Genomic DNA, 144179 nt, shown 5'->3' with positions numbered 1-144179 from the left:
AGGCCCATATAGATAATTCCACATTCCTTCCAGTTTATCTCTGTGTGTTGTATAAATATTATCCTTTTTGTTTGCAACAAATTATGTAAAAGGCTGTGAAACATTATTTTAGGCAGAGGGAGTCACATATGCAAAGGCCTGGAGCTCAGAGAACATGACTTTTATGAGAATTACAATTAGTTCTGCACATCTGGAAAGTGTGAAATTGGTCGTGGGGCAGCTGTCAAAGGAAAAGACCTCTAACAACCTCAGCTGGACGGTGGTACCATTCACTGACATAGGGGATATATTCACTTCTATGACCCTAAAACTGACAACCAAGAGCATAATGTCAAAGAAGATGCTCCCCAACTGGTACAGATAATCATTTGTCTAAAAACTGCATGTAAGGCCAACTGGCCCGAGGCAGGGGAACACAATCAGATTCACAGGTTGCATCAGACCGAAATTCTCCCAGACCACCCAGTTCCAGAAACTGCCCTGGAGACATTCCGGACCACCCAGTTCCAGAAACTGCCCTGGAGACATTCCGGACCACCCAGTTCCAGGAACTGACCTGGGGACTTTGAACCCAGCCCAGCCTTCCCGCCTTTCGAGGGGCGGGACTAACGGTCCCCCAGGATACCCGAAAAGACCACCAAATAAGGAATACCCTGCGCCCTCCCAGATTCACCACACCCCTTTCCCTTCTTCCCCTATAAAATCTTGCCCAACCCTCGCCCGGGTGCGACTTCTCTGGCCCGTTTTTCTCGGACCAGTGAACCTCGCCAGGGAGCGCTCCCTAATAAAGCTCGCTTGAAGCTTTCCTCTGTTTCACGGCCGTTTGTTAAGATCCGACCTTACACTGCACACGATGCTTCTTGAGCTGAGAATTCAATCACAAATTGCCCTAAACTTGTGCCTGCAGGAGGCACTCCTCAGAAACATGAATAGGGATGGAGAATGTAGCCTCTGTCATATCATACCCGCTTTCAAATAATTTAACAAAAAGGACACCTTACGATAGACACATGCGGTAAGATAATTTATTGAAATATTAATTTGCTTTTTATTCTGTTTTCTTGCCCTACTTCAAGAATACTTTTCTACTTTCTTTGAGCTTTTGTTCAACTGGACCGATGCAGAATTACAATTGCCTTTAGTTTTTTAAAGCTTGCAGGGACCTACTGTGTAGCACAAGGAGCTCTGCTCAATATTACATGGCAACCTAGACGGGAGCGGAATTTGAAAAAGAATGGATGCATGTATGTGTATGGCTGAATCACTTTGCTGTACACCTGAGACTAGCAGAATATTGTTAATCAACTGTACGCCAATATAAAATGAAAAGTTAAAAAAAATCTCATCCTCTAGTTCTGCCTTAAAGGAAAGAAAACAGTCAAGTTTTGATGTTTATTCTCAGACTTAGTGATATTATGATTTCATCTATTTTTATTTTTCATTTGCTGGAATAAAGAGAGGAAAATTAAAAAAAAGAAAACCTAAACTCATCGAAGGGCTTATGCCAGGTGTTCCCAGGGGAGAGGAGAGAGAGGCAAGAGCCTAAGAGGGAGAGTCTACTATGGAGACCTCAAAGAGCGATTTTTTCGGGGAGGGAGGGCTCCATGAGTATCAGCAACCAGCATCCAGTTCCTCTGAGCTGCTCTTTTATAATCCCCTGGGGATGCAGCCTGTCCTCAGTGTGGAATGGCTTTGTGGTACAGTGGGAAGCTGAACCTTTGGTGTTGGGGTTCCTAGCCTTGGTAAAAAGGAGTCCCAGCTTGAGCTGGGCGGCAAGTTTCAGGAAACAGCAGAGTCACTTTCCTGCAAGGGACCCTGTAGTCTTATCAGGAGGGACCAATCTGAACCAAAGATCAGGGGGCTGTCCCTAAGTATTCTGGACTGTGTACAACCTGAAGTCTTTATCCTAGGGGTGGGACTTGACCCTAGTAGTGATTGAGGTTAAATTTCTATCAACTTGAGGAGTGGTGGCTTAAGATGAGATTTGACAGTAGAAAAAGAGTATGATGTTTCCTTCGCCTAGACTGTGAAGTAACTTTCATACTCAACATACACATTTATAGCTCGCAAGATCTGGGGGAAATTACTTACACATGAAAAGACTTTTTTCCCCAGAAAAATTCGGCATAAGACTAATTGTACCTTTTCTGTGAAACAGCTGATATATTTCAGTTTGATATGTGCCTCCAGAAATTAATGCCAGATGGACTCAGTATACCTCAACAAGCTTGGTTTTGTATTATTTTTTCTAACCCAAAAGCTGAAGTGGTGGGAAGGAAGGAACAAGCCAGCTCAACATTTGGTAGACTCAGATGTTCTCTTCGCTTTCCCAGTGCTCCTGCATCTGACTTGGGGCTGGGAGCAGGTATGGGGTGAATACTGGTTTAATTCCAGTTTTCTTACAGCTTTATCTTCCAGGTACAAGTTGTCATTCAAATACCCAAACCTCGTATTTCTTTTAATCTTAATTTGAGCCAGGAGAAATTGAGCTCTGAATTGAGTCTACTTCAGTAGACTTCAGATAAATGATGGCTAGAAGGATAGAATGACAACCCAACTCCTTCTTTAATGATGTTTTTATTTTCCAAATAAGGAAGCCGATACAGAAACTATACGAAGAAGACTGTCATAGGCTTAGCCATGTGTGAAAAAGCCAGTTGACTGCAGATTAGAAGTTGTGACTCTGCCGCTACCTGTCTGTGTGGCCCTGGGCGTGTCATTTTAACTCTCTGGGCCACATGTGCACATGAAAGTTTTGGACTGGATGACCAATAAAAGGTCTCTTCATGCTCTATTCTTCTTGTGATTCTAGAATGTAGAGTAAGAAGATTCTTTTAAAATAGAAATACAGGGTAATAAAGGACCCTTACTGACATTACATGCTTAGATATAATGGGACTTACTATTTTTGGTAGAACTTTTGAATGTGCCAGTAAGATCAGATCAGTGTTTTTACAAAACCATGATCAAAACCTTGTGATGAAACTTAGAAATTGTATTACTATATATTTTGGCTGTATGCAGTAGATAATCATATCAAAGCTTGGTGAAACATAAACTCCTCAAAACCAATGATGGGAATTAACAAATTATTAGAATTTGAACTGAATTATATGCACTTTTAATCCTTGAAAGAAATCGCTTCATTTGATTCCTATGAATGAAAAGTGCTTTATATATTATTTCAGAAGCTGGAAAATTGACCATATTTAGAATCCTGGGCAGCAAAGTAAAACAGATTTTAGGTAAATTATGCTGTACAGATAGTCAATCCCAAACAAACAAATCACTGCTAAATACATTGAGAGGTCTCAGTCAGTGATTATCATATGGAATAGGTTCCTCAGGAAGCATTTGATTCTTGATTTCATAGCTGCTAATCATTAGTATACTGTTGTTGCTTGTATAAATCTTGGCTAATTATTTTTATTTTTTTCCACTGTTTTCCTAGTTTTATTTGAAAAAAAAGAAGCGTGTAATTTCCTTTCTCATATTAATGTGCTGAAATTATGATAATAAATATCATTTGACTAAAAATGTTTAGATCCCGAATGATCCAGAAAGGCTCTGTACATAATCTGAACTCACTGAACAACTACAACTAAATACCACTCTTACAGCTTATTACTGAGTAGACTAACCTGTTCTTTGCACTGTTCAGTGTATATTTAGAAATTAGGAAGGACCAGATTCCTGATGACTCAAAATGTATATGGTAGTATGAATATTACTTTATTCACAAATTTGACTATAGAATACTTCACAAATTAAATTTTACCCTGATTTGCCACTCTTTAGGTTGATGGAAATTTGATCTCAATCAGTGCACATTATTTCCCTTTTCTGTGTGAGGAAAAGAAGCTTTATTAAGCTGTTATACACATTTTGAACTATATTATAGGCTAAAACTAGAAGTTGAAATGGACTTAACAGGTAAGATTAAAAAACTTCATTTTCACATGGATCCGATACATGTCTCCTGGAGAGGAAAATATTCTGTATAAAATTTGCTGAAGAAAATAAATATTAAAAAAATTGAAGTTCTTACTGGACTAAGTAAAACAGTGCACTAAAAAAATAAACGTTGGGCTTTCCTGGTGGCGCAGTGGTTGAGAGTCTGCCTGCCGATGCAGGGGATACGGGTTCGTGCCCGGGTCTGGGAAGATCCCACATGCCGCGGAGCGGCTAGGCCCGTGAGTCATGGCCGCTGAGCCTGCGCGTCTGGAGCCTGTGCTCCGCAACGGGAGAGGCCACAACAGTGAGAGGCCCGCGTACTGAAAAAAAAAAAAAAAAAAAAATTGCATTCAGCAAAGGTGAATTCTGTCAAGTATGTGGTTTAAAGTTAGACTTAATTTGATTTGGTAAAATAAGTAATGTGACCTTTCACACATCATCATAATGGTGTAAGATTCATACCCAAGTACCAGTCACTTTTTTTCCTATATAGTATCAATTTAACTGCTTCATAATATTCTTACCTGAACTGTTTACTTAATTATTTCCTTATTTGTTTAATTAGTTAGCTATTTGGAGGCATTTAGATAGTTTCCTTTTTTTTTTTCTAGTTTAAACAGTATTGAGATGTTGTAGCTGAACTCTTACACAGATCCTCAGTTATTTCCTTAGGATAAATTTCCAGAAGCATCATTACTGGTTCAGAAGAATGGGTCAGATTTTAAGGCTGTTGATGTGAGTTGCTAAAGAGTCCATTAGAAAGACTGTACCTCATCACAAATGGCAGACTGCCCTTTTGGAAAGTACCTTGAGTACATAAAAATGGAACATGTATTGGTTTGCTAGGGCTGCCATAACAAAATATCAAAGAATATGTGGTTTAAACAACAGAAATTTTTTCTCCAACTTTTGGAGGCTGGAGGTCCAAGATCAAGGTGCCAGCAGGGTTGAGTTCTTCTGAGATCTTTCTCCCTGGCTTGCAGATGACCACCCTCTTGCTGCCTCTTCACATGGTCATTGCTCTGTGCACATATGCCCCTGGTGTCTCTTCCTTTTCTAATAAGGACACTAACCATATGGATTAGGGCTCCATCCTAAGAGCCTCTTTTTAAATTAATCACCTCTTTAAGTAACTTATCTTCAATTATAGTTACACTCAGAAGTACTGGGGGCTAGGGCTTCAAAATATGAATATAGAGGGGAGGATGGGGACACAGTTCAGGCCACAACAGAACTCTTAACTGCGAAAAGAAACTCTTGGATATAATAAAAAGTTGACTTAAAAAAAAAAAAAAAGCAGAGTTGCTGCTTTCTGAAAATATAGCTGGCCATAGTTTCCCCCCTCTTCTTCAGCTCATTCTTTTTCCTTTTCTCTAGTTCTCTTTTTCTGGGTATATTTAGGTACAGTAAAATACGCCTTTTTTTTTTTTTTTTTTGCGGTACGCGGGCCTCTCACTGTTGTGGCCTCTCCCGTTGTGGAGCAACAGGCTCCGGACACGCAGGCTCAGCGGCCATGGCTCACGGGCCCAGCTGCTCCGCGGCATGTGGGATCTTCCCGGACCAGGGCACGAACCCGTGTCCCCTGCATCGGCAGGTGGACTCTCAACCACTGTGCTACCAGGGAAGCCCAAATATGCCCTTTTTATTGTGCATTTCTATGAGTCGTTTAAACACCATATTCAGTTAGGTTTTTGTAATCACATTTGTAGGAGGGATGGAAAACAAAGGTTGTCTAAATTTCAGTTATATTTTAAAACTTTTTTGTTTTGGAAGGCTGACATACCTGTAAGCAAGGTAAAGCCAAGAACCATACTCAGGCAATGATCTAAAAGGTAAAGTAGAAAAAAAAATGTTTTTCTCCTGAATGATCTGAGGGGTAGGAAAGCGACAGCATCATTTAAGTGTTTATATAACACTTCTTATTCACTGTCCCTACCTTTACCAATCTAATCTCTGAAAAGAATCTAACATCCCAATTATCTTGCATTTATCCTGGTTTTCTAAATGTCTCTCAAACATGCTTGTGTTGTCTCCCACCATCCCTATCCTCCTTCTATATGTAAGGCTTATACTAGACATAAATTTCTTTGAAGCTTTCCTAGTCAATAGACATTAAACCAATAATGGGTCCTCAATAAGGTGGTATGGAGGATTATTTCAAAACAATGTAGGAAAAAACTGTTACTTTAGAATTTACAGTTTAGATGGAAAAATAAGTTATGGTCTTATTCTCTTTCAGAAATTCACCTTTTATTATTTTACATTTATTTGGATGACTCTGAATTCCTTCAGGTCTAATCTCTCATCTGAGCTATAGTCTTGGGCATCCCAGAAAACAGTGCCACATGAATATCCCAGTATCACCTTAAACATTAACAACTATGTTCATCATCTCCCCCACTTCCTCCAAAATAGTTTCTTTTGTTAGATTTTTCTAGTTCTATTTGTAAGGTCGGATCTTAACAAACGGCACCGCGAAACAGAGGAAAGCTTCAAGTGAGCTTTATTAGGGAGCGCTCCCTGGCGAGGTTCACTGGTCCGAGAGAAACAGGCCAGAGAAGTCGCACCCGGGCGAGGGTTGGGCAAGATTTTATAGGGGAAGAAGGGAAAGGGGTGTGGTGAATCTGGGAGGGCGCAGGGTATTCCTTATTTGGTGGTCTTTTCGGGTATCCTGGGGGACCGTTAGTCCCGCCCCTCGAAAGGCGGGAAGGCTGGGCCCGGTGCAAAGTCCCCAGGTCAGTTCCTGGAACTGGGTGGTCCGGAGAGTTTCGGTCTGATGCAACCTGTGAATCTGATTGTGTTCCCCTGCCTCGGGCCAGTTGGCCTTACACTATTATGCTGCAGTTTTTGGCTTCCAGATTTCAAACACTGGAATGCTTTTATTTTCCTCATTCTTTATCAATTGGTTAGCAAATCCTGACTTACCTGAATTGTGTTTTGTAATGACAAGGTAGTAGTTTCCTATTGTCCTTCTCTTTTAATTTTTTCAATGGCACTTATCACTATCAAACATGCTGTATACCATTCTTATTTATTGTCTGCTTCTCCCCACAAGAATATAAGTTCCATGAGGGCAGAGATTTTTGTCTATTGTTTACTGCCCTGTTCCCAGCACTCGGTATAGTATTTATTGGATAAATTGAGCACTTACTATGTGCCAGGCACTGTGCTCTGCGTTTACATGCAGAATCTCATTTAATTTTTACCACAGTGGGTAGGTGTTTTATGTTCTGATTTTCAGATAATAAAACTTATAATTTAATTTTAAAAAGGTTAGGTAACCTGTCTGAAGTCACACAACTTGATGGTCACATGGTTAGTAGGTGTTAGAGCCAGACTATAGATTGTCCCCAAACTTGGAAGCCTATCTGTATGCCTCTGAAATAATATTCATACTCCTTAATCTAAATTTCAAAACATTCCATAATACCAAGACCCTTATTTTACTTTTTAATGTCAAAAACCTCCTGATCCAGTCAAACTGGTCTACTCATTGTCCCTGGAAGCTTATAAATTTCCTCCAGATTTTGTTCAGATAAACTCCCTATAGAAATCTTATCCAGCCTTTGACTCTGCGATTCAGTGCAACTTCTACCTCTTTAACCATTTCTGAATACATTCCATTCCAGGATACAGTGAGGAATTCCTCTTCTAATTTACCACATGGTCTTTGGGCTTTCGGTCACATGTCTTACACCGTGTCACACTCCTTGTATCTTGCTTGGCACACAAAAGGTTCAATAAATGGAAGCCACTGTAACTTTCTTGCATTCCCATCTGGGTCCGTAAGGCAGTTCTCAGGGGTGCGTAAAACTTAACATACAGTGTTCATGTGTTTAACTCCCTCGGCTCCCAGTCCGATTGGAAACTCCTTTAAAAACCTAATGTTTGGGCTTTCCTGGTGGCGCAGTGGTTGAGAGTCCGCCTGCCGATGCGGGGGACACGGGTTCGTGCCCCGGTCCGGGAAGATCCCACATGCCGTGGAGCGGCTGGGCCCGTGAGCCATAGCCGCTAAGCCTGCGCGTCCGGAGCCTGTGCTCCGCAGCGGGAGGGGCCGCAACAGTGAGAGGCCCGCGTACCGCGAAAAAAAAAAAAAGAAAAAAATATGTGTACACTGGGGTAATATGAAAATGTCCTCTGTCTGAATGCGCGAAGGGAGGCCGAGAGGAGTGTCGCGGGAGGGCTTCACGGACGGCCTAGGGGTGGCGGGGGTTTCGCGCCACGCCTTGGTCGGAAAGTCTGGAGGCGCGCCGCTGTCCTTCACATGGCCTCGGGCTCTCTTTTGCGCAGGGCCACGTGCCGGCGTTTTAGTCTAATCGCCGCTCTGGCCCACTATAAACGGTTAATAACTGCCTTCCCCGACTAGGCCTCTTCCCTCCATCTTTGTGCGGACGGGAGGGGCGAGGACGCCAGGTGTAGCGGCCCGGCCGAAACACGGCAAATAAATCCGGACCCCCAACCCCAACAGTCAAGTTTTCAAAAAGCCCGCGCGTGGCGCCCCAGGCCGCATCCGTTGGGAACGTCCCCCAGCGCGTCCCCTGTTCGACCCCACCCCCATTTCCCACCCCGCGGCCAGCCCAGCGCGGGAGGAGGCGTGGGGGTGGCAAGCGAGCTCTGCACGCTAGGGGCGCCGGGGCCAGCGCGCACCGGGGAGCGCGCCCGTCCAGCAGCTGCCGCAAACGGAAGTGGGTGCGAGCGGATCGCCGTGATTGGCTGAGCTGACACGTCTCTCAAGGGGCTGGCGCGAACGCCACTGCGGAGTTTGGCGAGGGGACACGGCTAGGGGAGGGGGAAAATCACCGGGAACAGCCGCGGGGCTGGGGGCAAATGAATCGCAAAGGTTCGCTAAGGGCAGGAAGAGTCCCTAGTCAGGGCGAACTGAGGATCCTGGGGTTGAAAACGGGGCGGTAGAGGCGGTGGTGGGAGCAGCGCAGGCCGAGGGCTTGAATAGACCGCGGAGGGCGGGGAGTCCGTGACCTAGAGCGGCGCGGCAGCGCGGTAGGCGGGACTAATGAGAGCGAGGCGGGGATTGGCGGGCAGCCCTGGGCTGTCGTACGTCCGCGGTGACGCACGCCTCGGCGAGGGTGCGCGCGCGTTCAGCGGCCTCTTTGTGTGGTGCCCAGATAAGAGAGCGGAGGTGGCGGTAGCGGCGTCCTCGCTTGCCTTCAACTCTCCTCGGCTCGCCCTCTAGCCGGCACCTTTCCCCTTCCCTTCCCCTTCCTCTCTTCCTCTTTCCCTTCCCTTCCCTTCTTCCCTTCCCCGTCGGTGACCGGCGGGGGCGGCTCCAGCGACGGCTGGGCCCAAGCTGTGAAGAAGCCTTAGCTAACGATAACGGCGACGGCGAAACCTCGGAGCTCGCAGGGCGGGGGGAAGGCCCGGGCCGTGGAGATGGAGAATTCCCAGCTGTGTAAGCTGTTCATCGGCGGCCTCAACGTGCAGACGAGTGAGTCGGGCCTGCGCGGCCACTTTGAGGCCTTTGGGACCCTGACGGACTGCGTGGTGGTGGTGAACCCCCAGACCAAGCGCTCCCGTTGCTTTGGCTTCGTGACCTACTCCAATGTGGAGGAGGCCGATGCCGCCATGGCCGCCTCGCCCCATGCCGTGGACGGCAACACGGTGGAGCTGAAGCGGGCGGTGTCCCGGGAGGATTCGGCGCGGCCCGGTGCCCACGCCAAGGTGAAGAAGCTCTTTGTCGGGGGCCTTAAGGGAGACGTGGCCGAGGGCGACCTGATAGAGCACTTCTCGCAGTTTGGCACCGTGGAAAAGGCCGAGATTATTGCCGACAAGCAGTCTGGCAAGAAGCGTGGTTTCGGCTTCGTGTATTTTCAGAATCACGACGCGGCAGACAAGGCCGCGGTGGTCAAGTTCCATCCGATCCAGGGCCATCGCGTGGAGGTGAAGAAGGCTGTCCCTAAGGAGGATATCCACTCCGGTGGGGGCGGAGGCGGCTCCCGCTCCTCCCGGGGTGGCCGGGGCGGTCGGGGTCGGGGCGGTGGTCGTGACCAGAACGGCCTGTCTAAGGGCGGCGGCGGCTACAACAGCTACGGTGGTTACGGCGGCGGCGGTGGCTACAACGCCTACGGAGGCGGCGGAGGCGGTTCGTCCTACGGTGGAAGCGACTACGGTAACGGCTTCGGCGGCTTCGGTAGCTACAGCCAGCACCAGTCGTCCTACGGGCCCATGAAGAGCGGTGGCGGCGGCGGTGGAGGAGGCAGCAGCTGGGGAGGTCGCAGTAACAGTGGACCTTACAGAGGTGGCTATGGCGGTGGGGGTGGGTATGGAGGCAGCTCCTTCTAAAATTTTTTTAATGCCTGGGAGTGGCTATAGGGGTAGCTGTTTTCAACCGCCCAACTAGGGTCGACTCCTAAGTCCTTTCCCCTCCCACCGCCTTCCCCGTTTTGCCCTTGGGGAAGCCACTTCTTAGGCTGTTCACCCTTGGGGGTGTTGCCCTGTTTGCCTGCCACCTCCCTTGTCTCCCTCTGAAGATGGACTTGGCCCCACATACACATTTTTGTGTTACAGTCATTGATGGACTCTATTTTTTTATTATTACTTGGACCTTGGTCGTTTTTATACTAGCAAGATGTCTTGTTTTAATTTGTGTTTTTTTTTGGGGGGAGGGAGTGAACTTGCTGATTCTGTAGCAAAACCTGGGCGGGGGTTGGGCGGGTTAGTTTACTTTGTTGTAAGGACTTGATATCTGGCTACAGCGTTTTCTATGAAATCTCCTTGGATCCCATGCCCGAAATTTGGAAGCATATGTACAAAAATCATTTTTACGTTTTATTTTTAATAAATCATTGTGTTTGACCGTACATGTCTAACATTTTTTTCTAGGATCCATTCCGTACCGTTTTAAGGGATGTTGAAAAATTTTCTTGTTAATTCTTAATTCTTGATGTGTACTTCGAGAAACTTTTAAAAGGTCCTGTGGGTTTTTTTTTCTTCTTCTTGCTGTTGCCCTGGTAGTGACGTGTTGAATTTTATCCCTTACAGGTAAAACTTTTGAAGTGGTGGATGTGGCTTTTTAAAATCTTTAGTTTCTTTGCATCCATCTCTTGTACTAAGTAATTTGCTTATCATCTTGACATGGTCACTTCTTTCTATGAGAATTTACCTCAAAGTATGTACCGTGTAGTTCTAAAGAAATAGTTTGTATTAAGCATGTGTTTTCATTCATATGAACTGTTTAAAAAAATTTCAGATGGACTAGTTTCATCCCTCTTACTGGTTTGTCTGTAATGAATGGTTACAAATAAGGGTTATATTTTATCCTCAAACTAAAAGCGTTTTTGTATTTTCAGAGCAGGTTTAGACGTTTTTCTTTTTCCCCCTCTAGCTGAACTGTTGTCCTTATGGAAATCCTTCCCCCAACCTTTGTGGCACCATCTACTGGCAGAATGGCAGTATATCTGCAAAACAATTCGTTTAAAAACTTGTTTAGGACAGTTGCGTCAGATTTAGAAGTTTTGCCATCAGAAATCTGTGCAGACTTTGGTTATACATTTACTTGTAACTAAGATGGGATTTACAGGAATGTAGTTAACAGTCAATATCACAATTGCCCTTTCTACATGAGATTTGAAAATGTAAACTGCTATGCATAGCTTGGGCAGTGGCCCCATATTGCTATGGCGACTAATGAACCAGCTTCGTGTACTGGTATCTTAGGTGCAAGTTGTAAAGCAAAATATCTGTGTTTTCTGCTTGGTTAACAAATGTATATTTGTAGCCCTTTCATGCAATAGAATTCAAGTTGTGTTTATAAAAAGCAAAACAGAACAGTGATACCAGAGAAAATTGCCTTCCTGGATAGACATATAGAATAGCAACGTTTATGGATATCACAAATAAAGAATTCAATCCTTTACATGATTGAGTGAGAGTATGTATAACCTGGTGGGTGGGTTCAGAGTACCTATTAATCCAGTACCTACATTTTGATTTAATGTTGTGGTAAAATATTTGGAGTTTTGTGGTTGAAAGCCCAAAGCTAGCTGTATTAAGCTTTCCGAAGGGAGATTACTGGGCATTAAAGTAAAAAAATATATTGATCCTTTTCCTCTTAATTCTTGTTGCTGTATATTAAGATTTAATTCTTGCCAAAAGTTTTTTTTTTTTTCTAATTGCTAGGGTTCTGCTTTCAGGAGACAGGAAGTACGGTCAAGATTGCTAGGCTGCTTAGTAGTCACTTTGACAAAGGGTAGCTGATACTTGGTACAAATACTTAAGTACCTCTACAACAAATGGGGTAGATATTTTTGCCTATTGAATAAATAAGCAACGTAGTCAAATTTTGCACTCACATGGTTTTACAATTTGCTTAAATTTCTGTTTTTTACTCAGTAAAATGCATCATACTGCCTTTCTTCATGTGGTGATTTGGTTCAGCTTTTTTGGGGGGTCCTCTAAGATATAGAAAATGATATGTGTAAATTTTTTATCATAATTATTACTCTGCTTGTATTTTACTCAGTTTTAAGGGGAAGATCTGTTTCTTCTGGTTCAATTGGAATAGTCCACCTCTTGGAGGGTTTTCATAGTGTAATAAGGTTACTGTCATTTTGTATTTCCAACGTAGTGACTTGTAAAAAAAATTATGTTAAAGGATTTTCTCTTAATTAGAAAAATGACAGCGTTCTGTTCATGGTATATTACCATTTCATTGTCATGTATATACCTTTACAAATTTATACTCTGGATTGGTATTTAGTGAAGGTAAAAGTAGTGGTTTTTAGTCTTCCCAGAATTCCTCTTATCAATTTTATGCAAGCATTTTTGGCATGTGGGACTTACTTTGTCTTATGTTTTGATTTCTTTCACCTGTAAGGACTATCTGACCATTACTACTTCAAATTTAATTAAGACTTCATGGGAGGAGGTGGCACAGAACCTAATCAGTATTGAATATAATTTTTGTGCTATGCTTGAATTTAATTTGAAAGATTAGAAAAATAAACCTTTTTTTTTGTCTCCCTATCGTGAAGAACTTTGCATTTACAGTGTTTTTAGTATAAAGTCAATGGTAGTCATTAGTTGGAAGTGGTTTAAAAGATTGATAGTAATTTCAGATATTAAAAAGCTTGCAAATGGTTAACGTTCATAGTGATAACAAAACAGGATGATATACTGATTGTTTCCTCCTATAATAGTGATTTAGGACACATTTCATATTTAAACCTTCACAATGAATTTTTGTTTTTAAGCAAGGTTAAAGGATTGAGGATACTTAAGAATTTGCTATTTATGATTATTTCCCTCAAGACCAGAAATGGCAGTGTCAGTTATTTGATTTGTAGGCTTATATATCCTTTAAGTGTGCTTAATTTTCTCAAATTTGCGAATTTGCATTTTAAACTTATCTCTTTGCTGATTGAAAGTGGGCATTTGGATGTTGAATTGATTTAAGCAAAATTGCATCTGGGTAATGTAAGGATTATTCCCCAAAAGACAGTATTTGCACTTAGAAGAGGTAAGTCTCTTTCTTCCATTTTAACCAACTTACCGAGTCAGTGTTAAGATTTTGGTCACTGGGAAAAATTATTTCTTTTCCCTGTTTTAGAAAGCTTTATTTTTTTTCTGAAGCAGGGCAACAAAGATTGCCTCTAAACCAGTGTAAGACAATGCCTTTTCCTTAGTGTCTTATTGCAGATTACACTGCTGTGCCTTTGTCTAATGCTTTCTATTAAAAGTGAACATAAATTGTAAATTTTTTTCCAATAAAAAGCCCCTTCTGTGTTATTTTAAAAAGTATAATACTGCATATTTGGATTGTACTTCAAGTCACAGAAAATACCAGTATTACTAGGAAATAGAAGAAACATATTAATCTTCTTGAGGCTGGTGTATTTTCAAAAATTAGAATTAAATACTTAAATAACTGCTTGTAAACCAGACTAAACAAAGAATGAGTAAAAACCCTGCCAATATGAGCAAACTCTCTTCTGAAGGATAATCCTTGTTAATAGGCATATGTTCAGCTAGATCTTATTTGTATGTACCTACATTAGTTTTTTTTAATACATCTTTATTGGAGTATAATTGCTTTATAATGGTGTGTTAGTTTCTGCTTTATAACAAAGTGAATCAGTTATACATATGTCCCCATATTTCTTCCCTCTTGCATCTCCCTCCCACCCTCCCTTTCTCACCCCTCCAGGCGGTCACAAAGCACTGAGCTGATCTCCCTGTGCTACGCCGCTGCTTCCCACTATCTACCTTACGTTTGGTAGTGTATATATGTCCATGCCTCTCTCGCTTTGTCACAGCTTACCCTTCCCCCTCCCCATATCCTCAAGTCCATTCTCTAGTAGGTCTGTGTCTTTATTCCTATCTTACCCCTAGGTTCTTCATGACTTTTTTTTCTAAAATTCCGTATATATGTGTTAGCATACGGTATTTGTCTTTCTCTTTCTGACTTAACTTCACTCTGTATGACAGACTCTAGGTCTATCCACCTCATTACAAATAGCTCAATTTCGTTTCTTTATGGCTGAGTAATCCATTGTATATGTGTGCCATATCTTTATCCATTCATACGATAATGGACACTTAGGTTGTTTCCATTTCCGGGGTATTGTAAATAGAGCGGCAATGAACGTTTTGGTACATGACTCTTTGAATTATGGTTTTTTCAGGGTATATGCTCAGTAGTGGGATTGCTGGGTGATATGGTAGTTCTATTTGTAGTTTTTTAAGGAACCTCCATACTGTTCTCCATAGTGGCTATACCAATTCACATTCCCACCAGCAGTGCAAGAGTGTTCCGTTTTCTCCACACCCTCTCCAGCATTTATTGTTTCTAGATTTTTTGATGATGGCCATTCCCTGGTGGTGCAGTGGTTGAGAGTCCGCCTGCCGATGCAGGGGACACGGGTTCGTGCCTGGGTCCGGGAAGATTCCACATTCCTTGGAGCGGCTGGGCCTGTGAGCCATGGCTGCTGAGCCTGCACGTCTGGAGCCTGTGCTCTGCAACGGGAGAGGCCACAACAGTGAGAGGCCCGCGTATCGCAAAAAAACAAAAGCAAATACATTAGTTTTTAAAAGTAGGATTATATAGTTTTGCAGTTTGTATGTATATCATTGACATTATATCAGGGCAGATAGACCTTCCTCATCCTTTTTAATGCCTGTATAATGTTCCATAGCATGGCTGTACCATAGCTGTTGATGGACATGAGGCTTCTTCCTTCTCTTGCTGTTACAAATAATGCAGTGATTGTTCTTGTTGCACATCATGTTCTTGCTCATCACATATACACTTAGTTGATGAGCTGGCTACCTTAGAGTTAAATGTGCTAGATCATGAGAATGCAGCAGTTCTCTGGTATCATGTATTTTTTAGTTCTCGTGTATATTCAGGGAGGATACGTGCTCATTGGCAGCATTGTTAAAGACTTAGGGTATATTCAACTAAAAGATTTACTGAAAAACTTCAAAGCTATATTATACATGATAAAACAGTTAATGGCCTATGAAGACCATTGTATTGTTCTTTCCTGTTTTCTCCCAGTACCTGTAGATAACCTATGTTAACAGTTTGTCTACTTCTAGTTCTTTTTATTTGCAGGGAGGTACATTTATCTTTTTTTAGGAACAAGAATTGAGTCATTTTATATATACATACATATATATATATTAACTTCAAAGACACCCATATCTGTACATATAGCTCTGTCTCATATAACTGGTATTCTATAGTAGAGAGGCACTATAATTTATTGATTAACATGTTTCCATATTTCCTTTGATCATAATTTAAAACTACTTTTGCAGGGCTTGTGTTGCAATTTGCAATGTACCAAGGAGGATCAGCCCATGCTCACAAGGTACCCATAGGTTTTGTTTGAGTAGGGGGAATTTAAATAATCATGATAGAGTGTGAACATTTTAGTCAGAGATAGGTATGAGCAGTAGTGATGACTTTGTGGGTCAAGAAAATTGTTAACCTTTGGACTAGTCTTGACATTAGGACTAGGTAGATGAGTTGGCAAAGGGTGTTCCACAACTTATGCCAAAACACAGAGCACGATGTATTGGGCTCCTTAACAGTTTTTTCTTAGATTGCTGGACCACGAAGACTTTAGAAGCACGTCGTCCATTTTTATTTTGCATTATTTTATGACTCACGATTTTTGCTAAGCATTAATAGAATCAGCTTAAGGGAGATGGGACATATTCAGTGATAGAAACACAAATCAGTTGAGATCTTAAATGGGAAGTGATGATCACTATATATTAATGAATATTTCCATAAGGAGTGTAATTCATAGTTTGGAGACCCCCTTTATTAAGCCATAGTTAACAGTATTCTCACTATTCTTCCTCCATTTTCTTCCTTTAATATGTCTTCCCTATATTTTGACTTATTGATTTTAAAATATAGTTTTGCTAGTAACTTTTGCAGTAAACAGTTTCTGATAAAACTTAATTTGCTATAATTGAAAGCTTAATATGTACTGTGAATTTTGTTTTAAAAATTAACAGTTTTATAATTTGTGGGGAGGCAAGGTTAGTTTGAAGAATAATAAGTGGGCATGAATTATTAGCTTCAAATTGCATTTGAGCTTAGCACATCCTGGATGTTCTTGGTGCTTAAATATAGTCTCTTACTAAATATAATTTGTGGAAGTATCTTGTTGGGAAATAATGACTTATTGCTCATTTTCAAGAGAGGCACGCAACTGGTTTGGGAAAATTAGTCTTTGACATTTGGGGCCTACTTGTGGGTGAGCTTCAGATTCTTCCTAAATGAGAAGTTAAATGCTACCAGATAAAACATTTATCATAAAAAAGATATTAGAAAGCTGGTTTTGAGAAAGGAATCCCATAATAGCAAGGCTAAAAAGGGCAGTTGAGTCTCTTATGTACTGACCTATTCCATATACTTTTTTTTTTTTTTTTTGCGTTACGTGGGCCTCTCACTGTTGTGGCCTCTCCCGTCGCGGAGCACAGGCTCCAGACGCACAGGCTCAGCAGCCATGGCTCATGGGCCCAGCCGCTCCGCGGCACGTGGGATCTTCCCAGACTGGGGCACGAACCCGTGTCCCCTGCATCGGCAGGCAGACTCTCAACCGCTGCGCCACCAGGGAAGCCCTCCATATACTTTTTAAACTTGCACCTGGAGCTGAATGGTTTGAATCTTCAGAGAGGAAAAAAGGATTCAAGAAGATTCCTTTTTTTTTTTTTTTTTTCAGTTCTGTGCTCCGTTCTCTACTCAGGCAGATTTTCTTTGGCCCCTTTGATTCTTTTACCACTTTGTAAGGTTTGCTTAAAGAATAAAAATAAAAATTCTACCTGTAATGGGTTTGTGTCATGGTCTCCTGCTCTAAAATTATCTGATGTGAACTTGTACCATTTGGACAGTATGCTTATTTCCCAGTGTTTACTGTCAATTTCATTAGGTATTGATTACCTTCTTTGTGCAAAACACATCTAGGATCTGGAGATAGACAGCTGTAAGACTAACACGGTTCCTGTCTTCATGTAACTTGCATTCTGTTGGGAATTCTATTTCTTTTGAAATCTTGCATCTTTTTCAGCATCGTGGCATCATCTCAGATTGTTCACACCATACAAACAAATTGGAGTTAGTCCCATTGTCATTTAGTATATATCCTCTGATGAAAATTGTCTCACTCCTTTATTGATTACTTGTTATTTGGATACCATGTGAAAGGTGTATTTTTTCTTTGATGCTTATGTTGCAAATGTAATTTGCCTCAGTAGGCATCTGATTTAGTATTTCATAGTCCTTAAGGACATACATTTTGGTATCAGGTAGAACAGGTTCTTTTCTTGACCCGGTCACCTTGTTCCATGATCTTGAGCTAATTGGCCTGAACCTCAGTTTCCTTGTCTTTAAAAAGGAGAGACTACTATTAATACCTGTCTCACAGAGTTGTTGAAGGAATTCAGTGAAAGAATACATGTAAAGGGCATACTGTCATCTCTGGTATATAGTAATTTTAATATTATACTTCTGATAAGGGATGTGACAGGCAGAAGGTGTACCTTTTTTCACCCCCACCTCAACCACAAGGTATTTGCACAGTTAATGAGGTGAATGAATAACTATCTTAAAAAAAGTAGTGACGTGTGTATGTAGTCCATAGAGCACTCAGTATCTGAGGTTTGGTTTTTAACCTAGGCCTTTCTCTTGATTTGCTGGGTGAGCTTGGATGTGGGAACCCTCTATACCTTTGCTGCTTCAACTCTAGTAGGAGAGAGATGAACCGTGTTAGCTATGTGTGTTTATTTGTTATTATAAGAAAGATATAAATAATGTGTTGAGAGTGACTTCCAGGTAGGAAGAAAGATCAAGAAAAGCATTGAGGAAGATGTGGTATTTCACTTAAAAAATTGGCCACATAGAGAAGGTGAGGGGAGAAAGAGGTAATTTCAGGTAGAGGGACAAATAGGCAGAGATATGGGCATGCCTACTCTGTGCTAAACATTGTACTGAGTACATTTGCAAATGTTCTCACTGGATCCATTCAGTAACCTGCTTCACAGGTAAGGAAGCTGAAGCTCATCTCAGAAAGATTAAGAAACTTTCCCAAGGCCACCCAGCTGGTTAAATGATTGAGCTGGGAGTTGAATCCAAGTCTGATTCCAATGGCCATAGTCTGCACAAAACTTCCTTTACAATTGAAGCTTCCAAATACAAGTGGCTAATTTGTATTAAGGGTAAAGGAGAGTTGTGGGAAATAAATTGGGAAAAGTTGGGACCATATTACTGAGGTCTTTGAGTAGTCTATCTGGCGGTCAGTGGAAGTCACTAAAGGTTTTTGAGAAACAATAGTGGTAGTAGAACTGTAATTTAGAAAGATTAATCAATAACACTGGGTATAATAGATGGCATTTGAGTGATGTTTCAGGTGGTAAGGCCTTTAAGACAGCTGATGTTAACCAGGTAAGAAAATGAGAGCATGAACAAAGTAGTAGTACTGGCAATAGAGTGAAAGGGAATTTGAGGGAAGTTGTGAAAGTATAATTGGCAAATGATCAGATATGGTGGGGGATACGGAAGAGGGAGTAGTTGAATCAGAATTACTGTGTGAGTAGGAGGATGGTGATGTCACCGAAAATGGGAAGAGGAGATTTAGAAGGAAGGTTTGAACATAGCAAGTTGAAGATGCTGGTAAACACACTGAAGCATTGTGTGTTTTGCAGATAGCTTTACAAAATGGTTATCTCTGCTGGATATTCTCTTTTTGCCCTTCCTGATTCACTCCATACCTTTCTATTTCTCGCTTTGTGTTCTTGGAAGGTTGATTCTTAAGGAACTGTATACTCTCTTCTTTGGCTTCATGTTGAGTTTGGACAGTGGGAGAAACCAACAGGAGGTCTGGAGAGTGACAGAAAGGTGAGGTCAAGATATTTGTTCCCCCTGTCTCCCAAGTACACATACTCAGCAAACAGGTTATCAGGGGCTACAGGTCTGCTCCAGTGGCCCTCCCTTACAGCTCTGGGTCTTTTCTGGCTTCTGGTAACCACTCCTATTGCTACTTCAGGCTCCCTTTGTCTAGCCCCAAGATGGTTCACCAAACCTTGTTGGTTTTCCTTAACTGTGCCCACATCCTTGTAAATAGTTCCTTTTATTAAAACTCTTTAATAACCCTGTTTGAATGTGCCATCTGTTGTCATCCTTTCAGTGAAAAAATATTTAATCCCTTCCACGTTTTCTAGTGACTTGATCTCCCAGGCACCACCAAACTTGAAGATCTAGCTATTTGCACTAAGTTACTCTCCCCACCGGTCATGAGTTTTCCCACATTGTTTGAAATTCAGTGTTTCCCTGTCTCCTACTATGTCAGGTTAAATGTATGACTTCTCTCCTTCGTGATTCAGCTGGAAATGCAGCAGTGAACAAGAGACAAAAATCCTTGCCCTCAGTAGAGCTTATATTTTAGTGGTGGTGGTGGGGGAGACAGATAATGAAGCATAATAAATTATATGGCATTTAGAAAATGATGTGTGGTATAGAAAAATTAGGCTAAGGAGCTGGGAGTGCTGCAGGGCAGGATGTTTGTGAAGGTAGTGCAATTTAAAATGGGGTGGTATGGGTAGTTCTCTCTGAGAAAGTGGCATTTGAACAGAGACTTGAAGGAAATGTGGGAGAGAGCAGTGTAGATATTTAGGGGAACAGCATTCCAGGGAGAGGCTTAGGAAGAGCAAAAGCCCTGAGGCAGGATTGTGCCTGGATTTTTTGAGGAAGAGCAAGTTGGTCAGGGTGGCTGGAGTTGAGGGAAGAGAAGCAAAGGAGTAGCTGATCACAAAAGAAAGGGCTTTGTAAACTGTTGTAAGGATTTTGGCTTTTACCACACAATTGGTGAACCATTTCACGGTTTTGAGCAGAGGAGGATCATGATCTGCCTTGAATTTTAAAAGATTCTGATTTTCTTAGAACAAAATTTCTATTCCTTTAGTTGTTATGGTTGGTTTCGATGAGGGTTTATGAGAAAAGCAATCAGAACAATTTGGATTAAGGTGTAAAAAGACCCACAGTCTCTTTAATTCTATTATAGGCATCTGCTTTTTTGAGAGAGAGATTATTCTTTTTGGCTGAAATGAAGCTTTAATTGTGATGTGCTGTCTTTAGAAGGAACTACTTGCAAGATTGGCCCTTGCCTGGGCACTTGTATTTAGGGAGTGTTCCCACTGTTCCCTAACTGATGAAGGTGGTTCACAGTGTCTAGACTGTGCAAGCAGTATGATTTATGCTAAACACCGCCTTCCTTCTGGGACTCTAGAGTTTTGATAGGTGCTAGGCAGCGGGTACCTATAAAACTTGGGAGGACTTAGTCCTTGGGCAGAAACATGACACACAAGTGTATTCTGTGTGACCCCTCATGGTCAGAGAGACCATAAAGAGGCCTGCACTTGGGTTCCTCCAGACTGTCTGTGTCTTTTCTCCAAATGATCCTACTGTGTATCTTCACTGTGTGTCTGTAGTAAACTTTATCTGTGAGTGTAAGACTTAGCAGTACTGAGTTCTGTGAGTTCTTTTTAGTTCATCTCTGAACCTGGTGTTGTACTTGGGAACCCCTGAAACAGCTGTTTTTTTTTTTTTTTTTGGTGTGTGTGTGTGTAACCAAGTTAAGTGGAAAACATCAGGTTGCGGGTAGAAGTTGCAGTTTTGGAAAACCTATCACATAGGTCAGTCAGCTCTGTGTCTAGTGGAGAGCTCTTTTGAGCACTTTCTGCTTTGTTAATTCCTTTCGTTTTTCCAAAAGCTCTAGGTCTTTTCATTATTGCAGCTTCTAGCAGTTTTGAGCATGTGGAGACTCACTGCCACCATGTAAATCCTTTGTAAGCAAGTTTATAAAAAGGACTGCCTTGTAAAGATCTTTAAAGTAATCTTAGTGAAGGCAGTTGTTGACAGAGGCACCATAAATAATTCCTTAGGGAGGTAGGAAGTACAGCTACTAGAAGCAACAGCATATGACAACAGGTGTAGGTATGTCAGTATGTTAGAAGGATCACACTTTGCCTGTATACACTGCAATGAAATGTGTAACAAGATGGTCTGATTTAACTGCTTTGTATTACTCCCCTTGGAAGGAAGTTATTCTGTTCTCATCATGAAGTAAGATTTTGGTATGGAGAATATGAAACGTGGGTCACAGAAGGGAGATTGTGGCAAAAATGCCCATTTGACATAGCTCTTCTGAATTTCTACTTATTGCTGACTTCAGAGTCACAACCAGTTCCCTTCAAATCTCTGGATCCATATATTCATGAGCTTGAAAGCTTTTATTTTCATTTGGTGGAACTGTTTGTTTGCTTGTCTTCAGTTGAGTTTAATCACAGTTTTGTACTTTTATAACTGAAATTGCAGACAGTAACTTCTCCATCAGGCTGGAAAAGATGATGAGTGAGGAGGGTAAATATGGATTTATTTGGTAGGAACCACTAAAGTATCCATATCTTTTCTCTAGCCCTCCAATACTAGGAATTTAACCTAAGAAAACAATTCAGTGAAAGAAAAACAGTCATTGCACAAAAATGGTCATTATAACATCTATAGCAAGAGATTGGAAACTGATGTAAATGTCAAACATTAGGGAAATGTTTACTAAATTGTGTTCTGTGAAAATGTGGGATATTAAAAATCCATTGGCCATCAACAGGTGAATGGATAAACAAAATGTGGTATCTACATACAGTGAAATATTATTCGGCCATAAAAAGGAATGAAATTCTGATACATGCTACAACATGAATGAACCTTGAAAACATTATGCTAAGTGAAATAAGCCAGACACAAAAGGACAAGTATGACTGCACTTATCTGAGGGATCTAGAATAGGCAAATTCATAGAGACAATAAAATAGAGGTTACCTGGGGCTTGGGGAAGGAGGGAATGGAAAGTTACTGTTCACTGGGTACAGAGTTTCTTTGGGGATGATGAAGTTCTGGAGATGGATAGTGGTAATGGTTGCATAACATTGCGATTGTACTTAATGCCACTGAATTGTGCCCTTAAAAATGTTGATGTAAGCAACTATACTCCAATAAAAATTAATTAAAAAAATACCTGCAAAAAATACATAATCTTGTTGGCAAAAAAAAAAGGTTGACATGGTAAATTTTATGTATATTCTTTCACAATAAAAATTATAATAAAATATGCAATAATATGTATTTAGTGTAATATAGTATGTCAGTGTATTAAAGTAGTGAGATTAAACAATTAACCCTTTAAAATTATTTTTTAAAATTTTAAGTGAAATCATGAGAAATTGAACTTATCCAGTTGAAACTATTTACACTTACGAATACTCTTTTTAAAGCCCCATGGAATTATTTACTAAATTCACAACTTTATATCTACTCCTTGTGTCCTACTCCCTCCTTCCTCAAACTGGAAGCTGTCTTACTCCACTGAGTTCCCATAGTACCTTTTCTTCATTTCTCTTGAGTCTCTTGTTTTCTACCATTATTTATATGTGTCCATGTGCAGTTTCCCCAATCAGTTTGTAAGCTCTCTGGCATTCTATTCTTGTAGAATTTATGTGGCAGCTTCCTGGTACAACCCATCACATAGACATAGTAAGATATTCAGGGAGACTGAATTATAAGCGTGCAGTCATATGAAGGCAGAGAGTGACCAGAATGTCTGAGCATACTTTCTCATGGGTTTTACATTACTTTAACCATGTGCCTGCCTCAGTTCTCTGTACCTGCTAGATGGGCAGACCTGACCTCACCCACATACGCATCCCTGTATTCTTGACTTTGGGGCTATGTCTCATCTGTATTTTACCTCTTCTGTAAAAAACAGCTCAGCTTTCTTTGTAACCAGAATGGAAAGGACTAGAGAGCTGAGACAGGGGCAGCAGATAGAGGACCGATGCGTCAATTTACAGTTGCAAGTACCTATGAAAAAGTTGTAAGTAGGAATTAATACTTATTCTTGAAGGAAGCAGATTTTTGAACCTTGCCTAAGCCATTGATGTAGTCATTAGGTTTTGCTTTTCTCATAAAGATATGCACATATTTACCAGCAGAGGGCACCAGTTGCAGGTTGAAGATTAGCGAGAGGATGGAATTCTTAGGGAGACCCGGAAAGACAAGTGTTTGCAATGTGCTGGCCTGTGTGAAGCACCCTGCTTGCTGCTATAGTTGGTCTGGCTTTTCTTTGACTCACCCGGGGTCCAGTGATGTGCCTCCAGCTTTCCTCAAGAGCAATCTTTGGCTAGGCCTGCTTGGTAAGCTAAGGGACCAGAGGAATCCAGGGTTAAGGACTTTGTAATAGTAGGTGTTGGGAGCCTTGGATGCCAGCTTGTGTTAATATCTTTAGGGGTTCAAATGCTGTTCCCCATCTTCAGATGAGGTGGAGAGGGCATTAGGCCAGGCATCTGAGGATTTCATCCCACGCCCCACTTGGCCACCAACTCACTGAGTGATCTTGAGCCAGTTGCTTTCTCTCTCTCAGCCTCAGCTGGCTTTTCTCTAAAATGAAGGTAATAAGATAGGGGTAGTGACTGCCAAGCACAGTAGTTAGTAATGGTCTCTGAGGTCAGGGAGACCTGGGCTCAAACCTATAGGGCTTTGGTCAAGTCCTTATAAGTCTCAGAACCTCAGTTTCCTCACATTTATTTGTTTATTTATGTTCCAGTCGAGCTTATATTTACTGCATTACTTTTGAAAAGAAAAACATTTTTCTTTTTACCTTTTGACCCCCTTCACCCATTTCTCCCTCCCCCAACCCCCTGCCTCTAGCAACCACCAATCTCTTTTTTTTTTTTTTTTTTGCGGTACGCGGGCCTCTCACTGTTGTGACCTCTCCCGTTGCGGAGCACAGGCTCCGGACGCTCAGGCTCAGTGGCCATGGCTCACGGGCCTAGCCGCTCCGCGGCATGTGGGATCTTCCCGGACCGGGGCACGAACCCGTGTCCCCTGCATCGGCAGGCGGAGTCTCAATCACTGCACCACCAGGGAAGCCCCCAATCTCTTTTCTGTATCTGTGAGATTTTTTTTTAATTAAAAAAATTTTCTAGATTCCACATAGAGAGATCATACAGTATTTGTCTTTCTCTAACTTATTACACTTAGCATAATGCCCTTGATGTCCATCCATGTTGTCACAAATGGCAGCATTTTAATGTTCTTTATGGCTATATAATATCGCTCTGGGTGTGTATATGTGTGTGTGTGTGTGTATCATCTTTATCCATTCATCCATAGATGGGCTCTTAAGTTGTTTCCATATCTGGACTATTGTAAATAATGCTGCAATGATCATGGGGGTACATACATCTTTTTGAGTTAGTGTTTTCGTTTTTTTTTTTTTAAAGAATCAATTTTATTTATTTTTGGTTACGCTGGGTCTTCGTTGCTTTCTCTGGTTGCGGCAAGCAGAGGCTACTTTTCATTGAGGTGTGTGCGTTTCTCATGCGGTGGCTTCTCTTGTTGTGGAGCACGGTCTCTAGGCGCGAGGGCTTCAGTGGTTGTGACACGTGGGCTCAGTAGTTGTGGCTCGTGGGGTCTAGAGCGCAGTCTCAGTAGTTATGGCGCACGGACTTAGTTGCTCTGCGGCATGTGGGATCTTCCCAGACCAGGGTTCAAACCTGTGTCCCCTGCATTGGCAGGCGGATTCTTAACCACTGCGCCACCAGGGAAATCCCTCGTTTTCTTCAGATATATACCCAGAAGTGGAATTACTGGATCATGTGGTAGTTCCATTTTTAATTTTTTGATAAACCTCCATACTGTTTTCCATATTGGCCGCACCAGTTTAAATTCCCACCATCAGTGTACAAGTGTTCCCTTTTTTCCATCTCCTCACCAACACTTGCTTCTTATCTTTTTAAAAAAATTTTTTAATAGATCTTTATTATATAATTGCTTCACAATACTGTATTAGTTGATGTTGCACAACAAAGCAAATCAGCCATATGCATACACATGTCCCCATATCCCCTCCCTGTTGAGCCTCCCTCCCACCCTCCCTATCCCACTCCTCTAGGTCATCGCAAAGCACTGAGCCGATCTTCCTGTGCTATGCTGCTGCTTCCCACCAGCCAACTGTTTTACACTCGGTAGTGTATATATGTCAATGCTACTCTCACTTCACCCTTCGCCCTCCCACCCCATGTCCTCAAGTCCATTTTCTATGTCTACCTCTTTATTCCTGCCCTGCAACTAGGTTCATCAGTACCATTCTTATCTTTTTGATATAGCCTTTCTGATCGGTGTGAGGTGGTATCTCATTGTGGCTTTGATTTGCATTTTCACGATGATGCATGATTTCCATGATGTTGAGCATCTTTTCATGTGCCTGTTGGTCATCTGTATGTTTTCTTTGGAAAAACATCTATTCATATGTTCTGCCCATCTTTTTTTTTTTCGGTACGTGGGCCTCTCACTGTTGTGGCCTCTCCCGTTGCGGAGCACAGGCTCTGGATGCTCAGGCTTAGCGGCCATGGCTCACAGGCCCAGCCGCTCCGTGGCATGTGGGATCTTCCCAGACCAGGGCACGAACCCGTGTCCCCTGTGTCGGCAGGTGGACTCTCAACCACTGCGCCACCAGGGAAGCCCCATACTGTTTTAATTAGTATAGCTTTGTAATATAGTTTGAAATCAAGGAGTGTGATGGCTTGGCTTTGTTCTTCCTTCTCAAGATAGCTTTGGTTATTTGGGGATTTTTTGCAGTTCCATACAAATTTTAGGATAATTTGTTCTATTTCAAATATTAGGATAATTTGTTCTATTTCTGTAAAAAATGCCATTGAAATTTTGATAGAGAGTGCATAAAATCTGTGGATTACTTTGGGTAGTATGAACATTTTAACAATATTGATTCTTCCAATCTACGAGCATGGAATATCTTTCCATTCATTTGTGTCTTCTCCAATTTTTTTCATTAATGTCTTGTAGTTTTCAATATACAGGTCTTTCACCTCCTTGGTTAAATTCATTCCTAGATATTTTGGGTTTTTTTGGATGCAACTGTAAATGTGGTATTTTTCCATATTTCTCTTTCTGATACTTCGTTATTAGTGTATAGAAATGCAATAGAGTTTTGTGTACCGATTTTGTATCCTGCAACTTTACTGAATTTATTAATTCTAACAGAGGGAACTCTACTAATCTCATTTTAGGAGGCCAGCATTAACCTCTTACCAAAACCAGACAAGGACACCACAAGAAAAATATTATAGGCCAATATTCCTGATGAACATAGATGTACAAATTCTCAACAAAATAATAACACATTGAATGCAGCAACATATTTAAAGGATCATGCACCATAATCAAGTGGGATTTATTCCAGGATTGCAAGGATGGTTCAACGTCTTCAAATCAATCATTGTGGAACACCACATTAACAACACGAAGGATAAAAATCATATGATCATTTCAATAGAAGCAGAAAAAGCATTTGACAAAATTCAGTATCCATTTATGATAATAAGTTTTAACAGAGTGGGTATAGAGAGAACGTACCTCAATATAATAAAGGCCATATATTTTCATATTCAAAGGTGAAAAGCTGGAAGTTTTTCCTCTAAGATCAGGAACGAGACAAGGATGCCCACTCTCACCACTTTTATTCAACATAGTATTGGAAGTCCTAGCCAAAGCAATTAGGCAAGAAAAAAGTAAAAAGCATCCAAATTGGAAAGGAAGAATTAAAACTATCATTATTTGCAGATGACATGATATTATATATAGAAAACCCTAAAGACTCTATCAAAAAATTGTCACAACTAATAAAATTCGGTGAAGTTGCAAGATAAAAAGTCAATATACAAAAATCTGTTTCATTTCTGTACACCTCACATTTAAAACAGGGATAATAGTCCCTTCTCACAGGGTTGTTGTGAGGAAATGAGAGGGGTATATGTAAAGTCTTGAGTACAGAGTCCGGCCCAGAGTAAAATGTTAAGGGATGGGAGCTGTTATTACTATTCGGGGGATGTTATCTTAAGTCCAAGGAGATGAGGGATGTGAAGAACTTTGTGAGCTTTAAAGTGCAACACAGATGCCACGGGTAATTATTGTCTTGAATATGTTCAGGGCATGGGTTCTTCTACTTCACAGGAGGAGTCCTGAGGGAAGCCAAGCATCTCTCTGGATAATATGCTGTTCTCTTTACCTTTTGACTTTTTTGGGCCTCAAATTCCTTTTCATTTTCTGCCTGGCTTCCTGTGCTGGGGGCATGCTAAGCAGCTACAGGGGGAGTCTACTCTCATCAAGTGGTCCAGAATCTGAGGGAAAGTTTTGGTTATACAGGTGTGGGTGGGTCTTGATTTAACTTTGGTCTTGCCTGGCTCTTGGTGACCTGTTGGTAATAGTGACCACTGAATGGCTCTAGGAGAGGCCCAGGGCTGGGCTTCCTGGCACAAGTTATCCTGGTTGACTTTCTTCTCGACCTCAAAACTAAGGACTCACAGAGCTATAGTTTGGTAGCATTGGCATAGGCAATGTAAATAATAGCTGCTAATGGTTACTCAGTGCCTATTACAGGCCAGGCTCTCTGCTAAGTGCTTTATAGTCTTGAAACCTAACAACACTGTGAGGTAGGTACTATTATTATCTTCTTTTTACAGATGAGGAAATTGAGACTTGTAAAGTACATTGCTAAGGGTCATGTTTCTGGTAAGTATATTCAGACCCTGGTCTGTCTGATTCTATTGGTCTGAGCTCTTTTCTTTGTGGTCTTTCCATTTAGCTGTGTATTAGAGTCACCTATGAAGTTCACTAAAATTCCTGCTCCTTGGGCCCCAATTCTGTAGGTGTGTGGTAGAGCCTGGTACTGTAGTATTTTCTTTCTCCCAGATTTATTGAGGTATGATTTGCGTAAAATAAAATTCACCCACTTAAGTGTCTAGTTTGATAAAATGTAGTAGTTGTATACAATTGTGTAAATATCATCACAGTCAAGATATGGAACACTTCCATAACCCTGAAAAGTTTCCTTGCATCTTTTGATCCTTTGATGCCTACAATTTTAACCCGCTGGGCAGATGGTTCTGATGCAGGTGTGGGGCTACTGTATGTGTTATGGTGCCTGCACATGTGAGGAACTGAGGCTCTGGAGAAGCAGGATAAAAGCAAGAAAAGAAGAAAAAGACACTTGGAAGAATGATGGGCCTTGCTACCTCCAGATAAGCTGTGCTGTACAGGCTCCTTGTAGAGAGATGGGGTGTGGAGAAGAGAACTCTCTAGACCAAACACACTTAAAAGTTTTTTCTCCTCACATGGCTTCTTCCTCAGCCACATAGAGCTGGAGGATGCTGAACAAAGTTGGTGTACATGGCTGGGTAAATTGCTGTGGGATGGAGAGGTGGGTACTATTGGTAAGCTGTGGGAGAAGCTTTGGGTATGGGGAGGAGGGCTAGCAAGGAGGTGAGACATTACATCTGGGAATTCAAGGATGGGACCTCTTCCTCCAGGTAGAGATTACTTTGGTTCCTCTGACTTTCCTCTACTGCAAGAATCCAATAGTGACTCTCCTTAATCTGAAGTCCAGTTAGGAAAGTTAGCCTAGAGCAAGCAGGTTCAGGCTGTGGCCCAGAGAACACTTGGGTAATAATGTGTAAAGTGTAGCTCTGATAGTAGAGAAGATTTAGGTGGCAACTTTGTGCCAGGAGTCTGGAGGCTTTGATTCTTGGTTCAGCTCTGACCCTGGTTTTGCCTTTCTTTTCTCAATGTCCTTCTCTAGGTAGTCTCTGTTCAGCTTACTTCTCATGGATAGAATGGGGAATAAAGTGAGCAGGTGGTAGCACTATGGTTTCAACACATACGTTGTAGTGATGTTGGTTAGCTTGGCAAAAGTAGGTTGCAAAGGAAATTGTGTAAAAATTTTATACTGGCTCTCAATAGTTGTATGTTAAAACCTGAATATGCTCAGCCTTTCAGTATTTTCTGATCTTTAAAAATTTTCTCTCTGGTTTGTTAGATGTGACAGTTCTCCCCCCCGCCTTTTTTTTTAAATAAACAGGATTATTTATTTATTTAAAAAATATTTATTTGTTTTATTTATTTATTTATTTATTGGCTGCGTCGGGTCTTAGTTGCCGCACATGGGGTCTTTATTGAGGCATGTGGGATCTTTTTTCCTTATAGCCCGTGGTCTACTTGGTTGTCTCTCTAGTTGTGGTGCACAGGCTTCTCTCTAGTTGTGGTGTGAGGGTTTTCTCTCTCCAGCTGTGGCGCACAGGCTCCAGGGCACGTGGGCTCTCTCGTTGAGGTGCGCAAGCTCAGTAGTTGTGGCATGTGGGCTTAGTTGCCCTGCAGCATGTGGGATCTTAGTTCCCTGACTAGGGATTGAACCTGCATCCCCTGCATTGGAAGGCGGATTCTTTACCACTGGACACCAGGGGAGTCTCCCCCCGTCCTTTCCTATATGGTGAAGTTGTGAAAGAGGGTATGAAGTTGTGAGAGACTCATTCTCATGTCCCTTTTATGAATCACCCACTCGTCTTCCTGGTGGATGTCTGCATTCTGGCACAGATTCTGGGATTCAGTTTCCTTATTTGTGATGTTCAGCTTCTGGTCCCTGTGATTCACCTCAAGAGGAAATATCTGGAGCAGCGCCACAAAGCTGATTAGAAGAGGAAGGGGCAGAGGGAGAAAGATAGGAGGGGTATTGTTGCAAAAGGAAGAAGTTGTGATACAGGGCTGTAGGTTGTAAATAAAATCACCCGAGCCTCTTCGCACTTGAGAAAGAATGAGTTTGGGTAGTGGCCTAATGGCCTCATCTAAGAGGACATTGCGGTGTCAAAGGCGGGGGGTTATTTTTAAGAGTAACACATTAGCCACTTTGAGTTCCGGAGGCTGTATAAAGTTTAAGTTACTCTTAGTTTCTGTTACCTCAGTGTCCAGCCTCCCTCCCTGGTTTCAGGGCTTTCTGGCAGTGAAGACATTTATCAGGTCAAAATTATAACTATAATAGGTTTACTAAGCATCCCACATACTTTCACATACATCATGTTATCCTCCCTGAAGCCCTCTCAAAACATTGGAGTCCAGTAAAACTTTCTTCTTAAACAATCTTACAGATTACTCTAATGAGGAGAAAAATGGAACATTTAAGACATTTTTAGCATCATGTGATTTTAGAGCCAAAAGGGACTCTAGAGTCTGACCCTATGTTATGGATGAGGGGCTGAGGTCCAGAGTGGAGAAAAGACTTACTGAAAGTCGCTCAACCAGCTAGTGGCAGTACGGGTCCTGAAAAGCACAGATGTGACCCAGAGAACTCCCAGAATATAGATGCTCATGTATGATTTTTCTGAGGCATCAAGGAAGCTTCTTAACCCATTTTTGTGGCTAACCAAACACCAGTGGGTGATTGCCCCCATTTCCTCTGTGTCCCTTGACTGTGGCTATGAGGTACAGACTGGCCTCCAGTGTGCCCCAGGATTATGTGTTTGCATTAGGTGGGCCAAAATTGAGGCTCAGCAACTAGAGATTACAGGGTGCGAGAGATCTTTGGCTGCAGATAGGGATTCAGTGGGAGACTTACTGGTTGGAGCCACAGCTTAAGTTAAATTTCAACACGACAGACTTTAAGAAGGTATTTTAGGGCTGTGCTATAGAACTTGTGGTCTTTTGGTATGGCCTGGGGAAATAAATATACGTGGTACCATTGTGGTGGTTTTACTGCAGTTTAGCCTCTTGTAGTAAAATAGCATTTGTTTCAGTTCCCTGTTTCTAATTTCTCTCTGCGTTCTTCTCAGTTCTATCAGGCTCTTTTGCCCTAACTTCTCTCCATCCATCAGACTCTCAGAGCTGCTGTAGATTTTGGGAGGAGGAATTGGAAAATGAGATGTGACCTACAAGTCAATTTCCCCAGGTGGATAAAGTCCACTGTAAGCCACAGAGGGGCCTCCTCATTCCAGCAATCTGACCAGGCTGACGAAGTCGTAGTCTATGGGGGCAGGGGAGGAGGTGGGGGCCCGTATTTCTTGGGCTAGTGAGGAACTGCCTGAGTCTTTTCAGTCTAGGCAGAGGAGGCAGGAGGCACTGGGGTGGGCTAGTCGCCTGGGCTGGGGATGCCTGGGCAGATGTGGAAGCGGCTGGAAAGGTGGCACTGTACTTGGGTTGCTGGCGCTGCGCTGTTCCTAGGAGACGGAGGAGCAGCAAGCCTGTGGGGGAGGGGGAGCAAGTGGGTTGCTGCTTTTAGCAGCTGAAAGGGCTGCAGGGAGCTCTGGGTAAGACATTTTCTGCTGCTGCTGCTTCTGCGGTAGAAGCTGCCGCGAGTAAGTCAGAGGAAGGAGGATCAAGAGGGGAGGAGGCTTCATTTGCAGCCATGCTGAATCACTGTTGCTGATCAGATCTCCTGCTGGTTGGCTGGGAGAAACGAGAACAGGGCTAGGATCCTCCAGTGCATGCACAGCTCAGCGGCTGCCACCCTGGCTGGGCCTCACACAATGGACGGTGAAAGGTATGTTATGTATAAGTGTGTGCGTGCACGCACGCGCGGGCGTGCGCGCGCCTGAGTGTGTACGTGTGTGTGTGTGTGTGTGTGTGTGTGTGTGTGTGTTTGTGTGCGCTCGCGGTACAGCCACCAGCTTTGCGTTGGCATTGGTTAGACAGGGTTGGAAGACCTGGTCACTGATGGATCCCAGCGGGCAGCAGAGTCAGAGCAGGAAAGCCCCTTTCCCCAGAGATCTGGCTTCCACAGAGGTGGCTCTGGGTTTGCTGGGCAGCGGAGTACCCTGAAAGAAGGGACTTCTTGGCTGGTGTTCAGGAATAGTTTCAGCATGGGCTGAATCAGGCTGTTTCAAGGAGGCGTTTCCCTTTCCTGGCTGCTTTCCCGGGGTGGTTTTTCTTGGGTGGGGGGTTTTTGGTATCATAGCAGGTCTGGCCTGACATAGAGTGCTTGCATTTTCACTCTGAAGTGCTCAAGTTGTCAACACGCATGCCAAGCTGATGTCTTTCCTTACAGTGTGTGTGTGTGTGTGTGTGTGTGTGTGTGTGTGTGTGTGTACCTGTATACACACACAAGTTCAAGTGAGAAGGACAGAAATCCATTCAGGTGACACTTGCTCTGAACTGACTTCCATTTGCATTGAAAAGTTTACAAATTATACTGGAAGTTATATTCTTTAGAGAAACTCTTGCTCCTTCTGTCAGGGGTTTCTTTATGAAATAGAAGTTAACAGATGGGAATTTAAGTATTTGTGTTGAGCTGGATCTAACTAGCGAGGGATTGTTTCCTGGCAGGCACATGCATTTTAATAAATTTTAAGCTGTTATCTGAGGATCTGATTCTTTCATCGTGAAGGTGCTCAGTGTGGTGCAGGGGCGGGTCATTCCTCTGTGTGCTAAAACGTCCCCTCTTCATTCTGTGGGTCTGTGGCTGGTAGAGAACAAGGCTTGCCATTTTCCTTGAGGTGAGAAGACTGCAAGAGCGGTCAGGCCATGGCAGTGGACAGCCGAGGAGGGAGGGCTGCTGCTCTGAGTTGCCAGTTTGATTCAGATGGTAACCAGCTGGTTAAATGATAACAGGTTCCACTAAGTCAACACTGGAGAGCACCTCAGTACACTTTCTTTTGCATGGATTGTCCCAAATCTTGCCCCATCTCATGGGGCAGAATGATGTCATTAAACATCTCTAGACCCCATTAGAACTGGCATGATTGTTTGGTGTCCTCTTGTCTGAAGAGGCCCCCAGGGATTGTGTTTCTTGATGTGACTCCCAGGAAGAGATTGGGACATTTTAGACTGAGTGTGGTGCTGGTACAGCCTCTCCTTGAGTGCCCTTTGCAACAGGAGCTTAGTGTTGGACTCTGTGTGGCCACTGGCCGACAGAGCATCTGAAAGCCTGCTTCCTTGGGACAGAGGTGCACAGTGTCCCCACCTTCTCTTATTGGTCTGGTAGCCAACAGAGGGCAGCAGTGATGTGAATGGAGGTTTAGAGATTCTTGATTTGCTTACATATTGGGGCTGAAAGGTCCATTTCAAACTAGCAGCAGCAGATCAAAGTACTGCTTCCCAAGCATTTTGGGGTACTTATTGTGTTCTCAGTTTTGTGTTCAGAAATGTAATGAGTCCTTGCCCCCAGGAGCTCTCTTGTTCTTCAACACTCTGGTGCCTCTCAACTGGGATGGCTGATGTCTTTGGCATTACAACACCTAGTTTTCACACATGTTCTTTTAGTTTTTCCTATCAAAGGCAGAGAAATCTAAACCTTGCCGCTTCCAGTGTTCACCAGGTCACCAAGCTCACTACCTTTTGTTCCCACTCCAAGACCAGCTTACCCTGCCAGGCATTCAAGTTTTGTGAAATCTGGCTCCAGTCTCCATTCCCAGTGCTCACCCATATACCGCTACCAAGAGATCTGTGGGTCCCTTTTGTGATCACCCATCCTGTACAGTACTCCATCCAGTCTCAGATCCTTAGCTTCCAGAGTTTGTTTTTGCCTGGAATGCCTTTTGCTTCTACTTTTCCAAAAGTTATTCATCTATCAAGGCTGTTTTAAAATTCCACTTTGTCTTGGAAACCTAAGCTTTTCTGGTTCTGGCAGATGTTCTTCCTAATTCCAATTCCATAGTTGGGTACTGAATAATAGGCCCACCCACAAGATGTTTCTATGCTTTTGTTTCCTGTAAGTCCCCAAACTGGGAGATAGGTCCTCAAGGGCAAGGATGCTGCCTATATCTCTGAATATTCCACATTAAGTAGTGTGGCTGTACACATAGTAGGCATTAGATAATTATTTGCTGATTAGCTGATAACTTTTGTGGGAAGCTCTGATAACTAAAAAGGAAGCTCATGAGAGAGGTGATTGAAACCTTTGGCCAATAGGTTCATCCTTGGATATCAGCCTTATTATCTCAGCACGGGTAATTGACCCCATGGAATGCTTTGAGGTGGGGGCAGAAGAGGGGGAAGTAGCCTTGTTTCACAAGTTCCCTGGGAAACTCAGGGCCAGAGAAGCTGAGTGACTGGCCTAGGATCACATGTCAGACCTCTGGGGACTGGAGGGATCCTGAGTCTGGTTCTTCCACACTGAACCCGCTGAAGCTTAATTGGGGCTGTTTTTAAGCATTAAAAATGTTCAGCCTAGAGATTTCTAATGAACAATTTTCTTTCTTTGTCATAAGGGTACGAAAATCATGGGCTTTGGAGTAACACAGAGCTTGCAGTAAATCTGTTTCATAAACTGTATGACCTTGAGTGTGTCACATTTTTTCAGCATTAATTTTTCTTTTCAGTGTAGAGGGACAGTTTCCATATCTCACAGAGTTGTTGTGAAGATCGAAGGAGGCAATTTAGTAAGTTTTTCAGGCACAGCGTGAGTACTCAGTAAATGGTAGTTGCTGTTATTGTTGGTGTTCATCTATTGCCCTGTTGTACTCCATGGTTTGTGCTTGGATAGTACCCAGGGCTTATTTTAGGGCCTTCCTATATTCATAATCCAAAGAAGATTTTGTGGGACTGTTCCCATGAGAAAATTAGAGAGATCTTATCAGGTCATCATCTCCCATCCACCTAAACTTGTCTCCTCACAGTAAGATACCACACAAGGGCGTGGCACTTCCTCTTGTAGGATTCACCAGCACCTACCTTTGTCCTCCTTTTTATAGACACCCTGAGGCATCTGGATGCTTTAGTGGTTTGGAACCATGAACTGGATACTCCTTTGTTCAGGCCAAAATCTTAAGAAGAAACTGAATTTACACTCACCTTTGCAGTATCCCCTAAGCACTCTAGCTCTCTACAGGACCTTCTGATGCCAAGTTTCCCATCTCCCTCTGTGAAGAATCATTGTGCCTTGATCAGTCAGAGGAAGATGACTTCGTCTTCTGTTTTGCATAGGAAAAGGGTCTCCAGCTCTCAGCCACTACAGTGATAAATTGTGTGTGTGTGTGTATAGAGCAGATAGACATCGAAAATGACAGTAGCTCTGGCTACTGGGACTTAAGTTCTGGAAATCAGCCTTTTGGATGGATTACAATAAATTCCCAACTTATATGAGGAACCTAGAATGGTCAAATTCATAGAGGCAGAAAGTGGAATGGTGGTTGCCAGGGGCTGGGGAGAGAGAAAAATGGGGAGTTATTGCTTAATAGGCATGGAGTTTCAACTTGGGGAAATGAAAAAGTTCTGGAAGTGCATGGTTGCGCAAGAACATAAATGTACATAAAGCCTCTGAATTACAGTCTTAAAGATGGTTAAAATGGTAAATTTCAAGTTACATATATTTTACCACAGTTACAAAAATTTACAGGCAAAGTCTCTGGCATATCCACAAGAATTGCAGAGAACCACAACTTTTGGAAGAAACATCACAAAAAGGGGAAGTTGGTTGTCCATTTTTCTTAAAATTGTGGTGGTTTTCTTCATCAGAAGCATCGGGATGCCCGTGATTGTGAGGGGCATTGTGTGCCCAGCAGTGTGCTGTGAACTTGTGTGAGCAGTCCTCAGAGGGAGAATGGCTCGTCCTTATGGAGGAGAGCCTGGAACTCCAAGAATTTATCTTTCCATTCTTGATCAGGAACAGATAGAGCATATTTTTTGAAAGAACATGACATATACAGCCAATGCTCTCCAAATGCTGAGTTTTGCAGTGCCAGGTGTAACACTGGCAAGACCTAGGGAAGAGCAAATGTTCAGTGTCCTAGCCTTTCTCTTTTCCTCTCAGCCCTCTCCCACCCCTAGAAGGCATGGGTGGAAACTTCTGTAGAAATTTTTCGGCATCACTGCTTCCTGAAGCATATGTGCATTTCAACCATGATAAATGAAACCAAATTTTCCATTTTGGAAATACCTTTTGGTGAAGCAAGGTTTTCAGCTGCAAGAAAACAAAGTCAGTTGAAAGAAACTTCTTGATTTCCCCACACCCAGATTTGGGTTTTTAGGCTTCTGCTTCTTGTTACGTTTTAGATTGTTAAGACACATCCAGACAAGAACATTTTGGGGTAAGTTTTCTAAAGCAAGTGTTTTATTTGATGAAATTTGCCATTGACCTAATTTTTTTCAAATTCTGGATAAACCCTAAAACTAGGTTAGACTTAAAAAAGCATTAATGCACTATGTAAAAAATAACTTGAACATGTTTTGTTCTTAGATATTTTTTTCCCTATCAAATAAGTTCAATGGTTGTCAAGTTAGAAATCTGTAACTTTTTATAATTTAAAAGGATTTTCAGACTCTCGGCCCAACTTTCCTGGACTTTTCTTTTTAACTTGTGAAAGTCTATTGTAACCTCTATCAAAACCACACACATGGAAGAGCTCAGCTCTCCTAGTCAAACCAAATAGAAGCTTAGCTTCCAAAAATGCCACATAATGAGGCTGTGTTTTCTTTTAGCCTTTCTCTCTCCTTGTCTCATTCTATCTGTCTGAACTCAAGCGTTTCTCTTACGTTTTACATTTTTTATGCAGCCCGCTTAAGAGATTTCCCCCTTGGTTTTGAAGGAAGCTATCTGTGAATTGGACTCTTAGGAATGTGATTAGTAACATACCTGTTCTTGAGCTTGTTTATGAAGGAGCACATTATAAGAATGGCAGCAGCTGCTGGCCAGCTTTGATGCATCATGACGGGCTTGTGTGGAAATTCTAAGTTCCGTATAATTAATAATATCAACTCCCGTACGTAATGCAGTTCCCCACAATCAGTGGAGTGAAACAGTGCTATGTCACAGGTCCTAGGAGATTCAGTCTTTTTCATTTAGCCTGGTTTGGCCATACCATGAAGAACCTCAGAGAGTGGATCATAAGGAGCTCCCATTGGCCGATGGGCTGTGGACATTATCCCAAGTCAGTGGACATTGCTATTAATAGCATAGGCCCTGGAGTCAGACCTGGGTTTGAGTGTCAGTTCTCTACTTAGTAGTTCTGTGGGACTTTTGGACAAGTTTTATCTCAGTGCCTCGGGAGATAATACCTCATAGGGTTGTTCTGAAGATAAAATGAGATGGTAGAGGTAAAGTAAGCTTTCAGTAAATGTTAACTGTTACTGTTACCCAGGAACTGTAGCTTACTGATACATATCTTCTCTGTGTCCATGTGTCCCGTTGCAGGGAATCAGCTGATGTTGTGAACTGAGGTGGCACTGTGAAAGTGCAGGAGAATATGGAGCTCTATAGCAGCCTGTGTGTAGGGGGTGTTTCTTGATGACAGGACTGCACCATCACACCCTGAATCCTGCAGCCTGGGTATCTTCAAGTGCCAGGTCCTTCATTCATCCAGATGCAGAAATCTAAATTTGGTCATTTTGGCCTTGAACTTTAGGATTGAGAAATAAGCTAGATCTGCAGTTTGCCCAGAGCCTGGTAGGTTCTGAAATCCTCTCTTGTCAGTTTCCTTTGCTGCCCAGACTTGGAGAAGTGGAGTCATTATGATGAACTCATCATGACTGAGGTACAGCAGTCAGAGTGTCACTTTATTAATTTGTGATGAACAGTATTACTGGCACAATGTTCCTGAGAGCCTGCTACCACTTTCTTGCTTCCTGAAGGAGAACCATGGGGGAGGCCAACTTCATCAAGAGGCTCCATTGCGAGCTGGGGACTGAGTTAGGGCATTTGAGTGTTTATAGGTTTCAAGTTCCACAACAGGGATCTGACCTGAGACTGAACCAAATGATTGTCTGATGATTAAATCATGTCTTTCATAGATAGTGTTGGATGAGCTGGACCAAGGGCTTTCTCAGTCTGATTCTTTTTTTTCAATTTCCCTTTCTAAAGGACATTTTTGTTGAAGGATTTTAATGCATTCGGCATAGTCTTAACTCTGACTCAGAGTTGTGCTGCCCTCTTTAGGTGACTTTGACTCTCTTTATTCTGTCTCATCTATAGCCTGACCATAACGTGCTTGGGCTCTGTGTGTGTGGTCCACGCTGCCTGAACTTTATTTGCATCTCTTGAAGACTTGTAGTGGGGATGCAGTCTTTAACCCTCAGCAGCGTTTCTTAGACTCCCGTTTCCTCTCCTCCCCATTCTCTCATACCCTGGATGCTCTGGAGCTCCTCGTTTGGCACATCCCCCAAACACTTCTGCACAATTGGATGCTCAGAGGTTTTTATGTCTCCTGCTTTGCTGACATGCCTTCTACTGTCCTTTCCTTTCCATTTATTGCCTGGATTTTCCTTAGTGATGGAAAGAGCCTGAGAACTGACACAGTAAGCGGCAACCCTTCTTGCTTTCTTCCTTCTACTCTAGTTGTGTCTGGCTTTCTCTTCTCCACCCGCCTCCACATCCTCCTGATACTGTATCACCAATGCAGGGGACTAGACTGGCTAAGAATGCCCCTCCCCTCCCCCCAGTACCTCCTATGGGGAGGAGGGTGGGGGAAGTTGAGAGCGATAAAGCTATAATTATTTTAATGAGGGGATGTGAGGAAAGATGGAATAATTGACCGTTATACCTCATTTACTTATCCATCCATTCAGTTACTCAGTAATCATTTATTGAGCACTTGTCATGTGCCAGAGGCTAAGACTATAGAGGGAAATAAGGCACCATCCTGGTTCTGATGGAGCTCAAAATCTAGGGTGGGCAGTGGTGTGCAAGAGCCAGCACTCACCCACTTGCTGGAGCTGCTTGTTAAATTTTTAAGAATTTTGTGAGTTATTAAATACAGCCCTTATTAAAAATTAAATTATGTAACTTACTAATAAATTATATTAAAAACAAGTGTAGTACATACTCATCACTTTCTAATTACTTTGCTAATATCTATGCCCTTTAGATTATGTCTATTATACTTGTGTAGTGGAAGTACTATATGGTGGTATAATGTACATCTCTTCCCAACTCCATGTGTTCAGTGAGATCCCATTGGTGGCTTGAAATCTGCCATGGTGGAGGTATTTACACCAAGGAAATTGGCAAATGTTACAAATCAGGGCTCCCTTCTTTGTAACCAGCTGTTACACATTTACCAGCACACACTCTGCGGGGGAGAGAAGAAGTAAGAGGAGACAGAGAAGTAAGAGGTCACTACAGTATAATACAGAGGGAAGTACAGAGTACTGCAGGAACACAGAAGAGGGGAAGTTAGTCCAGGGTAGTGGAGGATGATAGAGAAGGCTTTCAGCAAGAAGTCTGAAGCGCTGGTGGGAATGAGCTAGACATAGGGGACAGTGGGTGGGGATAGGGCAAAAAAGCCTGGTTTATTAAGGCAATTGTGAGTATTTTAGTACCTCAGTAACAAGAAGTCTTCAGGACAACGATGAGATTATGCAGGGCCAGGATGGGTCTCTGAGGCTTATTCTGGATGCAGTGAGGAACCAGTGAGAGGTTTCACATAGAACGTGGCATGCGCACAATGACATTCTGTAAAGATCATTCTGGAGTCTGTGAGGAAGTTACTGTAGTAGCCCAGGTGAGAGATCTTGATGGCCTGGACTGAAGTCGTGGTAGCAGTGACCGTGAGAAGGGAATGGGGTGGAGAGATAGTAAAGGACCTAGGATTGATGGGACTTGTGGTTATATGTGAAGTGAGAGAGAGAGAGGGAGGGAAGAAGATATCAAGGATGATATCCCAGTTTCTTGGATAGGTGAGTGGGTAGTTGGTTATACCTCTGGGATCGAGAATATAGATAGAAGAGTAGGCTTGAGGGAGGGTGGGGAGCATAAGTTGAGTATAAGTTACTGTGAATATCTAAGTAGGGGAGTCGATTCAGACACTGGATATGCGGCTCTGGACTTTAGAGGAGAGGGGAGGGTGGGAGAAAAGGCTGTGGGAGGTGGCGTGCCATGAAGAGGGCCTGATGTTTAGAGTTTATGTATTTTTATGTATAACTTCTATAATTAATAGTTTGTGTGTATTGAGTTGTAGTTTAACTCTGAAGACCAGCTCTACTTTCATTTTTTTAAATTGTTGGGTTGGGGGCAGTGGTTGGGGCAGACCATCCCTTTCTGCTGTGCTCTCTACCACTGTGGGGACAGTGAGAGGTCTTCAGATCAGAGTTCATTGATGAGAACGATGTAATGAAGACCTGCTGTGGGCATGGCCCTATGCTGGGAAGGCTAGGCCATATGAGAGTCCTTGGACACACAGTCCTTGCTCACCAGGAATGTCGAATCTAGCATGAGGGGGCTGGGTGGCTAAATATGTGCTATGAAAAGGTACTCAAACACAGGTCAGTGTCCTATGTGCCAACTGAGTTACAGGCCAGAAATACTACAGTGGTTTAGGGAAGGCAGAGATCACTTAGGACTGAAGTATTCAAAGGGCTTCATAGAGGAGGCAAAACTTAACTCACTGGACCATTCTGGAAGTCTGGAAAGTGCAAAGTCCAACACAACAAGGGAGAGCAAGCTTTCCAGTTACTAGTCACAGTGGAGGTTGTTGTCAGTGCTTCCAAAATGGCTCTGTTTGGTCTACATCTCTTCCATATATGTAAAATAGAACTAATAATTTCTGTCCCCTGGGCTTTTATGAGCTCTAATCTTATTAGTTCTCTGTCAGAAACCTTCAGTTGTTCCTGATCAGTACTAGATTATATTTTCTCTAACTGTCTTTTAAGTCTCTCTACAGTTTGAAGACAACATTTGTAATGTATATTTGTGCAGTGTTTTACAGTTTCTAAATTTACTCCAGGAATGCAAGTATAGTGTAGTATTAGAAAATATATGTCATATACGACATTGAAAGATTAAAGGGAAAAATACGTATGATCATCTCATTAGATTCACGAAAACATTTGATAAAATTCAGTTTAACTTTATGATTAAAAAATAAAACACAAGGGAGTTTTCTTAATTTGATAAAGGCCATCTGCAGAAATCCTAAAATTAACACACAGTGAGGAAACACTACAAACATCTTTTTTAAAAGCAGGAAGATGACAGGAATATTCATTAGCACACTTTATGTTCAACATTCTGTGATATATGACTAAAGGTGGCATAACAGGTGAGTGGGAAAAAGAAGTATTCAATAAATGGAACTTAAAGGAAAAAATTAGATCCATTTAATATAGTGACATAAAAATCAACATCAGATAAAATAAGGGCTTAAATATCAAAAGCAAAAATGTTAAACCTTTGGTATAAAATAGAAATTTATATCTGTCTGGCATGGAGTAGGGAAGGACACTAACTACAAAAGAAATTATACTTGTGGGATTTTTTTTTTTTTTTTTGCGGTACGCGGGCCTCTCACTGTTGTGGCCTTTCCCGTTGCGGAGCACAGGCTCCGGACGCGCAGGCCCAGCGGCCATGGCTCACGGGCCCAGCCGCTCCACGGCATGCGGGATCTTCCCGGACTGGGGCACGAACCCGTGTCCCCCGCATCGGCAGGTGGACTCTCAACCACTGCGCCACCAGGGAAGCCCAACTTGTGGGATTTTTAATATGAAGTTTTTTATCTTTACTGGGTTCTCCCCTTCCTTGATAACATTCTCTGTTTTGAGATTTTCTTCACCTTTTTAAACACATGATTCTAATCATCTGTCTTGATATTTATCATACTGTGCTCAGCTAACTTCTTTGCACCCTGAATGCAGGCAGTCCCCAAGTTCAGAGGTCTGTAGCTTACATTTTCATGCTGAAGTGAAAGTGGGAAGGAAGCCAGAAGAGGCATCTGTCCTGGTCAGACAAGCTGTGGGTCTGGCATGCTGGTTATATTGGAATGTTCTAGTGGTTACCAATCCCAGTGTGAAATTGAGAGAGACTCTCAGGTCTCTGGAACTTTTTCTTAACCATAGCAACGCCTATCTTGAGCCAGTTTGCAAGACTAGGTGGTAGCATCAGCGGAGGTCCACTAGGGGAAGGCAAAGGAAGCTACTCTCAGTGTCTTAGAGTTGGAGTGAACTGTGGGTCCCCAAATCTACACAAGTGGAGAAGGTTCTGTTTTTCTACTAGCAAAGCAGAGCTTAACCTGGTCCAAAGAGACCTAACTCCAATGTCCTGGACTTGACTTGGAGCTGAATAGTTTTACCAGTTTGGGGAGAAGGTCCTTTCCTTGCTCATTTTTTGGATTCTTCTTTCGCACCCACCATCAAGTTGAGACTTGTTGCTCAGGAGTGATTGGGCATCTAGCTGGCATCCCATAGGAATTTGAGTGTTTTGTCTTTGGTATAGAGGGCTTTGAGATTATGGGTGGCTCTTGCTAGTCACCACCTGCTCATTTAGGCCACATAGCTAGTCTTTATATAACAATTACAATCCCTTGGCTTTCTATGGGATTATGGTTTCGCCAAAGCTTTCACTCTTGTGCCACTGTTCTCCACGCTGTAGCCAATGTGATCTTTCTAAAGCACAAATGTGTTCACCCACTTCCTGCTCCACTTCTTTGCTTAAAACTCTGATGGCTTCTCATTGTTTTAGAATGAAATCCAAACTCCTTAGCTTTGTTTATGACACTTAAAAGACTGCTCAGTCTTCTAGGCTTTTCTCTTGATACTCTTCTTTAGTTTTACTGAACTTCCAGTGCTTTGAACATACTTGACTCCTTTTCTCTGGGTCTTTGTTCATATTGTTTCCTCTGCTGTTTCCCATCGTCCTTTTTACCTGGCTAATTCCTGCTCTGCCTTAAGACTTCTGTTTTTCCTCAGCTTCTAGTAAGTTTTTCCTTAACCTGCCAGCACTGGGATAGTTGCCTATCCTTTGTGCTTCTGAGAAATGTTTTCCTGGCTTTCTCTGTCACTGAACTCTAAGCTTTGTGAAAGCAAGGTCTGTGATTTCCTTATTGTTGTGTTTCTCTTGAATTTAAACACAGTGCTTGGCACATAGTAAACTCCTTTAAATGTTCGTTGAATGAACCAACATCCCTGTGAAGTGAGTGGTATAGTGCTTAATCTCTCCTCACCCCCTACCCTTTTAGGGATGGAGAGATGGAGGATAAGGACCTCCCACAAAGTTACACCTGTGTTTAATGGAAGAAGCTGAGCTCGGATCTGAGGGGTACATTTTCTGAGGGGTGCATTTTGCACTGGAAGATCCTGAAGAAATTCCTGACCCAGTGATTTCTTTCCCTGCTGGGTCTGTGGTGAAGAGAACAGGCTGACAGAGATGCCCCTGGTGGGTGGGCAAATGCATGGGTTTGTGGCAGTTGGATGAACGAGTTTACCAACATGTGATCCTCTCTTTCCCTTCCCACTCCCTTCCTGTTCACAGCATCAAGCTGAGCTCCCAGCCCCCAATACAGGCTGGGGATGACGAAAAGAACCAGAGGACGATTACTGTCAACCCTGCCCACATGGGGAAGGCGTTCAAGGTTATGAATGAACTGCGGAGGTACTTTTCCTATTTTGCTCGTGCCCTTTTGGAAGGAACTTGCCGGGTGAGCGTCATCAGGGACTGAGAACAGAGGCCAGAACACCACCAACTAGTGAAGTCTGACTCTTCCTCACCCACACTTCTCACTTGGCTTTCCCTTTCAAACTCTGACAGAGACAGAATGGCTTCCTCAAATTTCTCTCTTTCCTTTGTATTTATTTAACACGTATTGTTTCAGTGCTTAATCACTGGGGGAAAAAATCCATTATGGTTACAGCAGTTCTGTTCACAAACTTGATTTCCAACTGAACCAGCTGCATGAAGGCCAGTAATAGAATGATTGCAACACCTACACACAATTGCAGATTAAAGATTGTGGATGCCAGGCTTTCTTTGGGCCTCCCTCTCTCATGCTTTGGCCTGAACTTTTGTCTTTGTCAAGACAACCACGTGAATGGAAGAATACCTAGCTTCTAAAATGCAGTTTAACTCTATAAAGAAAGAAATGAAATGCAGAAGCACTCATCCTCACTGAGCTAAACAGTGAGGGGTGTGCAGGCTATTTGTAAGACCAATGTGCATGTTTGCTGAGCTTTTTTGCAAGACAGGTTCAGGGCACTGAACATGTTTTTCTGTACGAAGGCTGTGCATACAATCTCTTCTTTATCAGAGAGCTCAGAAGCTTCCTTTGCCCATGGCATTATTTGTTATCTTTTTTATTGAAATACAATAAATTATTGATTTACAATGTTGTGATAGTTTCAGGTGTACAGCAAAGTGATTCAGTTATATATATATATTCTTTTTCAGATTCTTTTCCATTATAGATTATTACAAGATATTGAATATAGTTCCATGTGCTGTACAGTAAATCTTGTTTATCTATTTTATATATAGTAGTATGTATCTGTTAATCCCAAACTCCTAATTTGTTTCTCCCCCACCCTTTGCCCTTTGGTAAACATAAGTTTGTTTTCTATGTGTGTGAGTCTATTTCTCTTTTGTAAATAAGTTCATGTGGATCATTAGTTTAGAGTCCACATATAAGTGATATCATGTGATATTTATCTTTCTCTGTCTGACTTACTTCACTTAGTATGATAATCTCTAGGTCCATCCATGTTGCTGCAAATGGCATTATTTCATTCTTTTTTATGGTTGAATAGTATTCCGTTTATATACATATATATATGTAAAAAACGATGGTGTATATATATATCTATATCTATATCATATATATATATGGTATATATATACCATATCTTCTTTATCCCTGCATCTGTCAATGGACATTTAGGTTGCTTCCATATCTTGGCTATTGTAAATAGTGCTGCAATGAACATTGGGGTGCATGTATCTTTTTGAATTAGAGTTTTCCTCTTTTCCAGATATATGCCCAGGAGTGGGATTGCTGGATCATATGGTAGCTCTATTTTTATTTTTTTAAGGAAATTTCTTACTGTTCTCCATAGTGGCTGCACCAGTTTACGTTCCCACCAACAGTGTAGGAGGGTTCCCTTTTCTTCACACCCTCTCCAGCATTTATTATTTGTAGATTATTTGATGATGGCCATTTTGACTGGTGTGAGGTGATGCCTCATTGTAGTTTTGATTTGCATTTCTCTAATAATTAGTGATGTTGAGCATCTTTTCATGTTTCTGTTGTGCCCATGCCATTATTTACCGCATATTTCATCCTATTGTGAGTTGTAACTGTTTATACCCTCTTTGTAGTTCATGCGCTCCCTGAGGGCAGGGGCAACTTCTGAATCATTTTAATCTCTAGCACCTTGTACTTCATAGGAGCTTTGAGTTATCCACCAAAGATGCCCAGATATACTGGCTAGGCTCTGGGATGCGTGGGTGGGGGTACAAGGTAAAAAATGATAATAAGTCAATGAAAATGGTCTTTCTACAGTGCAACTAGGTGTTATGAAGGAAAACTGCATCAGGTGCCTGCCAGGTGGTAGGTATGCAATAATTGTTAGTTTCTTAAAGGGTGTCGTGAAAGCAAGCATGTCAAACCGCAACTTTGGAGGACACTTCCTAAAAGGGAAGGTGCTTGAGCTAAATTCTGAAGAACAGGTAAGAGTTAGAGAAATGAAAAGTGGTAAGGTTAGGGGGAAGTCTTCCAGCCAGAGAAAATGGCATGAGCAAAAGCACATATAGCTGATGATGTGTGTTTTGGGTAGAGGCTTAAACTACTTGTAAACAAAAATTCTATATTCATTTACTCATTTCTCCTTTCTGCAAGGCCTAGTCTTTGGCATTAAAAACCAAGTTAAATTAAATTTGTCTTATGCCCTACTGATCAAGAATTTTTAAATTATTTTATTTTTGGCTGCATTGGGTCTTCGTTGCTGTGCACAGGCTTTCTCTAGTTGTGGCAAGCGGGGGCTGCTCTTCGTTGTGGTGCACGGGCTTCTCCTTGCGGTGGCTTCTCTTGTTGCGGAGGACAGGCTCTAGAGCACAGGCTCAGTAGTTGTGGCGCACGAGCTTAGTTCCTGTGCGGCATGTGGGATCTTCCCGGACCAGGGCTCGAACCTGTGTCCTCTGCATTGGCAGGCAGATTCTTAACCATTGTGCAACCAGGGAAGCCTTACTGATCAATTTTTATTAGGCTTCCTGCCAGATTTCCTAGAAGTTCCATCCATAGTTGTTTTAGGCAGTGGGCAGTGCTAACATTCAATCCTAATTCTCTTTTGTCACTAAAGAATTTGTGTTGTGTTCCCTAGACACTGTTGAAGTTCCTCATTTAGTTCCCTTGAGTATGGCTTGTGTGCTTTGTCTGATTTAAGACTTCAGGTCTCCAAATAAACAACCTAACTTTACACCTCGAGGAAATAGAAAAAGAAGTTCAATCTAAGCTCAACTTTAGCAGAAGGAAAGAAATAATAAAGATTAGATAAAATGAAATAGAGACTAGACAGACAATAGGAAAAAAATCAATGAAACTAAGAGCTGTTTCTTTGAAAAGATAAACAAAATTGACAAATCTTTAGCTAAACTAACCAAGATAAAAAGAGAGAGGACTCACAATTATAAATGAAAAAGGAGACGTTACAACTGTTATCACAGAAAGACTAATCATTACAAGAGGCCACTATGAAGAATTATATACCAACAAATTGGATAACCTAGAAGAAATGGATAAATTCCTTGAAACATATAAACTATGAAGACTGGATCAAGAAGTAGAAAATCTGAACAAACCAGTAATGATTAAGGAGATTGGATTGGTAATCAAAAATCTCTCAACAAAGAAAAGCATGACCAGATGGTTTCACTGGTGAATTCTACCAAACTTTCAAAGAATAATTAACACTAGTCCTTCTCATACTCTTACCAAAACTTGAGGAGGAGGGAATAATCCCAAACTCATTACCAGCATTACCCTGATACCAAAGCCAGCTAAGGACACTACAAGAAAAGAGAACTGTAGGCCAATATCCCTGATAAATATTGATGCAAAAATTCTCAACAAAATACTAGCAACAGTGTATGTATGATCTGGTAAAATGCGATCTGATAAAAGGATCATATACCATGATCAAGTGAGATTTATCTCTGGGATGCAAGGGTGGTTCAAGATAATGAAATCAATAAATGTGATACACCACATTCATAGAATGAAGGATAAAAAACATAAGATGCTTTCAATAGATGCAGAAAAGCTGTTTGACAAAATTCAACATCCTTTCATAATAAAAGACTCCCAACAAATTGGGTATAGAAGGATCATACCTCAACATGTTAAAAGCCCTGTATGACAAACCCACAGCTAACATCATAATGGTGAAAGTTTGAAAGCTTTTTCTCTGAGGTCAGGAAAAAGACAAGGGTGCCCACTTTCACCATTCTTTTTGAGCATAGTACTGGAAGTTCTCGCCAGAGCAGTTAGGCAAGAAAAAGAAATAAAAGGCATCCAAATTAGAAAAGAAGAAGTAAAATCATCTCTGTTTGCAGATAACATGATCCTATATATAAAAAACCCTAAAAGACTCCACCAAAAAGCTGTTAGAACTTAAAAACAAATTTGGTAAAGTTGCAGGATACAAAATCAACATACAGAAGTCAGTTTCATTTCTATACAATAACAAACTATCTGAAAAAGAAATAAAGCAACCTCATTTACCATAGTGTCAAAGCAATAAAATATTAGGAATAAATTTAACCAAGAAGGTGAAAGATCTGTACACTGAAAACCATAAGACATTGATGAAAGACATTGAAAAAGAGACACAGATAAATGGAAAGATATCCCATACTCATGGATTGAGAGAATTAATATTGTTAAAATGTCCATACTCCCCAAAGCCATCTGTAGATTCAGTGCAATCCCTATAAAAATTCCAATGGCATTTTTCACAGAAATAGAAGAAACAATCCTAAAATTTGTATGGAACCACAAAAGAACCTAAACAGCCAAAGCAATCTTGTAAAAGAAGAGCAAAGTTTGGAGACATCACACTCTCTGATTTCAAACTACAGTTGGCCCTTGAACAACATGGGTTTGAACTGCAAGGGTCCACTTACTTGGATTTTTTTCATTAACTGCTATTGTACTACACTATCTGTGGTTGGTTGAATCCTGGATGTGGAATTGTGGATATGGAAAAGTTATATGTGGATTTTCGACTGCATGGGGAAGGAGGAGTTTGCTCCCATAACCCCCATGTTGTTCAAGGCTCAACTGTATATGACAAAACTATGGTAATCAGAACAGTATGGTATAGACATGTAGACCAGTGGAACAGAATTGAGAGCCCAGAAATAAATCCACATGTATATGGTCAACTACTATTTGACAGAGGAGCCAAGAATACTTAATGGGGAAAGGATAGTCTTTCATCAAATGGTGTTAGGATAATTGGACATCCACATGTGAAAGAATGACTTTGGACTCCTGTCTTACACCACTCACAAAAATTAACTCAAAATGGATTAAAGACCTAAATGTTAAGACCTGAAACCATAAAACTCCTGGAAGAAAACAGGGGAAAAAAAATAAGTGGGACTTCATCAAACTGAAAAGCTCCTTCACAGTAAAGGAAATCATCAACAAAATGAAAAGGCAACCTATGAAAGGGAGAAAATACTGGCAAACCATAAATCTTATGAAGGGTTAATATCCAAAACATATAAGGAATGCTTGGAACTCAGTAGAAAAAAATGATTAAAAATGGGCAAAGGACCTCAATAAACATTTTTGCAAAGAAGATACCCAAATGGCCAACAGGTGCATGGAAAGGGGATCAACATCACTAATCATCAGGGAAATTCAAATCAAAATCACAATGAGGTATCACCTCACACCTGTTAGAATGGCTATTATCAAACAAACAAACAAAAACAGACAAATAAAAAACACACAAGAGGGCTTCCCTGGTGGCGCAGTGGTTGAGAGTCTGCCTGCCGATGCAGGGGACGTGGGTTTGTGCCCCGGTCCAGGAAGATCCCACATGCCGCAGAGCGGCTAGGCCCGTGAGCCATGGCCACTGAGCCTGCGCGTCCAGGCCTGTGCTCTGCAACAGGAGAGGCCACAACAGTGAGAGGCCCACGTACTGCAAAACAAAACAAAATAAAACAAAACAAAACAAAAAAACACACAAGAGATAACAAGTGCTTGTGAGGCTGTGGAGAAAAGGGAACACTTGTGTGCTATTGGTAGGAATGTAAATTGGTACAGTGACTATGGAAAACAATATGGAGATTCCTCAAAAAATTAAAAATTGATCTGTGGGCTTCCCTGGTGGCGCAGTGGTTAAGAATCTGCCTGCTACTGCAGGGGACATGGGTTCGAGCCCTGGTCTGGGAAGATCCCACATGCTGTGGAGCAACTGAGCCCATGTACCACAACTACTGAGCCTGTGCTCTAGAGCCCGTGAGCCACAACAACTGAAGCCCGTGTGCCAAAACTACTGAAGCCTGTGCGCCTAGAGCCCATGCTCTGCAACAAGAGAAGCCACCATAGTGAGAAGCCTGCACACCACAACAAAGAGTAGCCCCCGCTCTCAGCAACTAGAGAAAACCCGCATGCAGCAGTGAAGATACAATGCAGCCAAAAATTAAATAAATGAATTTAAAAAATTGATCTGCTATACAATGTAGCAGTCACACGTCTGGGCGTATATCTGAAGGAAATGAAATCACCATCTCGAAGAGATATTTGCACTCCCATGTTCATTGCAGCATTATTCACAGTAGCCAAGACATGAACACAACCTAACTGTTGGTCAGTGGATGAATGGATAAAGAAGATGTGGTATATATACACACTGGAGTATTATTCAGCCACAAAAAAGAGGAAATCCTGTCATTTGCAACAACATGGATGAACCTCGAGGGCATTGTATTCAGTGAAGTAAGTCAGACAGAGAAAGACAAAGACTGTATGATCTCATTTATATGTGAAATCTAAAAAAGCCGAACTCACAGAAAGAGAATAGGTTAGTGGTTGTCAGGGACTGGGGGTTGTGGGAAATGGGAGATGTTGGTCAGAGGGTACAAACCTCCAGTTTTAAGAGGATTAAGTTCTGGGGATCTGATGTACGATGTGGTGACTATAGTTAGCAGTACTGTATTGCATACTTGAAAGTTGCTAAGAGAGTACATCTTAAATGTTCTCACCACAAAAAGTAAATGGTAACTATGTGAGATGATAGATGTATTACCTTATCGTGGTAATTATTTCACAATATATATCAAATCATCACATTATACGCTTTAAACTTACACAGTGTTATATGTCAATTATAGCTCAATAAAACCGGGTGAAAAAGACTGCCTGCTTTAGCCAAGTGTAGTAACTGCTTAAAGGTAGAGCTCAGGAAATAGACATGCACACAGAATTCCCCGAACCCTCACTTTATATTATTAGCATTTTTTCTTTTTCTTAAATACCTAAAAAAATCCTGTTATGTCTGTTCCTTCTTTTGCAAGTTACCACATTTTTGCATCTTTCCTCAAAAGCATCAACTTGGATTTAACCTCCTCCAACAGTCCTGCTGCTTCTCTTTTGTATAAGTCAGCGTTTGCCAAGGCTGTTCTGAGGAACATTTCCTCAAGATGCTCTGTGGGGAAAAAAGAGATCTGTAACAAAATGAGTTTGAAAAATGTTATATAAAACTGCTATACCCACCCCCTGAGATTCATAATATATATAGGCATATTAAAATCTCTGAGAAGTCATACAATAAAGTTGTTTAACTGAGGGTTTCCCACATGGTTTTGAATCCTCTTTAGTTGTTGTTGTTATGGATAGACCGAGTGTTCTGTGAAACTTATTTTGGAAAACACTGGTCCTTTGCTGAAATTTAAGTGAATCATCTTTGTATGAGTCAGGGTTTTTTAGAGAAACAGAACCAATAATATATCTATTTATATATCTATTATTATTATATTATTTATATATATGTATTGCTTCTGTTTCTCTGGAAAACCAGATATATAGACACAGATATGTAAGAGGAGATTTATTATAGGAGTTTAACTCACATGATTGTGGAGGACGAGAATTGCCACAATCCACTGTCTACAAGCTGGAGAACCAGGAGAGCCAGTGGTATAATTCGGTCCAAATCTGAAGGCCTGAGAAACAAGAGCCAGTGGAGTATGTCTTGCGGTCCAAAGGCCCAAGAACCAAGAGCTTCGATGTCTGAGGGCAGGAGAAGATGGCCAGTATAGCTCAAGAAGAGAAAGAGAGAATTCACCCTTCCTCTACCTTTTTGTTCTATTCAAGCCCTCTGTGGATTGGATGATGCCCACCTACATTGGTGAAAGAGATCTTCTTTTCTCAGTCTACCAGTTCAAAGGCTAATCTCTTCTAGAGAAACCTTTGCAGACACACCCACAAATAATATTTTATCAGCTATCTGGGCATCACTTAGCCTGGTTAAGTTGACATATAATATTAACCATCACAGTCTTGTTCTTCCTTTTGATTTTTTCAAATTGATTTTGATTTTTTCAAATGGACCACAATCTGTTTATGTTTTGGTTGGGAAAATTTTAGTTCAGATTTAGGCATGGATTTCCCTTTCGTTTTTAAATTAAAACCTTTAAATTTTTCTTTAAAAATTTGTAAATTTTGTAAATTTTTTGTAAAAAGAATATATTATAGAACATTTAGAAAATACAGGTGAGCAAAAAGTCACAGTGCTAACCATTGTTAACCCTTAGGAGATCTTTTTTTTCTTTTATATATATGTCTCAACCAGATTTTTTTTCCTATGGGTGATTTTTATTTTATTTATTTAAAAAATATTTTAATTTTATTGGAGTACAGTTGATTTACAATGTTGTGTTAGTTTCATGTGTACAGCAAAGTGGTTCAGTTATACATATACATATATTCATTCTTTTTAGATTCTTTTCTCATATAGGTTATCACAGAATATTAGGTAGATTGCCCTGTGCTATACAGTAGGTCCTTGTTTATCTGTCTTATATATAGTAGTGTATGTGTTCAACCAGATTTTTATTCTTAACATTATGTTGAACAAATTTTTTGTGTTACTGTTCTACAACTTCATTTTAAGTGGATGAATGATATTCTATTTTTGTTTTTTTTAAAAACACTTCCCTGTTGTTGGGTGTCTAGGTTTTCCAATCCCTCAAATAAATAATACCTGCAGTGGTTATATGTGGAGCAGGATAGCACAGTGGTCACAAGCATAGACTCTGGAGCCAGGCAGCCTGGTTTCAAATCTTGGCTCCAGTGCTGACTAGCTGTGAACCTGGGCAAGTTCCTTAATATCCCCAACCTCACTTTTGTCAACCATAAAATGGGGCTAATAATAGTTCCAGTCTTGCTGGCTTGTTAAGAGGATTAATAAGTTAAGTGCTTAGAACAGTGACAGCACATATATTACTGTTGTTAAGTACTTGTGCATATTTACAATTATTTCTATAGAATTAATTCCTAGAAGTAGAATTGCTAATTTAAACAGCATGTTGCATAATAATAATAGCAATAGCTTATTCCTTAGATATTTTATGAGTCCTTGCAACATAGTGAACATTCTATGTTAGCTGTTATTATGATGGCGATTTTTTTAAAAAGATGTCTTTATTTATTTATTTAATTTATTTTTGGCTGCGTCGGATCTTAGTTGCGGCACGCGGGATCTTTTGTTGCGGTTGTGGTGCGTGGGCTTCTCTCTAGTTGTGGTGTGCAGGTTTTCTCTTCTCTAGTTGTGGCACGCAGGCTCCAGGATGCCTGGGCTCTGTAGTTTGTGGAACGTTGGCTCTAGTTGAGGCACGCGAGCTCAGTAGTTCTGATACGCAGGCCTAGTTGCCCTACGGCATGTGGGATCCTAGTTCCCCGACCAGGGATCGACCCTGTGTCCCCTGCATAGCAAGGCAGATTCTTTGCCACTGGACCACCAGGGAAGTCCCCTGATGGCAATTTTTTGCTTCAGGCATATGGCAGTAGGTGAGACAAAGTCTTGCCCTCAATCTTGCTTGTATTCTAGTGGTGTTCAAAGACTATATCAAATTCTAAGGTATTTAAATGGCTAACTTAAAAAACTAGCATGGAATGGGGGAGGCAGGGAGAGAAAGGGGGCCTGAATAGACACTTTATTGATTTGGGTGAGTTTAATGGGAACCGGAGAGAGGCATACTTTGTTTTGATGAAGACCAGGGTGAAGCACCTTGCCATTCAGGGGTCAGGCTAATGAAATGTTACCTGATATTCCAGGGACCTAGGGTTATTTCTTGCATTATTTTCACATTCCCCTCCCTCAATTTTAAGCTATTTTAGTTCAAGCACATATGTTCTTTGCAATTTATGAATCACACAATTCACGTGTTTCCTGTTCTTTATACTTGCATTGTAGAAAATGGGCTGCTGACATGGTAACCAGCCAGCTTTCCTCCTCCTTTTGCACTTCCTCGCTCTGCTCTGGTCAGACCAACAGCTGCTTCTGGGCAGCAGAGCCCTAATGGCTCTTTGTCTCCTGACTTACCAGCCAACCAGCAAGTGGGCACGTGGTCCTTGTTGGAATAGCAACTCCTCATCAGGCCTGAAAAGGAGCGACAATCTTCTATCTTATCTTTACAATTTGAATCTCTCATTTCTCCATTGCAAAAAGTTCTCTGCTTCATCTTTTTTTTTAGATTGTTTTCCAGTATGGCTTTATTACTAGTAACGAGCCATTTTAGCACACTGCTTTTTGTTTTTCTTTTCTTTTGAAGTGTATCATTTTTTTAGCCTTTAAAATTTTTATTCCTTCTTGCTTTTAGTATAACTTCTTAAAATTGAAACATAGTTGATTTACAATATTGTGTTAGCTTCAAGTGTACAGCATACTGATTCATTTTTTTTCAGATTATATTCCATTATAGGTTATTACAGGATATTGAGTATCATTTCCTGTGCTGTACAGTAAATCTTTGTTGCTTATCTCTTTTATGTATAGTAGTTTATATCTTTTAATACCATACTCCTAATTTGCCCCTCCCCCCTCCCCTTTGGTAACCATAAATTTGTTTTCTATGTCTGTGAGTCTGTTTCTGTTTTGTATATACATTCATTTGTATTACTTTTTAGATTTCATATGTAAGTATTTGTCTTTCTCTGTCTGACTTATTTCACTAAGCATAGTATTCTCTAGGTCCATCCATGTTGCTGCAAATGGAAATTTTTCATTCTTTTTTATTGCTGGGCAGTATTCCATTTTGTGTGTGTGTGTGTGTGTGTGTATCACATCTTCTTAAGCCAATCATCTGGACACTTGGGTTGCTTCCATGTCTTGGCTATTGTGAATACTGCTGCTATGAACATTGGGGTGCATATATCTTTTCGATTTAGAATTTTCATTTTTTGCAGATGTATATGCTGTTTTTCTTTTTTTGGTAACAGCTTCATCAAGATATAATTCATATACCATACAATTCACCCATTTAAAGTGTACAATTTAATGGCTTTTATTATATTCACAGAATTGGGCAACCATCAATCAATTTTAGAATATTTTCATCACCCTGTATACTTTAGCAGTAATCCCCCTGTTATCCCTATTCACTCACCTCCCAGTACTAGACAGCCACTAATCTACTTTCTGTCTTTATGATTTACCTATTTTGGAATCATATAATGTGTCTTTTGTGACTAACAGTTTTTACTTAGCATAACGTTTTCAAGGTTCATTCATGCTGTAGCATGTCTCAGTATTTAATTCCTTTTTATTGCTGAATAATATTTCATTGTATGGATATACAGATTTGAGGCCATTTGGCTATTATGAATAATGCTGCTGTGAACATTCAGGTACAAGTTTTTGTGTGGATGTATGTTTTATTTCTCTTGGGAGTGGGATTCCTGGGTCAAATAACAACTCTGTGTTTAACCTTTTGAGGAACCGTCAGACTGTTTTCCACAGCAGCTGTACCACTTTACATTTCTATCAGCAGTGTATGAAGCTCCCAATTTGTCCATATCCTCATCAACACTTGTTATTTTCTGTGTTTTTGATTATAACCATCCTAGTATGTGTGAGGAGTTATCTCATTGTGGTTTTGATTTACGTTTCTCTGATGACTAATGATGTTGAGCACCTTTTCATGTGATCATTGGCCATTTCTGTATCTTATTTGGAGAATGTCTATTAAGATACTTTGCCTATTTTAAATTGGGTTATATGTCTACTTATTATTGAGTTGTAAAGTTTTTATGTATTCTAGATACAAGCTTCTTATCAGACATATGATTTACAAAGGTTTTCTTTCATTATGTAGGTTTTCTTCTCATTTTCCTGATGTCCTAAAGCACAAAAGTTATAAACTTTGATGTCTAATGTATCTTTTTTTTTGTTTGTGCTTTTGGTGTCCTATCTAACAAACCACTGCCTAATCCAAAGTCATGAAGATTTACCCCAATGTCTCTTCTAAGAGTTTTATAGTTTTAACTCTTACATTTAGGTCTTTGATCCATTTTGAGTTAATTTTTGTGTATGGTGTGAGGTAAGGGTCCAACTTCACTCTTCTGCATGTGGATATCCAGTTATCCTAGCAGCATTTGTTGAAAAGATTATTCTCTCCCGGTTGAATGGTCTTAGTATCCTTTTCAGAAATCAATTAACTGTGAATGTGAGGGTTTATTTTAAACTCTCAATTCTATTCTGTTGACCTATGTATCTATTCTTGTGCTATTACTACACTGTCTTTAGCTTTGTAGAGTTTTGAAATTGGGAAACCTGAGTTCTTCAACTCTGTTCTTTTTCAAGATTGTTTTGACCATTCTAGGTCCCTTGCATTTACATTTGAATTTTAGGCTCAGCTTGTCACTTTCTGCAAAGAAGCCAGCTGGGAGTTTGATAGAAATTGTATTGAATCTGTAGAACATTTTGGGGGAGAATTGCCATCTTAACAGTATTAATCTTCCAATTCATGAACACTGGAGATCTTTCCACTTATTTAAGTCTTTAATTTACTTCAACTGTGTTTTATAGTTTTAGGGTATAGGTTTTGAATTTTTTTGTTAAATTTATTCCTAAAGTATTTTATTCTTTTTGATGCTATTGTAAATGGGATTTTAAAAATATCATTTTTGTATTGTTCACCGCAAGTGTACAGAAACACAGTTGATTTTTGTATATTGATCTTGTATTCTGCAACCTCCTTATACTCATTTATTTATTTTAGTAGTTTTTTAGTGGATTCCTTGGGATTTTATATGTACAAGATCATGTCATTTGTGAAGAGAGATAGTTTTATTTCTTTCTTTCCAATTTGGATGCCCTTTATTTCATTTCCTTGCCTAATTGCCCTGGCTAGCCACCCTAATGTTATCTTACTTATCAGCAGTATTTGGTACAATTGATCATTCCTTCCTTTTTGTATCCCTGTCTTTACTTGGCTTCTTGGACATCACACTCTTTTGGTTTTCCTCCTATCCCACTGGCTGTTTTCTCATCTCTTTTGTTGGTTCTTCCCCTTTCCCCCAACTTCTTAACCATTTCCCACCTCTGAACTCCAGACCCTAGTATCCACTTGCCTACTTGACAGCCCCACTTAGATGTCCAAAAGGCAGCTCAAATTTACCATATCCAAAACTTACTCTAATCTTGACTGAAGTATTTTGTGGAAAAAAGGAAGAAAAGAAATACATATTCACTGAATGTTTACTATTAGCGCTATTCATTATCTTGTTTACAACACATATCAGTTCTATGATACTCAGGGGACATGAACCCTGGTCAGTTTGATTCCAGGGCCTGAGCTCCTTCCTAACAGCTCTACTCTATTTCCTACAAATCACAGTGTGTATAGCCCTACTTTTCTCTCCTCAAGACTGTCCTTTGGAGTAGTGTCTGATACTTCAGAAAAAAGGATCTCACAGGATCTCTGGTAATTGGAATTAGAAGTGCTTGTGAGCCATGCAGTGCTTGTAGAGCTGCCTCTTCCCTTTTCCCTGCATAGTGGAGACTGAGATGTCTCCAGTGTGTAGACAGGCTTTCCCACCACCTGGGAAAGCCTACCCTGACTTTGTGGCAAGTTTTTCTTGGTCACTCTCCCAGGTTAGAGTTTCTCTGGCCTTGAGATACACTTCCCACCTATCAGAGCTGCTCTCATTTATTTGCTTGACTGGATTCTCCATCTTTACTCCTCATTCCTTCTGGTCTCTTTCCCATTTGTTCAAGAATTATCAGCTCTTCTGGGTTTGTGTAAGATATCCTACTTTGACATTTGCTTGCCCATCACCTGGCACTGAAAATTTGCTCAGCATTTCTGACCCATCTGTGTCAACACTTTCCTTATTAAAATACTGGTTACCAAAAAAAATTACTTGTACTTTTAAATAGCAGTGATAACTCTGTTTTCTCCCCAGAATCTTTAATAGAAATGAAAATGTCCAAGCGGAGTCTATACTGTTGGGAATACATTTTTACAATATATTTTAATCATATTTAAACAAGCCTATTCTCAAGTAGCATCTGCAATCTCATTTGGTCCCCACGGTATATGTCCCAAGGCAGCTAAGAAAGATGAGAAAACTGATGGGGTCAATTTGTCCATGTTCTTGTAGCCTGTTGGGGCAGAGCCAGTTCTGTTCCCAGTTGAGCTGGTTTATTCTGATAAAGTTCGTGTGTAAGGTGTGCTGTTCACTGCAGGATGAGGTCCCACCCCCAGGTTTTGCCTCTTGGTGCTCAGGGGTCTCACCCTTCCCAGAAGCCCCCTCACTGGTACCTTATTCTATATGCTGAACCTTTCCTGGTCACCTTTCCCCATTGGAGATAACCTAGCTACTGTTTTTTCCCATTCTAAGTGTCAACCAATCATGAGGCATTATGGTACTGTACCTGGAGTCAGAACTAGGTTCAAGACTAAGGCTTCTGTGGCTTTGGGCCACCTCTCTGAGCTTCATACATAGGGTGATCTCTAAGGGCATTTGTGGTTCTAGCCTTCCCAGGCTGTATGACTCTATTTCTCTGAAAAGTGAACCTGGACTAATGTCTGAATAGTTGGCAAGGGTTTAATATGCTATACCAGGGAGAGCAAATATGTAGCTTCTCTTCCATCTATTAACCATGACATACTCATTATATTTATCTCATCCCTGTCACGTGGAACCCAGTCATGACCTCAGACTTCTCAATCCAGTATAGTGCGCTAAGTAACCACTACCAGTGGATCACAGTTGAAATGTGTTTATCTTCCCTGTCTTCCCTCCCACTTCTAGTGCTTTAATCTAAAGCAAGGACTAGTGGTGACCAGGATACTATAGAAGTTAAGAGCATGGGTTGTTGGGTTCAGCTGCTTATATTCAAATCCTGCATCCACTGCTCCCTTTCTGTATGACCTTGGGAAAGTTACTTAACTTCTCTGGGCCTCAGTTTCCCTTTTTAGTAATATGGGGCATAACAGTAGTCATACTTCATAGGGTTGTAGAGAGGGTTAAATGAAATAATATGTATTAAAAAAAGTGCTTAGAACAGTGCCTGGCACATGTAACTCAAGAAATGTTGACTATTGTATTGATAATAGCCAGGATAAGAACTTGAAAGGCTGGTAGAGGAAAAATTCTTGGATTGATAGGGCTTGTGGTACCCTTTCAGTCTTCAAAGTAGTCAAATATTCATTCTGTTTCTTAGTGTGGATTGATCCTATTTAAAATTTCATTATTTATTTAGTAAAAGTTTAGGGCCTACTGTGTGCTATGCATCCAGCTGGGTGTCTAGGATATAACAGTGAACAAGTCCTTTTTAAAATTCATAGTGTATGGGGGTGACAAACAAGTAAAAATGTAGTTACAGTTTTCTTAATAATTGCAGTAATTGGAGTTTGCCCAGGGTCTTTAGGGAGCACTGTGTGTACCGGCGGAGTCTTTTTGATGTTAGTGTTAAACCTGGGTGGGAAGAAACATACCTGAGTCCTCCAGATCTGGCTGGCTTCTTACCAGTGTTTCACAGGCAGTGGGCTCCTTGGGGAAGAGTTAATACCTGTTCTAGCTGGTGGCACACCTCAGTGGCCTGCTCATGCTCCTTGGCATTCATTCAGTTACTCAGCTAACAGCCCAAAGCTTTTCCCACTGCTCCTTGAACTGCTGTCCCCCTTTCTCAGTCATAGCCTGTAGAGTTGCGGAGCAGAGATGTGAAGACAAATGAAGGAGCCCTGAATTTGCAGCTACACAGTAGTTAGATCTCTACAGAGTTGAGTGCCTTAGGAAAGCCTGAATGTGGGGCTTATTAGGGACTTGGAAAAGTTGATGAGTCCATCTCCCTGCCTAACTTAAGATATGGTAGGTCTGTATGACAACCGTGGTGATAGTATGGAATGTGGAGGGTGGGGGAGAAAAAATACCCTTGTGTGGCTGGGGGTGGGAGTTGGTGCTGTGACCCATCCTTTCTCCCACTGGTGTCTTGCAGCAAACAGCTATTGTGTGACGTGGTAATTGTGGCAGAAGATGTTGAGATAGAAGCCCACCGTGTGGTCCTGGCAGCCTGCAGCCCCTACTTCTGTGCGATGTTCACAGGTATGGTGAGGGGCAAACAATAACCCATGGTTGTGGGGCTGCAGCCCCACTGGGAGAATATTGAGGGTGGTGGCATGAGAGGGGGGAGGAAAGAAGGCTGTGACGCCCACCCTGCGGAGCTCCTGTGTGCCAGATTCTTTGCTTTGCACCGTGGAGATGCAAAGCACCATGACAGGCCCTCAGCTAGGCGAGTCAAGCATGCAGCCTCTATTGCAGTTAACTCTGTAGCATCATATAGTCTATGAATTCTCAGACTTTGTCATGCATCATAATCATGTCAGGGAGCTGGTTAGACATGTAGACTCTTGGCTTCATCCCCAGGCTTCTGAGCTATCATTTTGCAGATGGGGGACCCTGAGGCTGAGAGAAAGGAAGGGACTTGCCTGAGGTCACACGGTGAATGAGTGGAACTTGGCTTCTGGATGCCTGGCCCAGGGCTGGCTGGCCTAGCTGGCCCACATCTTATTATTCCTTAGCTGTTCTTTCCAGGCAGGGACCTTGAGTCTCCTCTAACCTTTATAGGAATGCGGTAGAGTTGGCAGAATTGATGGTGGGGCTTGGGGTGGGGAGAGTAAGACAGAGGTATATTCACCATCTGCATTCAGTTTCAGTACCTTTGCCAACTTTCCAGGGAGTCCCTGTTTCCTGAACATGCCAAATAGCCTTGTCCAACTATTGCACGTGTATTATTTCTAAGACTGAATTCCCTGAAACGCATGGGCTGAGCTTCTTGTCTGCAGTACCTCACAGCACCTCCCCTGAGCCAGGTGCAGGCAGTGCTGTATCCATCACTGCTGACTGAAAGCCAGCTGGATGAGGTCAGGTGTCTCTTCCACACACTTATCTGTACCCTGTGCTTCCTCTGAGTGTGGTCACTACCACTCTAAATGCTCATCTGTTTCCTGGGGTTTGAGGTGGTCATGCTCTGGGGTCTCATGTACCTGCTGCTTCTCACCCTGTATCAAATGTTGCCTCCTCTCTGACCACCTGAGCCGTAGTTCACCACTAGGTCTCTTTCTATTCCATAACCTGACTCTATTTTTTTCATAACATTTATCACTGTCTGAAAATCGTATTGGTTGGTTGTTTATATATTTTTTACCTGTGTCTCCTTACTGGAGTATCAGTTCCATGAAGACAGGGATCTTGTTAGATTTGTTTGTTTCTGTACCCTGAGTACCTGGTACATAATAGGACTAAAATATTGTTTTAATGAACAAAATGTCTCCTACCCTTGATTGTGAGCTTTGGGTGCTTGCGGATTATGTCTTATGTCTTGTCACTGTTGAATCCTTAGCGCCCACCCCAGGGCCTGATGTTTAGGAGACTGAATAAGTGAAGGTTAAATGAATGAATGTGGTGTTGCTAAGGATGGGTGAGTGCAGGCACATCTTTGCTGAATAGGCTCTTGCCCTTTTCCTAATATAGTACAAAGCCTGTGCTGGGCAGGAGTGGTTCTTGGTGGGGCGGGGAGTACTTAGCACTTGGCGTTTGGAGAATTCCTCACATGTATGTCCCCCTTGGCTCATCATGTGAAGGACCTGGCCTCAACTTGGAGCAGTGCTTTTGCTAAGTGGACCAAGCCACACTTACCTCACTTTGAGCCTTGGGCCAGGAATGCCACAGTGAAGCCTGGAAAACCAGCTAATTTCACTACCTGGAAATTTTGAGCCACATTCTCTTTGGAGTAGCCTCAAACTCTAGTAGTAAGGTTTTTATTTCTTTTTTTGTCCTTGTCCTTCATCCGTCCCTTTCTTTTAAAATAATTTATCTTGTCTACAATAGTTATTTAGCTGCAACTTCAGTAGATAGTTCTGCCAGTCATTCTTCTCTGTTTGTGTGGTTTGGAAAGTCCAGTGTTGAGAGAGGAGTCTATTTGAATTACAATAAATTGTACTGTTGGCTCCACTTTTTGCTCATGAACTTGCCTCTGGGGGTAGTGGAAGTGCCTAGCAAAACAAGGTGATTTTAAAAAGGGAGAGAAAAGGTGCTTCTGGATCAGGTCTTGGATTCTGGTAATTGAAGGGAAGAGGGAATCAAGAGAAGAAAGCAGTCTAATATGTTGCCTAGCCCAAGCTTTCCACTGAATCTGGTTACCATCCATTCTTCCCTCCTTCCTTCCATCCATCCATTCATCCATCATCTGTCTGTCTGTGCATCCATCCACCCACCCACCTACCTATCCATCTACTCATCCAAACACTATTCACATATGTTCATTGCAGAATAAAAATTAGAAAATGTGAGCAAGCAAAAAAAATACATGTAATACATTTACTCTTGTGATAGCTTATGGTTCTCTTTACTATTACTACTTATCTCATTACTTCCTCACTGTCTGATTTGCCTGGTCAGTCATAAACTTTATGAGGGTAAAAACTGTACCTTTTAAATTCACTGCTATGTCCCTGCTGCCTAGCGTGATCTTACGTACAGTAGGTGCTCAATGAAAATTTGCTTAATTGAACTTAGCGCTATATTGTCAATATATTTTCATGGCAATGAAATCACATCTACATCATTATTTTAATGGCCTCATAAGATTCCATCATATGTATCCGAATTGAAAATCCATTTCCTTATTGGTTGGAAATTATAGTTCTTTCTAATATTTTGCTATTGTAAATAATGCTAAAATGGGCATCCTTGCAACTTAGTCTTTACTTACATTCCTGATTATTTCCTTAGATCCCTAGAATAAAAAATACTTGGTTAAAGTGTGTGCACATTTTGAATTCTTGTGAGACACGTGCCTCAGTTCCACAACACTTAGAACAGTTGTACCAGCTTATGCTTCCATCGGCAGTACATCAGATTCATGTATTTCTGAGGCCCGTTGGTTTTGCTTAAACCTTGGTAAACAGGTACAAAAAAAAAAGTAACATGGCAAAATTTTGTTCTAATTATCAGGTTCAGCTTCAAAATGCATAAAATTAGTAATGAAAAGGCCCAGCTGACTCTTGTTGAGTCCATTTCTATCAGCATGTTTAAAGCCCCAAAGAAAAGGAAATACATGTGACTTTCTTCTGACTTGAGTAGTATGATTAAGATCTTTTACTGAGGCTTAAAGTGTTTTTATTTTTTTGTCCTCTGAGTTCATATTGCCCAAATGTCCTGTGATGGTTCCAAATACCAGCTCCACTCCTTGACCATATCCTTCCCAGAATAACTTGTAATAAGCGTGAAACTGAGGTCTGAGTGCCCACAGAAGAGTGTCCAAAGGCAGCCAACCTGTGAGAAGGTCTGGGATGGGCAGTCACCTGAGTTGCTCTCCACTCCTTCAGCATAGTGAGATTGGAGAGGCCAGAAGGGCTGGTCTTGTCCTCCTTTTCTCTGTGAGTATGGAATACTTAAAATTCCCCTTGATCCCATCCCCCCCATCTAGCACCTCCATCCCAGGGGAAGATAAGTTCCCCAAAATAGCCCAGTCAGTTTTTTTCCCCTCCTTCTGTCATGCCCTTTTCTATGTGTTCTGTGTACTATAGTGTTTATACTCCATATGGATCCCTTCATGTCATCCAAAACTTTGAAAACAATCCCATTTTATGGTGTTAAAAGAACCAAGTTCTAAAGAATATGTGGACTAAGTGTCTTAGGCTCATCACCATGGCTAAAAGACATTTGAACTCCATCCCAAAAGAAGCCCTGGAAGTGAGCTGTCCCATCTTCTGGCTCTGTTGTGCTACATGCAGCAGCTGATTAAATTGGCTTTGTTTTTTTATTTGTTTTTATTTTTCTATTTATTTAGGCTCCACTGGGTCTTCGTTGTGGCACGTGGGATCTTCGTTGTGGCATATGGATCTTTTAGTTGTGGCATGCAGACTTTTAGTTGTGACATGGGAACTTCTTAGTTGCAGCATGTGGACTCTTAGCTGCGGCATGTGAACTCTTAGTTGTGGCATGCATGCGGCATCTAGTTCCCCGAGTAGGGATTGAACCCGGGGCCCTTGCATTGGGAGTGCAGAGTCTTACCCATTGGACTACCAGGGAAGCCCCGGCTTTGTTTTTTTAAAGAAAAGTTACTGTCCAGTTTTTATTAGATGTAGGCTGATATTCAACTGGTGTCTTTGAACATATGGTGAACAGAAATAGGGAGGAGAGTCAGGAATGTGCTGGAGGTAAGAGGCAAGGGGCTTGGAATGTAAGCACCAACTAGCCTCAAGCAGAAAAATTAGGGCCTGGCCCTCTTACCTCCAGGCATGCACTCATCCCATAGAACCATTGTTTCACCCTTTCTTTATGCCTGACTCTGCCAGGCCCTGGCCTATGTCTGTGTTCTGAGTGTTTGTATGATGTATTGATGTTTTTGAAGATCTTTGCATAACATGCAGTTTAGCAAGACTTAATCCAAGGCAGTGGGGCAGGGAGGGAGGGAGCACTAGGGAGTAGAATCCTTTCTTTGTATAAAGAGGGCCTTGAGAGATTAGTCGGAGTAGATAGGGTCTGGTTTCCGAGGGTTTTGCCTCTAAGGAAATGGTGAGTTTTTCAGGAATTGATTTGGATGTAGTTCAACATAGGCCTCTGTAGTGTCTAGGAAAAGAGACCACTATTCAGACACCCACCAGCACCCATTAAGGTGCAACTGATTTGACCAAGATGATCTGCGGTAGACTTGTCTGGACTTGGAGTAGCTCAGCCTTGAAATTTAGATCATCATTGGAGAGGATCACTGGTAAGAAATGTTTTATGAATGTTCATAGAGGAGGTTTGGAGTTATTGATGCAGAGGCCTCTTTGCTAAGGATTAAACACAGGGGTGGTAATGCCACCTTGCATTGGGAGATGGTGTGGTGTCTTGGAAAGGGCTTTGGAGCCATCGTGACCTGACTCCAGCACCTGATCGGTTTGTAGGGAATTCACTTAACCTCTATGATCCTGTTTGCTTATTTATGAGACTGCAATAACAACAATAAAACAATAATAACAATAACCAGGGAACAGATACAGGTAAGGGAAATAAGGCACCCAATACAGAATACGTACTTAATAAACTTTACTCTTATTATGTGTAGAGCACATCATAGTTTACAGAGCTCATGTGGATGTGTGGGGTGGCTCTGATACCAGCCGCCCTGATGGTGGTTAGGGTTGATATGAAACATCTCTGTTTCATATCAGGAAGGCATTTCCTTCCTGACTTGGTGCTCCATGTGCCTCTAGCTGAGCAGAAAGACCTTTCCAAGTGGAGGAAGGATGAGATTCCAGGGAGGTTGAGTGCTGGGGTGATATCCATCATTGCAGCTCTGTTGAATCCTGCTGCCACAGTTCTCAGACTCTCATTATCTCCTTTGACTCTCACATAGCCTTGGCTTAAAGGCAGGGCCGGGAATGTCCTTACTTTACAGGAGACAGAGGTCAGCCTTTTGCAGTTAAATGGCATAGGCTGCTCACCTGCAGGAGGTTTAGCTGGGATTCAGGGACATGACAGGGTATTTCTTTTTCTCATGTGATGTTAACATGTGACATAGGTCTCAGCTTTAGCTAAATGAGTTGGCAACCCAGATGTTAGGACTTAGACAGATGAAGGTTAGTGGTAAGAGAGTTTAACAACCATCTTAACAGCCATGCAGGATCACTGTGCAAAGGATAAGGACCTTCTGTTTTCTTTTTACCCAGATCATGAAATTAAATTAAAACAGTAAGGATTCAGCTGAGGAGTGAGGAAGAGTTCCATAACACAAGGCTTCCTGAATGCACTTTTTCTTGCCTTTGCCATACAGCTTTGTAGGGGTGGTTGGTGGTCTATGTCTGGTCCTTCAGAAAGACTTCACAGCCACTCTACCATTCCTTTCTCACTCTTGAGACTTCTTTGGCTGAATAATAGGGTTGGGTTTATATCAGTGACCTAGAGGATGAGCCAGTGATTTCATAGCCTTCCTAAGTCTTCTGTGATGGTGAAAGGTTTTCCCTCCTGGCTCCTCAAGATGCACCTCCTCCCTCCTGTTCCCCCTTGGGCAGTCTTCCACCTAAAAAGAGCTCTGTTGCGCATGTGGTGTGCTTGCTATGTCGAGAACCATGACTTGCTTTCCTGGGCTCTTTATGGTTCTTGGAGACTTCTAGGTGCAAGGTCTTAAAGTAGAGCCTGAGGATTTAAAGTAGTTCAAGACACAGACCCTTAGTCCAGGCTGCCATCATCTTTCACCTAATTTACTGCAGCAGCCTTCTAATTGGTCAACCTGCCTCCTATTTTGTTCCCTCACCCCCAACCCATTTTCTATGCTGTAGCTTTAGTGATCTTTCCAAAATAAAAAATATGATGTATCCCTTACTTGCTTAAAGTCTGTCAAGGGCTCCCCATTGCCCTTAGAATGAAGTCTAAACTTCTCAGCATGGCCCACAAGACCCTCAAGTGGTCCAGACCCTGCTTATATCTCCAGCTCCTCTCCCCCTTCCTCCTCTTTCATGCTGTGCTTCTGCCAGACTCAACTTCTTATGGTCCCAGAATAGGTCATGTTCTTTCTTACCTCCGAACCTTTACATACACTACTCTATCTGCCTGGAATATTCTTCCCTCATACTCACTGCTCTTCTGAACAACCATGACTCCTCCAGATCTCATGTTAGATCAGTGGTTCTTAACCATTATGAATCAGTCTGATGAAAACAATGGATTCTTTCCACAAAAAATAGTAAATGTGTGCTCCTGTGTGCTCATCATTTTGCATACAATTCAGGGTATAGGCTTCCCTGCTTAAGAACCTTTTAAGCTGAACCTCCTTTTCTAGCATTTAACATACTTTGTAATTGTTGGTTTACTTATCCCTCTTTCTACTAGACTGAGCTCCATGAGGGCAGGGAACATGACTTGTTCACCACTGTGTCCTCTGGGCCTTGCCCATGGGGACTGTTTGATACATGTTTGTTGAGTGAATGAATGAACAAATATCTGCCCTTGAGTAGATCATGATCTGTCTGGAAGAACAGGATAGGTTGTTAACAGAGGACAAAAGATGTGCAACAAACAGACATTTTCTTTTTTTTCTTTCTTTAATTCAAGTATAGTTGCTGTACAATATTATATAAGTTACAGGCGTACAATATAGTGATTCACAATTTTTAAAGTTTATACTCCATTTATAGTTATTATAAAATATTGACTGGGCTTCCCTGGTGGCGCAGTGGTTAAGCATACACCTGCCAGTGCAGGGGACATGGGTTCGAGCCCTGGTCCGGGAAGATCCCACATGCTACGGAGCAGCTAAGCCCGTGCGCCACAACCACTGAGCCTGTGCTCTAGGGCCCGCATGCTACAACTACTGAAGCCCACGTGCCCAGAGCCCGTGCTCTGCAACAAGAGAAGCCACTGCAATGAGAAGCCCGCACACCACACCAAAAGTAGCCCCTGCTTGTTGCAACTAGAGAAAGCCCACGCGCAGCAACAAAGACCCAATGCAGCCAAAATAAATAAATAAATACATAAATAAATAAAATATTGACTGTATTCCCTGTGTTGTACAATATATCCTTGTAGCTTATTTTATACCTAATAGTTTGTACCTCTTCATCTCCTACCCTATATTGCCCCTCCCCACTTCCTTCTCCGCAGTAGTAACCACTAGTTTGTTCTCTATATCTGTGAGTCTGCTTCTTTTTTGTTGTATTCACTAATTTGTTATATGTTTTAGATTTCACATATAAGTGATGTCAAACAGAATTTGTCTTTGTCTGACTTATTTTGCTTATTATAATACCCTCCAAGTCCATCCATGTTGCTGCAAATGGCAAAATTTCATTCTTTTTAATGGCTGAGTAGTATTCCATTGTGTATATAAACCACATCTTCTTTATCTACTCATCTGTTGATTGACGCTTTGGTTGCTTCCATATCTTGGCAATTGTAAATAATGTTGCTGTGAACATTGAGATGCATGTATCTTTTCAAATTAGTGTTTTGGGTTTTGTTTTTTTTTTTTTTTGATGTATACCAAGGAATGGAATTCCTGGGTCATATGGTAGTTCTATTTTTAGTTTTTTGAGAAACCTCCATACTGTTTTCCACAGTGGCTGCACCAATTTACATTCCCACCAACAGTGGTAGGAGGCTTCCCTTTTCTCCACATTCTCACCAGCATTTGTTATTTGTGTTCTTTTTGATGATAGCCATCCTGACAGGTGTGAGATGATACCTCATTGTGGTTTTGATTTGCATTTCACTGATGAATAGTGATGTTGAACATCTTTTCATGTGCCTGTTGGCCATCTGCATTTCCTCTTTTCTGAAAGTTCAGAGTCTGAAGTGGCTGGGCTGGGCCTCTTGAGAAAAACCAGCAGAACAGGTCTCTTGGGTTGACCTTGAATAGAGAAGGACTTATTGGGCTTATGTTCTGTTCTCTAGAAATATTTGTCAAAGTAGTGGAGGTGAGTGAAGTAGTAAGAATGACCAAGCCTTTGATGATTTCTCCCTCTTTAGAATTATCAGAGTCTGTGGATTTATGAGATGTCAAAAGAAAGCCTCTCTTCTTTCTTTCTTTCCCTGTACCAACAAATATTTTTTCAGTGCTTGTTATATGTCACGCACTTTGTTAGGTGTTGAGGACAAGATCCCATCTCTCTTCTTTCTTGCTTACTGGGTAATAAGTATAAGTTGGCTCAGAATTTGGACATAGGCTTTGTTTGGGAATACTTTTATCAAAGCCATTAGTTGGGGCCAGTTAAATTAGTTAAATTATAGAGGGATTTATTAGAAATGACATGAGGTCTAGAGTTAGGCCACGGTTCAGATCCCAGCCCTGCATCTTACTAGCTGTGTGCAAGTGCCTCTTGATATGCCAGTTCTATAATTTGTAAAATGGAAGTAATATCTAGTACCTCCTGGGGTCATTGCAAGGACTAGATGAAATAATGTGTGTAAACCCTGAGGGCCTGCATGTAGTAGCAACTATTATTACTGCCACTTTCAGGATTTGTTTAAACTGGTGTCTTAGTTTGGTGCAGTGATTTCTACTGCTTCATAGAGATATTAAATTGCATTTTATGAGTGCTTATGATTTATATAGGTCTCCTATTTCCTATAAGGTAAATTTCTCAGAAAATACATGTCTTTGAGGCCCTAGGTTTTCTTTCTTTTTTTTTTTTTCATTTTTTCCATCCTTGTTGGAGTTTTAAGTACTTAATGTAGAAATTAGAAACTTTTGATTCACATAAAGAAGCAAGAAAAAAAATCTCCCAAAGTCCCACCATCTAGAAAACTGTGTCTTAATGTTTTTTGGACATTTGAGACTGATGAAAATGATTTGTTCATCCCCTCAGAAAATCAAACTTTTGCCCACATATACAAATGTTTTCATGCAATTTCAGGAGTTTCCATTTGTTTACCCCCAAGTTATAAAACCCTAAGCAGACTCCCAAGCTCTAATTCCATAGAGAGAAAGCAATCAGGCCAGGCTCTGATTTCACACTCACTAAGGGCTTCTGAGTCTCTTGGTTCTTGCAGTCAGGTTGCTGGTTGCTCATTTTTCTAAGGTCCAAGTTTTTTTTTTTATTATTTAATTTATTTATATATTTATTTATTTCTTGGGTGTTGGGTCTTCGTTGCTGCGCGTGGGCTTTCTCTAGTTGCGGTGAGCGGGGGCTACTCTTGGTTGCCATGTGCGGACTTTTCATTGCAGTGACTTCTCTTGTAGAGGAGCACGGGCTCTAGAGCGCAGGCTCAGTAGTTGAGGTGCACGGGCTTAGTTGCCCCGCCGCATGGGGCATCTTCCCGGATCAGGGCTCGAGACCGCATCCTCTGTGTTGGCAGGCGGATTCTTAACCACTGCGTCACCAGGGAAGTCCCTTTAAGGTCCAAGTTCTTAAACTAATAATTGGCTATCTTTGATGATCTTTTGCAATATAATTACCAACTGGACCTTTATTTGTGAATGTCTTAGTAGCTGTTTGGAGAGATGAATTTAACTTCTGATTTCCTTGCGTGTATGTTCTTTTTTTTTTTTTTTCTTCTTTTTTGTGGTACGCGGGCCTCTCATTGTTGTGGCCTCTCCCGTTGCGGAGCACAGGCTCCGGACGCGCAGGCTCAGTGACCATGGCTCACGGGCCTAGCTGCTCCACAGCATGTGGGATCTTCCCGGACCGGGGTACAAACCTGTGTCCCCTGCATTGGCAGGCGGACTCTCAACCACTGCGCCACCAGGGAAACCTGCGTGTATGTTCTTGTTTGTCTTAGAGTAAATTCAAGAAAGAGATTGTGAGAGCCTGTTTTATAGGTAGAGGAGAAGCCCACCGTCTTTTCCTGTTTCCTCTTTGCCTCTTCGTCCTGTCTCAGGGCTCTTTGTGCTGAAGACTTTTCACTGGCTTCTACTACAGTCAGAGAGAAGAGAGAACCAACTGGAGGTCTCTGGGCTACCTGATCTGGCAGCAGTGGGAACCAGCAACGTCTGGAATAGGTCCCCCGCCCCCACCTTTCCTCCCTGTTCAGAGTCATTCATATCTAGAACTGTGTCAGGGTGGGAACTGGGGATTGGTGGAGGAATCATGTGCAGTCCATGCAGCTTGGAGGTGGGCGTCTGCAGCCCACATGCTGTACTGTACTTTATTTCTTGGCTCCAGTGCACAGATTCCACAGAGAGAAAACAACTGCCCAGGCTCAGTTTTCACACTCACATAAGGACTTCTGAATCCCTGTTTCTAGTAGTCATGTTGCCCTTCATTTCAGTCTACAAAGACACATGTCTTGCCTGTCTTTTCCTTCTGAAATCAGCAGCCCTTGTTGAAGGAGCCTGGCTCTAGATAGAACTGTGCACTGTACAGAGAGGGCAGGCTGAAGTCAGGGGCCTCGGGACTGCACACGTGGTGTCACTGCTGCCCTAGTTCACAGGCCTCTGTCTTCTCTTTTTTGGATTATTGTCAGGGCCTCCCATCTGTTCTCCCTGCCTCTGATCCAGCTTCCACCAGTACATCCAAAATTTCATTCAAAGACACCCATCTGTTGATGTCATTCCCTCATTTAAAACCTTTCAGTGGTGCTTACTCTTAGATAAAGTGCAAACTCATTTGCATGGTTTGCCGGGCTCTGCAAGTCCTGGCCCCTGTCTGCCTCTCCAGCCTCTTTCCTCTCACTGTCACCCCATGTACCAGCCGTGCTGCCCTCTCACTGTTCCCCACATTTATACTTTTGACACTTTTCTGTCTTTGCACTGATGATTCCTGCATCCAGCTCGTCCTTCCTCACCTCTGCTGCATGAGGAATACCCAGCTCAAATGTGACCTCCTATTAGGATGCCTTCCTGGATTCCCCAGACAGGGTTTGTTGCTCTATCATCTGCATTCTTGGGATTCAATACACCATAGTGATTACAAGTGTGGTGCTCTAGAGTCAGACTCCCTGCTTTCAATCCCAGCCTGGCCCCTTCCTAGACATATGTATGACTGTAGGCAAAATGAATTACCTACACTCCTGTGCCTCAGTTTCTTCATCTGTAATATGGGGATGATATTAATAACACTCATAGGTTGTTGATTAAAATAGGCAACAGTTTAAAGTGCTTAGCACAGTGCTTGGCCAGAGTTAGCACTCAATAATTGTTTTTTTAAGAAATTGTTGTTCTACTGGTACTTTGCATATACCTCTATTAAGCTCTTATCATCTCATATATTTTTATATATATGCCCTACTAGAACAGGTGCTCCTTCTTGAGGACAGGTGCATATCTCATTCACTTTCCCTGGCCCCCGTGTACAAGTTTGTAGTAACTTGGTTGAATGCTTTATCACGTATAGATTTGCCTTCAGAGTGGAAATGGGCAACAGATAGAGTGGGGAATGCTTGAAATTGAGTTTGTGGATGATCACAGACCCAGAGTTGTTGTGACCTTGATGTCAGCTGGTCTATCTTCCTCTGTGCCTGAGCCCTTCTGCTGCCTCCGGGAACACAGACAGTGCTTTTATGTTGCCAAGACAGGGCAGGAGGCCATGTGAAAGTTAAGCACACCCTAGGCACCAAGTTCATGTCCATTTTGTTTTTGTTTTGAACTGTAGGTGACATGTCTGAGAGTAAAGCCAAGAAGATAGAAATCAAGGATGTGGATGGGCAGACCCTGAGTAAGCTGATTGACTACATCTATACGGCCGAGATTGAGGTGACTGAAGAGAACGTCCAGGTAAACTCAGCTCCAACTAATAGCTCAGTTTATTGTATATTCAGGGCCCACTGTTTTACATCATCATTTCATTTAACCCTCACAACAACTCAGTTGGTAACTGGAGAGGAAACTGAAGCTCCAGAGAGAGTAGGTGACTTGCCCTGGGTCACATGGCCAGGGTGAATGACCGTCAAACTCCTGCCTGCCTGACCATGGGACCCACGTTCTTAACCACTAGGCCAAAATCCCTCTGAATGAGCTTGGGCTGCAGAGCAGAAAGTCTTTAACTCATGCTGGTTTAAAGTGTTGGTAAAGGAAGAATTAAGAAGCCTGTGTGATCCCTCTTCTCCTCAGTCATTATCTCATCTCAGGGATTTTGAGTATTGGCTTGTGAGGCTGTTAAAAGTTTTTCTTGTCTCACTGTTCGTCAGCGAAATGCCTCTGAGCCTGTGGAGGTGCCAAGCACCAGGCTTGAGTGTCAGTAGGGGCATGTTGCTCTGAGACATGTTGTCTGTGCCTTTTCCTCCTTTCGCCGCCCTGCCCTCATCCCAAGCCATATGGAGCCTTGAAATAGGAGCCAGTGAAGACACTGCTTCACCCAAAGGTGTGGATCTTTACTGTGGGGACATGAGACATCAGCGTCATGCTTCAGAAGGGAAGATGGTTGAGGGTGTGGCCCACGCTGGAACCCTATGAGTCACCAGGCCAAACACAGACGCAAGATACACTATTTCTTGTCATTAAGGATTTTACTGTTTAATTAAAGTAATGGAAATTGTGTGGGATATGGAGGTTTTTTCTTCCTTCTTTTTTTTTTTTAAAGCAAAATTTCACCTTATTTAGGTGAATAGGCCGATACCTCTCTGGTGACCAAAATACCTATTTCCCTTATCCAGAACACCATCCCCTTTTCTAGGATTGAGGTATTTGGGAGGCCGAATTGATAATCGTGTATTGATTCCATTTGGCCCAGATGTTTGAGTGCCTCTTACATGCCAGACACTTTATTGGGCACTGTGTTTGTACCAGTGAGCAGAGGTCATTCCATTGTCTGCTTTCATGGAATTTGTGGTCTAGGGGTGAAGATGGACACTCATCAAATAAGCACACAAGTAATGTTTATGCACAAATTGTGGTAAGTCCTTTGAAGGAAAGGAACAATTTGGATGAAGGAGGGAATCTAGGAAGGGCTCTTTCAGGAGATAAGATTTGAGCTGAGGACTGCAGGATGAGTGGAAGTTAGCTTAGTGTGGTGAATGGTACTCTGCTGGGGGTGTCAGGGCACAGGCAGACTGATGGTCTGAGGCACCCTGCATTTGGGCCTGCAGAGCCTGCCCCAAGGTACAGACTGCTTTTGTCTCTGGACCCTAGACAGACTTTTGGGTGGCATAGTTTCTACAGTGATCTGGTATAATCCTCCCCTGCCCTTTTAAAATTGAGGTTTATTTTATACACAATAAAATGCATAGCTATTCCATTATTTCTGGTCTTTCCCATCCAGAGTAGAGTGGGCGAGGTCATGGTTACATACTAGGTCTAGCAGCGGAATTTAAACAGCTGAATGACTTTTGGGCAGTAACAGTAAGGGCAAAGTAATTTAGTATAAAATATGTATAGGGCATGTATGGAAAAAAATTTTTTTAATGGGTGATAGTGATTTCAAATCACCATGACATTTAAATTCATTTAGGTACTTTTGAGACTGATATAAATATTGAGATTCACAAAATGCCAGAAATTACATCCTTTCAACTCTAATGAATAATGCTAGATGTCAACCTAAAAATATGCAGGGGTATAAATAATTTTTTAAAATCTTGCATTAGGGTATATCAGTAACTCATTAATCATACAGTGTGGTAGGCAGAATAGTAGCCCCCAAAGATGTTCGTGTCCTAACCCCTGGAATTTTGTGAATGTGTTAGGGTGAATGTCAGAGGAATTAATATTGCAGATGGAATTAATGTTGCTAATCAGCTGAACATGTGATAGGAGATTAGCTTGGATTATCTAGGTGGGCTCAGTGTAATAGCTAGGGGTATTTAAATCGAAGAGGGAGGTGGAATGAGAGAACTAGAGCGATGTGACCTGGCAAGGATTCAGTTTGATGTTTCTGGCCTTGAAGATAGGGAGGCCATGAGCCAAGGAATGTGGGTGCCTCTAGAAGCCTGAAGGGCAAGGAAACGTATTCTCCCTCAGAACCTCCAGAAGGAGCTCACCTCTGCTGACACCTTGATTTTAGCCTGGTGAAACCCATTTGGGACTTCCAACTTCCAGATGTAAGAAAATAAATTTTTTGTTGTTTTAGGTCACTAAAACAAAACAAAAACAAACAAACTTAAAACACTGTTTAGGGGAGATTGTAGAATTGTATAATTGGAACCAGCTTTTTTCTCCCTTTTCTACATGTGTTTATTTAATAAACTTTTTTTCCCTGTAAAGTACAAAGTGTTTAAAAGCTTAGGTAGTTAGAAGATGTTCCATTCTGGATCCTTTTTGCCTGGCTGGGTATTTATCTTTGCAACTTTGGTTTAACCCAGTGGTGGTCTCTATAGCACCAGTTACCTTAAGGCAGGTAGCAACAGATAGGGTAATCGGAGGACTCTGGAGAAAATGGCGTCACCATTACTTTTAAAAACTACTTTGTAGGGGTCGTGGGGAGGGAGCCAGCGTGAAGACGTGCAGCTTCAGAGGGCATGCAGAACTAAAGATGAGGCAGGAATCAAGTCTGAATGGAGACCTGGGTCCAGGCCTCAGCTTTGACGTTCATTCACACAGTACTCTTATTCTTGCCTTTTCCCACTGCAGGGGTTCAGTCTTCTGACTGTAAAGTGAGGGCATGGGACTCTGACCTCTGATCAGAGAAGACTCTTACTCTGCCAGCCTCTGGTTTGTTCTGCTTCCTTTCTACTAGAGCTTCTCTGATACCCTCCCTGACATGCTGCCTCAAGGATCAGTTTTCTCATCTGTAAAACAGGAATCATAATAGTACCCATTCTGTTGGGTGGTCATGAGTTAGACTGTCTGCCTTCAAACCTTGACTCCACCATTTTCTAGCTGTGTGACCCCAAGAAGGTCCTTAACCTCTCTGTGCCTCAGTATTCTTGTCTGTATTATGGGCATAATAATTGTAATTAACCTCATAGGGTTGGCATGAAGGTTAAATGAATTACTATAGGTAAAGCACTTAGAGGAGTGCCACCCTGTGCCAACAGACAGTATGGGCACAGAGAGCACTGTGAACACAGAAGCTTTTTCATCAAGGAGCACATAGTCTGAAGGTGGAGACAGGTGGCCAGGCAAATGCATGCCCTCCAGTGTGGTAGGGGCCAGGGTGGAGGTACCCAGGAAGCAGGCAATGGTCATCACCCCCTTGATGAGGATGGTCAGGGCAGGCCTCAATGAGGAAGTGTTGGGTGTGCTGGGTCTTGAAGGAAGGTCTGGGAGGTCAGGCCTGCCTCCTCTTCCACCTGTCTGTGTCCCTGCTGGCGTGTGAGCTCCTGGAGGGGCCTGTTGCATTCATTTGTATGTGGGAGTAGGTTGGGGGCTGCATGTTCAGGGGCTCCCCTGAGAAGCACAATATGGAACCTTCAGGAAACTGCATTGTTTGGAATCAGTCAGATACATGAACTATTTTCCTTTTTATCCCTCACTTTAAACTATGGTTTGGTCAGGGGTGACCTTGGGGGAGAACAAAACAAAAAAAGTTGAGAAGAGAAAGTTTAGATGAAAATGTGGTTGCTTCTTGTGCTGTGATGTACCTGCTGAGAGTTGCTCACAAGCTGTGAGGACAGTGTGTGTTGAGGATTTGGTGCACTGAGGCGGTGAGCATGGAGGCACCTGGGGAAACAAGGGTCAGAGACTTGGGGCTTGGTTAAGTGACCGGGAGATGATGCCCTAAATCTCTTCCCAGCCACACATACCTTGGAGAGTCTGAGCTGCCCTTCTATGGTGGAGGTAACAAGTCGTAACTGTTACTTATTGATACTCATTGTAAGACAAACATGTGTTGATTATTTCACATGCATTATTTCATTTAATTATCGTAACCATCACTAGAAGGTTGTACTATGATTCTTCTCTTACAGTTGAAGGAACTGATGCTCCAAGGGGTTAAGTGGGTAGTACCCACGGTCACACAGGTAGTAAGGGGTGGAGTTGGGGTTTGAATCCAGCTCTCTCCAGCTCACTGTGCCCTGTTGATGTGGTCAACTCGAGTTTCTTGTTAAATGAATGATCAGAATCTTGACTTCAGCTCGTAATAATTAATAATAATAAAAACCAGTTTAACTGACGAATTCCTATGCACTAAACACTGGGTTAGCTGCTTTAAATGTATTATCTCATTTGAGCCCAACAACAAGCCTTTAAGGCAGTACTATTATTTTCATTTTACTGTTTAGGAGTCAGAGGTACAGAGAGGTTAAGTAATTTGCCTTTAGTCACATGGCTGGTAAGTAGAGAAGTCAATATTCTAAGTGACACTATACTTCAATAAAAAAATTTTTTAAATATTCTAAGTGACACATTTAATCACAGTACTGTTTTGCTAGCTCTCCTGTTCATCTATCTGTACACCTCTCTCTCCCTGTCGTCTTTCTCTCAGTAGATTTTTATTTAGCACTATTTCTGTGCCAGGCCTCATGCCTGGTGCTGGCAGAGGCAGACCCCCTGCTGTGTGGTGTGGGCAGAGGCCCTGGGCAGCCTTGCCACCTGGCCCTCTGGCTGGTACCCTTCCTCTGTGCATGGCCCTGCCTCTCTGAAATTCCAGGAGTAGGTGCATTCTGAGGCAGGGCATTTCCTTTTGTTTTTGTTAAAGGAAACTAAACTCTGTGACGGGATATCCTCTGCTGTGTTTTCATGTTATCCGAGGGAGAGGAAAAAAAACAAAACAGCGCCTGCATGTGAAAAATGGAGGGAAGCCATTTGCAAGCTGGAGGGGAACCTGTAAACTCTCTGCTGAGGGTCATTCCAGGGCCTGTTTTCCCAGAACCAAAATGCTGAGACGGCAAGAGGCAAGCTGAAAGCTTTTAACCCAGGGTCGTCTTCTCTTCCTGCGGCGATTCCAGCCAACTGCTCCTTCTCAGGTCTCAACCTCCTTCCAGGGGCCAAGCAGCACGGCCCTAGTGATTCCACCAGGACAGTCTTGCTTCCAAGCTGAGGACCTGAGTTTGGCCTCTTGTTCCTAATCTTGTTACTGCTGCCACTTGAGGGAGTCGAGTTGCAGGCAAGATAAGAGAAGAGGAAATCCTTTCTTAGCCCTTGTTGTGGGAGAGGGAAGCAAAGACCACCTCCTGGACGTTTTTCTCTCTCTTTTCTTTTGCAGCCTCTGGGGATTTGTGTTGACTCGCCTTGTGTGCAGCCCCCAGAGCCCTACTGGACCAGGCCCCTGTTTATCCCTGAGACTCAGCATTTGAGCAGTGATACATCCTCCAGCCTCTAAACCCTCCTCAGCATTCTGAATCCCTTTGCTTTTCTTCATGCCTTCCTGTATGAAGCAAGTGGATCGCAGCATAAGATCAAAGAGAAAGGAGGGAAGGGGCAATTAGAGAAACCACCAGCCCCGCTCATTTTGGGAAGTCACCTTGGGAATGCTTTCGGGCAGAAGTGGACCCAAAGAGGATGGGAGGAGGGTGTGTGGAGAGGTGGAAAGCCTGATCATTTTTGTCTGCGAAGTGGGTTTTGTGAACAGTAGGAAAGTTGAAAGCTGTGTGGGTAGCTCTATCCAGGGAGGTTCTAAAAACTGAAAGTATAATCTAAGGAATGTGTTCAGAAAGTATTTATTATTTCATTTCTTTGGATGGTTGTCACGAGCTTGAAAAATTAAGCCCCAAACTGTGGCTGTCATTGTGGGGGAGAAGAGGACAGGGAGGCGGGGGAGGCGTGTGTCCCTGGCATGATCGCATCTTGGCTTGGCGGGTATGCAATCTGGGGGTGGATTGGACTCTCAGAAATTCCTCCTCTGCGGACCTAAAGGGCTGCTGTCCATTTCGGCCTCTAATCACACCTGACCCTTGGGGGCTTGCCACGCCCGAAGTAGGGTGTATGCTGGACAGCATTGGATTACTCCTCTCCACCAGGGTTTCTTAGTGTAACTGGATACAAGTTTCTGGTCTCTGGGGTGAACAACCAGCCCAGTTTGCCCAGGATTGAGGGCTCTCCTGGGACACAGGACTTTGAGTGCTAAAACTGGCAAAGTTTGAGCAAACCAGGATGGTTGGTCAACCTATGGCCCTAACTCTAGGGTTTATAGCTGGTGCTGGTCAGGGCGGGTGTCATGGAGGTCATTTGGGGGTTTGGAACACGACTTTCCATTCCTGGTATGTATTCAGCAAGAATGGTTAATGGTTCTCCACTTAACTCTCAGGGAGAGACTAATCTGGTCCTGGAATCTGTTTGGCTAGGCTGAGCAAGCTCACAGGTTAATTGAGTTTCCCAGTTTATGGCTGCTCCGTGGGGACATGGCTGTCTAGTGGGGATGGAGCTCAGGTGGTCAGATTTGGAGCCTGGCTATGTTCACTTACGGTCTCAAAGTCTGCAGAACGGGTGATCTTATCTTTTTCCTTCTCTGGAATGAATCAGTGGTTCAGAAAATACCAAGGACAGGATGGTAATTTACTGTTGTATTGCTGGGGACATAGGGTAGTGGAAGAGAGAGGGCAGAGGAAGGAGAGAGGAGATGTTTTCTAGAATTTGGCTCTCGTGAGGGAGAGGTTTAAGCCTGCAGGTAGGAAGAGCTTCCCTTTGAGAGCAGGCTTTTAAGCTTGGGAGCAGGACCACTGTTAGTGGAGGCTCTTGGTGGCATCTGTGTGTGGGCAGGAATGAGGAAGGGTGGCTAACTGCCCCAGTTTTTGCACTGAAAGTCCTGTGTCCTGGGAAACTCTTCAGTCTGGGGCAAACCTGGATGGCTGGTTACCCTAGTGGTGGGACAAGGCCCAAGAATGGGCAGTGGGGCAGAGATTTTGGCCTTAGCCTATGGAGGTGAGGAGAGCTAGAGATGAGGCTCAGAGCTGTTTTTGGAGACCGTCAGCCTCCAGAATTTAAATCACTCAAAAAAAAAAAGCAAAAAACTTTTGTAGTGCCCTGAGTCAAGAAATCAAATGCATCTGCAGCCCTTGTCTTCCTGGGCAAGCCCGTGTGGATGGGAATACCTGGAGTCTGGCTGGCCCAGACACTCTCCCTGAGAGTCAGGGGGGCAGCTGAGAGCAAAGGCCCAGGACACGGGGGTTGTTTTGGGGTGAAATGGATGCTGGGGGTCCCTGAGCGATGCAGTCTCAAGCCAAACTGTTCTGCTCTGATTTTTTTTTTTTTCTGAATTTCTTTTTGTTAAGTCACTCTCAGAACATCTACCCCTCCCACAGGGTCGGGAGGGAGGGGTAGCAGAGCTGGTGTCAAGAAGGACTCTGACAACGATCATGGTTTTTGATCCGAGGGCAGGCTTTGGCAGCTGTGGCAAAGTCCTAGGGAGCTTGACCAGGGTTGACAGTCTGAGCACCCATCTGGCCTGTTCAAGCTAGTCTTCCCTGGCTTTTAGGAAAGACACATGCACACACACCTGAGCAGAAACTATTTCTGTCTTCCAGGATACAGTATAAATACTCATGTGTCTCATGACCTTTTAAAAGGAAACTTAGCTCTCCTTTTGCTGAGAATGTACTCAGAAATGTTCTTTATTATTTATCTGTTGGATGGGAGAGTAGAGTGTGTCTGTTTGAGTCCCAGTGGATTTGGGGATGATGCTCTTGTTCCAGTAAATGATAAACTCTGTAAGATCAGGGGTTCGATTTCTCTTGCTTACCTACCACTGAATCACAAAGGCGGGCCCACAGGTGCTCAGTAATTAAATGGTGAATGAGCTTGTGAACAAGTCAATAAAGACCTTTGAGTGAAGACAGTAGCTAAAGGCTGAAGGGCAGTGGTTCTAAACTTGGCTATATATTAAAAGCACCTGGGGAACTTTAGCAATATCTCACTGTCCAGGCTACACCCCATTCCTATTACGTTGAATCTTTGGGGGTGAGACCCAGGCATCAGTATTTTAAAAATTCTCCAGGTGAATCTCCAGGTAGGAGGACCAGTTTGTCTTAGCTTGGGCTGCTGTAACAAAATACCACAGAGTGGATGGCTTACACAACAGAAACTAATTTTCTCACAGTGTTAGAAGTTAGAAGTACAAGATCAAGGTTCCAGCTGATTGAGTTTCTGGTGAGGGCTTTCTTACTAGCTTGCAAAAGGCCACCTTCTCCTTGTGTCCTTGCGTGGTAGAGAGAGAACTCTGGTATCTATTTCTCTTCTTATAAGGGCACCAGCCCTGATGGATTAGGGCCCCACCCTTCTGACCTCCTTTAACCTATCTCCAAATACCGCCCAAATTTGGGGTTAGGGCTTCAATGTATAAACTTTTGCGGGGGACACAAACACTCAGCCTATAAGGGTCTTGTTACTCAAAGTGTGGTTCATGGACCAGCAGCTGCAAGCATAGCCTGGGTACTCACTCAGAATGGAGGCTCTTGGGCCCCACCCTAAACCTACTGAGTCAGAATCTGCATGTTAATAAGATCCCAAGGGGAATTCATATACACATTAGCCACTGGGAGGCACTGCTGGTCTGTAGGGAGACAGAGAATCTGTTGGTGCTTAGGGTCCATGAAGTGGAGAGTAGTGGGGACTAAGGCTGGGCTTGCCTCAAAGTCCAGGCCGAGAAGTTTGGACTTACTTGGGCAGGTAGTGGAGAGCCGTGCAAAGACCTTGAGCTTGGGTGTGGTTTGATTAGAACACTGCTTTGGGGAGATGAGACCCTGGCGGTGAGATCCTGCAAGTCAGAATGTCACCTTCTCTTCCAGGTGCTGCTCCCAGCAGCCAGCTTGCTGCAGCTCATGGATGTTCGCCAGAACTGCTGTGACTTCCTGCAGTCTCAGTTGCATCCCACCAATTGCCTGGGTATCCGCGCATTTGCAGACGTGCACACCTGTACCGACCTCCTGCAGCAGGCCAACGCTTATGCAGGTAATGGGGAGCGGGGTGGCTGTACCTCTCTGAACTTGTGGATTTAATAACCTGGTCTGTGGTGTACTCCTCAAAGATGATGAAAAGTGCACTCTGCTATGAACAAGTTATAATTTAGTCAGGGAGACAAGACACAGGTGGAAGGATAATTAACAATAGAAGAGTTCAGCTCATTACCAAGTGGAATGTGATTGTCGGGTGAATGGTGCAGACAGTGATTTTCACGAGAGAAGAGGAAGGAGATCTGAGAAGACTTCGTGGGGGAAGAGTAATTTGGCCTAGGTCTTGAAATAAATCTTTGTCATTTAGGAAAATTTCTATTTTGACCAATGTGTTCTATGACCACGATTTGGAAAAGTCAAGTACTATTGCAAGGCTTATAATGATAAGAGTCTCCTGCTCTGCTGTTCCACATGAAGTCTTGCTCTCTAGAACCACTCACTTGCAATTCTAAAAGAATTAAAATACATGTGCTGATTTAGCTAAAAGCTGCTTTGTCTGATATTTACCTCTATTTACCTAAATAAAACGTTTGTACCACTATTTTTGGACTTACTAGCTTTAGATGTTATCTGTTGACTTCTCACAGGAGAATAATTGTGCTTTCATAGACGTCCCCCTCATATACATACATTGTTCTCCTCTCTTTATTCTTCTAACATCATTTCTACAGCTGAGATAAGTTATAATTATTTTTTTATCAGAAAACTCTTTGTTCAGTAAGGCAGTTAATAAAATGCTTTTTCTTTTACACAGTGACTGCTACAACTGCTAACTCTTGTAAGACAGATACACTGAACAGTCTTCTCAGTATATCAGATAATCTGTTGAGTCCATTTTATTTTTCTTGGAGACATTCTCCCGGCTACAGCTTGTCATCTTGCTATTTTAATGGGGTTTTCAGAGGGAGTAGTGATGAACATGAATGTTCAGCCCACCATGTTTAGCTGGAAAGAAGTCTTCATTGGTATTTATTTCAACTTGAGGACGAAGGTCATGAGTGACCTAGGAAACAGATCTGGTCATATGAATCAATAGATTCAGTCATGGCCACCTCCTTCCCTTGCAGTAAAGCCTCTCATTCTTCCCCCTGCCCAAACAAATGCCAGCATAGCTGCTGTCTGTTCTGTGTCTCATGTCCAGCTAATGTCTAGAAGTTAACTGAGGACCTGCTGGCTGCCAACCTGCCAGCTCCCTGTGCTGTGTTAGCCCCTTGATCCACAAGTCAACAAGCATTTCTTCTGTTTTTCAGCATCCTTTTTTGCTCTCATCAAGCCCCAGAGCCCAGGAGCCTACACAGACTCTCATTTCTTCCTGAGGTCTGTTTCTGAGGACACAAATGGGACCAGATGTTAGGATGATGTCAGTGATGATGATTTTTGTGAAGGACGTTCCCCAGTCACCCCAATTCTGAATTCCTCTGACTCTTCCTGGCCCTAATCCTTGACTCTCCTGCTTCTCTGCTGTCCCTCCTGTGTCTGCCTTTCCCAGCATTGTACCCCACTTCCTTTCTGTTCTCAGGGAGCCGTGGCTAGTCCAGCCCTCTCTAGTCCAGCCACTTTCTTGAGGGATGTGTTCAGACTTTGCTTCAGCAGGAGCTGAGAGCTTGGCCAAGGCCCAGGTCAGCTTGTGGACATCTGCTGGTGCAGCGGCAAAGGGACAGTGCTTAGACACCAGAAGGTGTCTGTCTCTCTTCCTGGTCTCCCCTCCCCAGCCCTCTCCTTCTATAGAGTGCACGTGCTTGCATGCACACAGCAGGTATCACATCCTTTTGTAGTTGGCTTACAAGGTCGTCTGAGGTTTGGGCCGTGTGCCGAACTCCACCTTTAACAAAGGCTCCCAGGTTCTTCTGGCTTGGCTCTCCCCTACTTTCAAAATCTGTGTTTTCTCCCTTTGCCCTTTTTACTGTCTGATGGTGAGACTCACCTGTGGGAGAGTGGGGAGGATGCAGTTGGGAACATATCGTGGTCTTGGTGCTCCTAAGTCCTGATCTGGGCGTGGTGATTGGGTTCTGCAGCATTGTGGGTGTGTGTAGGCAGTGTCCTGGTGAATTACTTTTAGCTAGCATTTACTGAGCTCTACTTTGGGTCACATCCTAGGCTAAGCATTTTATGTGCACTTAATGCATACAACAGCTGAGGAAACTAAGGCACAGAGGAGTGAAGTAATTTGTTGAGGTCAGTTGGAAGAGACAGACAGGATTCAAACCCAGACAGTGTTTACTCCAGAACCATGTTTTTAACTGCTACATTCTGTGGCTTCCAGGTCCAGTTTGGACGTAGGGTGGCTCTGTGAATCAGTAACTGTGGAGTGTTGGTGGCTAGAGCTGGCATCTTCCATCGGAAGTGTGAGCCTTGAAGTCTGTGCCATGCAGTTACCAAATCCCAACAACCAAGTAGTGTAGACAGACGGCCAGCTGTCTCTGCTAGATGTGGGGTGTTTAGTCATCTTGGGGTGGAGAAGTGAGACGTGGATATCTTCTCCTCCCCCTTGGGAAGCTGCCTCCCAGGAGCATGTGGAGGCAGCCCCCTCACTGCACGCATGAGTCCTCTTCCTTTCCCTGTCTCAGTCAGCGTGACTTAGGGCTGAGAGCCTTCTGCCTGTCGTTCAGGCCTTCTGTGGAGCCTGGGACCAGCTCCTGGATAGTTTTCTTTGCAGCCATCAGCTGTGCACAGCAGGGAAAATAAAAATCATATTTTTAAGGTAGTGTGGTAACGCAGAGGTTGATGAGACCGTGATGAGAAGACAGAAGAAGCAGTGTGAAGGTAAGACTTCACACAGTGCAGTGCTTAGAGAAGGAAATAAAAAATGATTATTTGTGCTCACTCCCTTGCACCCACCCACTGCTGTGGGCCTGCTTTGTGTCTTTGATCTTGCACCGATTGACTTGAGATGGAACCTGGCGGCTCTGCCATTGCTGCCTGCTGAGACAGAGCAGCCACCTCGTCCCATTTTAACTGTGGGGGTGTGGGTACTGGCCAGAGTCACACACAAGGGTCAGCGTCAGCCCCTGCGGTCACAGGCTTCCCTGGCCCGATGCCTCGAGTTAGGAGGTATTTTAGCCCACAGACTACGAGGAGACCTTCCAGATCAGAACCAGGGGTCACACCAGCCAACACTTTGGAGCTGAGTGGCCCTAGGCCTGTTTTCTTCTCTCTCTGATGGGGTAGTTCATCCTGCCTTGTTTCCAGGATGGTTTTGGGGTCAGGGGGACAGGGAGGTGAGCCCCCTGCAGAAGTAGGTGCCACCCAGGGCCGTGCTCTGGAGCCTCCCTGCCACTCACACCATCTGTAGTAAGAGAGCCTCAGAGCTGGGACCTGGTGGAGAGATGGGACTCCTTGGGTCACCACCACTGCCCCTGCTGCAGACTGCTTGCACTTTGGAGGAGGAGGACCATTTCCAGAGCTTCTGATTGTGGTTTCTCTGTATGCAGATACACAGCTGGGTATGTCCTGCCTCCCCCTCTGCCCTAGTCTCTGGCCAGCTGGCCTCTGCCTTCACCTGTCCATAGCCCCAAGCTGTGCCTCAATTCTGTTCCTCTTCCTTCTCTAAGATGAGCTTTCTTTTTGTTATTATTGCTATTGTTATTACTATCTTAATACAAAACCACCTGTGATTATTACAGAAGCAGCCGACAGGCAGAAAGAGCAGGAAAAGCACCACAATCCTACCCAGTGGGAGTCACGGGCAGCACCCTGGTGTATAGCTTTCCCAGTCTTTTTCATTCCACGTGTATGTTTTCCAGCCTAAAAAAATCTTAGCAGTATATTCTGAACAACTTTCCGTGTCAGCAGACATATTTCTATACCATTATTTTAAAACTTTAGCGAATGTATTCAATAAAAGCAACTTGTACCCGTGATAAAAGTTTCAAACAGGACACAAGGTATAAAATGCTCAGCTGATCTTCTCCCAGGCCCTCTTAAGGGAGCAGGGCACTCTCTTGGGTATCCCTACAAAATATGTATATGTTACGCTTTTTAACTTACACAAATAGAAGCCTTTTGTACTCATTATACTTAAAAAAAATTTTTTTTTTACTTAGTACAATATCTTGGGGTTCTTGGCAGACCCTTGTGTATGGCTACATCTTACTCTTTTTGTCTACTGCATCGTAGGGATGAACTGTAATGAACTACAATTTATTTAAGTAGTCCTCTCTTGATGAACATTAATGTTACCAGTTTTTTTCTTTTACATAAAATGCTTTAGCAAGAATTACTTTATGTGATATTTTGGAGTAAACTTGCTGCTTTGTAAGTAAGAGTGAGCTTGTACCTGTAGGGTACCATCTTAGCAGCGTAAAGTAGCTGAAAGAGAGTGAGCATTAAAAAAAGATACTGCCAAATTGCTGTCTAAAAGAGGAACTACTTTTAAGGTCGACGATGGCCTTCTGATAAGTCTTCATACCCCTGGCGAAGGTGGACACAGCATGCCTCTGACGGGCTGGAGCACGACATCTTTCCACCCTATTTGATTTCCTGTTTGGAATGGGCCTTTTTCTTCCTGCTGTGGCAGTCCCTTCTGCTTCCTCTGGGTCCAGTTTCCCCTTCAGGGTTATGCCCCCAGATTTTTGCTGTGATATATATTATTCTGGGCTGGGGGAGGGTGAGTCCCATAGTTAGAAGCTGACTGCTCAGACCCTTGCCCCCAGCTGATGGTATCATAGTTCTCCTGGGTAACTGGGAAAAGGACCCTAGTGTTTTGCACAGCCTGTTTCTTTTTCTTTTTAAAAAATTTTTTATGGGAGTATAGTTGCTTTACAATGTTGTGTTAGTTTCTACTGTACAGCAAAGTGAATCAGCTATATGTATACACATATCCCCTCTTTTTTGGACTTCCTTCCCACTTAGGTCACCACAGAGCATTGAGTAGAGGTCCCTGTGCTATACAGCAGGTTCTCATTAGTTACCTATTTTATACATAGTATCAATAGTGTATATATGTCAATTCCAATCTCCCAATTCCTCCCACCCCCTCCCCCTTGGTATCCATATGTTTGTTCTCTACATCTGTGTCTCTATTTCTGCTTTGTAAACAAGATTATCTATACCAATTTTTTCAGATTCCAAGTATGCATTAATATACGATATTTGTTTTTCTCTTTCTGACTGACTTCACTCTGTATGACAGTCTCTAGGTCCATCCACGTCTCTACAAATGACCCAATTTCGTTCCTTTTTATGGCTGTGTGATATTCCATTGTATATATATGTACCACATCTGTCGATGGACATTTAGGTTGTTTCCATGTCCTGGCTATTATAAATAGTACTGCAATGTACACTGGGGTGCATGTGTCTTTTTGAATTATGGTTTTCTCTGGGTATATGCCCAGTTGTGGGATTGCTGGGTCGTATGGTAATTCTATTTTTAGCTTTTTAAGGATGCTCCATACTGTTTGCCACAATGGCTGTATCAATTTACATTCCCACCAACAGTGAAAGAAGGTTCCTTTTTCTCCACACCCTCTCCAGCATTTATTGTTTGTAGATTTTGTGATGATGGCCATTCTGACCAGTGTGAGGTGATATCTCATTGTAGCTTTTTTTTTTTTGCGGTACGCGGGTCTCTCACTGTTGCGGCCTCTCCCGTTGTGGAGCACAGGCTCCAGACGCGCAGGCTCAGCAGCCATGGCTCACGGGCCCAGCCGCTCCCCGGCATGTGGGATCCTCCCAGACTGGGGCACAAACCCATGTCCCCTGCATCGGCAGGGGGACTCTCAACCACTGCGCCCTCAGGGAAGCCCCTCATTATAGTTTTGATTTGCATTTCTCTAATAATTAGTGATGTTGAGCATCTTTTCATGTGCCTCTTGGCCATCTGTATGTCTTCTTTGGAGAAATGTCTGTCTGGATCTTATGCCCATTTTTTGATTGGGTTGCTTGTTTTTTTGATATTGAACTGCATAAGCTGTTTGTATATTTCTGGAGGTTAATCCTTTGTCACTTGCTTCATTTGCAAATATTTTCTCCCATTCTGAAGGTTGTCTTTTCATCTTGTTTATGATTTCCTTTGATGTGCAAAAGCTTTTAAGTTTAATTAGCTCCCATTTGTTTGTTTTTATTCTCATTAGTCTAGGAGGTGGGTCAAAAAAGATCTTGCTGCAATTTATGTCATAGAGTGTTCTGCCTGTGTTTTCCTCTAAGAGTTTTATAGTGTCTGGCCTTCCATTTAGGTCTTTAATCCACTTTGAGTTTATTTTTGTGTGTGGTGTTAGGGAGTGTTCTAATTTCATTCTTTTACATGTAGCTGTTCAGTTTTCCCAGCACCACTTATTGAAGAGGCTGTCTTTGCTCCATTGTATATTCTGGCCTCCTTTGTCATAAATTAGGCGACCATATGTGTGTGGGTTTATCTCTGGACTTTCTATCCTGTTCCATTGATCTGTATTTTTGTTTTTGTGCCAGTACCATATTGTCTTGATTACTGTAGCTTTGTAGTATAGTCTGAAGTCAGGGAGCCTGATTCTTCCAGCTCTGTTTTCCTTTCTCAAGATTGCTTTGGCTATTCGGAGTCTTCTGTGTTTCCATACAAATTGTAAAATTTTTTGTTCTAATTCTATGAAAAATGCCATTGGTAATTTGATAGGGATTGCATTTGAATCTGTAAATTGCTTTGGGTGGTGTAGTCATTTTCACAGTATTGATTCTTCCAATCCAAGAACATGGCATATCTCGCCATCTGTTTGTGTCATCTTTGATTTCTTTCATCAGTATCTTATAGTTTTCTGCATAAGAAAACTTTTTGTCTCCCTAGGTAGGTTTATTCCTAGGTAGTTTAGTCTTTTTGTTGCAATGGTAAATGGGATTGTTTCCTTAATTTGTATTTCTGATCTTTTGTTGTTAGTGTATAAGAATGCAGGAGATTTCTGTGTATTAATTTTGTATCCTGCGACTTCTTATATCTCACTGTTATTGTTTCCAGGGACTGCTTAATATTTAACTTCAGAGGCTTGGGCCCAGGTTTATGGGGACTTTGTTATTTGGTAATTGGATGGCCATGCACTGGACCATCAGCAGAGCTGGTTGGGAGGGATATTAATGGGACCCTGTTAATGAAATGGCAATTAAAATTCTTTGGACATTTTGTTCACATCAGTCTGCCAAAGCTGAGCTGAAACCCTCCAGCCATGGGATGGAAAAGCCATCGAATTTCACGTGTTTGTGGAGAGAAATGGCCTTTTTTTTTCGATTGATGGAGTCATTTGAGACCATGGAATGAAGTAATTAAACTAAGGGCAGCAAAAAACTTTGACAAAGCATTTTAAAACACACGAACCTCTGACTCACTGAGGGTCATCTTGTGAAATTGCTGCCTCCAACTTGGCATCATAAAGTAATAATGGTGGTGATGATCATGGTGGGAGTTTCTACCTTTTCTGAACACTTGCAAGGTGCCAGGCATGGTGCTACACACTTCATAACTATAAGAGGCCACATAACTATCAGAAGTAGTTATTACTTTCCCAACTTATAGATGAAGAAATGGAAGCCCCAGAGAAGTTTAGTAACTTGCTCCAGATCACATAGTTTGTGAGTGGCAATGCCAAGATTCATGATGAGGCTGTCTCCAGGGCCTGTGCTCTGAGCCCACTGTTTATTTTCACATCTTCCCAGGCCAGTTCAGCCTCTCTGTCCATGGCGGTTGCCTCACTCCTACCTCTGCTTCTACCTTGAAGGTGGCAAGTGAAGTATTAGTGCAGATGCAGGTATTTTTTGTTGTTAGTTGTTCTCCTTGTTGGGATTTTAGGAAACTTCCCTGTTCCTTCCATACTCTGGAGAACAGGGAACTTTGTTGTTGTTGAATCAGTAGCACTGATAACTGGGTAGTTTTGATATAGCCCTTTGCTCTGTGTGTGTGTGATAGAGAGAAAGGGGAGGTACAACATATATACTTCTGGAATTAGGTCAACGTGGAAAGAGAGCTTGTATCTCACCATCCCTGGGAGAGTGGAGTCAGTGAAATTTAGAGTCTGAGGGCTGGTGGTCGTGACCCCTTGTGGGAAGAGGTCAAGGTAGATCTGTGTTACTTCTCTGTGGAAGCTGAGCCTTCTCCCTGGAGCAAGGAAACTGTGGGCCTTGAAAGCCAAATATTGATTCAAGAAAGCTTACCTCTGCCCTCCCAAAATAGGATAATGGAGAGAGAAATTTAAATCAGCTGTTTTCTTTTTTTACCCTGCTAAAATGTTTTGATTCTGTTTGTGTGTCCACCTGTGTCAGCCATTCATTCCTGGGGGCATGATCAGTGGTTCCATTCAGAGGCACTCATACCTTTTATGCTGGGGCCACTGGCCCTGGAATAACTGGGTTCATTTTGTCCCTGCAGGTCAAAGAAGTCATAGATGGGTTATTGTCTGGGCTTGTAGTTTAGTTGAACCTGATCAAAGGCTTAGGTTTATTTCATCCCATCAAGAGGGAGAAATGGACTTGGGACTTGCTTGAGAGGTTGCCTGAGCCCTAGGCAGTCCTGAAGAATGGACAAGGAAGCACAGTAATTGCAGAGCTCAATATCTGCAGACATTGTCCTGGACACTGAGGATTCACCTTCACACAGACAGATTCAAATGAGACAGACCCTGCCCTCATGGGACTCATAGTCCCAGTATGAGAGGAAGACCTCAGGTGGTAAGACAGGTTGACTAGCAGTATGAACATTTAAATTTCCTATTTGGGTGGCTTTGGGAACACAGAAGAATATCACGGCATCTAGCCTGGAAGACAGGTGGATTAGAGAAAGATTTCAATCCAAGGGTTGGGTCTGAGATTTGAATCCAGGTCTGATGCCAAAATGTTTAGAACACTACTACTCTAAGATTTTTTTTAAAGAAATATCTTTAGGTTCCTATTTCTTTCTCTCTCTGCAGTATCCCTAAGAGGGATTCTTAGGGTGCTCTGATGTCTATATTGAATTTTACCAAAATGGCCTGCTCAGGACAAGTTTTTATTGTCTTGAGGACTATAATACTTATCAGAATGTTTGTTATTATATTCAGATAGCCTTAATTTCAAAACCTGGCTCTACCACTTTACTGCCGTATGATACTAAGCTCATAACTTAGGCTTTCCAAGCCTCCATTTCTCCATCTGTAAAATGGAGATATTGATATTCACTTCAGCTGGGCTTTGGGAAGATATAAGTGACATAATATATGTAAAATACCTAGTACAGTGTCAGCTGTTTTTAGGAAGAGCCATTAACTTTCTCCAGGCCTGCTTCCTTGAAAAGACCCAAATATGCCCCCTTTCCTAGGAATGTGCCACCCAATTTCCTCATCCTTTCAACATTGGGAAGATATGCATGTGTTGCTTGCCAGGGAAAGGATTTGCAGTTTTCTGGTGCCCCTCCCCTTCTCCAAAATTTCTCATCCAAATGGACAGGAACAGATCCATTAATGTTTCATTAATCAAAACTTGGATTTTTTTTTTTTGGAGAAGGAAGGCTTTATTATTATTTGCAGCAAGTAGGGAGAACCCTGGAGATCTTTCCCAAAGCAGTGTTTCCAAAACTTGGATTTTTAAAATATTTATAATAATACTTTTTATTTGAGTACAGAGGGGAAATAAAGAGCTATCTTTTAATCCTGAAATTCTAGACTTACATATTTGTGACCAAACAGTATCTATAAATTTGTATTCTGCATTTTCTCTTAATGTTATGATTTTTTGTTACTATTATAATCTCTTAAATCATGTTTTCCCTTTATATTCCATAAGCAAAAACTTAGTCAAATGAAGAGAAAAATTAAATACCTAATAACTTAAACAACTCACTATTTCCATTCCAAAACTTGGATCCTAAACAGTGTTTGCTACTTATAGTGAAGCCTGGTTAATTGGGACTCTCAGTCAGAACGGTTAATTAATTGACTTTTTTTTTTTCCTGTTTACACTCCTCCCTAAAGGAAAAAAAAGCAAAAAGACAAGAAAAGTTAGAGTTTATTTTGGAGAGTCCCCCTTCAAGGGGCTAGCCCATGGTTGAAAGATACTACACCCCTGCATATTTCACCCGTCCCCCAAGATTGAGCCTTGCCTGTCTCTCCTGCATCTCTGGGAGCCTGGCACAGGATGCTCTGTACATATTTGTTAGATGAATGAAGAAGACACAGCCTACCCTCTAGCTAGACTGAGCTATTGCTGTTCTCTAGTCATGCTCTGAATTTGCCTGCCTTTATTAACTTGGAGTGCCTCTCCCAGTCACGGCCCTGTGGACTTTGGGTTGAAGTTGCTGGTGCCTTGTTTTACCCTTTTGTAAGCCAGTGGCCTCCTTGTAGGCATCGGCTCTGCTTTCTTCATTTTTGAAGAAACACTGTATTTGGCACATCATGTATGAAGAGTTATTGAGCACTTACAATGGTCTCAGGAAATGTGAGTTACATATATTTGCTTATCTAATGCCCATAACACCTCTATGAGATAGGTGCTATTATTCTCTCTATTTAATAGATGAGAATTCTGAAGCCTTCGGTATTCTCATCTGAAGAAATTGAGTAACTTATATCACTAGAAAGTTTGTGGAACTCAGTGGAATAAAGTGGGTCTCTTAAGACCTTTGAGGTCCACAGCCTTGCCTGCAGGACCTGCAGTCTCAAAGGATGACTCTGATGCTGCGGAAACGCTTCTCTGTTGGAGAGCAGTCCTGCCCACAGAACTGGACTTCGTGACTCAGGAACATGGGCGCATAATATTCCTCCTTCATTTCTAAAGAGTTTCTTATAGATCTCAAAATGGGCTAATACGTAGTATCATTTTTGAACTTCAAAACAACCTGGAGACTGAGGTCAGGCATTACCATCCCATTTTATGATTCATGAAGCCAAAGCCTGGAAAGAAGTGACTGTAAGAGGTGGAGCTGGGACTTGAACCCAGGTCTTCTGATTGTTAGCCACAGTTTGTCACTACATTCTCCCTTAATACATTCACAGCAAAGCAAAACAAATTTTAAAAAATCTCCAAACAAACAAACAAGTGTTAAAGGTAGAAGCTGATTCTCAGGGCGGTATCTTCTGGTAGCATAGTGGGTTCTTTCCAGGAAGAGGCTGGGAAGAGCGCTGACTTGGGTACAAAGTCTTCTGGGGAGCTCCTGTCTCCCAGGAAACTGAGTTAGCCAGAGTATCCTGTTCCTGTTTTTTCTGTCCTGTTGTGTCTTGAGTGTTGCTAACAGAAAGGGGGCTCTGGTCCCCAGACTCTGGGCCCTGTGTCCTCAGACCAAAGGGGGAAGGGAAGGAGTTTTTGTCTGGGCCCCTTCTTTGTGTCCCCCTGTTCATGCCTCGCAAATCTCCTGGATCTCGGGGTGCCAGCCCTGGGTGAGAAGCTCCTGCCCAATACCTCCCTTGTTGCCTCCTCCCTACCAGATGCTCCTTCCTGGGAGGATTTCTGAAGGTTTTCAGTGGGAGGTTCCTGATGGGCAAATAAGCAGCTGACTTCAGAAAGAAGGGACCCAGATTCACATCCTGCAATGCCACAGAGTGTGAGAGATGGGGAGGTGTGGGGGGCTGACTACTTCCTGCCTTGGTTTATCTTTGAGGACTTCTGGTTTGTTCACCAAGTCACCTAGGGTACACATCACTGCACTTCTATTTTCCTCCTTTTCAAAACCCAAGCTCATCTACTTTTGGCTTTCTGAGCTCTGAGGAAGAATTCCTTACAGCTCAGAATTTTACTTTCTCACCTCCTCCTGTTCTTTTCACTCCTCCAAATGTTAGGTTTTTCAGTCAACCAAAGATAAAGGTGGGAAGACCAGGTATGGCTCTGGGCCACAGGGATGTAGGCTGACTCACCTGGTGAGCTCAGCCGAGGCTGGTCCACAGAGCCTCCCTGTCCTATACTTTGTCAGTTTTCTCTCTGCTGTTTCTTGGGTGTTGCCAACACATTGAGAGACTCTGGTCCAAAGACTTCTTGGGCTAGAAAGAGTGTATAGGGAGAATCCTGTTACTTTCCAAGCCTCCAGGCCAAGAATGAATTCCCATTGTCCAAAAAAAATTGTTTACTTGCTTTTATTTAAAAATCTTTAGGAATGGACACTTTAAAAATAACTATCTAGTCTTAAATATTCCCATAGTTAGGGAGGTGTTTTGAATATCATACTTAAAATCTATGCTTTAACTAAAGGCTTTTTTCTGTTGACATATAGAGAAGTAAGGCCAGCTTCTTATGTTTTGACAGCTGCTTCCGTTTGGAAAAGATCTGACTTTTAAATTTGTCTTGTCTTGTACAAGCATCCCTGAGCCTCAGGACGGGTGAGCTTTAATAGTGGCTTCAGTTATATCCTTAGGCTGGTGGGGAGAAAGTGGGGAGCCCTCTTTGTCCAGTGAAAGATGGAAAAGCTTATTTATAACTCAGTCATTGAGAGTAAAGTATTAACATTTAGGGAATCTGGATGAAAGGCATATGGGAATTCTTTGGATCTGAGATTCTTACAACATAAAAAGTTAAAAATGATTTTTGCAAGAAAATGATTTAAACCTTAGTTCTTCGTTTGTTTGGTTTTTAAGAAGCTGATGAGTGTGATTAGCATGCTCTGATTTTCCTTTTCATTGTGCAGCTGCAGCAGAGTTGATGTTTCAGCAGCCTCCCAGGCATGGAGGGACTCAGAATCTCCCTCCAGGAGCCAGCCAGGCCAAGTGGGGGGTGGGGAGCTTCTGGAATTATCCAAGAACTCTCAGGGCAGAGCGGGGCCACCACAGAAGGAAGGGGAGAGGCCTGGAGGGCAAGGAGCACAGATGCTCCTGGGGCGATGGTGCAGGGTTGTGAGAACCGAGGAGGGAGCAAGGTATGGGGCGAATGACAAAGGACGCTGTGACCTCTAGAGTCTGCTACACCAGGAATTGTCAGCCCTTGGGCTGGTTCACTTTGAAGGAGCTTGCAAAACACGTTCTCAATTCCTCTCTCATCAGAGCATGGGAGGGAGTGAGACGTGGTTTTTACCTCCATTGTACAGATGGGGATAATGAGACCCAGGGAAGTGATGCCATTGGCTCAAAGACACAACTCATAAATGACAAAGCCGGGACTTGAATCTAGGTCCTTCTTTCTGAAGTGCACGCTCTTTCACTGGCAAATGCCTCTGTAATAGCAGGATGGCGGCCTGGGCGAATGTCAGGGTAGGAATTGTCCTTGGCATTTCCCTTGTGTGGTCCTCGGGCCTGTGAGTTTTATCTTGTTCTAGTTGTCCCCGAACTCCCCTCCATCTTATAGCCTCTATAGGCTCAGCTGCTGTGGACTGTTCCCAGTGGTGGTGGTGCCAGCTGTGTTGGTGCCACACCTGGACAAAAGCTTAGTTGAGCCTTCTTGTGAACCAGATTCTCACTATAGCAGGCTTGACTTGGGCAAGATGGGATGAACCCTTCTGCCAGCCTTCTAATGTTGACTTCCTACCAGAACCCCCAGAGACTTTGAGCCACACAGCAGTTCTGACCCACTTTTGTTTGGCTGAGCTGCAGGGGGCACCGTCTGCAACTCTGCCAGCCTGTGCCTTGAGGGGAAATGAGCTCAATTAAGTAGGCAGGCCCCTGTGAGGCTTCTCTGCAACACCATTATTAATCTCATGGAGCATGGAAAAAATATAACCGCGCATCTCTCTGCCCCATTTTCCTCTGTGATGATGTTCAGGACAGAGGGTCACACAGGGGGATGCCTTTGCTGCTGAATTGAGAGGCTGGTTTCCCTCCAGCCAGGATGTCTGCCTTTCTCTCTGCCTCCTGCCTCCCCCAGAGCTCCCAGGACTCTGCTCTGAATCCCACAGATTGTCATGGCCTTGGTTCATGGAAGGGCAGGAGTGTGTTATAACTTTGTTTTCTGAACTTCTGCTTTTTTTGGAACAGAGCAGCATTTTCCAGAGGTGATGCTGGGGGAAGAATTTCTTAGCCTAAGTCTGGACCAGGTGTGCAGCTTGATATCCAGTGACAAGCTGACCGTTTCTTCAGAAGAGAAGGTATGACATGGCCCTTCTTTGAAACAGGAGCCTCTCTCGTGAGGTGGTCATGGGAAGGACTTGTGGTTCAATGAGGCCTTTTCTCTTTTTCAAATAAAAAAAAAGATCTTATTTTTTTGTCCCTTTTTTTTTTTTTTAAAAAAAAAAGGCTTTCTGGCCCACGACTGCTACATTCACTTTATGGACCCTTTAAAGAAGGAGTGATGGTGATGATGATGATGATGCCGACAAAGCTGCCTCCCTTTTTTTTTTTCTTGCCTCCCTTTCTTAAGCGTTTATAGTTTGCCAAGCCCTGTGCTAAGTGCTTGATGTTCTTCAGTTCACTCAGCCTTCACCTCAGCCCTGTGAAGCAGGCATCGCTGTTGTCCTCACATTACAGATGAGGAAACAGACTCAGAGGATTTAATTAGCTTGTTCAAGGTCACTCAGCTGGTTTGCATGTCACCTGGTCTTAACCACAGTCCCACACAGCCTCTTGTGAGTATCACTGAGCATTTAAGCCAGAGCATACCTTTGGGGAACATCTACTCCGATAGGGAATTGGAATTTTTACTGATGAGGAAACCGAGCCCCAGAGAGGGGATAGAAACTGCTGAAGGTCACACACAGTTTTTCAGTAGCCAAGCCAGGACTAAGACCCAGGTCTCCTGACCCCAGTCCCCTGACTCACTGACCACACACCTCTTCCTCTGTGCTAGAAGCTTGACTTCTGCCCCTGCTGTAGCTGATCTGTGACTGCTGATCTATCCTACTTCCCAGCCTTCCTCATCTCTGACCCTATGCTAGGAATATTCTCTACTTCCCTCTTCACCTGGTTGAATTCCCAAACAATTCAGATTTTTCTTCTACCAGGAAGAATTTCTTTACTCCAGGAGATTCAGTCTACTATACTGGAAATAACATACGCTTCCATGTTGGCCACTGGGGTCCAAATCTCATCTCTAGTATTTACAAATCAGTTATATGACCTTGGGCAAGATATTTTGCTTCTCCATCTACTTCCTCATTTTGTAAAGTGTGGGTAGTAGTAGAACATGTTCCACAGGGTGGTTGTGGGGATTGAATGGGATAAGGTATATAAAATGCCTAGTATAGTACCTGCTGCCTAGTGGGTGCCTAGTCAGTGTTAGCTGAATTGATTATTGACTGTGCATCTGGAATTAATCCCTTTTTCCTCTGGGATAACACTTAACCTTGTTCTGCTTTATATTGTAGTTAGTTCTGAGCTGGTCTTACCTCCTCCACTCACTTGTGAGTTCCCTGATGGTGGGGACCACACCTTACTCACCTCTACAGCCTCAGAGATACTCAGTAAATGTTTCTTGAATTGTCCTAGTCCAATCTCAGCATCCAAGCTTGAGGCCCTTTCCTGAGGGAATATTCAAGGAAAAGCCCTTGAGAAGGATTTTATGTTGGAGATAAGACTGCATCCAAAGGTACATGTCCAGAGAATGGGTGTGAAATTCACAAGCCCCTGCCTGTTGTCCTGCAAAAGTCTGATCAAGAAGAAAAGCAGTTGTCAGTTGGAACTATGGGCTGTCCTGAGACTTCAGGGGGATCCCCAGAAGGTGACTGGCACAAGCTGGACTCTTCCGTAGGCTTAGGGAGGTCTCTGCTTCCATTAGCTGATGTGAAACAGCACCTCCAGGGGAAAGAATGCTTCTGGCCAGGCCACAGGCCCCTTCCTGCCCCAGCCTCAGAAACGGAGAGGCTTTCCTCGCTTCTTGCTAAGCTTGTGTACTTTCTTCTCTGGACTGTGCTACCAAATTGGCACAATTTGACGGAATGAACCAGTCATTTGGCTCTGTGAATGTTGGGCTGTTGGCCAGTTTAGGGTCTGCTTGATCATGTCCTCAAGTGTAGTTTGAGAAAATGGAAGCAGGCACATAAGTAGCAGGATTTGAATCAACTTAGGGTGTTGGATTGAGAGGGAGACCCTTCGATCTTAAATTCATCCTGGCCCATCCTTCTCTGAGATCATAGTAAGTTTTAGGTGAGGGCTTATCTATGCGTGCTATGCCAGGAGAGGGGTGGAGGTGGGTTGTTAGTAGGGAGGGGCAGTATAGTGCCCTGGAAACCACTTGGGTTTTGGACTTGGGTAGGACTGGTTCCACACTCAGCTTACTGACCGTATGACCTTGAGAAGTCACTGGTTTCTTTGAACCATAATTTACTTACATGTAAAACTGAAATACTAAGAGTGCCTCCCTTATAGAGTTGTCACGAGGATTAGCGATAATGGGTGAAAAAAAATCAAATACGGTGTTTGATAGGTGCTCAATAAATGGCAGCTATCATTGTAATGATCACAGTTCTCTCTTTGGAGGTACCAGTGATAATGGTAATTGTATTGATTTGCCATTGGTAATGGTGAAACAAAGCATGGTGTTAATTGCATCTTTCCAGAAACAAAGAAACATGACAATAGATGTACACTCTTAAAACTTGTCTATAGTGACTTTCATTTATTCATATGCTTACATATGGGTTCCTCTTTCTGTAGAATCAGTTTGGAGTGTAGGTATTTTTCACATTATTGATGTTGTGTATCATATTTGGTTCTCAGAAGTTATGTGTAACTTCAGAGTTATGTGATGCTTTTCAGAAAGTATATTACTCATGATCTTGAACCCTTTGGTATGTTTAAGGTTAGCTATGTAATTTTGAGTCTTATTAATGAATAGTAGGGTTTGGCCTGCATTTTCTCTTTGGCAAAACCCATATGTTTTTTTCCCCCTTAATTGCTCACATATTGCTGGAAGTTAAATAGCTGGAAGCTTTTGACAATTAGGTGTTTGTCATTTGAACGCTAGCCCTTAAGGCTTTGAAAATTCTGTGATCTGTTCCAAGAGGTTTGGTGATTTCTACTCCCTTTAATTACATTGCGTGTGATAGGCATAATCGCTTGCACGCATAATAGCTTTTTCTTGCAATATAGTGAAAATTTTTGAGTGTATTTGAAGTAGTATCAGGGATCTTCATTTAAGTTAAAATCCAACTGATTTAATGTTAACAGTTGCAGAAAATTCAGTTGCGTCGGCAAATGACCTGTGTTCAGCGAAATTTACACTTGAACCACAGTATCAGTTATATTATGACTTACTTCTCTACCAGCAGCCCACAGGTTTCTTTCAATGTATATTATAAAATGCAGCCAGGTTTCCGATACATCTTAAAACTATGCATCTTAAAATAGAGGAAATGTGGTATCTTACTGTTAATGATGACTTCAAGTGTCTGTGGCTGGGCCCAGGCAGCTTGCTTGTTGGAAGTTTGAAAGTATAGGTTCTGTAGCCAGAATAACTGAATTCAATCCCGGCTCCACTACTTTAACAAGCTGAGTGATCTTGGGCCAGTTATTCATCGCCTACCAGAATGTATACACCATGTATAGTCAGGAATTTTGACTATCTTATGGTTGCTTCTAGAGTGGTGTCAGGTCCATGGTAGATACCAAAAAATATTTGTTGAAGGAATGAATAAAAGAACCTAAGTCTCAGTTTTCTCATCTGTGAAGGCGGGTAATGATAGTGTAGTATCTATCTTATAGAGCTCTTCTGAGGATGAAATGAGGTGATACATGTAACCATTGACTGGGGCCTTTCTCAAGGGGAAGCTCTTCCCGGGTCCCATATTGGTCTGGGTGGTTGGCGTGACCTGTGGCTCTGTGCCAGGCAGGAGCTGGGGGTGGTAGCTGTCTCTGGGTCGCCAGCACCCCCAGCACCATCTGGGCCTCTCTGAGGGTTCAGGTGCTGTTCTTCCTCCAAGAGCACTTGCTTTTGCCCACGACTCATCCCCTTCACTACGCTCAAGCTCCTTGAGGGCTGTGAGGGTACCTTAGCCATCTCTGTGTCACGCACAGTCCTGACACAGAGCCCTGGGAGGCACTAGGAGGTGCTCAGCAGACGTTCCCCGAGGGAGTGAAGAGGCAGACTGGGGCTGGGCTCTGCCCTGAGCCAGCAGATATTATAGGGATAATTTTAATATTTTTCCAGAGAATAAGGAGAAATGTGGAAACTAGAGGTTGGAGGGAGGCATGGATCTTTGCCATTTTCTCTCCTGTTTTTCCTCCGTGTGGTTTTTGTTTTAAAATTCCTGTTATTTGAGAGAGGACAAGCGGATGTGGTAGGAATCACAAAATCACTAGTTCTTTGGTTAGGACTTTCCTCCCCTCTCCCCTGCTTACCCCTGCCCAGTGAGAGGGAAAACACAGAGAAGCAAGCCCCTCCCAGGCACCTGATTCTTTCCTATGGGAGGTGTCGCAGGGTTAGAGCTAACCCTGTGAGCAGAAAGCCTGTTTTTTGCATACCCTTTGAGACACGAAGTTCAGCTGTCACCATGGGCAGCCTCATTGACCCAGGGGCAGGATAAGCAACCTTCCAGGACAAACACACTGCAGGGAGAAGAGATATGACTCCTGCGTTCTACTGCAATTTTGCCACCAAGTTGCTGGTTATTGGACTTTTCGGAATCTTTGCTTTCCTAGCTGGTAAATATCTTTCTACTTCTCAAGAATTCCATGCCTTCTTATGAAACACTATTGAGGCTTCTCAGAGTAAGAACTAACGGGGAAATGGCCACATGTTAGATACAGGTCAGGAAGAAATTGGTTGAGTTTCTTCAAAAAATTAAATTAGTGCCAAGTATGTGTTATAATGAGAAGAACAGGTTAGTTTCTCTCTGCATGATCACATTTTTATGTACTTTTATCTCCTAAAACTCTCATCAGGGGACAAATTCTGATATTTTATCTCCTGGAAGGGCTTGGACCTTGTCTCCTGGGATCATTAGTGTTGCAGGCTCTCCTGTCTGAATTCCTAGCCTCTCCCGCCAGCACCGGTGGTCGGTCTGGGGTGTGGGCAGGAGCTCCTCAGCCAGTAGGCTGGGCTTCAGTGCTTGCTGCTGAGGTATCATCCAGCGCCCAAAGAAGTACATCCTGTGCTTAGGCCGAGCTGTTGGCAGCCCTGCCACACTCTGAGGTCAGCATTCGAGTTGCCAAATCCTTAGCCTGCAGACAATGATGTGGCCTGGGCCCCCGAGTCAGTGTTACCCTTCTTACTGCTCTCCTTTGGAGAGCGCAGTTCAGTAAGTGCCTATGACGGGAGTACCACCACGCTAGGACCAAAAATCTATCTTGGCTGCTCACTGTGACTGTTTCACACATCGCTGAAAAAAAGCTCAGAGTAAGTGAGCTTGGAGTAAGCTCAGAGACATGAGCAAATGCAAAGTGCACAGTTCAACTTTTTACAAAGTGCAGCACCCACAAAGCCAGCATCCAGATCAAGGAACAGAGCTCCAGGCCTTCCTCCCAGTCACTGCCCCCCATCCCGAGAAGCCAAGCTACTATTCTGACTTCTCAGTAGATCAGTTTTGCCAGTTTTTGAACTCTGTATAAATGGAATCCTGGTGTGTGCATGCTTTTGTGCCTGACTTCTTTTACCCAGCATACTGTTTTGCATATCATTTCTAATGCTTACAACGGCTCTCAAGGCCATTTGGAGAGGAGGAGACTAAGGCTTATTGACAATAGACAGCTCTGTGATTTGAAGCTGGCTGTGTCTGCCACCCAGGCCCCTGGTCTTTATTAATGAACCCCCACCCCAATGGGGAGACCTTACTCATTACTATTCAAGAGCTTGTTGGGAGTTCCCTGATGGCCTAGTGGTTAGGACTCTGGCCTTTCACTGCCATGGCCCGGGTTGAATCCCTGGTTGGGATCCCGTGAGCTGTTGGACCTTTCCCCTTGCCAGTGAAGGGCTCCCCCCTTTACTCAGTGTGCAGGAACATCTGGCTTGGCTGTCTCAGTGACTTAGGGGGTGGGGTAGAAGGATCGGGTTCATCTGGTATTTTCTGGCCAAGGCTTGTGCTTATGTTGGAGGTGTGAGCCGAGGACGATGAAATCCAATTTCCTCCATCTCCTTTCCACATAGCAACCTCGTAGCACTCAAGAAATTGGTTCTGGAACATGAAGCAGTGAGGAAATGATGCTATTTCTTTGTCTAAAAGTGAAACCCTAAGCGTGCCGTGTGGGCAGCCAATTATTTCATCGTGGGGCCCATGAAAAGTATTTTCATCTGAGTAGACATCACCCTGTCTCATGATTGAGGCCACAGGGTCTCTGCTTAGATTTTACAGACCAGGGGTTGACACAGTTTTCCTTTAAAGGGTCAGACAGTAAATATTTTAGGCTTTTGTGGGCCACAGAGTCTCAGTTCAGCTCTGCTGTTGAAGTGTGAAAGCAGCCATAGGTGATTTGTCATGAGTGAGTGTGGCTGTGTTCCAGGGAAATTTTATTTACAAAAACAGGTGCATGTGGCCTGTTGGCTGAGGTTTGCCAGCTGGGTAGCTGCTGAGAATAACGGGTAAGAGCCTGAGCCCTGGAGATGGGCTTGTGTGGGCCCAGCCCTGCTGCTTTCTGCCTCTGGACTTGGATGAGTCAGTCAATAAGGGGCAGGAGTGTCTACTCAGTGGCCGTCAGGAGAGTCCATGGTTACAGTGTCTCTGGGGAGTGTGGCTCAGGGCCTGACACAGCATGGACATGAGCTGCTGCTGCTGCTACCTGTTGCCCCTTTGCCTTGGCCAGTCCTTTGATGGCAGGGGCCGTTGGGAGCGATTTTAGGCACATAGGCTAGTTGGAAGTTTATTTGCTTATTTTCCAAGCATGACGTCTAAATGAAAAAAATATGTGGCCTTCTCTAGCTGCTGAGAAGGTCACCGTTGCTGCCGAGTGCTGTGGCTTTCACAGCTGAGTAGGTAAACAGTGCAACTGAGTGGAACCAGTTAGACAAGTCAAGCCAAAAATAAAGATAAGGTTAAATATCAACGTCATTAGACTCAGCCTGCTTTGCAGCTTTTATAACAAAGACTAAGCTGGTTGACAGGGAAGGGCGTGATCAGTAAATCCTACCTACTCAAGGCCTTGCAGTTCATTCTTCATGAAAGCTTTCTCAACCAGTCACCTGGCATTGTGCTCAGCGGCAGGAAGTGCAGAGACAGAGCTGGTATACTTCTCACCCTGCAAGAGTTACAGTCCAGTAAAGGGAAGTGGAAGGAAGTGTGGGTAACCACAGTGCAGGGCAGAACAGAACCATGGCTGCTCACCTCCTAACGCAGCAAAAGCAAGGAGTCTCCAGCATCCTTTGGTCTGTGGCCTGGCTCTGCCCTCCCCACCAAGATACCAGCCTCTGCTTCCCCAGTCCTGCTGTCTGTTCCAGCCTGCTTACATGCTTATTCTGAACTCATTTGTCCATTCATTCATTAAAACGTATTTGAGTGTGTGGTGTGCGCCAGCAAGTAAGACAAGGACCCTGTTTCAGGGATCTTAAGGGCTACTTGAAGAAACACACAACTGTTTACAAAATAATGCAATAAGGGTGAGACACATAGCTCTGTGACAGTTAATAATTAAAAAAAAATGAACTAGACAGGGAGAATTTCCATGGTGTGTGTGTGTGTCTATGTTTGTACACATATAGGTTATTTTATATAGAAATGGTAGCAAACTATACATACATACTGCTCCTTCCCTTCTGTTCCATTCCACTCATCTCTCTTCCCTTCCCTTCCCTTTCTGACGGATTCCTTCCTGATACCTTGTTCAATCTGAGTATGCTTAGCCTGACTTAAGTATACGTTTAGGAAATAGGGCCAAAGCATTATTAACATATCAATACACACAAAAATATAGTTAGGGTAAGAAAAATTGGAGGTTTTTTACCCACCCCGGGAGATATAGCTTTCAACTTTGAATTTTGTTGTAGGATTGAGATCAAATCGAGAAATTAATTGAGAACAATCAACGTTATACCACGCGGGAGATAGCTGACATAGCTCAAAATATCCAAATCAAGCACTGAAAGTCATTTATACCAGTTTGGTTGTGTCCTTTTCTTCTCCCTTCCACTTTTTATTTTGAAAAATTCCAAACCTATACTAAAGTTGGAAAGAATGAACATTCATATACTCTTTACCTAGATTCACCATTTGTTAACGTTGGGCTTCACTTGCTTTCTCTTTCTCTCTATTTAATCTTTTATTTTGCTGAACCATTTGACAGTAAATTGCAGACATCATGACACTTTACCCCTAAGTATTTTAGCTTGCACCTCCTAAGAACAAGGAAATTCCCTTTTCTAGCCATAAACCATTATCATACCAAAGAAATATCTAGTCAGCATTCAGATTTCCTAACAGTCTCAGAAAAAGTCTTTCGCGGTTGTTTCTTTTTAATCCATGATTCAAACAAGGATCATGCCTCCCATTTAGTTCTCATGTCTCTAAATCCCCTTAATCTAGAACTATCTCCCTGCCTTTTTTTTTTTTAAGTGGTTTTCATAATGCTAACAGTTTCGAAGAATCCAGGACACCTGTGTTGTAGAGTGTCCCACACATGGAGTTGTCTGATTGTTTCCTCACTATAAGATTCAGGTTAAACATTTTAGAAAGAATACTACCTAGGGGATGCTGTTTCCCTCTCATTAAATCACATTCAGGAATGTATTGGGTTGGCCAAAAGGTTCGTTCAGTTTTTTCCATAAGATGGCTCTACTAGCACTTAGTTTTTTGTTTTTCTTAAGATTTATTATTTATTTATTTTTAAAATTTATTTTTGGCTGCATCGGGTCTTGGTTGTGGCATATGGCATGTTTGTTGAGGTATGCGGGATCTTTCATTGCAGCATGTGGGCTCTTTGCTGTGGCGCGTGGGCTTCTCTCTAGTTGTGGCATGTGGGTTTTTTCCTCTCTCTTTAGTTGTGGCACGCGGGCTCCAAGGTGCGTGGGCTCTGTAGTTGTAGCGTTTGGGCTCCAGAACATGTGGGCTCTGTAGTTTGTGGCATGCAGGCTCTCCAGTTGAGGCGCACAAACTCAGTAGTTGTGACACGCAGGCTTAGTTGCCCTGCAGCATGTGGAATCTTAGTTCCCTGACCAGGGATCGAACCCGCATTCCCTGCATTGGAAGGCGGATTCTTTACCACTGGACCACCAGGGAAGTCCCACTTAGTTGTCTTTAACTTCATTTTAAACAATTTTGTTAGATTGTATTGTGACAGCAGTCATATTTGCATGCATTAAAAAAAAGAAGACATCAAAATTGGTGAATTTTTGTGTAGCCATTTTAATATTGAAGATGGAAGGAGAAAAGCAACATTTTCGGCATATTTTGCTTTCTTATTTCAAGAAAGGTAAAAACCAATGAAACGCAAAAAAAAGGTTTGTGCAGTGTATGGAGAAGGTGCTGTGACTGATCGAACACGTCAAAAGTGGTTTGTGAAGTTTTGTGCTGGAGATTTCTCGCTGGATGATGCTCCACAGTGGGGTAGACCAGTTGAAGTTGATAGCGATCAAATTGAGACATTAATTGAGAACAATCAACGTTGTATTACATGGGAGAGAGCTGACTTATTCAAATACCCAAATCAAGTGTTGAAAATCATTTGCATGAGCTTGGTTGTGTTCATCGCTTTGATGTTTGGGTTCTACATAAATTAAGTGAAAAAAACCTTCTTGACCACATTTCTGCATGTGATTCTCCACTCCAATGTAATGAAAACGTTCTGTTTTTTTTTTTTTTTTTTAATTTTATTTATTTATTTATTTTTGGCTGTGTTGGGTCTTCGTTTCTGTGCGAGGGCTTCCTCCAGTTGCGGCAAGCAGGGGCCACTCCTCATTGCGGTGAGCGGGCCCCTCACTGTCGAGGCCGCTCTCGCTGCGGAGCACAGGCTCCAGACGCGCAGGCTCAGTAATTGTGGCTCACGGGCCCAGTTGCTCCGCGGCACGTGGGATCCTCCCAGACCAGGGCTCGAACCCGTGTCCCTTGCATTGGCAGGCAGACTCCCAACCACTGCGCCACCAGGGAAGCCCGAAAACGTTCTGTTTTTAAAGCAAATTGTGATGGGCAATGAAAAGTGGATACTGTACAATAATGTGGAATGGAAATGATCGTGGGGCAAGCGAAATGAACCACCACCAACCACACCAAAGGCCGGTCTTCATCCAAAGAAGGTGATGTCGTATGTGTGGTGGGATTGGAAGGGAGTCCTCTATTATGAGCTCCTTCCGGGAAACCAAACAATTAATTCTCACAAGTACTGCTCCCAATTAGACCAACTGAAAGCAGCATTCAACGAAAAGCCTCCAGAATCAGTCAACAGAAAATGCATAATCTTCCATCAGGATAACGCAAGACCACATGTTTCTTTGATGACCAGGCAGAAACTGTTACAGCTTGGCTGGCAAGTTCTGATTCATCAGCCGTATTCACCAGACAGTGCGCCTTCGGATTTCCATTTATTTAGGTCTTTACAAAATTCTCTTAATGGAAAAAAATTCAATTTCCTGGAAGACTGTGAAAGGCATCTGGGACAGTTCTTTGCTCAAAAAGATACAAAGTTTTGGGAAGATGCAATTATGAAGTTGCCTGAAAAATGTCGAAAGGTAGTGGAACAAAACGGTGAATATGTTGTTCAATAAAGTTATTGGTGAAAATGAAAAATGTGTCTTTTATTTTTACTTAAAAACCGAAGGCACTTTTTGGCTAACACAATAATATAAATTTGTCCTATTTATTAGTGGTGCTGCCTTTGACCACCTGTTAAAGGTGGTATTTGTCAGATATACCCGTTTGAAGCACCCCCACTCTCCCCATGTAATGAATAAGTAATCTGTCAGGTGACACTTTGAGAACCGTGAATATCTTTTTTCCCAAAAACTTTTCACCCAATGATTTCAGCATCTATGCACGATCTTTGCTGAATCAGTTATTACATTGGTGGTTGCAAAACAATGTTTTTCTTATTCTGTCATCCCTTTTACCTTATTAGAAGACATTTTTCTGGGAATAGCAGCCCTTCCCACACTTTTTAAAGTGTCCTTACGGACTCATGGACTCTTTTTTTATTCTTTGGGTTACGATTCATTACTATCCTTTTCTTTTAACTAAAAGTATTTTAAATTGAGGTACGATTTACACACAGTGAAATGTATAGATATTAAGTGTAAAATTAGAATCATTTTGACAAATGCCTATGCATACATAGCTCCTGCCCTATCAAGATAAAGAACATATCCATTACCAGAAGAAATTTCCTTTGGCCCCTTCCCAGTCAGCGCAGAACTGATTTCTTCATTATTCTTTTTGATGTTTAAATTGTCCCAGACGTCGGCAATGAAAAAGCGCCATCTAGCTCGCTCTGTGTCTGTTCGTTGTGTCCCCCTTAATCTTTGAGCACTTTTTTGCTTTCTGGCGCAAGAAAGTGTTTTGTCTTATTACTACTTGTTATTGTTATTATTGTTTTTTAAGAGCTGAAAATATCCCATGGTATCGATACTAGTTTAATAATTTCTCCACTAGTGGATTTTGGATTGTTTCCTTTTTTATCCTGTTACAAAAACGCTGCAGCAAACATCTTGGAACACATATTCTTGCACCACTTTTGTGAATGTTTTTGTTGACTAGAGCTCTAGAAGTGATATTTCTAGGTCAAAGATATGCACATTTGAATTTTTGATTGATATTGCCAAATTCTTCCTTCCCTTCTTAAGCCGTGTTAGTTAAGTTTCCATTAACAGTGGTGGTTTCCCCGCTGTCTTACCAGCATTGAAGTTTATGTGTCTCTGTGTATATGGTGGTGCAGAGTTTGAATTTGAACTTAACCTTGAGTAAGGCAAACATCCAAACCATAGATTCCCCTTTTTGCTTCGAAGCCCCATTTTGATTTGTATAGAAATGAAATCTCTCTTCAAAGGAGAGGTTTGACCCAAGGAGAAATTTTTGCCATTTTCTGTCATTCAGTGTCACATTCACCATTACAGCCAGCTTTTGCAGAGGATATCTTTATTGTTTTTGTTCTGCATTAAATGAACATGGGAGATAGATGAAGAGACGGGGGTGTGTGACGGGGATGATGATATTGCCCCCAGGGCTTCTGGTCCTCTTGGACAGTCTTTGTAAAATTTGGTTCAGTTACTGCTCTGTATTTCTACCCTGAGGTAACTACTGGAATTGATTTTTGTTTTGTGATGAACCTTGATGATTCTGTGTTTGGGGTAGCAGGTTTTTCTTAGCGTACCTGTGTGTGTGTGAGAGAGAGAGCACTCGCTGATGTCAGATAGTAGAGACTTTGTGTTTTTGTTTTATTTTAAGTATTAAATTTAAAGGTGTTTACATTAGCCTAAACACCTTTGTGGATGACTTGTAACTTTTCTTTCTTTTTTGAGGTTGAGGAAGTTGTTTGAAAGCTGTTTAAAGTTAATGCCTCTTTGCAAAAGTTACCTATGTTGATTTTCCTTACAGGTATTTGAAGCTGTGATTTCATGGATCAATTACGAGAAAGAAACCCGTTTAGAGCACATGGCAAAGCTGATGGAACACGTCCGTCTCCCTCTCTTACCGAGGGATTACCTTGTCCAGGTGAGTGCTATGTGAAGAGCCAAGCACTTCCCTGCTCACCCAAGCCTCCTAGGAGTAGCAGTGGGCAACCCCGGTTGTGTGGAGTGGTGAGTTTCCTGGGTCCTTTCTGTGGAGTGAGGGCACCAACCCACTGGGTTCAGTGTGAGGCATGGTAGTGTAAGGTTTAAGAGCATAGGTTTGAGAATGAGACACTAAGGTTTAGTTCCTCCTCTTCTACTTCTTAGCTTTAAGCCTCAGTTTCTTTTTCTCTAGAAGGGAAATTATACTAGAGCCCAGCAGGGTTGTTGTGAGGACCAAAGGAGCTGTAAGGATGCGGTTCAGGTGTTAATATGGAGCTGGGGATGACACATGTTCAACAGAAGTTATTAGCTGTTTTTGTTGTACAGAACTGAAGCAAGAAGGGTCATTTCCATCATGTTTCTATGTTCCCTTTTTGCCTTCGTGTTAGGCAGCTTGGGGCCCAATTCAGGACTGTAAAAACCAGCTCTTTGCAAGTGCCTGGAATACATACTGCATCTGCTTCCTCTAAAACATGGCGCCACATATTTTCTCATTTAATCCTTGTAACAACCCTGTGAGCAGAGGTTAAAATCCCCTTTTTACAAATGTGGGCTTTGAGGCTTATGGAGGTTGGGATTTATCTGGAGTCACCAGCTAGTAAGTGGCAGGGTTAGGATTCAAATCCAAGTCTGTCTGGCTCTAGACCACCCACCTTCCCTAAGCAGGCGCCACCTTTAATACTTTCTCTTCTGTTTGTATATTTTACATGACTTAACTTTGTAGTGTCAGTGGCATTAGATGTTTTCCAGGCAGGCAGAGGATAAAACTTAAATAGACGAATAACAAGTGCCAAGGCAGTAGGCCAGCCCTCAGCCGTCCTCAAGAAGTCCCTGGGAGGAATGGCAGATGTGAAGCCGGGATAAGAGTAGGTTCAGCAGCCCAGCAGCTGAGTTCTGTCACTTCTTGACCGTAAGACACTGGGCGAATCCTCAGCCTTGCTAAGCCTCTGTCTTCTCATCTGGTGAAAATAGCCCCTGCCCTTATAGGGTCGTTTGGGGATAGAATGAGATAAACCATGTAAAGCCTACAACCCTGTGTTCAGTGATATCTCTATGGTCTTCACGACCACTGCTACCGTTGGTAGTAGCGGGAGAGAGTATCCTTACCAGCACTTATAAAGTCTTCATCTTGTGGTGCTGTTGATCACAGGCCTCAGGAGTCAGTGGAATGGTCTCTGAATCTCTGAACCTTAGCCCTCTTCTCAGGGGCCGGGACGTATATTCTCAAGCCTTCATACATGCCCTGCGTTTTACACTTTGGATGGCACCACTGCCACCTGGTGGCCGCACATCCTTCGTGTAGGAGAGGCCCCCTCAGCAGAGGCACCGAACCCACCTGAGCTCCCCGTGTCAGAGCCAAACCTCCCACTATCCTGAGTGGGGCCTAACCACCGGTGAAGGCGGACACCTGGCCTCCAGCACAGTCTCACTTTCACAAGGAGGAAGGGCGGTTTGTGGACTTGGGTTCCGGAGCAAGCTAAAGGGGCTTTAGATACCCCTATGCACAACCTCCGTCAGGTACCCACAATGGAAATTTAATGAAGACTTTAGGAAATAGTTCCTGGGTTATTAGGGCAAGGTCAGGTTTAGATCTGGAGAAGGAGGAGCTCAGAGACAATGTGCATGAGAACTGTTGTGTGGGACTTTTTTTTTTTTTTTCCAGAACACCTCTGGAAGGAGATGTTTTTCATTTGACCTTGAAACGTCAAACTAGTCTAACCACTGGGGATGGCTGATGGTAGAGGAGGAGGCTGAGAGAAAGGAAAGCTCTGGGCAGACCTGTACCAACACTGACTTCTGGGGCAGTTGTTTTGTTGTTGTTGTTGCTGTTATCTTTTAATAGCTAACCTTTATTAGGCTTTTATTAAATATTTACAAATATTGTGCCAAATGTATAACATGCCGTATCTTATTTAAAAATTGGTCCTTGTGATAAAATATGTACAATATAAACTTCATCATGGTAACCATTTTAAGTGTACAGTTCAGTGGCATTAATTGCACTCGCTGTGCTGTACAACCATCACCATACCCATTTCTAAAACTTTTTCATCATCCCAAATTGAAACTCTGTACCCATGAAGTACTAACTCTCTCAGGGAGCTTTTCATTCAAGCCGAATGAGTTCTTTGGGAGAAGTAGCTACTCATGCATTTTTCCTTCTTCCCAAGCTTTTAAAGAGATCCTCTCCCACCCTTTTTCATTTTTAACCGACCCCAAACGTTTATGATTTGTCCCTACCTGCCTCAATCCCTCAGTAGGAGGGGAAAAAAACCTTCCAAGAAAACGGAGTGTCCCTGGGGATAGTCTGCGGGGAAGGAGGTGTCCAGAGATAACAGAGGCGCCCTCACTGATCCTTCTTTTCCTGCCATCTCCAACACTACCCAGCAGGTGATGGCCCTGGCCGCATTCCCATTCCTAGTTACAGGTGGGGGACCCAGGAGCGGCTCAGCCAGGCCTGTGCGTGACAGCTTGAGGGCTGAGATAATTGAGGTGGGGAGGCCCTTCTCATTCTCTGACTGGACCTGAGGGCCTCTGGGTCAGAACCCTTGTCTTGTGCATCATTTTCTCCCCGGGGTCCAGCACTGAGCTGCCCAACCAGGAGACATTCAATCACCGTTAGCTGCTGAATGGAATTGACCTTGCCAACAGCTCCCAAACACTCCAGCAAAGAAGACATGAAGTAGCCTCTGAAGACCACACTACCCCTTACATATATGCCACGTAGCAATCTGACCTGTGCCCAAGGGTGGAGATTTGAGAGTCAGAGTACCAGCGTGGTTCATCCTTAGCTTTGCTTGTGAAATATTTAGGCCCACACTTGCTGAGCACCTGCTTAAGTCCTTGGCTCCAGAATAAGGCATGAAGAAGCCACAGCCCCAGCTTAGATGCAGTCCAAGTGGAGGTCAGTTGGTGGGACTTTTGTGCAGGACATTCTTTCTGCTCTGATACCACTGCTCTGTTGGAGAGTGCCTCACTGGACACTTCTCCCTGAGGCTTGCACTGTAAGATAATGAATATGAATAATTCTTCTTGAATATCACCTTATTATACCCAGTGCCTCCAAAGGTTGGCCGATGCATCCCACCGTTTTCCTCTTTCCCTCCCTCTCCTTCTCTCAAATATCTGGCCATTTGCCTTAAACATTATAATACATTCCAACCAGAAGGCATGTGGAAAGAAGCCTTAGGGACAATCAGTTGTCTTTGTTTTGCATAATCTCGTTAAGCCTATAAACAAACAAACAAACACAACCTGTGAGGTTGTGGGGGACTTTAATATGCCCATCTTACATCTTACAGATGAGGAAACTGAGGATCAGAGGAGTTAAATGGTAGAGCTGGGATTTGTAACCCTGTCTGCTTGATGCCAGAGCTTAATCACCTACTCCATTGTTCTCTTGAGATGCAGGAGGTGGGCATTAAGCTGTAACTCTGTGGACCTTTGTCTTAGGGTCTGAGATGGTGCGGTATGGGAACGAATGAGTGTGAGAGTACAGGAATGACTCAGCCCAGGGAGATGGCTTGGGAAATGGGGCCGAGTTCTGCACCAGGATCACCTGTGGGTTATTACCTCTAGACAGTTGAAGAAGAAGCTTTGATAAAGAATAACAACACCTGTAAGGACTTCCTCATCGAGGCCATGAAATATCATCTTCTCCCTCTGGATCAGAGGCTCTTGATTAAAAACCCAAGGACGAAGCCCAGGACTCCAGTTAGCCTGCCCAAGGTAAGCCCCAGCCCAGTCACTGCCAAGAGTTGGAACTGTGATCTGGGAAAATGGCCTTGTACTCCTGTCTCCAAGTCTCTCCTCACCCATGGCTGCCCTGCATCTCGGTTGTATTTACCACCTAGGAGATGGAGTCTGCTGGTTCCTCGTGAATCTGCTGGTACCTCTCTCTTCCGGGGTCTTCCTTTCCTAAGGGTTTCAAGGTAACCTTCACTGTCACCAGGAAGGATTGTGAATAACTCAGGTCTCTTTCTTCTTCCCTTCCTGTTTTACACCATGGTATGGGCTCTGTTTCTTTTGGAAGCAGAGGAGTAGCTGAGTGGGTCTTGACGTAGTGTTGGCCACAGCAGTCCTCTTTCTAGGCCATTCTTTGAGTCAGAACAGTCCTAGTCTGGTTTCTCCCCTCACCACAGAGCCATAAAGGACAATTAGGGCTGCCAGAGGAGAAAGGGGCCCTTAAGGAGTCCTACAGGTAAGGAAGTGGGGGAAAGATATGGGGGAGATGAGAGCGTGTGAGGGGGCAGGCAGGGGGAGGGAAGGATGAGTGTAGGAGGGGACACCATGATGGAAGGTCTGTGCTGGGTACTGGCTCTCTGGTTCCCTGCCAGTCCCCACCCCTCCGTGGTCCTCAGGCTCCTCACATGTAGAATGAAGGATGCTGCACTAGATGGTCTCTCAAGGCCTTTCTACCTTGGCATTCGAGTCGTCTTTCCAGGATCCTAACATGAGGTCTAGGGGGACGTCCCAGCCAACCCAGGAGGAAGGGTAGAGGGGAGGAATGAGTCGTGTTGGCTCATCCACTACAAGTAGGCAGCACCCAGGAATTCCTTGCCTTGTCCTTCTCTTCCTCTTTGTGGTTGGCTGCCTTACTCCGCGCCTGCTGCTTCCAGGAAGGGTTTCACGGGGCTAGAGAAGCATGTTGTCCAAGACCAGATATTTGGATTTTCCGAGGTTTGCTTCTCTCCACTCTGCTTTGTGACCCCAGATCATGGAGAACATAGTGGTTGCAATGTGAACAGAGGTTACAAATGTCCCCGATAATATAAGCAGCTGACATTTATTGAGTACTTACTGTGTGCCAAGCAGTGAGCTGAAGATATCGCATAGAAAGTAGAGGCAGTTATCCTAGTTCAGGAAGGAGGAAACTGAGGGTCAGAGAGATTAACTGACTTGCCCAAAGTCAACACAGCTAATGTGGTGGAACCAGGTTTTTTATGGTTTTGTTTTAATAAATTTATTTTTTTATTTTTGGCTGCGTTGTGTCTTCATTGCTGCGCGTGGGCTTTCTCTAGTTGCAGTGAGCGGGGGCTACTCTTTGTTGTGGTGCGTGAGCTTCTCATTGTGGTGGCTTCTCTGGTTGCAGAGCATGGGCTCTAGGTGCACGTGCTTCAGTAGTTGTGGCACGTGGGCTCACTAGTTGTGACGCATGGGCTTAGTTGCTCCGCGGCATGTGGGATCTTCCCAGACCAGGGCTCGAACCCCTGTCTGCTACATTGGCAGGCAGTTCTTACCCGCTGTGCTACCAGGGAAACCCCCTGGAATCAGGTTTTGAATTGAGTCTTTCTCCCGCTGCAAACCTGTTCTTGAACCCTTACCATCCTGTACCTGCTCCACCTTTGTAAACCTGATTTTTACCTACCTGTCTGCCTCCTGTTGCACAGTGCCAGCTAGGAGGGGCAGCCACAGGGCATGGGTCTCAGCCTTGGGACCATTTGCCTTATTGCATGTTGATGCGTTTTGTTTTGTTGGAACATTGCATCAAAACTTCTTCATATTTTTCAAAATGAAAATAACTTAGCTTTCTTTGATTATAGAAATGTATGCTCATTGTAGATTATTAAAAGGATTTCAAAATAAAGTAAAAATCACCTGAAATCCTTCCACCCAGGGACAGTCACTGCTATCATTTTGATGAATTTTCTTCCAGACGTATCTCTGTGCACTTATTCACAAATAGGTCAAACTGTACAGTTTTAGATACATGGACTCTTGCTACACAGATTGAAATCTTTTTCTCCTACTCAACCAGATGCTACAGACTGCATTCAATGTTATCACTATGGGTAGAAACAGCATTTAAATTGTAATAGGTGCATGGCATTTAATTATATTTATGTGCTATTATTTATGTAACTGTCATCTATTGATGGGCCTTGCAATAATTTCCATTTTTTAAAATATCTAAACATATATGTGTCAAATATCCTTTAGAAGATGGCATCTTGTTTTGGTTTGCATTTCTTTAATTGTGAGTAAGATTAATCTTGGTTTCAAAGGATTATTGGCATTTGTATATTTGGGGGGTGTGGAAATTCCCTGTTCATGTCCTTTGCCCATTTTTCTGTTAGACTGTATTTTTTTAATTAATGGTTTTTACATGCTCTTTTTAAAGAGTTTAGGCCCTTGTATGTGTTTTACATATTTCTTTCTTAGTTTGTAGTTTGTCTCTAAACTTGTTTGTAACATTTTGAATCCCGAAAAATAATAAGTAGTCAAATTAATCTATCTTCTGCTTTATAGCTTAGGTTTTGCTTAGAAATTAAAAAAAAATACTCTGTGTTTTCTTCAAGTACTTTTATGATTTCTGTTTTCTGTTTGAATCTTTGATGCACTTAGAATTTGTTTTGGTGTAAAGAGTGAGGGTAGGAATTCAGGTTTATTTGTATTGCAGATCATGAGGCTGTTGCCTCAAAGTTATCTTATTAAATAATCTCTCTCTCCCATGGACTTGAATATCACCCTCATTATGATCTAAATTTCTACCAGCTTTGTGTCTGGAGAATATTGATTATAAGGTGCACTGTTGTTTTGTGTGCAGGCGGTTTTTTTATATCCCGGGTTTTCAGCTGGCCTTATTGCTTGTCTGTGACTTTTCTCTTTGAAAACTGAGGTTCTCATCCTATCTAATATCAGGTTAATGACGTCTTTTCCTGGGGAGTGTATTCTGGAGCTAAGGAAATGGTGCAGAGCTGGCCCGTTTTCTTTGTGTGGTGACCCTACCCAGTGGCCTCCCCTTTTCTAGGCTCCATGTCTGGCTTTTACAGCATACACCCATGAAAAGACAGTTTTGAAAATCAAAGCCAAGTTTGTATCTGAGCCTGGACTAAGCATGCTTGAGACAACCCTCCCCCCCCACCACCACCGCTCCCCACCTCTGCAACATACCTTGTGTCCCTTCCCAGATATTGATTCTATAATTGAGAAGAGTCCACCCCCTGTTTCAGGAGGCCAAAGTTGTCCCCCTGTCGCCTCTACTCCTTAGGAACCGTTTATTTTCCAAATGAAAATATTTAGGTTTCTGAGCACATGGCCTTCTGCAGGCGACTGGCACCATGACTTCCTTTGAATCTGTTGAAGGAATTTAAAAAAAGGCGTTGCTGCTCTTTGCCTCATTGTTCCCCCAGCTTTAGTCCTTAAATGATTTAAGGTTATATTGTCCATGCTGCTTCTCAACCTCTACTCCTGTCACCATTGTGTGGGCACTTGAATTAACAAGATCTCCACTGTGGGTTTGAGGAGTGGGGTGTGCTGAGGGGAGTTGTCACTTTGAGGATTATGGACTGTGCCTTATCTCATTAAATCATGATAATAATAGGTCAGTGCTAGTCATATCCCTACTTTACAGAGTTTAATCAGAGAGGTTAAGTAACTTGCCCAGTAATACAGCTAGTAAGTGCAGAGCTGGGGTTTGAACAAGGTCTGTTCCACTCCAAAGTCTTGTACCAAACTGCCTTCAGGGACAGGTTTTCACATTTTGGTGGCAGATAAAAAAAGATTCTTTTCTTTCTCTTCCTTTTCTTTTCTCTTTTCTTTCTTTTCGCTTCCCTCTCCCTATTTTTCCTTCCTTCCTCCCTCCCTCCCTCCCTCTTCATCTTTCTTTTTTTTCTTTCGCATCAAAATATTCTTTAATTAAAGCTCTATAATATCTCATTCATCTCATTGAGATGCATTTCTAATACATTTACTTCTTTTTTTTTAAGTTAGTACTTTATATTTTTAGAGCAGTTTTAGATTCATAGCAAAATTGAGGGGGGGACTTCCCTGGTGGTCCAGTGGTTAAGACTCTATGCTCCCAGTGCAGGGGGCCTGGGTTCAATCCCTGGTCAGGGACTAAGATCCTGCATGCTGCAACTAAAGATCTCCTGTGCCACAATGAAGATCCTGCATGCAGCAACAAAGATCCTGTGGGCTGCAACTAAGATGTGGCACAGCCAAATACATTTTTTTTTTTTTTCTGGTACACGGGCCTCTCACTTTTGTGGCCTCTCCCGTTGCAGAGCACAGCCTCCGGACGCGCAGGCTCAGCGGCCATGGCTCACGGGCCCAGCCGCTCCACGGCATGTGGGATCTTCCCAGACCGGGGCATGAACCTGTGTCCCCTGTGTCGGCAGGTGGACTCTCAACCACTGCGCCACCAGGGAAGCCCCAATAAATATTTTTTTAAAAATTGAGGGGAAGGTACAGAGATTCCCCATATACCTTCTGCCCCCACACATGCGTAGCTTTCCTCATTATCAACATCCCATATTTTTAAAAATTCCTATTTATTGAGGTACAATAATTTATTCACAGTAAAATTTGCTCTTTTTAAAAAGGGATGCAGTTTGATGAATTTTGACAAATGCACGCAGTCATATACCCACCATCCTCATCAAAATATAGAATATTTTAATCACTCCAAAAAGTTCCCTTGTGCTGCTTTGTAGTCAAGTGCCTTCTCCCACCCCCAGCTCCTGACAGCTACTGATCTGATTTCTGTCCTTACAGTCTTCTCTTTTCTAGAATGTCATAAATGTATTGTAATTATGCCATATGTAGCCTTTTGATCTTGCCTTATTTCTCTTTGCATCATGTTTTTGAGATTCATCCATGTTGTTGCACGTATTAAGAGTTAATTCCTTTATATTGCTAAGGAATATTCCATTGTATGGATGGACTGTAATTTGTTTATCCATTTACTGGCTGATGGACATTTGGGTGTTCAGTTTTTGGCTATTACAAATAAAGCTGCTTTGAACATTCACTTACAGATTTTTGTGTGGACAAATATTTTAATTTCTCTTGGGTAAATACTTTAAATTCTCTTGGGAGTAGGATTGTTGGGCTGAATGGTAACTGTAAGTTTAACTTTTTAAGAAATTGCTAAACTGTCTTTCAAGGTGACTGTGCCATTGTGCTTTCCCGTCAGCAACGTATGAGAGTTCTTGTTACTCAACTGTCTCACCACTCCTTGTATTATCTATTTAAAAACAATTTGGCCATTCTAGTAGGTATGTGGTCGTATCTCATTGTGGTTTTAATGTGCATTTCTCTAATGATTAATGATGTTGAGCATCTTTTCATGTGCTTATTTGCCATTTGTTTGTCTTCTCTGGTGAAGTTTTTGTTCAAATCTTTCCCCATTTAAAAAATTATTTTCTAATTATTGAGTTGTAAGAGTTCTTTATAGGTCTGGCCAACTCAAAGTCTTTGCTTTTGACCATGACATGATACTAACCCCACAAAGATGATAGTAGCAGGTCTAATTGCTGAGCACGTGCTAAGCGCTGAGCTGAGTGATTTACATTTATTATCTAATAAGATTTTCAAAATTGTCGTTATCCCCCTTTTACACATGGGGAAGTTGGATCTCGGGTTATGTCACCTACTCGCTGTGTATTAGTTTCTGCATTTCAGATTACCCTAACCTTGGTGGCTTAACACAGCAAACGTTTATCTTAGTTTCTGTGGGCAGGGATCCTGTAGAGGCTTAGCTGGGTCATCCTGGCCCAGGGCCTCTCGTGGGGTTGTAGTCAAGCTGCTGGTTGGGACTGCAGTCACCCCCAGGCTTGTTTGGGGAGGATCTGATTCTAAGCTTACTCTTGTGCTTGATTGTAGGTATCAGTTCCCCACCCCACAGGCCTCTCCATAAGCTGCTCGGGTGTCCTCATGACATGGCAGCTGGCGTCCCCAGAGTGAGTGATTCTACAGCAAAAGAATGAGAGAGCACGCCCATGACAGAAGCTGTAGTCTTTAAATAACCTTCTCTCAAAGTGATGTCCCATCACATCTGCTGTATTTTATTTCCTGGGTGTGAGTCAGCAAGTCTACCCCACACTCAAGGGAGGGGGTGGTGATTAAGTTCCATGTCTTGAGTGGTGGAATATCAAAGAATTTGCAATGTATCTGGAAGCACAGCTAGTAAATAGCTAAGCTGAGATTTAAGTCCAGGGTGACTGACTTCAGACCTTGCCTCCACATTTCACAAAAGCATTTTAGCTGAGTACTGGGTAGAAAGAAACCTGATTCCTACCCTCTGAGGACTTTTAAGAAGTCCCTCTGAGAAAGTAAGGTAGAAATATACAAGTGGCCAAATAAAAGGAGGAAGAAGAGAAGTTGAGAGACAATGGGGCTACTTGGAGGTGGCCACAGGAATTCCAAGGGCCAGCTGGCTTGTGCTTTCATGAATTCAGTCCAAGTTGGCTTTCTGACAGAGCTGACTTTGAGAAACAAAGGGGTGGAGAGAGATTTGCACATTGTTCTCAGCAATTCTCAGCAGAGAACCTTTTTTCCAGCCAAACCTCCTCCCTGAAAGAAACAAGACTCTGCCTTGAGATAGCTGCAGAGGCTAAGAAGGGTGTTTTTTTCTTGTGCCATATATGCATTGATCATACTGACATATTCAAGCCAGAACAGCTAATAGCATCATCTGGGCTCCCACACGTTCACCACCCAGCACTTTCCCTGAGGCTGGGTTGCCATGGACAACCAGGGGCTGACTCCCAGCCACTCACGATACTCCTGTGTTACCTTGTGCTGCAGATGGCAGCAGAGAAATGAGGTTCCAGGAAGATGCAAATAAACCCTTTGGAGATGTACTGAATCTGGCACTTTTCACTGTCATTTCAGTGCAGTTGACATCTTTATTCAACTCTTTACAATGACACCAAAAAGCCATTTGGGCTGGAAGTGGGTGGCTTCCTCCTGAGTTGGTCTGTCCTGCCTTCAGAAGACAGTGTTGGAAACAAGGCTGTTGGCAGGGTGGGTAGGATGACTTCTCACCTGGGCCGGGCCCACGGGTGGACACTGCTCCTCCCGCATCTCGGTCCTTTAAGTGGACCCAGGCAAGACCCTGGGAAACACCCTGGGGTCCTGAAAACCCCCGTCATTATCCCTGGAATTACTGGAGCTCACTTTCCCGTTCACAGATCATAAGCGTCCTTTTCTACCGTTTGTTGGGAATCTGTTTTAGCAGCTGCTTTAAACGGTAGTAATGATGCTGGTGTTGATCTAATAATAGAAGTTAACATTTAGTATGTGCTGTTTACCGAACGCTGTGCTAAATGCTTTATATCATTTAAGCCTCCTGACACCCATGGGAGAAACATCCTATTATCCTGATATTTTAGGTGATGGAAGCGAGCTTGGCAAGGTTAAGTGCCTGCCCAGGTTCACACAGCTCGTTAGTGACGGGGCTGGTATTTGAGCGCAGATGTGTCTGACTCCAAAGTCCGTTTCCCACTCCCGCTCTCCTCCCTGGGTCTTGCTCCCGTGCTGCTGCTTCTTCACCCCTCGTGGTCCGTGCACCTTGGCTGTCAGTCCTTGCCTGGAGCACCAGTTGCTCAGAACCTGCTGGGACAAGTCTTCTGCCTCGACCTCGACATGCTCCTTCGGATGAATTTTTGGTGTTAGCCCTGCGGCCCCACGCACCAGGGTAAGAGAGACTCTTGCTTCCTGCCCTGGCCCGAGGGACCGACTGGCTGGGCCTGCCTTCTGCCCAGCTCACCGGTCATGGAAGAGAGTTTGGACACACACTCTACTCTTGCCTGATGAACAAGGTGTACAGAGCCTGGGTCATTCCACTCCCCTGAGTGCAGAGTCTAATGACTTAGGGTTAGGGTCCTGATGCACAAATGGGCTGGAAAGCTCTGCGCTGTTCACTCCTGCCCTTCCCCTGGCTAGTCTCTGCTACCTGATGGCTCTCAGACACAGAGCAGTTGTCATGTTGTGAGGAGGGACCAACATGCCTGCACTGACACAGTCACACTGGTGGAGTTCAGACTCATCCAAGTGAAAGAAACAGTGTTAAATGTTTTTTTTAAAAAACATCTTGTTATGCTGGGAGTGAAATTTCCTTCCCAAGGAATCAGGTAGTCTTTACATGGTCTCACTAATGTCCCTAAAGTAAATGGCCATTTGACTTTCTAAAATGAGGGTGTTTTCCTTGGGAGTGGTCCAGTAGCCATGTCCCGCACAGTCGAGTCTGGCTCACCAGTGTTATGTCACCCAGAACTCTCCACTCACCAAGAGGTCTGCAGCCTTTAACACAGTGATGACTGAGACTTGGGGTCAGGACCCTGGGTGCCCTGCAGAGCTCCCAAGTACATTGCTGTCCTTGAGTGTGATGAGGTTATGTTTGGTCTAGCATAATTGTTAGCCTGGAACTAGTTCTTTAGTATTTTATGATTCCCATATGACCACCGGTAGTTCTTACTCAGAGTTACCTTGAAGGATAAATGTTAAACATAGTGATCATTTAATAAGCTGATTTGACTCAGTAATTTCTAGTAAAGACATTACACATCTTTAGTAAAGTAGGACTTAGGGGTGTCAGGGGAAGAAAGAAATATGCCTATTGAAGTCTTTGGGCCTGAGTTTTTCTGGAAATGTCAAATGTGGGCTTGCAAGAAAGAACGGTTCAAGTCTCTTCTTGCCATGACAAGAAGAGACTTGAGTAGCTGGAGGTTTACAGTTTCAGAGGTGTAATACATGTAGACTTTGGGGAATACTCGTTTTTGTCTAATTGGCTGCTAAAATCAGGTATCTATGGAAACAACCATCTGTTAGTAGTCAAGATAGGAAATGTATTCTTTTTATGCTGTACAATTACATAGTGATGACTGTAGTACTCCTTGTATGATGGGTTTTTGTAAGACCTGCCGTAGAAATTGGACTTCTCATGTCTACGAGAGAAGGAGAAAGTATACCTACTCCTCCCTCTGCCTTGAGCTACCTCCACATTTTCAGAAACCAATGGTCCTACCCCCACGAAACCTCATAATTGCTCTTCCCAGATTATTGTACAAGTTTGGAATTTTAGAAGTCGTCTCTCACCAGTGGTTTTATAAGCTCAAAGGCAAGTTTATTTTGAAAACCTTGTTCTGTATCTTTTTTGTCTTTCTATGCAGGTGTTACTTTAACATTAAATTTTTTGCATTTCTATAATATCGCTTCTGTGTTATTGTGAAAATTCTCAGAGATGAGTGCTGGATTTTCTCCAGTATGAATGTACTTCCCTACCCTGGTGGAAGATGGCTTCTGGGACATGGTTAAGTCCCCTGAAGCTTTGCCTTTTTTGTTTATAGAAGAGGTCTTGATAGCTTATGCAAAGAATAAACAGCCTTCTGGTGGTTGAGTCAAAAGATGGGAAAAGCTCTCTTTCTCTTTTTGTTTGTTTTCCTCAAATTCTGTCCCCAGAATTGTAATCTGGTGTCTAACATGTTTTAACCCAAGAAAGAGACATTCTAGCTTGTGTTTGTTTTTTTTTTATTTAACTGTGTATTTTTTTAATTAAAAAAATTATTTATTTAATTTATTTATTTTTGGCTGTGTTGGGTCTTTGTTGCTGCGTGCGGGCTTTCTCTAGTTGCAGCGAGTGGGGGCCACTCTTCGTTGAGGTGTGCAGGCTTCTCATTGCGGTGGCTACTCTTGTTGCAGAGTATGGGCTCTAGGCACGTGGGCTTCAGTAGTTGTGGCACGTGGGTTCAGTAGTTGTGGCTCATGGGCTCTAGAGCGCAGGCTCAGTGGTTGTGGCGCACGGGCTTAGTTGCTTCACGGCATGTGGGATCTTCCTGGACCGGGGCTTGAACCCGAGTCCCCTGCGTTGGCAGGCAGATTTTTAACCACTGTGTCACCAGGCAAGCCCTGTAACTGTGTATTTTTTCATTTAACTCTTTGCATGTGGTCTTTACTATTCATTTATTCTTTATTCCAAATAAATATTTGAGTCATCACTTTTACCTGGTACCCTAGGGCCCTAAGGTTGTCTTGGTGATTGAGGCAGGTACATTTTTCTGCACTGGCAGGGCTCACTGTCTAGAAGGGAGACAAGGTTACTGGACAGTTACAGCACAATGTGGGGCACTTTTAGTGGGAGAACCCAGTGCATATGTGCTCTCAGAAAAGGACCTGTAACTCAGCTTTGGAGGTCAGAGAGGTCCTCTTGGAGGAAGTGACGTGTAAACTGAGACCTGAAAGATAAGCAGGTGTTGCGGGGGGGATCAGATGGGGGAAGAGTGTTTCAAGGAGAGGGTGTTGGGTACTTGATGTCACTGCAGAAAGAAAACTAAAAACTAGTTTTATTCCCAGTTAGCCCCAAAATCAGATTTCATAGAAAATCCTTGTAATGGCTTGACTTCATTTCAACTTTACCAACTCAAAACCAGAAAGACAGTACAAGTTCTAGGTATGTTTATGAATGCGGGTCATTCAGCCCTGGAGGAATAAGTTGGGCATTGTCTGAAGTTTGCCAAGAGGCTGTGTTCATTAACATCCCCCTTGAACTGTTCATGGATGCCTATCTAAGCAAAGAATTACAGATGGGAAGGAATGTAGAATTCTGCATCTCTCTGAAAAGGGCTGCTCTTGACACAGGGCAGTGGACCTTCTGAGTAGAGGAAAGTCAAATGCAGAACATTTATTTATGGAGGCACCAACAGCTCTAAGTCTGGACTATGTGTCCTGGGTTCCTTTGGCATGTTCCAGAAGTCAGAACGGAATTCTGAGTTTTTGAACATTGGTCACTTACATTCGGTCACAGAAGTGCTATAGACTAACTCTGATGACTAGTGACCACCCACATGGGCAGTAGGTGAGCCTGAATCTAGAACCTTGGGTCATAAATAATTGATCTTGAGCAATGATTGTCAGCCCTATACCTGCCTCCCTATATGGTGGATAATGTTCAGCTGCACTCACAGATTTTGATCATCACTTTTCTCCCCAAAAATGCTTTGCAGGGAAGCAAAGATCACTATGATAATTATAACGGCAGAAATGGTTGATGGCACATCATCAGGAAATCTCTATGTTTGTGGGTTAAAACAGGGGTTGTCAAAGTATGACTCTTGGAAATGCAGCATTAGCATCAACTGGGAACTTGTTAGAAATGCATATTTTCAGTCCTGCTTCAGACCTACTGAATCAGAAACTCTGTGGGGTAGGGCCCAGCAATTTGTGTCTCAGCAAGCCCTCAAGGAGATTCTGATGCACATTGAAGTTTGAGAACCATTGTGGCAAATAAGACAAGCCACAGATAATGAGAAGATCCTGTGACTTATGTTGATTGTCTGCCTGTGACTTTATCCCTTTCTCTCCACTTAAGAAGGCAACTTGGAATGAGTGAGTGAGAGTGAAGTCATTGTGGGGACAGCCATGAATTTGTAGACTTACTGACATATGTAAACTATTGTTAACTTTGGTGCTTTAATTTTTATTTATTAATAACACATGACAAAAGTCACAGCAATGGGGATACCACAGTAAACTGCTGAAGTTCTGTTGCTGCAGGCAGAACAGTGGCTTTCATTGTTTTTTAAAATACTACATCCTACGCTAAGAAATATGTTTAAATTGCTCTCTAGGAGATACATACATGTGTGTGTAACCAGAACAAATATTTCATGAAATAACATCCTTACTATATTTTCTGTGCTGTTCTATTAAAAAGTATGCTGGTTGAAACCCGTTAAATTGATCTAGTGACCCACCAATGAAATGTGACCTGCAGTTTGAAAAACACGGTGTAGTTAGCTGTCCTGGCATAGACCCTGTCTCTGGAGCAGGAGAGAGGTGGGGCTGCACTCACTCCTGTGTTAGGTGCACTTGGCTCTCAGTCTCTCTTCTGCTGCTCTTAGCTGTGTGACCTTGGGCAATTTACCTATGTTCTCTGAGCATTACTTTCCTGACCTGTCAATGTGGACGATAATATCTACCTTGCAGAGTTGTGGTGACAAACAAATGACAACATACTTCACAAGATGACTGGCAGTGGTAGCTACTACCTTACTTGTGGAAATAATACTATAGCACTGTTTTTTCAGAACATCATCAGTTACATGCATTTTTGTGGTGACCACCACAAAGCGGTGTTTTACAAATTTTTTTCCCATACTGCAGTGAATAAGTGTTCCCTATAATCTATGCATTCAGAAATATTTTTGAATAAATTTTATCTTAGCATCCAAATTCTGTACTCTATTCCAAAATATATGCATATTTTGATATATATATGGTAATATTTTATTTTGATTTAAAATTTAGTCCCCTTGCCCCCAATGCTTAAGGACACTCAGATTGCAGAAGATGCCCCAAGTGGCTATACCCCCAACATAGCCCTGAGCAGGGGCACTTGGGAAGTGTAGACTTTATGGTTGTGTTTCTGTGGGAAGATGCTCTTTAGGCTTTTCTTGAATGTTCAGACCTGTTGGTGATTAGGGGCAGCAGCTTCACGTATGTAGCTCTGTAAACTGGCATCTCAGATCATCCACGGACCCTGGGCAGTGAGCATGTGGACGTAACAGGGATTGATGACCCATGAATCTGGATGTTGGGGAGTCCCAGCTAATGTCCACTTGTCTTTCTGGAGGTCATGATCGTGGTTGGCGGCCAGGCACCCAAGGCCATCCGCAGTGTGGAGTGCTATGATTTTGAGGAGGACCGGTGGGATCAGATTGCTGAGCTCCCCTCCAGGAGATGCAGAGCAGGTGAGCCGCACTGCCTCCCGGTGTGCAGGCTGCCTTTCCACTCCGCCCCACCCCTGCCACCACCGCAGGTCTCTACTGGGTGCCACAGTCCTGCTCCTTGTTTCCAAAAACATCTGTGCATTCCACACTCCCTTCCTTTCCCTTCCCCACCTGCACAGTTCCTAGCTGCACCTTCTGGGGTCAGTTCTCATGTGCTTAGGAACTTCAGGCTAATCCAAGTACTTGCTTGAATCAAACAAAACTAGAAATGCAAATGTGAGAAGAAATCCAGTGAGTCCCATAGTGACTTCCAAATATCTAAAGTTGGAGATCACCTTCTATGGTGAATTATTTACATGCCTGCCTCGTTCCCCCATTGTCACTCATTAACGTGAGTCATCAGCCGTCTGAGATGACCTTGATGCCTTGGTTTCCTCTGCCTCAGGTGTGGTGTTCATGGCTGGCCACGTGTACGCCGTGGGCGGGTTCAATGGTTCACTGCGTGTGCGGACAGTGGACGTGTATGACGGGGTGAAGGACCAGTGGACGTCCATTGCCAGTATGCAGGAGCGCCGGAGCACGCTGGGAGCAGCTGTGCTCAATGACCTGCTCTACGCCGTCGGGGGCTTTGATGGCAGTACTGGTAGGTCCCGGACTCAGTCCCCATCCAGCCTAGGACACACCTTCCATGCAACCCTGGCTTGGTCAGCCATTTCTTGGGCCAACTGCTGGTCCCTCTGTAGCTACTGCCCCAAGAACATACCCATCCTTCTTCCTCTCCCAGCTTGCATGTCAGAGGCACACCTTCCTACACACAGAATATGTAACTGCCCACGTGCTGTCATTTCTAGGGCTCTAGGAAGGACCCCACCCTCAGAAGAGGCCCTTTTCTCCTTTCCAGTGTCTGTTAACCCATTTATTCCGGAGATGAGCCTTAGAGCAAGCTCAGCTGGAGGGTGTCTTAGAACTGTGGTCTGAACCCTCCTCTGAACAGATGAGGGAGCTAAGGTTCAGCTATGGGAAGAGACCTGGCTCAGGTCACACAGTCTTTGCCCATTGCCCTTTCTACTGCCCCACCAAAGCTGTGCAAGGTTGTGCCACTGCAGAAGCGTCCCCTTGCTCCTGGCTTTCATCTAGCTCCAAAGTGAGAATCAGAAACTACTAGTGGACATGGACTTGGAGAGATTATCTCCAGGTGGATGTCTCTGTTGACAGCAACTCTGTTAAACTAAAGTGATATCTTTTGGCCCCCAGTGACAGGAAAAACAATATATTTTACCTCCCTGAAATTTCATTTGTGTCTTCACCAATTGGTAACCTTTTTCAGCCTTCTCTTTGCCTGTTTCATTAATTCCAAGATCTGTAGCCCCTCCAGAGGCTGCTTCTAGTGAGTGGGAACTGAGAATAAAGAGAACAAAGGATAGTGGGGCATTGTTTCTTTTAGGCATTGCTTTTGGCTGCTAGTAGAAAACCTGATTAAACTGTGGCTTAAACAAATGAGAGCTTTTGCTTTGTTCATGAAACAAGAAATTCAGAGGTTGGCAGTTGCCACCTTCGTCCAGTTGCTCAAGGATACTGAGGCCAAGTTCCTGAAGAGTCTTTGGGACTTATCCTCATGGTCACAAGGTGGCTGTTACATCCAGCCAACACATTTGTGTTCCAGGTAGCAAGAAGCAGGAAGGGGGGTGGGGGCTTATCAGAAAAGCAAAGGCTGTTTCAGAGATCCTGCTTAGATTGCATTGACTTGGTCACCCACAGCTCCAAGGGATTCTGGAAAGGCAAGTTTTCAGATTTCCAGCCTCTAAAATAGAGGAAGACAAGGGAAAAGAGGGATCGAATAGGTGTTCAGCAAGGCAACCTCAGGTATTTATTCCATTCTGTCGGTTTTATGGTTTACGTTATACCCCTGGGCCTCTCACAGCCCACCCTCTAGGTCAGGTCTTAGTGGTCCCCCCAGGCAGACACAGTGCAGGTGTGTTTAGGGAGGTGCCACGGGCTGCACAGTGAGGCAGAGGTAGTGCTGAGTCATATACCCAGGTTTCCAGCCCCCGGGTCTGCACTGTTCCCCCATCCTCACTGTTCGCACAGCAGGGTGAGGCCTGGCACCATAGAAACCTCATGAGTCTCTTGTCTCCCAGGCCTGGCGTCAGTGGAAGCCTATAGCTACAAGACCAACGAGTGGTTCTTCGTGGCCCCAATGAACACACGGCGGAGCAGTGTGGGCGTGGGTGTCGTAGAGGGTAAGGAGCGGCAGTGGGTGGTGGCCTGTTCCTGCCCTGGCCCCGGGGCCTTCTCCTGGTGTCCTGACTCTATTCCTCCCGTTACTGCTGAGTCTGGTACTAGTATCCTGATGAGCGGATGAGAAGAATTGAGACTCAGAAAGGTGAAGCTACTGGCCCAAGGCTAGAAAGTGGGTGAGCTGGGTTGGGGGGCGTGGGAGGAGCCTAGAGGGGAGGTGCTGGCCTGTTGCTTTGGCCACTTGTCTCTATTACGAGTTGGAGAATCCAGAGTCAAGATATAACCCAGGAGTATAATGTGGAGGGGGTGAGAGTCAATTGTTTGTTTAATTTTGTCCTCATGTTCACATGTTAAGCATTATTAACAGAGCCCCGAGTGAGGTGGGCACCTTTCCCCAGTCCTGATTAGTCACTACAAGGCAGGTTGGTGGGTCCTGCTCTAGTCAGGAAAGGTGTGTGCAGTGAGACAGGAGCGAATGGTGAGGTCTGGAGCCTGTTTAGACAGTGCACTGTAGTTTTTAAACGGTTTTCATCTCCAATTTCTCATTTTGTTCCTAAAACTCTCCTGAAGGAGATGGGCAGGACTTAGCTTTTCTCCGTTCTCCAGAAGGGGAAACTGGTCCCAGAGGGGTAATCAATGTGCCCCGTGCTAGTAAATAGCACAGCCACTCCTTGAACCCAGGTCTTCTAACTCCCAACTCAGACCATTAGCAAATGCTAATAGAGAGACATTTTAGAAATATGTATGAATTCAACGTATTAAAGCATAGAGTATTATTTGGACTAAAATGCTATACTTTGCAGGACAACACTGATTCATTAGCCTGTCCTGAAGTGGGAATTTAGCTGGAAATCTGTGCATTCACACATGTACACAGGCATTTTCTATGTCACGTGCACACACAACACATACACATGCTTCGGGGAGAGTGTAATGTGCGGTGAGTTAGACATTAATATAAGGATTCTTTTCTCTCGCTGCATTTCTTGGTCCATACCAGTATTATGTGGTTTAAATTTTAATTTAAAAGTATATTGTTCTAGCATACTGAATGAGTCATCTTAGTGAGTGCAAGGATTTTTGTCCTCCTACTGAGATAAAATTGTTTCTTGCAATCTCATCCTCCCATTGGAACAGAAGTTGATTTGTCTGCCAAATGCAAGTGCTTTGTCTAGCCACCTTCCCATTTCCCCCCTTTTTCCTTAGCCAGGAATATCAAACAATAGAGTTGGGGTTAAAAATAGCGTATCCCTGAAAGGAGAAACATTGAGTGGGTATTTTTTCAGCTGACGGCAGAGTTGGCATGGTTGATGGGGGTTAGAGGAGATACCTTCCTGGTACTCATTTGAAATACTCCCCTTGACAGAGCCTTCTGCGAGCATGTTCTGTGTGGCAGAAGTGCTGTGTGGTAGCATGCCCTGTTGACCCGGAGGACAGACTGGGGATTTATTGATCTTGTCCAGCCTGAATCTGAAGCTCTTTCGGCTGAGAGTCACCCTGGGGCAGCAGAGTCCAATGGACAGCTTTGGTGAGAATGTCCAGGGAGGATCTTAAGTGGACGCTCCTTCCTCGTGGCCCTGAAGATACAACTCCGCACGCTGTCTGCACAGAACCGGCCTCCCTCTCATCGTCTCCTTACCATGGCTACATAGCCTAAATAACACTGGGGAAAAAAGAAAGAAAATCAGGATCATCTGCTACTGGCTGCCTTGAAGAATCTCTACGTAGGAAGAGGGACAGTGAGGCTGGGAGATTAGGCAGAAGCTCCCCGCAGAGCGGAAGTCGTGTGTTACAGAGACTGGGGTTGCCCTCAGGAGCTTCTCTTCTCCTCCACGCCCCAGGCCTGTCTCCTCCCTAGTGATGGACAGCTGGCTGGGCAGGTGGTTACCTCTGAGCCAGCACACACCATGAGAGTAGCCTGGGTCCTGGGGGAGCTCTGAGTCAGGATTTTGCCCTCCGGCTTAGGCAAGGGCAGAGTCAGGAGGAGGTGTCCCTTTCTTCTAGAAGGGCTGGTTGAGAGGGCTGTGGGGGCAGAACACAAACCCAGGCTCAATGATAGAAGAAGAAATAATTTTACATCTGATGCAGCAAACGTCCTGATGGTACAACATAGTTCTGAGCCTGAGAATCTCTTTCTAACTTAAAATGATTGTAGATTTCTCACATACTGGTTATACTCTTGGTACCTCTCCATTAAGAAAGCACATAGTGACCAAAAAAATCTTTTGATTGAGTAACCCTGTTAAGTAGATTTGCATCTGGTGGTGTTTTTTTTGTTTTTTTGTTTTTTTTTTTTTTTACTTTACGCGGGCCTCTCACTGTTGTGGCCTCTCCCGTTGCGGAGCACAGGCTCTGGACGCACAGGCTCAGCGGCCATGGCTCACGGGCCCAGCCGCTCCGCGGCATGTGGGATCCTCCCGGACCGGGGCACGAACCCGTGTACCCTGCATTGGCAGGCGGACTCTCAACCACTGCGCCACCAGGGGAGCCCCTCTGGTGGTGTTTATTTAGTCTGTAGCTAGTGTTTAAGATCCTTATTGTAATTCCAGGGTCCCCCCATAGGACTGAGACCCCAGGTGAGGTAGGACACCCACACCTAACACACACACACACACACACACACACACACACACACACACCCCACACACACACACGAGACCTTCTCACTGTATTCTAAGACTACATGTTAAACCCAAATGTTTGAATCTCTCTCTGAGATCATTCAAATACCAATTTCCTTCCCCCTTGCCCAACCTCACCGCCATTCTCAGAGCAAACTGTTGCTCTTTGATAGCCGTTTATGGTATTTTATTTTTAAAATAGGTGATGGTGCTTCAGGGGTCTTGTGCATGGCTCAGAGATTGCAAGGGGGTCTGCAGATAAATTCCAGCCAACCCATCCCACAGTGCACACAGAGCACTCCATTCACACGTTCTGCCTGCCTGGGTTGTGGACAGAGTACAAAACATGGAGGAGACAATGTTTGGGTTCTTGTTGGAGAATATTTTTCCTTATTTGTTCTGTCTGCTGTTGTGAGCCTTTACCCAGAAAGTCTGCCTGCCTGGCTGCACCTGGGGCCCTCAAGCTTTCCGTCTCTCCGGTGCCTTGTTCTGGAGAAGATCTAATGAGTTCACTAGGAAGAATATGTTGAGCCCCAGTGACAGCAGGCCATCGCTTTGCACTGGCTGTTTGGGGTGTGCTTTTTGAGAAAGAGGTTCAGTCAGTACTGCTTTGAGGAGGAACTCAGGGCTTAAGAGGAAGTAGGAGACAGAGTCGTGAAGCATGCTTACCCTGGTTGGGGAGGGAGTCGTGGTCTTCCTGGGGGAGGGGGTCCTGAACCCTGATGGAGGTGAGGGTGCCCCGGTGGGTTACAAGTGGAGTTTCCGCCACGCTCCAGTTCTGTGCGAGTCTGAAGCACCACCCTCAGCCACTTTGTCTGTTCCAGGGAAGCTATATGCCGTTGGGGGTTATGATGGGGCTTCCCGCCAGTGCCTGAGCACCGTGGAGCAGTACAACCCAGCGACCAATGAGTGGACATACGTGGCAGACATGAGCACTCGTCGCAGCGGCGCAGGTATGGTGTGTGTGGGGGGGCAAGGTCAGGGGGCAAGCTGTGTCTGATCTCACAGGTGGGTCTGGAGGCCAAGAGCTTAACATTCTACCTTATTTTCCCTCCCTCTTCTCTCCTTTCAGTGTATATAATCCCACTTGCATCTTTGCAGCTGACACAAGCACTTAGGAGTTAACCCTTCTCGGGGGGGGGGGTCCCTTTGGGAGAGAATAGATGAGATCATATTCCCTTCATCGTCATCTCTTCCATTTCTTTGGAGGTGTCTGCATCTCTTGAAAAGTGAAGCTTGCTATGTGCCAGGTGCTGTCCTAATAAGCACTTTCTATGCCTCATTTTATTTAATCCTCTTCACAGCCCTGCAAGGTAGATACGACATAACTCCACTTAACAGATTTAGAAAGTAAGTCAACCAGGGGTTGAGTAATTAGCCAAGGTCGTATCATTAGTCACTGGCAAAGTTGGGATTCCTACTCAGGTTTGTTGCATTTTAAAGTTAGATTTTTTGGACCCCAGATTATCAGAGTCTCCTTCTCATGAAGTAGTGTGACAAGCATGGCTGTCCCAGTCTTCCTTGGAAAAGCTAAACTTGCCTGTCTCTGTCTCGGGGGCTGAAAGCCAAGCTATTAGTGTTAATATCTGGAGATAAACTTATGTCTCCCCCCAACTTTTCTTCACTTCAGCCCCCTCCCCCGCATGGGAGGAGAATAAATCCCCACATGGGGCCCACTTCCGCCTCCTGTGGGAAGGCCAGGAGCTGTGTGGTCGTTTGGGATTTTCCAGGAAGTGGAGCAACAGCCCGTTCTTCCCTGCTTTGTCTGCCCCATCATCTAGGGGCCCAGAGGAAAGGGTCTGGGAGGGCAGATGGAGGCGCTGGAGGCCGGGCATTGGCTCTCTGCTCCCGGTTCCTGTGGGAGTGGTGACTGATGACCAACCTGGCTGGCAGGAAGGCCATGTGACTTCTGGGAAGGGAAGCCACAACTGGGAGCTTTTCCCCACCATGTTATTACTTTATCTTTCTTTTTGTATTTTTGAAGATTGAGTTGTGATCTCATTTTATACAACCAAACACATGACCACTTTCTTAGTATTCCTTAAAAATTATGCTATTTTAATATTTTCCAAGAACCACTGTATGCTCACTGGTTAGAAAAGAAAATGCTCTATGATTCCATTTAAGAAACATTTGTGTTTGGAAGGCTATTTTTAGGGAGCTCGTCTCTGCTGATCCCAGCAGGTTGGCCCTTCCTGAACGTGCAGCAAATGCATGGAAGTCAGGAGGGCTGGATCTTGGTTCTGGGTCTGCTCGAATGTCCCTGTGGTCTTGGCCTCTGATTCCTCAGATGTGAAATTAGTGGGTTGCAATAGGTGTTACCTAGGGCCCAGTTCAATTCACAGATCCTCTGGTTCTCCTGCCATCATAGGGCTCTTTTAGTAGTTTTGGTTTACGGTACTGGTAGAGTCTTCTTTGTATTTCCTGGAAATCCTGTGTGTGACTTGAGGTGTGCAAGAAAGTGTTCAAAGCCCAAGGAGGCAGGGACAGCTCAGCGGGAGTGGAGCAGCACACTGAGGTCTGTGGCTGTTTCTAGGAGTGCCTCAAGCAGAAAGTGTGGAGGGCCAGCTCCGGACAGAGCCACGAGCACAGACCCACCTTAGAAAGTTCAGGCTCGTCTTGTGGATGGAGCTGCCTTTGGAGGCCTTGCTGCTCTGTCTCTGTCAGGCTGCCCAGGGGTTATTGCTGAGTGGAGATCACTGGGGCTGCTCATGTCTCTCACGAGGCACAGTGACCTTGATTTAAGGGGTGGTATCTCTCCCGGAGGTGGGTTCTTTCCTCAGGTCACTGTCAGTGCTCTGGCCTCAGGCTCCCAGGGCAGCCTTTCTTTAGTGCTTCACATCCCTAAGATTTGGAGAAGCCTCACATCTGGAGTTGGGAACCCACATACTCGTCCTGGTAGGTGTTCTTTGGTGGCTAAAGACCCAGAGACCCTGGCAGCAGGGGCTCCTGTGGCTCTAGGTCCAGGAAAGCTCTGTGTGGGCATTGGCACAGGAGGCTGCAGAAGGGCACTGGTGCCCCTGAATGCCTGGAAGGCTGCTTGCTTCCTCAGCAGGGTGTGGGCAGTGCTAGCATAGCAGATGGTGGAAAAGAGGTCATTTCTGGGTCCCAGCATGTGCTAATTCCTCCTGTACATGGAGGTGAGGAAGGTGAGGCAGCTTGGGAACACACTGAATTTTATTTAACTCAGGTCCGTAGGATAGCCACTGTCGATACACCACCACCATCTGCTGTTAGTTAAGGGCAACTGCGAGGAGCCATTTGCACACCTGCATAATTGCTGGTGGGATTTTACACATCTTGTCATTCAGACAGTATTTGTTGAGAACCTACTACATACCGTCACGCTCAGGGAAACAGTCATGATAAGACAAACATGGTTCTTGTCCATAGGAAGTTTATATTCTGGAAATCTAGTCCTTGGGTCTGAAACCTGGCTGCACATTCCAATCACCTGAGGTACCTTTTCTGATTCCTGACCAGTGTCTCTGTGAGTGAGGTTGTGGAATCTGTGTTTTCAAAAATTCCCCAGCTAATTGAGCTGTCCACGCAGTGGAGTAGTCTGTGGTCCAATGGAACTACCGATCTAGTCCAGCTCCCTCACTATGCAGTTGGAATACTGAGGCCCCGAAAGGGAAGCACCACCTGGCCGGCAGGTTAGAGACACAGGTCCAGAACCCAGGTGTCCCGGCCACATCAGCTGCTCTTTTTAGGCCCTCGGGCTTTCTGGATTTTATTTCCTTGACATCCTCTAGATGTTAAAAGGTTATGGTAAAACCTGTAAATGATGCAGTCCTGGCCCTCAGCTCAGGCTTACCACCATCGTGAGTGATTCAGTGACCCTCTGCCATCTAAGGAGGAGAGCACGGGGGCAGAAAGAACAGCTTCTGCTTCAAGACAAGCAGGGAGGCCTCAGCAATAATGATCTCAGCACACCTGCTGTGTAGTTTCCATTTCAACTCTTTTTACTGCACGCACACACAAACACACACCTATATATATTATATATATAATATTTATTTTTATGTGTCTGAATAGAAATGAGGTTATATTTGCTTTATATTTGGCGGTTTTCAAGTTGATTTTATGAGGCAGTTAGGTGTCATTATATTTGTTTTATAGACGAGGACCCTGAGTTCCAGGGAGACAAAACAGCACTCCCCCTGTCACCCTGCCGGTGATGGCTGTCCAAGACTGGACTCTAGGCCTCCTGGTTTCTGGTCGCTGCAGCCAGCCTGAGACTGGAACTCTGTGCTCTGCCTTTCAGGCGTTGGGGTCCTCAGCGGGCAGCTGTATGCCACAGGTGGGCACGATGGGCCCTTGGTGAGGAAGAGTGTCGAGGTTTACGATCCTGGAACAAACACCTGGAAGCAGGTGGCAGACATGAACATGTGCCGGCGCAATGCAGGTAATATGACTGCTCCCTCCTTCTCTCCTTCCGGGGGAGGTTGTGGGTGTTTTCTCCCTGCAAACACTAGCTCTAAAAGAGGGCCAGAGGGGAGAGGCTCCCAGGGCCTGGGGCTGAGCTTGTACCCTGAGTAGGGAGTGTCCATTTGCTGGGCAGGGGAGAGCTTGGAACCCACAAAGCTAGCCACGAGGCGCCTCACAGGGCCCCCTCTTAGATGCAGAGGGTTCCTTCCCTCCCAGTGGAGGATGATGACTTTCACTGCACATAGATGGACACAGACCCAGAAGAGCCTCTGGTTGCCATCTGTGCCCCCAGCCCAGTGGCTTTGTTGGGTAGCTAAGCATAGGGCTGTGTGGACAGTGTCAGACAATCATACTTGGTTTTATCTTTTCTTTGCCAGTGTCTGACTATGAGAACCTCTCACCTCCCACCAGAAACCAATTTCCCTCCTTTCAAGGGTATCCATGAAAGGATTCATGATCCATTCTCCAATAGGACCACTTTCCTTATTCCCTTCTTTGTATTTTCTGTCTCTCCTTCCCTTCCCTTCCCTTCCCCTTTTCCTTCCTGTAGGAATGGTTTTCCTTAGAGTGTTTAGGTTTTTTATGCCTGGAGCCTGACACCCCTATTAAACCATTTCCTTTTAGAACTTTGCCCTATGGGTTGTGTCCTATGTTGGTATATCTTGCTTTATGCCTTCTTACTCTATCATAGTGTTGGCTTAGCCCAATTTCCCAGGCTGGAAATACAAGCAGGTGACTTTCAGGAAGACTTATTTCCTTTATACTCAAATTACCTGCTTGCTAAACCCATTTGCAGCTGACTTGTTGAAAGCGTAAACAAGAAAAAGAGGTGAGTTTATTAATTTGCTCATTGTCTAAGCCTGCTGTGGTATAACCTGGCATTTGGCCTTGAGCCACACGAGTGAGGAATTACAGAACCTTCAAGCAGCTAATTCAAGAAGTAGGTTTAGATGTAAATGCATGTGTATACACACATTCACATATAGATATTTCTATTTTTTATAACAAAAATGGAATCATACTGTAATACTGGTTTATAACCTGCCTTTTTAATCCACTTTACAATCTTTTATGAATATCTTATTATAACACTAAACATATTTACATAATATTATTCTAAATGGCTATAACATAATTTAAATAACCAAGCTACTATTGGACTTTTAGGTCATTTCCATTTTTTCTCTAAGTAATGCTTTGGTTATTATAAATAGTCTTTATAGCTAATTAATGCACACATTTAAAATTATTTCTTTAGAATAAAAGGCCAGAAGTGAAACTTTTGAATCAGAGGGAGTATATGTACTTTTGACACCACCCAGGAAGGTGATGCGTTTTATACTCACCAGTATTTGAGAGTATGTTCACCAACACTGATAATTACTACTTTTTGAGCATCGTTAATCCCTGAGTCTAATTTTGAAAAAATACACAGTATATTGGACTACAGCCTTTTAAATCTTGATGAGCAGTACTTACATTTTCCTACTCTTGAGTCCCTGCTACACGAGACCGTGCCTCCAAACCAGCTCACTCTGAGATCAGGGTGGGTAGGAAGCCTTTTCCCTGAGAACTGTATGTGGATTCAGACCCCAATTGTGTAAAGGGATCACAGACACAACCATTAGTGCCCCACAGTGTGGATAAAATGGTTTATCAGGGAACAGCTAACAAGCAGAGTAGAAGTAGTGTACATGAAATCCCCTGAGTTGTCTCCTTCCACATGTAGCTCAGACTGGGCGTGGGAGGCCTGCATGCACCAGTGGGCAATGCTGCAGTAGAATGGGGTATGTACCTACAGTGCTCTGCCTATTCTTAGGGTCAAGGGCAGGGAACACCTGTGGGCTATGTCGTGGTGAAAGCTCCCTCGTCAGAGACATGACCTTGTTAGGAAGGGGGATCCTCAGATCCCAGTGGCTGTTGTGTGTTCCTCCGTTGAGCAGACTTAAACCCTAGGAGCCAATTGTCTGTTATTCTAGCAGGAAGAGGAGGAAGAGAGCCTCCAGGGCCATCCAGACTTGTCTCTGGTCCATCCCCTTGCTACTCCTGCTGTCATGCCTCCTCTGGCCTCTGTTTGATCCCCAGGGGTCTGTGCAGTGAATGGGCTCCTGTATGTGGTTGGAGGGGATGATGGATCCTGTAACCTGGCTTCGGTGGAGTACTACAATCCTGTGGCTGACAAGTGGACGCTGCTGCCAAGCAACATGAGCACAGGGCGGAGCTACGCAGGTCAGTGTGCTCCACCCCCATCCTGGGGCCTGGGTGGGGTGGGGCAGGTGGGGGCTAGGTTAGCTTGCGTAACTTGGGGCTGAGTGCCTCCTTCAGGCATGGCAGATGATTGTCACGTGTCACCACTCCTTCATTCTGCGCCCACGGCTGATACCCATAATTAGCACTCGTTTCCCCAGCGAAGCTGAACGTAGCCATAGAATTCTTCTTGACACAGTGTTCCAGGGAGCCACTTCCGACTGATCCGAATTGTCATAAGAGGTTTTAGAATTTCATTGCCCTTCCTGATTTGTTTTGTGCTGGGCCCCTAGGTGGAATAAGATACAGTTCTTGCTTTCCAGAAATTAAATTGGAAAGATAAGACCTACCTACAAAAATAGGAAATACAAGATGATGTACATGTAAGTTCTAAATGAAATGTACTGCACAGGCTTTAGGACATGACATGTCAGGGAACACTTCCTGGAAGAGGTGGAGCCTGATTAAACTTTGAGGGTAGGTCACAGTCATAGAGGTAGCTGCCCTTTGCCAGCTGCCCACTCCCTGGGCCACAAAGCAGTCTGTTAGGTACAGTGTATACATACACTCTTATCTTTTCAGCAACCCTCTGGTTGAATGAGACTCCATTCCATTTTATAGATGATGAAACGGAGGTTTGGAATGTTTAAGTAATCTGCCCAAGACCACGTGGCTAAAAGAATGTCAGGGTCAGAATTGAAACCCAGGTCTGAGTCCCAAGCCCATGCCTTTTGTGCTACTCTAGCTCAGGGTTGGGGGAAAAAGCATTCTAAGCAAGAGGCTGGAGGGAAGAAGGAGGAATGAGGCGGCTATAGAGGCTTATTCCTGGTGGGGTGTGTGATGGTTTTGATGAGGTGTGGGGGACAGGATCAGAGTCAGTGGGGCTGAGGTTGAGGGTCTATAGGGAGACAAGCAAACATAGATATTATGAGGTATTGGTTTGGCCAAAAAGTTTGTTCGTTTTTTCCATAAGATGGCTCTAGTAGCAGTTAGTTGTCTTTAATATCATTTGAAACAATTTTGTTAGATTGTATTGTGACAGCTGTCATATCAGCGTGTAGTTTTAAAAAAACTTATCAAAACTGGGGAATTTTTGTGTAGCCATTTTACAATATTGATGGAAGAAAAAAAGCAACATTTTTGGCATGTTATGCTTTATTATTTAAAGAAAGGTAAAAACACAACTGAAACGCAAAAAAAAGATGTGTGCAGTTTATGGAGAAGGTGTTGTGACTCGTCGAATGTGTCAAAAGTGGTTTGCGAAGTTTCGTGCTGGAGATTTCTCGCTGGACAATGCTCCATGGCCGGATAGACGAGTTGAAGCTGATAGCAATCAAATCAAGATATTAACTGAGGACAAGCAATGTTATACCACGTGGGAGATAGCTGACATACTCAAAATACCCAAATCAAGCGCTGAAAATCATTTGCACCAGCTTGGTTATGTAAATCGCTTTGATGTTTGGGTTCCACATAAATTAAGCGGAAAAAAAACCCCTTCTTGACCGTATTTCCGTGTACGATTCTCTACTTAAACATAACGAAAACATTCTGTTTTTAAAACAAATAGTGATGGGCGATGAAAAGTGGATACTTACAATAATGTGGAACGGAAGAGCTCGTGGGGCAAGCGAAATGAATACCACCAACCACACCAAAGGCCGGTCTTCATCCAAAGAAGGTGATGTTGTGCATATGGTGGGATTGGAAGGGAGTCCTCTATTATGAGCGCTTTCTGGAAAACCAAACAATTAATTCTAACAAGTACTGCTCCCAATTAGACCAACTGAAAGCAGCACTCGATGAAAAGCGTCTGGAATTAGTCAACAGAAAATGCATAATCTTCCATCAGGATAACGCAAGACCGCGTGTTTCTTTGGTGACCAGGCAAAAACTGTTACAGCTTGGCTGGGAGATTCCGATTCATCCGCTATATTCACCAGACACTGCACCTTCAGATTTCCATTTATTTAGGTCTTTACAAAATTCTTTTAATGGAAAAAAATTTAACTCCCTGGAAGACTGTAAAAGGCACCTGGAGCAGTTCTTTGCTCAAAAGATACAAGGTTTTGGGAAGGTGGAATTATGAAGTTGCCTGAAAAATGTCAGAAGGTAGTGGAACAAAACGGTGAATACGTTGTTCAATAAAGTTCTTGGTAAAAATGAAAAATGTGTCTTTTATTTATACTTAGAAACTGAAGGAACTCTTTGGCCAACCCAAGAACTCAGCTCCTTGTATTTGGTTCTCCAGAAACTGGAAGAATTAGAGCTAACGTTTATTTATTGAGCATGGACAATGGGCCAGGCATCATCCTAAGTATTTATGACCATTATCATGTATAATCTCCGTCATAACTCCAATGGTACTCTTATTCCGTTTTCCATCTTGTTTGGATTTCAGTGCAAAGGAAGATTATGCCATGCAGGCTCAAAGGGGTTTGTATCGCATTCTGTCTGCCCAAGGCTTCAATTAATGAACTTATTTAAAAAAATTTTTCTCGTTTAGTTTTCTCAATTAAATAGAAAAGATTTTAGAGGCGTTTTGGTCCTAGAGTGATTCTGTTCTCATGGTTAATTATTAAAAACCAGCACTGTCATTTTCTCTCCAAAGCTGAAGTGGAAAGTACAGGGCATTTTCCTGTATGAGGCAGTGAGGCCCGTGAGCGATCCCACCTTGCCTCCACGTGAGCCTTAATGAGAGGGGAAGGTGCAGGTGTGAGTAGTTAGAATTTTGTGTAAGTGCTGAATATTTCATGTCCATTTCTTTACTGTTTGCCCACCCCATAAGTAGGTGGGAAGGAGATGAGCAGAGGTGCGATTTGTGTTCAAACCCATTGACTGAGTGAATCTCTTTTCTTAGAATCTATGGATATGGCCTAAAATGCAAAGATTTATGGACAAAGTTATTTATTGGAGCAAAAAACTTGAGAATTACTTAATGTCTGACATGAGGGAAATAGCTAAATAAGTTGTGGAATATTTATACAGTGGACGTGTTTTTAATATGGGAAGATGTTTGTGACAGACTGGTTGAGAAAAGGATGATGCAAAATGTATGTACCGTGTGAGCTCAGTCGAGCAGTCCTGGGTCATGGGGGTTAGAGTAGCTCCTGCTTACAGAAATGGATACTGGAGTCACATCTGAATTTGAGTCCCAGCTCTGCCACTAGCCCTGGAACTCTGGGCAAGGTAGTCAGTCTGACCGAACCTCTGTTTTCTCATTTGTAAAATGAGAATAAAATCATATCAAGCCTCTTAGGGCAGTTGTGAGAATGAAACATGATAATGTGTGGAAGGCGCTTAGCACGGTGCCTGCCTGGCAGGTAGAAACCACTCAGTCAATGATTGTGGTTATTATTAGTAAGCCAGAAAATATTCCAGAAAAGCTAACGGTGACTCTCTTTGTATGTAGGGATTAAAGTTCTTTTTCTTGGTGTTCTTCTGTGTTTTCCAAAATTTCCATAATGAGAATATTTTAGTTTTAGAATCAGAAGAGAAAGTTTATATAAGAACCAATACAGGAGCCTGCTTTTTAAAGACATGCTCCCTTGAGAAAGAGGAGCCTCAGGTGCAGGCAAGATGTTCTCCAGGTCAGGCAGCACATCTGGGTCTGAGGACTTGGGTTCTCCCCACTTCTAATCTTTTACGTCTGTGGCTTTATCCAGGAATTAACATGAAATGCATGTCTTAGCAGAATGTCACCATTGGGGTGTCCTGGGCTTTCTTTTAGCAATGTTCTCTCAATCTCATCTTCAACCAGAAGATTTGATCGTGGCCATATGTTAAAATAAGGCTCCTAGTTACACCTTAACTATAAGTTAGAATTTGGTTCAGCTGCAGGTACCAGAAAAACTGACAGATACTTGCTTAGATAAGGAAGTATCTTTTTTTGTATGTATGTATTTGTCCCAGGCAGAAAGGAGTCCAGGGCTGGCCTGGTGCCTCAAGAGTGTCATCGAAGAATCAGGTTTCTCTTGTGTTTTCTGTTCTGCCAGCTTTATGAATAGCTGCTGCTGCTGCCCCTTGCACCTTGTGTGAGCTTCTTCCAGGCAGGACGAGGAAGAAAACCAAAGTTGCAGCACTGGCAGACTTGTAGTTACAGTCTCATGGGCCAGGATTGGGTCACATAGCACCTCCAGCTGCAAGGTAGTCTAGGAAGCTGAGCTCATAACTTGCTGGTCTCCATACCAGAGGACAGCAAGTAGAGGGGATGTTGGATGAATCAGCCTATAGTATCTGCTGCATACCTGTAACCCCTTACAAGCAAGATTTTAGGCTCATGAGTTAGCTGTTGAGTATGGTTCCACCTGGCCAAAACAGTAACACATACAGACATGTCTAGGATGTTTATCCAAGTATAGAATTTAGCATTGGAGGGGTCTTTCAGTTAGAAAACATTGAATATATGGGAATGGAGCCTGAAGAGGTACATGGACTTGCCTGAAGCCACAATGCAGTTTGACTGGTGGCAGAGCTAGGATGGGAATTCAGTTGTTCTTGCTACCGTGAAGTCAGTCTATTGTTCTTTCTACTTCATTTCAGTGTCTTCTAAAAGGAGACATGTATCACTCATCAATTCTCTTAAAGTGATACAGATCTAGAGCTGTGAGGTTTCCAGTGCGGGTGCCGAGTGTCATTACAGAGAGTGCTGGGGTTGGGAAGGGGAGTCACTACGACACGATGTGAGTCGGTGAGATGATGTGGGGTGAGATCACTCACCTGTGGTGTTGAGGGACTGTGCTCTGTGTTTAAACATCTTGTGGAGACTGGGCTGTTAGAGTGGGAAACAGCCAGCTGCTGGCAGCCTGAGTCCACAGGCCCTTCAGTATTTGGGTACAAATCGTGCCCATTTCCCTTGGCTATGGCTTGGGATGTTGTGGGTCATGAACTCCTTGTGACTCTGAATAAGTTCGGAGAAGCTAAGATGGTAACTTTCTCCCCCTTTCATCTTAGGTGTTGCTGTGATTCACAAGCCCTTGTGACCCCAACTCCCGCTGCCAGGAGGTGGAGGAAGGGAGGGGTGCTGCCTGTGACTTGGCACAGTGGGACCACGCTGGCTGGGTGCCACTCGCTGCCGGAGTCTGCAGAGGAGTGGGGACTGCCCTCCTCCAACTTGGCAGTGTCGTCAGGGTGGGACGACAGTGACCCACCTCCTGCTCCCGCAAGGTGTTTCGTCCTCTGCCCTGAGCAGTGGGTTCCTGATAGCTCCGGCTGCACCTTTGAACGTTCTTTTGTGTGTTTCTACAGGGACACCAGAGAACCTGGGACCTGTGTGTGTGTGTGTGTGTGTGCACAGAACGTGGTGATTCACTAAATTGGGGGGTGGTGATGGTCTGCTCCATTTCTATACTACTGATCCTTCCGCTATGCTAAAAATCAAATCACAGAAACCTCTCTTATGGATTTGCCCCATGGGGACCTTGAGACTACTAGAGCTGTTGTCTACTGGAAGTGCAGTTGGACATACCGGGAATGTCCAGAAATGACCAGGCCCATGTACCGGCCTAGACTACTGGCATTGTCTGCAGAAGAGTGGGGTGTTCTCGAAGCTGCCCCGTGTCCTCTGTGTGCTAGAACTAGGACCACAGGTTCTCTAGCCCCTCAGCTGGGTGCTCTTCCTTGGGCTCTTCTCCTGGAACTTCTTATCAGAACTGCCCAGTCTCTGGGCTACTGGTCTTTGAGGTCAAGGATTCCAGGTTTGGGAGATTTCGTGTCTCTTCAGCTGGGAAAACTAGCTCTTCAGAGAAGCACTGAGTAACACACTGGAGGAAAAAAATACATGAAAAACAAAAACACAAGAAAACAAAGTGGTAAGGCTTCAGTCCTTGTCCATAGTGGTCCCAGAGAGGATCCTACTTCTGGGTTTTCCTGGGATAGGACAGTCCCTGTTTATACTTATTATCCAGGTTTAATTTTTCAGAGCATCCCGTTTTACTCTCAAAAGTGTTCTGGTTTGGAGGCTAAGTAAAAGATCACCATACCTCCAAACCCAAAGATAGGTTTGTCCCTGCGCTGGATGGGGTCACATGTTATTTACATGGACATGGATGAGTTCAAAGCGGTGTATACTTGGCACCCTGGGCCTGGCCCTCGGCAGTCGGTCCAGTCTGTCTCACATCCTTGTCTTCCTTTCCTTGTGCTCTTTCCCCATTCCAGGCCTGTACCCTCTCGCCAATCCTCAGAACTTCCCCCTCCTAGCTTCCCCTGTGAGGGAGGACATGGTGGTGGGCCCTGAATGTGTGATCTCTCTCAGGAGTACTTGCATTTTGAGAGAGGAGCTTGAAGAAAGCTTTGCTAATTCACAGGTAAAAATGATTAATGACAGACCTTCAGGCATCCGGAGGAGGGTATTTGAGGGCTCAGGGAGTCATCTGCATTAAAAAAAAAAAAAAAGAAAGAACCTTAAAGCTGTACTGTTCCTGAACTAGCAAGTTGCTTATATTGGAATTTCCAGCATAAGGAGGGGAAGTCTTGTGTCTGGAGAAGAGTCTCACAACTTGGGGGCTGGAATTGACCCTTCCTGATGTCAAGGTCCATCTTTAGGGAGCCAAGGGGCTTTATGAACTCTGATGGTGGACTTCTCATACAACTGGGCAACTTCCAAGCAGGTTTTATAGGAGACTGTCATTCTCCCCACTTCACCCTGAAGTTATAAACCCAGGACTTTCCCCAGCGAGTTGGACACTTTGTGTATTTACTGTATATTTATTGTGCGTGAACCACTCAACTCCCCTGAAGGGGAAACATCTTCTGATGTTGAGCAGATGTTATTTCAGTGAGACATTTGGAGAATACCAAGGTACCCAGAATTTTTAGTAACCTTGGGCAGAGGCTGAAATATCCAGCTTTGGTGGACCTGGAAGAACAGCTCCAAAGGGATCAAGACATGCTGTTAGCTGGTTTGTTCTGCTCTTACCTGGCATGGAGGTGACTGTTGTCTCAAAGCTCTGCCTGCCTCTGGATTGGAAGCTGATGGAATGCGCTTTCTGTTCCAAATGTTCTTCCTCCCTCTCTGAGGAAGGTTTGGGACTTTGTTTCAGGGTGTGTGTGTGGGGGGGTGGGGTGGGGGATGAGGCTGGGGTCTGATGTGTGCCATCACACAGCTCCTGATTTCAGACGAAAGGTGAAGTTCCCCCCCAACACCTGGAAGCTGAACTTCCAGGCTTATCATGCTTATGTGGGGGGAGGCTATTGTTTGTGTGTCATCTTCCCAGAAAGGATCCCCTCCCTGAGAGCTAGCCAGCTGTGTTTCCTGCTTTTGGATTTTTGCTATTGACCCCACCTCACATCCCCTTTCCCAGGAAGCACTGCCCCTGCTGGTAGTGCTGCTGAGGCCATGTTCGTTTTATTCTCATGTGTCCTTTCTCACGGGGACTAGAACACTGGTACGTCGTCACAAAATAGCCAATCTGCTCTAGCTGCCCACAGATGCCATCCAAAACCTGCTGTCCCTTTATCACCAGGTACAATTCTCTCTCCACAGTGGGCACAACAGACTTATTTTCACGTCTGTGCTGGTCATGTGGTAGGTGAACCCCCCTGCATCCCCTCTTCTGGTGGCCACACCTGCTTGTGAATGCAGCTTTGCCTGTGGGATATCTGAAGTCTGATCACAGCGATGAAATGGAATTGCAGCCCAAGGTTAGAAGCAGCTTAGACACCACTTGGATTCTGATTTGGACAACAGAGAAGTCAGACTCTGAATTCCAAAGTTCTTTCTCATAAGTACCCAATGGCATCTCTCCATCTAATAAGTTGCAGTATTATGCAAATGAAAGTGACCTCATTTTCTGCTATGCAATAAGAATACTTAATTCTATTTCATGACAGACCAGTTGCAATATCCCCTAAGATGCTTTTTGAGCTGTCTTACTTTGATATCTGTTGTGTAATGTTTGTATATTCCTGAGCCAGATCCTTTCAAAGATTGCCTTTTTATAAAACTGAAGCTACAGCTTTCAGGCTAAAATTTTAATGTAGATATTTTTATAAAGTAATTTTTCACGATATTTGAATTGCTTTTTATTGTCCATGATAATGAAATGTTATGTTCTATGCATCATTCACTCTCAAACATCGTTCATGCCTGTAGCTATCTTCCCTTTGTTTCTCACCCTCCCCAGACTTCAGTAGCTCCAGGTTGACTTGGAAGCTTCTTTCTTACACCACATTCAAGGGAGATTGCTGAAAAAACACAGTCACTGGTGTTTACTGAATTGTTTAGGGACTAACATTAAGCCTGACTCAGCACTTACACATCTATGTTGCCGATCTGCTTTTCTTGGAGTCTGTTTTTGGCAGGGTGAGGCAGGGGGGACTCTGGTTGGCCCATCTCCTGGCATCTCTCACGGCCTGGCATGGAGCCTGGCATGCTGTGGCATGGAGAAGCCCAGGGAGAGGCCTGCCCTTCAGCGCATAGTCCCGGGAGTTTTCCTAGATCGAGCTGACTAGTCTTCATTCTTTTCTGTCTCCTTATTCTTCGGAGCTTCAGGCTTAAGGCTTTTGCTGCTGGATGATGTCCCTTCTGGAAGCATCTTGTCGATGAACTTTAAAAGAGGGCTCATTCCTCATGATCCCCACTAAGAATGTGATCAGCATGTGCTTTGCAGATGTTCATACTACACTTACTTGTTTCTTGAGCTGTGTCTGCACTCCAGGCTCTGTTTTGTGTATTTATCTGCCAATTAGTCTCATTTTAAAAAATCTTTATTTTTATTATTATTGGGACAGGTGCCATTTGAATTGCCTCCACGCTTGCTCCCCATTTGCACCTTGACAGATCAAATTGGGAAGTTGAGCAAATTCATAATCCAGTTAGCTGGAGGTTCTCTGTTTGCCTGGAGAAGCGAGGAGGTTGGAATGTGTTTTGTTTTTTTTAAGTGTTTGCACTATTTAGAGTCCTAAGCCCCTCATATTCAACTGTGCTGTGTATCTACTGACCAAGCAGGAGAGCCGGCAGCACTTCTGACGTTTGGGAGTGCCTGAGGACTCTTCTGTAGTGGATAATCACAACCTCAGAGCCCCTGTGCAGCCTCCATCATGGGGCTCAGTGACTTGTAGCTACAGCATCTGCCAAGGCAGTAATGCATGGGACAGTGACATTTGGAGCAACAAAGTGCCCTAGTGCAGTGTTCTTGCC

At 43.5% G+C, this 144179-nt stretch overlaps 2 protein-coding genes across 2 annotated transcripts; both read left to right on the top strand.

The window, feature by feature from the left end:
- Positions 1-9043: 9043 nt before the first annotated feature.
- HNRNPA0 (heterogeneous nuclear ribonucleoprotein A0) lies at positions 9044-11824 on the top strand. The gene has a single exon (XM_024752402.1). The coding sequence runs from the start codon at positions 9343-9345 to the stop codon at positions 10249-10251; it is 909 nt and encodes a 302-aa protein (XP_024608170.1). The 5' UTR covers positions 9044-9342; the 3' UTR covers positions 10252-11824.
- Positions 11825-31711: 19887 nt separating this feature from the next.
- Positions 31712-140807, top strand: KLHL3 (kelch like family member 3). Its single transcript, XM_024752458.1, has 15 exons — positions 31712-31859; positions 43491-43610; positions 59465-59571; positions 71544-71665; positions 80491-80653; positions 94476-94585; positions 106877-106993; positions 110632-110781; positions 123407-123524; positions 123949-124146; positions 125642-125743; positions 129187-129315; positions 132630-132770; positions 134879-135022; positions 139994-140807. Exons 1-15 carry the CDS (start codon positions 31804-31806, stop codon positions 140020-140022), a joined length of 1806 nt encoding a protein of 601 aa, XP_024608226.1. The 5' UTR covers positions 31712-31803; the 3' UTR covers positions 140023-140807.
- The last annotated feature ends 3372 nt before the right edge of the window (positions 140808-144179 follow it).

This window comes from Neophocaena asiaeorientalis, unplaced genomic scaffold (genome assembly GCF_003031525.2).
Source record: "Neophocaena asiaeorientalis asiaeorientalis breed wild unplaced genomic scaffold, Neophocaena_asiaeorientalis_V1.1 scaffold204, whole genome shotgun sequence".
Classification (NCBI taxonomy): Eukaryota; Metazoa; Chordata; class Mammalia; order Artiodactyla; family Phocoenidae; genus Neophocaena; species Neophocaena asiaeorientalis.
This window is presented reverse-complemented; position numbering and strand designations above follow the sequence as displayed.

Bases quoted from the DNA above. Each gene is read 5' to 3' on its own strand.
- HNRNPA0 (XM_024752402.1), top strand. From the start codon at position 9,343: ATGGAGAATTCCCAGCTGTGTAAGCTGTTCATCGGCGGCCTCAACGTG.
- KLHL3 (XM_024752458.1), top strand. From the start codon at position 31,804: ATGCACAGCTCAGCGGCTGCCACCCTGGCTGGGCCTCACACAATGGAC. The intron at 43,611-59,464 runs GTACTTTTCCTA...GGTGTCTTGCAG, and splicing joins GTTATGAATGAACTGCGGAG to CAAACAGCTATTGTGTGACG. The intron at 94,586-106,876 runs GTATGACATGGC...TTTTCCTTACAG, and splicing joins CCGTTTCTTCAGAAGAGAAG to GTATTTGAAGCTGTGATTTC.